Source organism: Paramisgurnus dabryanus, chromosome 2 (assembly GCF_030506205.2).
Source record: "Paramisgurnus dabryanus chromosome 2, PD_genome_1.1, whole genome shotgun sequence".
In the NCBI taxonomy this organism is placed as follows: Eukaryota; Metazoa; Chordata; class Actinopteri; order Cypriniformes; family Cobitidae; genus Paramisgurnus; species Paramisgurnus dabryanus.
In genome coordinates this window covers 41693625-41837803 of record NC_133338.1, presented here as the reverse complement: position 1 = coordinate 41837803, position 144179 = coordinate 41693625, and the positions used below count along the sequence as shown (strand labels likewise).

General features: G+C 37.8%; 8 protein-coding genes across 44 annotated transcripts in view; 5 read left to right on the top strand and 3 right to left on the bottom strand.

Moving 5' to 3' along the window:
• The window catches only part of tcf12 (transcription factor 12), a 102839-nt gene extending 83318 nt beyond the window's left edge, over positions 1 to 19521 (bottom strand). For 2 of the 4 annotated variants that reach the window (XM_065289128.2, XM_065289129.2), the window contains exons 1-3: positions 19332 to 19521; positions 18358 to 18450; positions 17915 to 17987 (exon numbers count right to left, since the gene is read on the bottom strand). In XM_065289128.2, the coding sequence (XP_065145200.1) occupies positions 17915 to 17987; positions 18358 to 18429 (145 nt within the window). In that variant the 5' untranslated portion in view covers positions 18430 to 18450; positions 19332 to 19521. The remainder of the gene's footprint in view (positions 1 to 17914; positions 17988 to 18357; positions 18451 to 19331) is intronic. The other 2 variants (XM_065289131.2, XM_065289130.2) reach the window with 2 other exon arrangements.
• Positions 19522 to 21102: 1581 nt separating this feature from the next.
• Positions 21103 to 37365, top strand: znf280d (zinc finger protein 280D). Of its 2 annotated transcripts, none has more exons than XM_065289136.1 (18): positions 21103 to 21218; positions 21862 to 22021; positions 22111 to 22328; positions 22514 to 22616; positions 22724 to 22972; positions 26341 to 26403; positions 26504 to 26583; positions 26692 to 26927; positions 28944 to 29101; positions 29452 to 29552; positions 29626 to 29772; positions 33255 to 33389; positions 33472 to 33686; positions 33758 to 33898; positions 33986 to 34048; positions 34146 to 34264; positions 34361 to 34388; positions 36309 to 37365. In XM_065289136.1, exons 2-18 carry the CDS (start codon positions 21862 to 21864, stop codon positions 36751 to 36753), a joined length of 2661 nt encoding a protein of 886 aa, XP_065145208.1. In that variant the 5' UTR covers positions 21103 to 21218; the 3' UTR covers positions 36754 to 37365. The 2 variants fall into 2 exon arrangements, with proteins under 2 accessions (XP_065145208.1, XP_065145207.1); XM_065289135.1 differs by having other exon boundaries at positions 22721 to 22972.
• A 603-nt stretch (positions 37366 to 37968) lies between these two features.
• Positions 37969 to 44361, top strand: mtfmt (mitochondrial methionyl-tRNA formyltransferase). Its single transcript, XM_065289137.2, has 9 exons — positions 37969 to 38471; positions 38723 to 38923; positions 39079 to 39201; positions 39309 to 39411; positions 41531 to 41606; positions 41694 to 41785; positions 41869 to 41947; positions 42035 to 42111; positions 43993 to 44361. The coding sequence occupies exons 1-9, from the start codon at positions 38221 to 38223 to the stop codon at positions 44191 to 44193; spliced, it is 1203 nt and encodes a 400-aa protein (XP_065145209.1). The 5' UTR covers positions 37969 to 38220; the 3' UTR covers positions 44194 to 44361.
• Positions 44362 to 44656: 295 nt separating this feature from the next.
• ppip5k1a (diphosphoinositol pentakisphosphate kinase 1a) lies at positions 44657 to 77413 on the top strand. 28 transcript variants are annotated; one of them, XM_065289140.1, is made up of 32 exons: positions 44658 to 44777; positions 47090 to 47569; positions 48123 to 48318; positions 48629 to 48719; positions 48831 to 48916; positions 49371 to 49525; positions 51242 to 51343; positions 51489 to 51650; positions 51765 to 51886; positions 51977 to 52078; positions 52400 to 52486; positions 52580 to 52655; positions 52758 to 52867; positions 53561 to 53646; positions 54053 to 54178; positions 56074 to 56195; positions 56288 to 56470; positions 56573 to 56714; positions 56844 to 57067; positions 57750 to 57877; positions 58902 to 59016; positions 59216 to 59323; positions 59440 to 59553; positions 59770 to 59970; positions 60071 to 60164; positions 60954 to 61079; positions 65033 to 65095; positions 67258 to 67317; positions 67842 to 68021; positions 72725 to 72862; positions 74950 to 75063; positions 75148 to 77413. In XM_065289140.1, exons 2-32 carry the CDS (start codon positions 47420 to 47422, stop codon positions 75714 to 75716), a joined length of 4332 nt encoding a protein of 1443 aa, XP_065145212.1. In that variant the 5' UTR covers positions 44658 to 44777; positions 47090 to 47419; the 3' UTR covers positions 75717 to 77413. The 28 variants fall into 28 exon arrangements, with proteins under 28 accessions (XP_065145239.1, XP_065145212.1, XP_065145213.1 ...); XM_065289141.1 differs by having other exon boundaries at positions 48608 to 48719; positions 59770 to 59910; XM_065289138.1 differs by having other exon boundaries at positions 48608 to 48719.
• A 3904-nt stretch (positions 77414 to 81317) lies between these two features.
• map1aa (microtubule-associated protein 1Aa) lies at positions 81318 to 109155 on the bottom strand. 4 transcript variants are annotated; one of them, XM_065289170.2, is made up of 7 exons: positions 108965 to 109155; positions 108528 to 108629; positions 91601 to 91683; positions 91335 to 91475; positions 84385 to 91243; positions 84070 to 84263; positions 81318 to 83990 (listed from the first exon to the last, which is right to left on the bottom strand). In XM_065289170.2, the coding sequence occupies exons 1-7, from the start codon at positions 109146 to 109148 to the stop codon at positions 83835 to 83837; spliced, it is 7719 nt and encodes a 2572-aa protein (XP_065145242.1). In that variant the 5' UTR covers positions 109149 to 109155; the 3' UTR covers positions 81318 to 83834. The 4 variants fall into 4 exon arrangements, with proteins under 4 accessions (XP_065145242.1, XP_065145240.1, XP_065145244.1 ...); XM_065289168.2 differs by having other exon boundaries at positions 84070 to 84290; positions 108965 to 109154; XM_065289172.1 differs by lacking the exons at positions 108528 to 108629; positions 108965 to 109155 and adding an exon at positions 98552 to 98626 and having other exon boundaries at positions 84070 to 84290.
• A 2399-nt stretch (positions 109156 to 111554) lies between these two features.
• tp53bp1 (tumor protein p53 binding protein, 1) lies at positions 111555 to 132345 on the top strand. 3 transcript variants are annotated; one of them, XM_065289174.1, is made up of 29 exons: positions 111555 to 111698; positions 113664 to 113871; positions 113997 to 114075; positions 114159 to 114240; positions 114335 to 114396; positions 114519 to 114638; positions 114753 to 114807; positions 114891 to 115051; positions 115131 to 115236; positions 116432 to 116520; positions 116600 to 116799; positions 116882 to 118175; positions 118278 to 118394; positions 118611 to 118811; positions 119859 to 119925; positions 120613 to 120696; positions 122331 to 122640; positions 123145 to 123204; positions 124201 to 124350; positions 124586 to 124806; positions 125354 to 125506; positions 125765 to 126141; positions 126379 to 126570; positions 128345 to 128518; positions 129065 to 129253; positions 129333 to 129427; positions 129519 to 129715; positions 130023 to 130159; positions 132055 to 132345. In XM_065289174.1, the coding sequence occupies exons 2-29, from the start codon at positions 113692 to 113694 to the stop codon at positions 132234 to 132236; spliced, it is 5334 nt and encodes a 1777-aa protein (XP_065145246.1). In that variant the 5' UTR covers positions 111555 to 111698; positions 113664 to 113691; the 3' UTR covers positions 132237 to 132345. The 3 variants fall into 3 exon arrangements, with proteins under 3 accessions (XP_065145246.1, XP_065145245.1, XP_065145247.1); XM_065289173.1 differs by lacking the exon at positions 111555 to 111698 and adding an exon at positions 112884 to 113022; XM_065289175.1 differs by lacking the exons at positions 111555 to 111698; positions 125354 to 125506 and adding an exon at positions 112884 to 113022.
• Positions 132346 to 132495: 150 nt separating this feature from the next.
• tubgcp4 (tubulin gamma complex component 4) lies at positions 132496 to 140081 on the bottom strand. Its single transcript, XM_065289176.1, has 18 exons — positions 139914 to 140081; positions 139262 to 139390; positions 139066 to 139173; positions 138935 to 138988; positions 137645 to 137701; positions 137466 to 137545; positions 137188 to 137389; positions 136600 to 136765; positions 136396 to 136520; positions 136176 to 136226; positions 135985 to 136090; positions 135153 to 135260; positions 134918 to 135062; positions 134661 to 134838; positions 134439 to 134573; positions 132889 to 133005; positions 132663 to 132802; positions 132496 to 132585 (listed from the first exon to the last, which is right to left on the bottom strand). Exons 1-18 carry the CDS (start codon positions 139989 to 139991, stop codon positions 132573 to 132575), a joined length of 1992 nt encoding a protein of 663 aa, XP_065145248.1. The 5' UTR covers positions 139992 to 140081; the 3' UTR covers positions 132496 to 132572.
• cdkn2aip (CDKN2A interacting protein) lies at positions 140075 to 143974 on the top strand. The gene is made up of 4 exons (XM_065289177.1): positions 140075 to 140201; positions 140697 to 140943; positions 141027 to 141148; positions 142664 to 143974. The coding sequence occupies exons 2-4, from the start codon at positions 140699 to 140701 to the stop codon at positions 143200 to 143202; spliced, it is 906 nt and encodes a 301-aa protein (XP_065145249.1). The 5' UTR covers positions 140075 to 140201; positions 140697 to 140698; the 3' UTR covers positions 143203 to 143974.
• The last annotated feature ends 205 nt before the right edge of the window (positions 143975 to 144179 follow it).

Here is a 144179-nt window from a genome sequence, read left to right as displayed (position 1 = left end):
GTGTTCGAACAGCCACACGCGACAGCCTTCTCTCTGCCCATTTATCTAATCTGAGGTATTAAACACAAGTTTTACGTCTTTTTTGACTTCTGGCGTGAACATATGGTGAACAGCGCCTTTCATTGATAAAACTAAAGCTGAGGATCTCCGTAGTTTCGTTTTGAAAGCGTGTGAAAGTTGCGCGATCCTATTTCATCAATTGCGCTGAAAATTCAGAGAAAGCTCTTACATACACACGAACAAAACTCTGTGCAGCATGTTTACTTGCTAAACAAGCAGTGGACTCCGACATAATATTAGTTTGCGTCCATATAAACTCATAATTACTCCCGCTCGGGTTTGAATGACAGCAGAGAGACTTGTAAAAAAGGAGAGGTCCCGCACACTATCCACTTGCAAAAATAGAAAAGATTTATTACAACGTTTCAATCTTTCGATCTTCTTCAGGCATCAAAACATCTATTAAATACATATGTCACTTCCGTGTATTTAAAAGGATTATCTTGACCAATCACATTGTCAAGGTCAAAACTAAACCAATCACAATAAGCAATAAAAAAAAGAGAGACTTGCCCACCGTCTCACAGACCACCCCCTCACAGTATTCAGGACAGATGCGGTCGAAAGTGGACAAAAGAGACGGATTTAAATACCAGGTGTAAACGTAATGTGTATCTCTCGTCCACTTGTGATCCGATCGATGAAAACACATCTTAATACCAAGTGTAAACAGCCCCAAGGACACAGAACTTTTCAAATCCGTGTGTTTCAGGAAGAAAGTGAAATCTGGAGCTACAAAAATGTGCGGTGTGTGAAAAATAATGTGCGTTTTAATCATAAACCATGCGAACACATTGTATTATACCAAATACACAAAATAATAAATTTCATTTAGCAATGAAATAGAGGCTCTTTAAACAAACAGAGACCGGGAGTTAAGTTCTGTCCAGACGCGTAACCGCAACAACGCGCTTATGTCCGATAAAACCGTCTATATTTCGGCCTCTACCTTAAATTCATGGATTGTATCATAAAACAAAAAACTTAAATGTGTCAGACAATTGTCACATTTAGTTTATTCGTTAACAACTGCTTCTTATGTTTATTTACTATTTTGTTTATTATATATTAAAACAATTGTGTCAGTTGGTCAAATTTGGACAACACTACAAAAGGGCAGACACCCTATATAGTGCACTATATAGAAGATTATCTGTATGTCAAGGTGTCCTTACTCGGCGACACAATCAAAAAATTTCAACTTTGCCCTGTGTATACTTTCTATCCATTAACTTATCACATGCTATCTCCAGTGCTACTGGTAACTGCACTTAGTTGAGCAAAACGATAATATCATATCAACCTATTTTTATAGGTTTCTGTACTTCAATTTGTCATTTCACACCCGGCCTCCACAGGCGCTACCAAATTAGGAGCTGATGTCTCTATCTGAGTATCCTGGCATCACCAGTGTCACCACTCTCATATGTCCTACACCCCTCCATTAGGGGATTTACTGCCGCTGGACAAAATATGATGCTGCTAGCATCGAGGCAATACGAAGCACAGTGGTAGTGACAGGAGAGTTTGTCATGGCTGGAAAAGCATCTTCATTACAGCAGCATCCAGACTTCCAAACCGCAGCGAGTCTGTCACAGTCGGGGAACACTGAAGAATGACAAACACATCACAACACTACAGCCCCTCCGCACACAACAGCTCTCCTCAGTATATCTCCAACACATTCACAGCTCAGAGATTAAAAGATGGTGAGAAGATAGACATGAGAACAGGTCACACCAGTTTAAAGTACTCATAAAAAACGCTTTTCTGAAAATGTAGGCCGGCAGGGCTTGTTTTCCTACATGCAAACAAGAAGCTGTTTTGAGATGTGCATTTTCAACAATCTAGCTATTCGCATCGAGTACAGACAATTTGACTCTCAAAATAGCCCCACCCCTGAATAAAAGGGGCACTCTATTGAGGTAGATGTCCCATTGAATATGAGGGGTTGCCATCTCTTAAAGATATCCTATGTAATATGTAAATTGTAAAGTAGGGCTAATCTCATGAAAATGAAAGTGTGACCCTGCTTGTGAAAACCCAGCTAGTCATTCTTTGTAATTTACTGTTTTCTACTATGGAAAATATAACTTTGATATCTTTAATATTGACCAAGTGAGGTCATGTTCAAGATTAAAATCAATTGTTTGAAATCAAACTTTGATGCTCCAAGTCTCATAATTAGATTTTGCTGGTAGGGTGACAAATATTTTTCAAGGTTTAAATGACATTCACACATTTAAATTTTGTTTTTGACAAGTTTAACCATTTTCCAAATAAGATCAAACTGCATGTTTTAGAATAGAGTTTAGCTACTGCATAAGATTTATGTGGGTTGAAAGCAGCGAAGGGTTCTTTAGGAGGCAAATTATAACCCAGTTACCCATTTGTTCCAAAATGTCAATTACCGATCCGGACTGAGTCATTTGTGGCTTGCATTAGTTTGCATATTCCTAGTCACATACGCAGAGTGCCGACAACCAGCACTTATTCTGGCATGCCCTTCAGCCCAGATAGTTCACGTTATCCGAGATCTAGCCAAACAAAAAAAGACCACAGAAATATTATCACCAGCCACCAGATATTTAAGGACAGCGTTATCCCTTTATATCCAAAGAATCCCAGATATTAAACGTGACCTCTGTGAACTCTTATACGTATGAATGAAAAACATTACATACTCGTACTGTTCTGCGTTAGGCACTCTTTATTGCTACTCGTCTACCTCATTTACCCAGCTGAGCACGCTTCACTCCACCCCTCGAATTCCTATCAATAAAGAGTGCTAGTGCCCATAATGCAGTGCCTTTGAAAAAAGGCAGGGGTTTAAATGTTCCCGTACCTATCTTTCCCTTCCCCCTCCATTCCATCCAGCAGAGGGGCCGTAAAGGGGTCCGGGCAGTGCAGTTGCGCCGGATTTGTCTGGCCATGCCCAGTTCAGATGCATTAATCCAAACTCTCATTCTCTGCAATTTCCACACTTCCTTCCTGTGCTGCGCCCTGCACCATATGTTCCCAATCGCTAACGGAGGAAAGGTGCTTCTTCCTTCAACCTTGAGCCTCATCTGAGGAACTGAGGCACACGGGCCAAATAGATGAGAAATTTATCTTCCTCATAAAAAAGGGCCAGACTGCTGTGGAGCTTGCTGAGTAAATCCAAGAGATTTCCCTTCCTCTAACACATAATTAAATTGAGTTGTGTTAGAGCGCACATTAAACTGCATATCTCTCCCACTTCCCCCTCCTCACGTTTTCACGGGACAATGTGTGGCGTTAACTGAAGTGAACTGTCTGCTCGCATAAGTCTGATAACAAATCAAAACCACAATGCTCCCAGCACTTAAAAAAGTGAGAAAGATAGAGGGCTGCGCGTAAACCGCTAGTTTATCAGATGAGATGGATGTATGATTGCTGCTGATTCTCAAGCATGCACTGGATGCATCTAACACGCTGTGCACAAAAGGATTACGCTGTCACACCCCCGGGTGCTTGCAATCAAGGCGGTGTTTATTGCATCAGGAAGATTTATTTTTATTGAGCTGCTCATTAGCAGGGTTTAATCAGAGCGCTATCTTATGACTGTTCTAACACTGATATCACATCGCTCATCAGTGGCCCAAAGAAAAAGCAAACAAACTCGATCCTTACCCCTATGAAACACTCAGATTCTTCTCCATCACGCAGAGGGATAACAATGTGAACCGATCACGTGATATCGCTATGCAGGATGATGTTAATGCATCAGGATGATTTTAGGATTAGTTTCATGATAGCATTTCTCATGTACTCTTATGCAGCAAGTTGGTAAGTTCAATCTATATCCATTCAATCTATCCGTTTTAATGACAAAAAATTGGATTGTCATGTTCAAGAAACCAATTTGAAATGATTCAAGCTTGGTGACATGGTGCATTATGCTGGAGGTAGCCATCAGAGGATGGGTACATGGTGGTCATAAAGGGATGACATGGTCAGAAACAATGCTCAGGTAGGCCGTGGCATTTAACGATGCCCAATTGGTACTAAGGGGCCTAAAGTGTGCCATGAAAGCATCCCCCACACCATTGCATTAATGAGAAATTGAACAGGTGTTCCTAATTATCCTTTAGGTGATTGTATATGTATGTGTGCGTGCGTGTATATGTATATGTATTATATATATGTATTATATATATATATATATATATATATATATATATATATTAGGGGTGTAACGGTACGCAAAAATCACGGTTCGGTGCGAACCCCGGTTTTGAAGCCACGGTTCGGTTCATTTTCGGTACAGTAAGGGAGAAATGCAAACATTAAACTGCAGGTTGTTTATTACTATAAACTTTTTTTTTACAATTTGTTTACACTTTTTTAAACACTTTTTATTAAAATATAACATATAAAATATATATAAAATGAAAAAATAATAAATAAAAGACTACTGCAAAGTTCTTTTTTACATTATTTTATAACAGTAGGTAACTCTTTTCTTAACCTTCTCTTAAACTTTTTCTACTAAAACCTTGAACTAACAAATTCAATTCCTGAATACATTTATGAACTATTAGCCTACATTTTTGCCACCAAAAATTTTCTGTTTTGATTTATTTTGGATTGTTTAACCTCACAGTATTGAACCATCTCTGTATAAAAATAATATTACTGCTCTATGTGTAACTGCATAGCAAGCAACATGATGATATACTTATTATACACTCATTTTGAGATTAGTGAGCTGCATACATAGCCATCTTTGATCTTTTGCACGTTTCTCCTAATCTTTGCTTGTGTCGTCAATGTAAGCTGTGACTTTACTTACGAACCCCTCCGCAGCTGAGTAACAGCTGAGTAAGCCCGGGTTACAGCTCTTCTCTGTCCCGACCAGCTGATCGCATTGTGACAATGATATGATTGACGTGAGGTGCAGATGAAAAATCTGATCACGCATGCCTTATTCTCGCTGTCACAGAAAGCGCATCTCATGAATGCGTAGCAACGAAAGACGCGCATCCTCTCACGCATTTTGAAAGAACAAAGCAGCGCGTTGACACGCGTTTAACATGCGCTTTTAGATACGACACGTAAACATTTACATCAATAATCAAACGGATATACAACTAAGTAAATAAAAATCTTTCTGCGGGCCGAACTATGTTATATGTTTGACAGAAGACTTGCGCTGAACGCGGAGACTTCCGCCACTTAATATGTTCGTGCGGAAACCCACGTATTATGTTCCGCACAGGCGCACACAAAATGCATTCGGCCATTCGGTGCACGTGTGCACCGTGCCGAAAGCCCTGAACCGAAACGGTCCGGTTCGAATACACGTACCGTTACACCCCTAATATATATATATATATATATATATATATATATATATATATATATATATATATATATATATATATATATATATATATATATATATATTAAGGATTTATTTATTTATTTTAAAATACTGAAATGATTATCTCTCTCTCTCTCTCTCTCTCTCTCTCTATTATATATATGTATATATGTGTATATATATATTGTATATATATATATATATATATATATATATATATATATATATATATATATATATATATATATATATATATATATATATATATATATATATATGTATGTATATGTATGTATGTATATATATATATATAATAGAGAGTGAGAGAGAGAGAGAGAGAGAGAGAGAGAGAGAGAGAGTGTGAGAGAGAGAGAGAGATAATCATTTCAGTATTTTAAAATAAATAAATAAATCCTTTAAGCCATTTTAAAGTCATTTTGCATATACTCTAAAAAAAATGCTGGGTTATTGTCAACATAGCGTCCAAACAAAGCATTTTTTTGATTGTAGTGTACATAAAACCGAATGAAAAAAAAATCGGCAAAATAATAAAAAAGTGAGATAAGTTTGTCATTTAAATTGAATTCAAAATATTAAGATGATAATTTATTCTGTTATCATCAAGCCTTTAACACAGAAACACACTGGGTTATTTTAAACCCAGCATTGGGTCAAAAATAGATAAACCCAAACCGTTAGATTGCAATTTAACCTATGGTGGGTTGTTTTAAATGATTTTTGAGTCAAATATAAGCATTATAAATAACCCAGTTAGAGTGCATGTAATGCAGGCATCTGCTAAAATGCCTAAAGTATTTCCGAGGGAATATGCTCTGTAATGGTGCTAATTAAAGCGAAAAAAGTAAAATCCCCATTCTCACACTGTGGATCAGGATAAGCCATCACAGAAGGGCACTCAGACGTCATTCTCCCCTGGCATCCTCTGGTAAAGCAGAGTGTTCTTCTAAGGCTGGCAGCGCAGGGAGGCACATGGAAGCCAAGCCTAACAGACAGTGCCGCCAAACCAGAAGCACAACCTCATACCTTTCCTGTCCTCTTAAAAAAAGCCACCATCCCTGGTCATCCTTCTTCATGTCAGGACGAAGTCAAGGGTACTCCTACATAACAACACTTATCCGCACATGAAGAGGAGTAAAAGGAAACGACAGGGAGAAATTAATGATGTAATAAACTGATTGATAGCCAATAGAAGATTATGACCACTGCCTTCAGAAATCCCATCTGTCACCGAGAGAATGGAGCCAAAATGACACAGGCTACATAACACATGCTAGCTTTATATCGATTAATTCTCTAAGGCTCCGAGCAGGGAAAACACACTACGGTTTAATCGCAAGGTAAAGAAAAGAGTATCGTGGTTGCCAAAAGTCAAAAAGTGCTTCACTATCACCATCTTTTCCCGACAACTGCCAACACACCGGACATTTGTCATCATTATGTCCAGGAGCCATGGCTTTTGAAGACGAATCAAGCTTTGCTTGTAATTGCTGGATTATGCAAACAAATAAACAATAAACCACACAAACAGGTTTATTGTAGCTTTGATCTGACACTAGTACTTGTATATATGATGATTTCTATACATTAAAGGAAGACAACATCACTGCTGTAATTACCAAGGTAACAAACAAGCAATGGCTCCACAATGCAAATCTGACAGCATTTCAAAAGGTTTAGCCGAGTACATCATCTTTAATTTATTACTCCAAATCCTTCAAAAGACAAATTAAAAATGAGGAACAAATCAGTGGTAGACGCTAATCCTCAAGTCTTTTTCAAGAGAAGAGATTGAACTTCAATTTGATTGGTATTTTGCACACTCGGATAGAGACGGAAAAAATCATTTCAGACTCCAGTCCTAAAAATACCAGACCCACGTTAAGTGCAAATGCGGCTGCGGCTAAATCCATACATAGAGGAAGGCTGAGCTGGCTACTACAGAGGATTAGGACAGCACTACAATGCTTCTCCCCATCAGCGTTCTGTATATCTAAAATGGAAATCCTGATAAAAGTATCAGGGTATGGGTCACGTACAACCCACTGCTCGCTCACCGACTTCACCTGCAATATGCGCCAGGTTTGGAGTGTATATTGGTGACCCCATCAACTCTAGTATGTTCTTTACGTGACACGCTCAGTTTATTGGCAAAGTGCGCATTGGTGTGAAGCACCATCTTATTTTTGGTCCACTTCACCACCTGCGCAGAAGGCCTGGGCCTGGCCAGACCGCTCGAACCCAGCACTTATTGCAGAACGCGGTAAAACTTTTTTAGTGAACATGCGAGGTGAGAAGGAGTGATGTTTAATGAGCAGAAGCCTCGGCAGGGTTACGGGAGACCCTTCTCATATGTTTGAAAGGTCAATAAAATTTTTATCTACTGTATACAAATGCTTTCAGAGCAATGTCATCACCTGTAAATGCAGTGCAATCAATAACTGTTTGCATTTTAACTAAAGCCTGACTTATAAAGCCTCTATTCTATAGGTTGCGTGTGAGTTTTCATTTAAACTTCTGCATCGTTGTTCGCGTTGACATGCAAACTTAACGGTATTTCATGCATTCTGACTTAACATCGTTAAAGAGTTATTAAACAAAGACAAAATGTCAAAAAAGCAGTTGCGTGTATTTCTGGGCTGAATTCACTCCTCCTCTGACGGTTAATTGTGCGTTCCCCCTTACCGTGCATTCACACCAGCCGTGGTAGAGGCAGCAAAAACGCGCTATTTGTGCGTATTCGGACGCTTGATCATTTTGAGTTTACTTGCTTCGTGTGTAAAATTCTAGTAATTCGAGACATTCACGTGAAAATTTGCGTCATGGGAGGGGCTTTGCTTGCTCCCTGTAATCACGCAGTGTTTCCCATACGTTGATTTATTCGTGGCGCACCGCCACAGAATCAGCGCTGGCCGCCACAAATAGATTTTTCATGATCCCCATTTACATTTATATTTTACTGTTTAAAAACGTCTTAATTCATTGTTGCAAGCACCCAGCGCGCCCTCCCTTTCTATGTTGCATGCAGCGCGCGCCCCTCTCTCTCTCTCTCTCATGAGCGTGAAAAGGTGGCGGTGTTTCAATGTCCGTTCCTCCGTATACTTTCTTTTTCGCGTAAACGTCAACAGTCACAGATTTTACTGACAGAGAAGACGGCGATGACTTGACGAAAGGTTAGCATTAGTGTTTCCCACACACACCCGTTCTCTCCCTCTCTATAATGCGATATGCCTGCGCACGTGTTTTGTAGTAACTTTGTGTAACAGTTACTGTGTATTCTCTCATATTTCTGAATTTGCACCCAATTGTCTGCGCTATACGCGACAATAAAACTCGAATTTAAATAAAAAGGGGCTCATAACAAGACATTGATGAGAAGAGCAATGTAAATGTATGGTGATTTATATACCAGCTGTAAACATACACGTACGTTTCGTAATTTCCTGTTATTTTGCGGGTTTCTTTCAAATATAAAAGCGCTTAAGCATTTACTTGTATTCTAGGCGAAAAAAACAAGTCAGTGGCAAGTCAGTTCCTGAATAACACGAATAAACTTTAAAAAGTCAAATTCACTTCTCAGAGGCACAGAACTGTTCCTGAAACTGACGTTCTCCCCAAACTGAAATTAAACACAGTGTTTCGAGTTTTTCTCGTCTGTGTCATGTTGATATCAAGAAGCAACGTGCACATGACGACGAGAGAGGTGACCTGCTGCGCAATCGAGTTACCCCTCCCACTTCTGAATGTTTAACTGAGATTTCTAATCCCGTCCGAATTGACCATCCTGTGGTCAGTGGTCCAGACGTCCTGTGGTAAAATTACATTACGTCATCTACAACCGTAAAACTAATCCCATCCGAATAGGGCTATAGTCTGCTCATTTTATGTCTGACAACAGAACTGATAATATGTAAATAATAGCAATCAGTTGTGTTAAAATGCAATATAACGTGACAGATCAAAGAGTAAAAGTGAAACATTTCAGGTGCCAACACTCGATCAAACCGGATCAAACGCAAACACGTGATGACGTCACATATATGCTAATTAGAGTGTGACGTCATCACCGCCACAAGTCTCTCAAAATCCTGTGGGAAACACTGATCACGTCACAACTAGAGCAAGCTCCTTATTTGTTAACGCGGCGCGAATATCCGGCAAAGTTCAGATTTTTCAACTCATGCGTTTCCTGCAGCAACACTCAATTTGCGCGCCATTCGCGCTTCTCGCTTTGCAGGATGCCTATTCGCGTCTTTGCATTGACTTAACATTGTAAATCACTCGCACTTGCTGCCTTTTCTCCGTGTTTGGTGTAAATGCAACATTATTCCTTTTACGGGTACTTCCCCGGGAAAAGCACGCCTGCATGTCAATCAGAGTGAGAGTGAGAATGCTCATCATTAGCATTTTTCTTTTAAGTAGAAGTCACAAGCATCACTGCACACAACAACTTTGTTATATATCAAGAATCATATGCTTTCGGAAGGAAGGAAAAAACCTTATCCAGCTTTCCAAGTAACCCTGTCTTAAGACAAAAGAGTGGATGAAGTTTGTTTTTTTCCTGGAAAGAAAGATAATTGCGAATGTGTTTATGTTTGCTTCTGCATTTTGGAGAAGATTGCTTTTCAAACAATGACCAGTTCGACGTCGGATTTGCCAATTGTTTACAACTGAGTGATGAAGCGATCCAAATGTTAACTCTTTCCCTGCCATTGACAAGTTATATCGTCAATTAGGAGAAAATGCTTCCCTGTCAATGAAGAGTTTTTAGGGCAATTCATATTCCGCTATTATCCACTAGGTGGTGCTCTTACCCAACTTATAAAACTCACTTTTGTGAAAATCATAAAAAATGCTGGCTGGCAACCTTTTTCAAAAATGCTGGCGGCAAAGAGTTAAAAGACCCTATTCAGGAGTCGGAACCACAGGTGGTAAGCAATCAAAATATAATCTCAAGTGTTTTGTTTGCAATCAGCACATAAGTGCATATAATGTAAACAACATGAACATGTGTGTTGAACTCTTTGTCTCCTCCCACCGTACACTTCCAAGAGTTCGGCCTTTTTCGGAAAAAGAAAAAATGTAAAGGCTTTTGTGTCTTTTAAAAGGTCACGTTTTTCCTCATCCTATTTTTTAAGCCCTAGTTAGTGTGTAATGTTGCTATAATAGCATAAATAATACCTGTAAAATGATAAAGCTCAAAGTTCACTGCCAGGCGATATATTTTCTTTAACAGAATTCGCCTTTCAAAGCCTACAACGAATGGCTGGCTTGGACAGCCCTCAACTTCCTGCTTTAATGACGTCACTAGAACAGTTTTTGACTAAACTCCGCCCACAGGAATGCGTCAGTCGTCAGATAAGCTAATGGCAAGCTAAGCTGCTTTCGACACACTACACAATTAGAACTCAATATGTATTTCTGAAGGAGGGACTTCATAGAACAAGGAAGACATCAGCCCCTTTTTAGGACAGTAAAAACAGCCCTATAGAGATAAGTAAATTGTGTGAAAAATAATGTGTTTTTTACACGTGAAACATGAACACGTGTTATATTGCGCACTGTAAACACAATCAAAGCTCTAAAAACACAGAAACTGGACCTTTAAAAATCTGACAAAAAGAAAGACTATTGAACATATGAAGAATGAAATACTACTCTATAGTTACCTAAGATTAACATGAGATTGGCAGAAACTGTGTGTGTTATGTGATCACTGATCTTTAAATACAGCTTCTCAACTTGGTCCATGTGTGTTTTTGGTCACAAGCAGCAATGCATGTGAGGAAATGTGACAGATTTTTTTGACATAAGGGAGGGGTTTTCACAGACCAATTTTAGCGCTGCCATTGTTACATTTTTGGAAAGGTGCATATGAGGCTACGCACAGCCTTCGCCCAGCATCATGGCTCCAACTTACAGTTAAGTAAAGAAAAAAACAGGATTCAATTTTATACTCGATTTCAAAAAGATTTTTGACATGACTCCGATCACATAACTAGATCATGCTGAGTGGACCAAATGGACCAATTCCTACAGAAAGCACTGTGCCGTCCCCTCAGAGAGCTCAGAAAACCACAGGGACACTGAGAGATCAAAAAGGTCATTATGCACCCACTCATGCCAAATATCTGCTCTCTTATTCCCAATCGAAATCTGCTCGCTCTTACAGTAGAAGCAGCCCTGCTGGTGTGCACTGGGCCGGGAGGAGTGTGAACGGCCGCAGGCTGTTTGGGCATTATAGCAGGTTTGTGGGGTTAAGCATGTATGCATGCGTGTCCTCCTGCATCGAACCGTCTGGGAGCCAATTGGCAAAGTTATTGCCACCAATCAGACTAAGCATGAATAAAAAAATACTATTTTAATGTGTATTTTTATTATGTTAAAAGTACAGGAATTATCCTGAAACAGAGAGGTAGAAAAACCGGCATCACCACACATTTAAGCATTTAAAGCACTTGAGTACAGTAGACATTGATAATTGGATGTGTGACAAATTGTAAAAGGAGATAAAAGAGCAACGACATGATTCATTTTAAGTCCAAGCATCATGATAATGAAATAACTGCTGTTTTGATTAGTACTGATGGGCATGTAGGGAGATGTGGATGCACCTGCAAAATATTCCAGGTGCATTTGTGAGTCCCGGGCAAATACTTTAAAATTGAATTCTGAGGTACGATTTAAGCTCGCGGTGCCCTAATCTTGTTTCCACATAGAGAAGGACTTACGGGTCAGATATGTAATGAAATTGGTATGTGATGGAAAGTTGATCTCTCATAAAGAAAGGATGATGTGACACCGCCCCTTCAGCTCTGACTGGGATTAATAACTCTAGGGATTTCCCCCCCAAACGCCACTTCTCAATATCAAAAACCCCTTCGGTTACTCATAACTGCCCAAATTAAACAGCAGTTCAGACCCTGCTGACAACCTGGTCTCTTGTTGATAATAACAGTTGTGGAAATGTAAGCCTTTTAATTTGCAAACGTCATAAACAGGCTATTGTGATTTAGTGTCGAAGTTGACATTTGCCAAAGACGATAAAGGGAGCAGGAAAGGGTATTTTTAAAGATGTCTCCCGCTGAGACTCTCACCATCAGCTCAACTGCTCCTAGAACAGTGACGTTAGCACTCGGCCTCGGGCACAATCACTGGTGGATACACACACAACTGTCAACATGCATTCTCAACTCAGAACAATACTGACCTGTGTGGTAGCTTTGTTCCCATCATAAAACTGCTTTAGTGTTTGATCTGCCGTGTTTGTGATAGTGCCTGAAATGTTTATGATGTTTTTATATGTAGGTAACATATCTTGGTGACACTGTTACTGAAAATAAAATTTCATATGGCAGTTCATGGATTTGTTGCTTGTTGGCGTAGCTTATGTTGAAAGATGAGATGTGTTGATGTGATGCTAGAATTACCCACTCATCATAAGACATTGATACAACCTTTCAATATATCATCAAACTGCTTGTCAAAAAAGAATATGAAAGAGGTCACTTGAAGAAAATGAATGGTCAATAAAGTTATTCTTATTTGAAGTTATTTGAGGTTTTTTTTATGGCAGAAATGGAATGGGGCTGGGTATTGGCAAGGGCTTCACGATTCAATACATGTCACAATACATTGGTCATGCAACAATACATCACGGTGCAATACAATACATTGCGTGTTGCGATACATTGCAATACTTTTTCTTTTTTATATAAAAAATGTACAAAAAAAATAGAGATGAATTTTATAAAAAAGTTTTTCCACATGTCAGCTTTGAAAGATGCAGGTGTTTTTACATTTTCTGCCATTTTCTCACTCCCGCTAACTTCTGAGACATTGCCCGAATGGCCGTATATGACAGACAACTGGACAGTGACAACTACAACAGCGGTGGGGGAGGTCGTTTGAAGCACACAGAGTGATTTGATGGGTTTAAAAAAATACTGATAGTAGATATTGAAATCTCGATACACTATCGGGGGAAATATATTACTATAGTTAACTGTATCGATATTTTTGCACGGCCCTAGAAAGCAATGTGGCTGATTTGCTGATACACAAATGTAAATACAGTAAATGAGAGACAAACAGAAAATTGTTGAAAGTAAATGAACATTTATTATGCATAATATTTATAATATGTCATTTTAAGTACCTGAAAAACTACAAGACATTTGTACAAATAAAACTGAGTATGTTTTACGGCAGCTTTCTTTAGATTTCAGATTGTTTAACTTTAAGTCAAAGCATTGGATCTTAATTTACAAGTTTATGTCTGTTGTTTGCTTGTCTGTCTATTTGTAATATACAATAATCTAAAAAATGAAAAAAAGGCACTGGCTACATTTTTACCATATGTTCTTATAGTTAAAGGCATGTAGCATAGCAATAAAAGCTACTCTCATGTCTACAAATGATTTTAAGTTAACTGTGGACAGCTAAATACAGTGAATACTGATTACAATGGGTAGGAATTTAAAACTACCAATGATATTTAAAAATGTTTGAAAGGTAAAATGTTTTCAGTTTGGTTACATCACATCTGTGAATTTAAATATCTCCGATATATAGATCACAGCAATATATCAGTCTATGCCTGTTTTTTGTTTGCAATTATAAAGTTATTAAAAATGCTTTTATAAAAGAGAAATATTTTCAATTTCTACTTAAGCAATAGTATTTTATAGGGCCTAAACATGGGTATAAATGTCTAAAACTTACTCTGGATGTTATAGTTAGAAAAAAGTCCCAATAATACTTTATTCATATACAACTTTGAAACCTTAAAATTAATGATAAAGATGCAAACAATACATTTTATTGTAAATTAAAAATTTAGCAATTATTATATTGTATATTTACCCAAAGCCAATATGTCTTTAATAAGATAATCCTCTCTGACTAACATACATGGTGTTATAAAAAATGATACTTTGTTAATGCTTTAGTTATTAACATTTAAAAATAGAACTGGAAGCTGGTGGCAGTTACACTACACCCACAACAAAGGATTTCCAAATAAAAATATGAACAAAAACATGCAAATAGCCTTTCCAAGTTACTTATAGCTGCTTTTCTGTCCTGAAATAAAGTTAGTTTAAAACCATACTGGTTTACTATTGGTTTACTGGTTTATTACTATTGGTTCTGGATATACTAATAAGTAAACCAAAAAGATTGCAAGCATTTTAAAAGGTTAATAAATTATGTATAGTCACAAAAGAAAAATCTGTAGAAATGCTGAATATTATTTTCCTGTTATATTATTTTGATCGTATTTCCGATGACACACCTGAGACAACTCCTGCCACATCCACAAGACTGCTCCACAACAGATGTGAAAGTTTACAACATCTCTTCTTTGTTTCAAACACAGCTGTCCCCCACAAGAGACGTATTTATTCATCACTGCCAGAATAAACTCAGCTTTTTCAAATATATTGAAAGAATAACTATAATCTAAATATGCCCCAGTTTAATTTCCATTCTTTGAAGTCACATCAAAGTGGGGATTTTTCCCTCCACATTACAAATCAATCACCAAAAACACCAACAAATCTGCTGTTAGGGGAGATTTGCTGAAATGCTGGAAAAGATGCACGCGACATGCCAAATAACCTGCCTTCTAAAGGCCTTGATCGCTATGGCAACGGTATGATCTTCCATAACCAAACCATGAGTTGACCTGCGATACATACACAAGACGTCCAAAAAAACTCCCAGATTTCTACCTGCCGTGCCATCAGCAGCCTGCCAGAGGAAGCCACCGCTCTGACGACATCACATGCGCAATGTGGCCAACGGTTCAGAGAGCTAGCAGCAGGTTAGCTAAAAATAATCAGACTTGTGACCAAAAAAAGGGTTTTTTATGTCCAATAACGTATTTTTGGACAGTGTAATGAAGAGAAATGAATACTCTTCAACAGCTAACAGCTTATATACTTGTTTTTTTAAAGCATAATTTCATATATATGTTAAACCTAGAACACTTTGTACTTCCAGTTAAACCCAACAAACTCAGTTTAAGAATGAATGCTTTTTAAAGTCTATGGGTGGATTAAAATAGAGAAAAAGAGATATGAATGTAGAAACATCAGAAACAGAAGCTGCCTAAGGGAATCTCAAGAGACGATGGCTTCCGGAGAAACAAAACAGGTTCGTTTCTTTACCAGAAACTACTAAAAGCCACAGTTTGGTGGTTATAAATGCTGCAAGTATTTGAAATAATAATCCATTTGAAACAAACGCATGTTTAAATGGGAGAGACTTAGTGATTGTTTCAAACTAAAAAAAAAAAAAAAACTAGCAAATCCGGTGAGCAGCCTTTGAAGATAAGCTGTGCTCAAGTGATGTTTTGTCACCTTTAATATCTTCATTATACAGCAGGGGAGTTTTATTTCCCTACTTTGAAATTATCACAATATTTGAGGCTTTTCTGAGTTCAGAGACTTTTTACAGAGAGGGATACTTGAACAGAATAAAACTGTGAATGCTAATTATTCAGACTCTTTTCCTCTCATTAATAATTAATCAGAAGATAAAGCCTAATCCACAGACAATAAGGACAGTGATGACTGAAGTATACTCTCAGCTTACACTCTGAGAAAGTCTTCAGATACAAGTTCAAAAGAAGCCAAACTCTCGCCTGCTTTGTGGCTGAAGAAATAAAATCTAGGAAAAAAATCAAAATTTTCAATCAGCAGCATACTGTAAATAGTAGGGAAATTAATTTGTGATGGACAGTTAATGTGTCATAAATATCATACATGATATGACTTAAAATAAATTAAACTCATTTACAATTTCCTCATGCATAAAGAGTAGCTGGGTGTGGTTTAACCGAGCAAGAGTCCTATTGCACTAAACTATTGTTTTTAACGCATCTTGGTGGGTCCGTTTAAACAGCTTTTTCTAAGCAAATGACATTTATCTTTGCACATTGCTGCATGCCTGTATTACACAGCAGCTACTAAATGAGGAATAACAGTGTTGCAGACAACAAAAGCGAATTTTGTTATCAGACAGGTGATACATGCCTCACTGAGCTGTGGATAAAACAGAGGGCATATTCCCTTTCCCACACAAGGACTGCTTTACACAAAGGTAACAGATTATGAGAAAACATGACAAAACATATTAGCGCCGACCCCTTTATACAACCAAATTATACTTTTATGCATATTTTCTATTATTAAGAATCAATATTCTTTCTATTAACATAGAGCTCCTGATGGTCTAGTGTGGGAATCAGATAGTACCAAGTCCCTTTGCTATGTAGGTCACTTGATAATCAGAAATGCCAAGCTATATTGAATTATAGAGCATAGAATACAGCAAAATGCCTTTTTGGCACAATCTTGAATCTAGACACACATTCATCTCAGATGGTAATTCAAAACCTGCCCAACAGCGTTTGCGAAGCATCCTGAAAATACTGTTGTTTTGATTAAGTTTAAAGCAACAATCAAAGGCTGTTTTTCTAATATTTGTCAAACCTTCCATCACAGACAATCAAAGGAAACAACTGATTCCAAGATCATGTTCATAAACTTCTTACAAAACACAGAAAATGTTTGAAGTCTGCGCTGCTATTCAGTAATTCACTAAAGTGTGCCCTCTAGATAGAAGCTGAGTGCAACAAGAGCTCTGTATTGTTACTTTAAAGAAAACATGCATTGAGAAAGAATAATGCTTGATTGTTTTCTACTTTTACAGGCAGATCAGACAATGGTCACACTTTACAAGCAATGTGCTGCCAGTTTACCTATGACAGGATTCACATATAAACAGGAAATTCATCACATGTATCCAAACCTATAGTGCAAACACCTAGTCAACTTGTAACTACAGACAACAACATCAGACAGCTCCTCTAAGTAGTCTATCTTTAAAATCATCATAAAAAGTGAAATATGAAAAATAGAAAATATAACACCAAATGGATAGTGTTTAAGGGATAGTTCATCCAAAAATGAAAAATCTGTCATCATTTACTTAACCTTAAGTTGTTTCAAATTTCTTTGTTCTGCTAAACACAAATAAAGATATTTTGAAGAATGTTTGTAACAATTATATCTGGGGCACCATTGACTTTTAGAGTAGAACAAAAGTATACTATGGAAGTCAGTGGTGCCCCAGATCTGTTTGGTTATTAAAATTTTTCAAAATATTTCCATTTGTGTTCATTAGAACAAAAACATTTATAAAGTGACAGAATTTGTTTTTTTCGGTGAACAATCCCTTTAAGTCCCAGCAATGATTTTGACAACAGTGATGCTTTTCAGTAGTTTGTATTTAAAACACTTCTTGCTCAGTGTTATTAAAGAAGGCATAAGTGCCTCACACATTAGGTTCTCCTTATTAACTAGCATTATTAGTTCTTATTAATTAGCATAACCAACAACGATCAGACTTCAATGGCAATCAAAATAAGGTGGTCAGTGAAAGGAAGGCAATCTTTCATCAAAGGATTTCCAGAGGAAGTCCTACCTGATGCACTGAACTGGCTGCTTCCTAGAGTCGTCGGTCTGTTTTTCCCACTGTTTACAGGTGGAGAAAACATCTACAGGAAAACCCACAAACGTTTAGTTGAAACATGGAAATAAAATAGACATCTCACATCTAATAAATACAAAGTAGCCTATTTATTAAAACTAAGACTTTTCAGATTTATTTTAATTGAGAAATGTAATAAATACAGTTTGTTTTTATATTGTATTCAAAAACAAATATTTATATGCATATTGGTCAAGTGTATAGATTTCACATTTATACGAGTAGTATCATATAAAAGCATAATTTTGTAAAATAATTAAACATTTAAAAAACATTTATAGTAATAATAAATGTAATAGGTGTGAGTGACATAACAAATGACAACAGTTGAAGGAGTCTTTAAAGGTAAGATGAAGTAAAATTGATAGGTCTCTTACCGCGCTAAAATCCAGCAAATCACTCAGCTCCTTATCCGTCCCGATAGCGGCAATCCGCTGCTGAGGGTTCATCCTTGCGATCCTTTACTAAATCTACAAAACACAAACATCATTCCCCTCAATCTGAGAACCTGATGTGTGCTATAGCTTTATGCTAGCCAACACAGCTTATGCAAATGACATCTGTAAACATCCGCAGTTTGACATTTGCTAAACATTTCCATCTGCAGTCTGTAGCGTAACTTTTTGCTCTCCCAACACCTTTATACAACAAGGACAACCTAAGGATTTTGTTGTCTTTGATGAAAACCTAATTGTTACCCATTAAAACAGTAACGAATAACCCCAAATCCTGACAGAATGCCTAAAGACCTCCTCTCCCAACCTAATGGGCAGCATTGGACAAGGTTACAGCATTTCTGTAAATATTGGCAATTGCATAAGTGACAGTAAAATTAGTTTTTTTTATTTTTGGCCTAATAGGTGTTGGGATGACCGAACGTGGACATGTTGAGAAAGACGCTGTGCTCGATGGTGTCACACACATGGACCCGCAGCATCATTTTTCAACTGCATGTGTTTGATTCCTCAATGCGCCAATGATACAATGTTTCAAAAGTCAAGATGAGCTCACAATGAACACACGCGCTGTCAAAACACCTGACACGCCGCACTTTTGTTGTTACATTACACGAGAATGGTTACTTTGCAAACATGCTGCTTTCGTCGTTTGATAATTGTCAGTTACCCTGCTGACAATAAAGGTGCGAATTTTACTAACGTTTAGGCAGAATCGACCACGAACACTGACATAATAAACACCTGAACACAAAGACTAAATAAAGCGCCATCAAACGAAAGTGTTTAAGCGAATGCCAACCGCTCGCGCTCCAAAATCGGCTCCCGTCTTTTCTTCTATCCCAACTTCTTTCACCCAGTCCGAAACCTCTCACAAACTCTCTGCAATATTTTACCTCTGCCGTATTAAATCCAACTAGGGCGATCTGGTGTGCCAATGACAGCGTGGGTTTCCTTGTTTCGCGTTTGAAGGATAATAAAATCGTTATCTTTTGCGACTGTATTTTGCAAATATCCACTATGTAACTTGTGAGTTTCCCTTAGGCAGACATTTTTGCTTGGCGATAACCAAAGCACAGAGATGACGTTTAAAATTGTGTCCTTCCGCTAGCGCTCCTACACTTGACTGTTCCACGATCGTGCGGATGAATACCTTGTGTGGCAAATCATGAAGCCTGACACACAAGCTTGCTAGGGAGGAAAGGACCACTGGAGCACCTCCTAAAATCAGTTTGGTTTACCTCCCAAATCCCCCACTCAAGTGTGTATTTTTCGTTTGTAAGGCAAAAGAAAGATATTTTTAGGAAAACAAATGAAGCAACTTATACATAGTTTAATACATTGCTGATACTTTCCACAAACTATGTCGAAATTTTGTTTTATGGACAGTGATATACCATTCTAGCTTTCAGTCTAGACCTAACCTTAATTATCACAAATAGACATTCGTTTATTGTGTCATTTTCTATTGTAATAATATGGCAGTTGCTATTATTATTTTATTACTATAGGCATAAGCTTTAAAAGATTTAAAGATTTATATAAGATTTAAAATGTATTACATAAATCGATGATAGAGTAATTTTAGCAAACTACGTGACAAAAAGTTATGCATGTAACTTATATAACTATATGCATAACTGTAATAATGCATTTCTTGCATCCTAAACGTGTGTTTAGTACCTTTAGTTTTATTATTATAATTTGATATCTCTGTATTCTGTAATTATGTGTCTTTGTTTTGAAGACGATTAAATGGGAGCTGTCAACGCTTCAACACATTGCAGAGGATCTACTTTTTTCATCCGCTACCGTTGGCACAAAGAGCGATATCACTTTCATTGACAAAAATACAACAGACACACAGGACAACCCAAATTTTAAAGTGCTTTTGAAAGACAGATTAATGTTTTATAGTGCTGCTTACATATGTAAGAGAAGACTGAACTTGAGGATTTGTGCAAATGGAGAAGCAGCCTGGGTTGTCAATATATTTAGAATCAGAAGTAACAATGAAAAAAGTACGTGTATGGGCTGCACGAAAACATTCAATATTTTTACGATTATTCTTTTACAATTTAATAGGTCTAATAGTTCTGCCTTATGAAAATAGTAAACACAAAATCGTACGATATATGCCATAAGTGGTCTAAAGTTGCCTACATTCACATTTAACTTGAAAAATATAGAGAAGGATACGCTCTATAATAAATTGTTTTATTTTTATAGGACACATTGCCACATTGAAAAATACCTAACCCTTCACAAAACTCATAGTGCCACCTGTTGGTCAAAATAAACAGTTAATTAAGTCTATCAGTGCCCAAACAAAAAGTTGTCACATGCCTGTTTATATTAGATTATAACAGGATAATACAATGAAATTGTTATGTTTTCAGTTCACACTGCTTCACCAATGTTATTCAAGTAGATGCTTTTAGGATATCATTGCAGAGATATATATCTAGATAGATTTTTTTGATGAAGTTTCCTATTAATTTAAGTCCTATTGATAGAATGATGTTTTCACTGTGTTTGTTTTGCAGTGGCTGATTTGTAAATGTATTACTTATATTATTTATTGTTCATTTCAAGTTCTACATTTTTAGTGTAATGAAAAACTAAGATCTTGCAGAGGTGTAAAGTCTTGAATTTTTAGGACATTGGAGATGGTCTTAACAATAGCCCCTCTTTTTTCCCATGAGCCACCGCGCTCTTCATGCCGCCGTGAGTGCATCTGAATCACACTGATGTTGTTTGTAAATAATCCAAGATTTTAAAAGGTAAGGCCAAATTTTATCCCCACATTTGCACGTTTTATAACACAACTAAACCACCGAACATTTACAGCTTGCTTTCCGGCTTCGTTTCGAAGCTTCTTACTAGTTTCTGTGATTTTAGCCTGTTAGCAGCTAGACATAAAAGCAGACCTCCTAAAGGATTTCTTAATATCATGCTAAATAGAGAGCATATGCATGAACGTTTTATATGATTTAACATTAATGTGCGTCTCACCTAACTGCAATTTGATGTTTAGTAACAAAAGATTTCCGTGATAACGCGGTGTATCTGCATTAGCATGTTAGCCAGCATGTTAGCCAGCCTGTGCCCGCAGTAAGAGTAGCTCATAGTCTCGTGTGCTTCAGATGGTTTACTGAGTTCGCTTCAAAATGGTTTGCTTAACGTTACAAACTTTACACACTAACTAGCCTGCATCTGTATCATCTCCAGTGTGCAGCAAAGATCATTTGAAGAGTTCAGGAGATTTTATATTGCACTTTTTATTTCCTCAATCACAGTCTCTTGGTGGTTTAATTGTTTGTTTAGGCCCAGTTTATGGTGAACTGTCTTGAAGTCATTTGTATGGAAATTATTTGGTTACATCTGCCACAAAACATTTTAACACTGATATCTTCATATTACCAGATGTCTGAGCTGTTTATGGAGTGTGAGGAGGAGGAGTTGGAGCCATGGCAAAAGGCAATACCTGAAATTAATCTGATTGATGATGATGATGAAGATGATGATGAACCAATATTTGTTGGTGAAATCTGTAGCTCTAAGCCTACAGTCAACACAAAGCCGAGTATGACTTTATTTGCACATAATCAATTAATTTGTGTTTACCGCAATCTGGATGTTAATTATTGTGTTTCTGATTCTTGTGAAAATCAGGGGTTGGTAACCAGCAGAACCAGCGTAATGTTACGGTTCAAAAGCCCCCAACGTTGGTGTCGCCACAAAAGACTCTACAGACCCAATTGAACTCTGCTAGGGTTGCTTCAGCTCCTACCATCATGGTCAGAGGTCCAGCCCCATCAGGAGGCAACCCTGTTCTTATACCGATCAACCCTTCTCAAACAGCCCCTCAACCGATCATTATTAACAATCAGGTATCTTTACTATGCAAGTTTATCTAAAACTGCGTGCTATTTAACCTTGCCAAATAAATATTTACAATAAAGCACAAAAAGGTTCTGTTTGTTTTATATTAGTAGTAAATACTGAGGGAGTTTTTGGAGGCCGAATTGTTTTACCCTGGAATTAAATCTCTATTAAATTGTATTTGCTTTATCAGGGTTATATTGTAGCATCACCTCAGAATCTTAACAGCAACGCTTCATTCATCAGCTCTGTGGGGTCACAGTATCCAGTGGGAACAGCCATCGCTGTTGTTCCAGGTACCACATGCTTTGTTAACTGATAATATGCCAGTTTTAATACTAAAACTGTAGTTATTGACTTTTTATTTGGGTTTGGATTTCTTACATTGTTGTTTCCTGAGCAGCAGGTCAGCAGATAGTACCGCAGATCAGTGCAGTTCCACAGCCAGGGGTCATTCACAGGCCTCAGGTGCAGCTCATTCAGGACAATGTGGTGACCTTGTCCAATGTACAGGCTCCTGCTGTCATTTCTCAGCAGTCCCACGCCACTCCAGACCAGCGCCCCGTGCAGGTCTCGCAAAACAAAGTGGGCTTAATTCCAGCAAGCATAGCCAAGCAGAAAACCACATCACCACAATCTATGAACAACAGAGGTGTGTATGTTTTTATTGCATTGGTCTTATCAGTTTATCCACTAGCCTACGATTGAAAGCAACACAAAAAAAATCCAAATCTTCTTATCTAGATTAGTTATTTACCAGCATAAATGTGAGAGGTAATTTCAGTTTGTTTGTTGTCCTCTAGTTTTTAAGCATTACGCTTGTCATGTCACCTGTTAGCATTTATCTTAAAGCATCTGTCACGTGTTAAGTCATTTATGTTTTATTCTTTATACTAAATCACACAAAATGAACAACTTAAACTGCTAGTTTTAATATTGTTTAAAAAGTAATCCATAGAAGTTTGGCATTTACGCATTTGGCAGATGCTTTATCCAAAGTGACTTGCAGTGCATTACAAGGTATATGTTTTTAATCAGTATGTGTGTTCCTTGGGTTTGAACCACTGATCTATATAAATGACTGGATTGCGCATAGAACGCTTAACGTAACAGCGTGAGGTGAAGCCAGCGCAGAGTTCGAGCGGCCATCTTGGTATCCCCAATCGGCAGAGGGTGTCATTGACTTCTATTCAAAATCATCATCTAAATTTACCCCCTTTACAGCGTATCAGTCACACAATATACATTTTTAGGATATGTTTGCGTAAATTACTTGTTAATTCTGGTGTTATTTGCAATTTTTATGTTTGAATCGGCAAGATAATGGTTTTATAAAAAAACTTTAAGGTGAGTGCGTCTGCTGCATTCTGTTAATGACACGGGTATAAATAAAGTTTTTTTTTTTTTGACATTCAGCTACACGGTCAGCGTCATTTCTCTATTATAAGTTTAGGTAACTTGTAAGTTTAGATAACATAATTACAAAACCAGCTAATTATTGCATGCACATACAGTACAATGCATGATTATTTATTTAGATTTCAGAATGAGCACGTTTGTCGTTAATACTAAATATGCTGCGGTCGGCCGCTCATCTGATACTGTAATGAAGATGAATGTATAATAACTGATTAAAAAGCAAAATGTACAACTTTCATTAAATAACTATGTACATGCTTAGGAAGTTTTGCGTTGTAATAATGTACGGGGTAACTTCAGATATAAAAATGAAGACTTGTAAAGTGATGTTTTATCATTAAAATCTGATTACGTCCATTGATTTAATAGAACGTTTGGGTATACCAACATGGCGGCGCGGTGGCTTCACAATCGTGACGGCATGCACAATCCAGTCATTTATATAGATCAGTGGTTTGAACCCATGACCTGTTGCACTGCTAAAGCAAATTGGTGACTTTCATGGCTTTTTCACACTCGTTAAAACTACCAGATTTACTTTTCATCAAAAGTAAAATGATTTGTTTTAAACATGACATTTTTGGATGATTGAGGTGGTATTGTTAAAAAAAAAAAAAAAACTTGCAGCGGTTAAAATCTCATTTACTACTGATACCATATTGCCTCTACAATTTAAAGGGATAGTTCACCCAAAAATGAAAATTCTGTCATAATTATTTCATCCTCATGTTGTTCTAATCTGTATGAATTTCTTTATATCTGATAAACACAAAGGAAGATATTTTGATAAATGATGGTAAGCACACAGGTGATTGCATCCAATGACTTCCAAAGCAGGAAAAACAAATACGATGCTTACCATCATTTATCAGAATTTATACCACAGGCTTGTTGAATGATTTATTCTGATGAAAATAATGCACACCCACTTCGCTTTTCGTTGTGCCCACTGATCTATATAAATGACTGGATTGCAACACCCAATTTCGATGCCGCTGTGCATTTAAAAGCAATAGAATATTATGTTTACTTTACAATTTACTTAAAATTGTTCAGAGAAATAACGCTGATTGTGTACCTTAATGTCATTAACAGAATGCAGCAGACACAGTCACATGAACGTTTTCTATAAATCCTTATCCTGCACGATTAAAACATAAACATAGCAAATAACATCAGAATTAACAATTAATTTATGTACACATATCCTGCAACTTACCGTATTTTCCGAACTATAAGTCACACTTTTTCATAGTTTGGCTAGTCCTGTGACTTCTAGTCAGGCACGACTTATGAATCAGTATGAATTAATTTTGACATATATAAACCATGAGACAACATACTGTCTACAGCTGTGAGAGTCCGCTATATGCTGCTTCTGTATTTATGTAGTATAACGAATTCAGTGATGTGGAATGACGAGGCTGCGAACTTGATGCTCATTGGCTTGATCTGTTAATTTAGCCTATTCAACTTTCCAGGTATGTTCTGTGTGCTATTGTGTATCGTGTAAATAACTGATAAGGTTATGTTAACGTACGGACGTCGATTCAGCCTGTTGTTCTGTGTGCTATAGTTTAGTTGAATAACTTGCCTTTCCAGATTAATATAGTTATAGTCCGGAAAATACGGTAATCTTGTGTGGCTGATACGCTGTAAAGTGGGTGAATTTACATCATGATCTTGAATGTGAGTCAATGACGCCCTCTGCTGGTTGGCAATACCAAGATGGCGGCTCGAACTCTGTGATGCCTTCACCTCTCCCTGATACGTTAAGCGTTCTATGCGCAATCCAGGCATCAGTGGTTGTGCTCATGCCATGTTACCACCCTATTTTCTAATAATTCAACGGCCCGTTGTCAATTATTCCCCACATCTTCATCATCATTTATCACAGTACTTCTATAATATTACTTTTTCTACTTTGGAAGTCAATGGTTACAATCAGCTATGTGCATGCTAAATATCTTTTTTGTGTTTATCAAAATAAAAAACTCATACAGGTGCTAGAACAACATGAGTAAATGATGACAGTATTTTTATTTTTGGGTGAACTATCCCTTTAAAGTGTAACTAAACCTCTGGTCGGAGCCTGCCTGACTCCACCCACTGGCAATTTGAAAAATGCAAGAAAAGTGGGCAGATCCCAAGGAGATAGAGGGGACGAACTAAGTGTGTGGTGAGATCGTAACAAGGGCATGGTGATCTTGAACCTGCTTACGTCACGAGTCATTTTTTGGACCTACCATCCAATAGGAAAATTAAACTGCAGTAGCCACCGTTCAACCTGAAGAGGGCAGGACTTAGACGTTTAGACACCATATATTGTAGTATTGAAACACTTTAAATCCAAATATCAAAAAACTTAATAAAATCAATGAACAGCACTAATAAAGCCCCATTCTTACAGATCATTAACAAAAAAAAAGTTGGTTTAGGGTTTAGTTACGCTTTAAGCTACACTATAATAAAAATCTCTTATCGGGTTTTGATTTCCAAAGGCCCCTTTTGGCTTTCCTGAAAGAGAGAGATGACTTATTAAATTTTTTATTCGTAAGTTTCTGTCTTTGAAAAGACATGTTTCATTTTTTTGACCCACAGATAATGGCACTGTGAAAACTGACACAAACAACAGCGTGTCCAAAAAAGGAAAGGTTGACATGGGTAAGTGTTTGTCAGTTATGCATTATCGAATTACCAGTAAACAGGAAGATATGCTCATTTTGCTCATCTTTGTTTTTTTGTTGATCATTGACAATTATAGAGACGCAGTTTCCCTTCAAAAAGAAATGCCCAAAGTGTCCGAATATGTTTGGGGTTCAGCAATTAAAAATACATATGAAGGTTTGGATGTTTCCTTTTGTTGAAGTATTTTTAGATAAGTTCATGACAGATAAGTTCAAAAACCTTAATGTTGAGATGTTATGATGCTCATCTCGCTCATCTTTTTAGGTTTGCTGCCCTGAATTGTTGGACTCTGTGTTTCCTTCAACATCAAAACCTGACAAACAAGCCACAGCTATTATAGCAAAAACAAATGAACTGGACAGAGGCAAACTTATCATGCTGGTTTCAGACTTCTATTATGGGAAATGTGAAGGGGACTTATCTCTGATCCCGAAAACGAAGACCCCCGCCACTACCTTCAAGTGTAACAGCTGTTTAAAATTGCTCAAGAACAATATCAGGTATTCATTAACATGGAAAATACAATGTGTAACACTCCAGACTACAGGTCGTGCACTTTATGTTCTGTGAAATTTTGGTCTGCACAGAAACAACATCCGAAGTGCGCAGCCAAGTAAATGTGCAGCTTAGAGGGAACATTGCTCATGAGAGCCATTAGCTACAGGAGCCCAGAGATGGAGAGAACATGATTTAGAAAAAGAGACAAGAGAGAATCAGCCATTCTCCGACCCCATCACCCGATTTCCCCCTCAGATGGATGACATTATCAGACCCCCGCTCCCTCTTGGGGCCCCGGATGAATAATGGAGGGTAGTTTGGCTGCTATAAGAACTGTTCTTGTGATTAAATAACTTTACTCAGCCACGGCGTGAGAAAAGCCTCGGTAAGCTTCTTTTAATGGGGAGGAGCGTTCGCCGCGCACCCCAAGTTCTGGCAACGGGGGTCACAGTTCAGCCGCATAAAAATCCCTATTAGGGGAGCTGAGGTTGCAGAACGTGCTGACTGAAAAATGGGCCGCTTCACGTCAGGGCGCCAGTGGCAGACGAGGCAAAGCGGCTAGAGGCAGTCTGAGAATCACATCATTAAACAAAATAAAAAGGGCAGTATAATTGCTGGCATTATAATGCCTATTATGCACAGTTAGAATGTGAACTTTAAGTAGACTGTTTGCTAATTTGTCTCCCCAAAGCCCATGGGAGCACAAGTGCTTCTGGAGTACACACAAACACAGACCCTGAACCTTGTAAAAGGTGACTTTTAACAGGGAGTGCTTGAATTTCTTCTAATTACATTAAACCATACGTACGTTTTATATCATTTTCCCAGAGGACATTGCACATTAGCAACTTTGGCATTTTACTCTTCCTTCAGACGTCTTTGAAGAATTAAGGTTTGTGAGTAGACAGTTCAAGCCACTTCTCATCCCTCTGATTCCCATGTAATTTATAGACGAAGCTGGAGTTTGTTAAAATAGGGCATGAACTTTGGCTGCATCCTCTGAAACGGCATGATTCACGGTGCTCTGGGGAAGCTGCCTGTCTGTTTTTAGTTGCCTTTTGAAGAGCAAAAGGCAACTCCGCTCCTCCGAGAGCAGACACCTTGTAGTGGTTTACCTGTTTGAATGTTATACATCTGTTTGACATTCACTTCCTCGCACATCAAAGGATTTTTGTTTAGTTTTCACATCTTCGTCAGACCGCAGGTGTCTGTTGAGAGAGCCGTTTAAGTCACAGTGTCATTAATGTCACAGGTTGCAGGTGTCCCCAGAGACGTCTTACTCTTACTGTGTATTGTGGTGGTGTCCCAATAGCTGATTTAACTAAACTTTGTTCGGCGGTTATTGTTAGGTCAGACATATCAACTGTTTTTGCTACCGTTTCTTGTTGCATTCACTGATTAATGGCGCTGTTCCATTGCATGGTACCCCATGGGTTGGGTCGGGTCAGCTTACTTTTGGGGGCTTTTCTACTGGGTACAGTGCGTAGTACCGATACCTTTTTTAGTACCACCCCGGTTGGGGTTCCAAGCGAGCTGAGCTGATACTAAAACGTGACGTGGAAACACTGAAGATCACCGATTGAGAAAGTCGTCAATACCAGTGTCATTGCTAAGAGCAAGATTAGCAAGCTAATTGTATAATACCAAATACACAAAATAACATTGTTTTAAGCAATGAAATAGGTGCTCTTTAATATTGACTGGGTAAGGTCATGTTAGAGAAATCAGTGATTAAAATCAAAACCTTGATGCTCTAAATCTCATAATTATTTTGAGACTTTAGCCTGGATTTCACAGATGGGTCACAAATGCAAACTGATCTTACTCCACTTTTTTATAGTAAATTAAATGTAAGTAAAACATGCATGATTAACATGGATAATTCTTTTTATATTTGTGGATCAGATCCATGTAGGATAGTGGCTTGTCAGTTCTTCAGCGTGAAAAGAAGTTCATTGATCTCTTGAGTCCGCCTCACTAACCGACTTCCTTATCCTGCTGTCATCTTTCTCGCTCAGGTTCATGAATCACATGAAGCATCACCTGGAGTTGGAGAAGCAGAACAGTGAGAGCTGGGAAAGTCACACTACATGTCAACACTGTTACCGACAATACTCTACTCCCTTTCAACTCCAGTGTCACATAGAGAGTGCCCACAGTCCCTTTGAGTCCTCCAGTAAGTCAGCAAATCTCTACCAAAATTACAGCACATTTACTGCTTTTTAGTTGATGGGCAATCCTACTGGCTAGTGGCTAACTTCAAAAATAATTTTAGGAAATTGTGCGGCGCCATGTTTCTACAGTAGCCCTAAAGGGGATTTTCTACAGAGAGCAATTTGCACTACGTTGCCTCAGATGATGACATGTTTGTCCTGTGGCGGTTACCATAGCTTCTCTATGCGTTTTGAAAGGGAGGGGTGAGATGTGGACTGAGCCGTTGGTTGCAATTCACAATCTCACCACTAGATGCCGCTAAAAATCTACACGGTGGACCTTTAAATAAAACGTTGTGTTGTCTTTCCTCAGCCAACTGTAAAATATGCGAATTGGCTTTTGAGACTGAACAAGTTCTTCTGGAGCACATGAGGGACAATCACAAACCTGGAGAGATGCCTTATGTCTGTCAGGTAAAGCTGCTGCTTTGCTTAGTATGTTTTTAATTTCATATGCTTGATTCTTACTAGTTTTGTTTTTTTAAAGGTCTGTAACTACAGGTCATCTTTCTTCTCTGATGTGGATACCCATTTCCGCACAGTTCACGAAAACACTAAAGACCTGCTTTGTCCCTTCTGCCTAAAAGTTCTCCGCAGTGGACATATGTTCATGCAACACTACATGAGGCATCAAGTAAGTGTAGAAAAAAATTAGGATTTGCATACTTAAGGGCTCGTTATAGTTGTGCGTAGGTCCACGTCAGCTTTCATTTATACTTTTGCGTGGTTGGCAGTATCCACGTGTGTAACCACAGTAGCAGTGCGACCGTCAATGAAGAAGCAACTTGGCAAGTAAAAAATAAATGCTTGTCAAGTTAACCCACAAGAAACAGCAACTTATTGTGTATGATTTGAGAAGACCAGCAATGATGGAAGTAAATAAAAGTGACTTCTGTTGCAGTTTGAGTTAAATCACTCCTCAACTTGCAGACCTGCCAACCTGTACGCATTTTGCGTAGCAGGTACTCATTTTGACCTCAAAGTACGGTGGTACGATTTGTCACTCTAAACTACGCAAAAACCTGATGACGCCCTTTGCCGCGCGAAGTACTCAAAAGAAGCAACAGAAAAAAGAAAAATATGTCCAATCATAGCACTGGGCTTATCCACCACATAGAAAGTGGGGATGATTGACAAGTCTTATGGCCAATCAGTAACAAGAGTCTGCTATCGATGGAATGTCAACATCCAGCGTGATCTCCTTCCTCCACCCGCAGTTTCTGACCATCTTTTTCAACGGAGAGTCAAGACGTCTGACCCGCTAAGGTAAACTGGTCAGGGTGGATGTGCAAATAATGAAATAATGCCTATGAAGTCGACGGTCGCGCGGGCTCCGTTTCATAACGTGCACTTGACCGCAAGATGCGCTAACATTACTTCTGATTTGTAAATGAGCATCATTTATAATTAAGCGCTTACGAAAAAGTACAATGATTTTACCATGGGGGAGAGCATCCAGTTTTAACGTTAGTCAAATAAAAACGGAAAGTTCTCTCTCAGTGAAGGGAATCCACCTGACATCCGAGTGAAGCGGATTAAATGCGTTCTGAAATAACGCGCTCTTGATGTCAATAAAATAAAACGTCATATACAAACCACATCAAATAAAGTTTTATAAATGGAGAATATCTCGTGTCTTGAGCGCCCACGTGATAGGTGCCTATGCCGTACTGTACTGCACTGTAAACAAAGCTACAATAAATTACAGACAGACATACAGTTAACAGCACTACTGTCACAGTTATGGTTGAATTTAAAGCAGTGTTAACTCTAAAATACTGTCTTAAAGGTATAGTTAACTTAAAACATGTAATTCAGTCATAGTTTACATAACAGAACAGACCATCCAAACATTTATGTTTCTTTATTGTGTGATACCCAAGTTATTTTAAAGAGTGTTGATAACCACAGTGTCTGGTCCCCACTTCATTGTATTTTTTGCTAGTCAGGGAAAAACAAAAAAAAATTTTCTAAATTGTTTTTGTGTGTGTTTCACTCAAGAAAGAAATCATGAAGGTTAGACACAATATGAGGTTGAGTAAATGATAACAGAATGTCATTTGTGGGTTAACCATCTCCCACTATTTAACAGTAATATCACTTTTAACAGTGTTTGTGCAGACATGCTAAACTTTGGAGAATACAGTATTTAACATTAATAATGTTATTAATCACCATGTAAGGCAAATTTAGTTAAACATGATTTTATTCACGTTTATAATTATTTTTAAAGCAGATTATGGCAGGATGGGGAAAAAAGTGCAATGTGCAGCATGTTACCTTGAAAGTTACCAAGAGGTGTGTGTGCGTGCATGTGCGCGTGCATGTGTTAAATTATATGTTAAAAACCCGTGTTCTGTCCTTTCGGCCGATGCTACTGTACTCAAAAAAAATTTCCAAGGTTGGCAGGTCTGAACTTGGCCCATCTTTGTTTTCACCGTCGCAAACGGAAATACATATGAGACAGTTTTTTACCTGACGGGAGGGGTTCTGGTGGACCAATCACGTCGCTTGCGGTCCGCGTAAAACTGACGCGCTTTTTAAAATTTTGCCAGGTGCACGTCAGGCTAAGCACAGGCTACCAGGCTTGTGCACAATTCAGAATTTCAGAATTGCCCTCCATTCAATTCATGAATTGGAAATTGAATTGAATTGAATCCACCCTACCGGAAGTTGAATTGGAATGGCAGGAAGTGGAATTAAATTCATGGCAATTTAAAGAAATTTAATAAAGAAACTCACATACATTCAGTGTTAGGAAAGTTACTTTGGAAAATTGTTTGGCAACCATTTTAAATACTTGGTTAAAGTGAAGCATTTTGGGAAATGAAGTCATGTTCCATCGTGTTGCACAAAATTACAATTACAAAAAAATCTAACTTAATTATTTGTTATGTGACTAGGGTTTTTAACATTAATTTCTGGGGGAAAACATTTTCTGTTAATGTAATCTGTACAAGTAGTCCAAACTAATATAATTTATAGAATATGTTATGAAATCATATCTGACATATACTGTAAAGCTTCATTTTAACACTTCACTTACTGTATAATATGTATATGAATTTCTTTGAATTTCTATTGAATGGCAATTCTGCTTCCTTTAATTCAAATTCGAATTGTAATTCTAGATCCTGTTTTTGACATCAATTCAAATTCAAGAATTGAATTGGAATTCAGGAGTCATTCTCAGTTCAATTCTGAATTGTGCACAAACCTGCAGGCTACGGATAACCTACAGCGTAGAGCTTAAGCACGACTATAAGTCAGGCTTTACTATCTAGATTTACATTTATGCATTTGGCAGATGCTTTTATTTAAAGCCACTTACAGTGGATTCAAGGTGTGCATTCGATCAGTTTGTGTGTTCTCTGGGAAATTGAACCTGTGACCTTGAATCTGAAAGCGCTATGCTCTACCAATTGAGCAACAAGAATACTGCTATAAACCTAAGACTGTATGCTATGTCTTTTTGACATGCTCTTGGACAGGGCTTCATCTGTTTCTTTGTCTATGGATTTGGGACTCGAGACTTTGCTGATATTAAGTCAGCACATTGGCTCTCACTCCAAGGTTGGATTGATTCACTTGTCTGCCGAACACCTTGGTGCAATATATAACAGTCTGACAGTGGCGGCCTACTCTCTTTGCTTTCCCTGGTTATTCCTTAAGGGCTTTTCCCTGGCAACAACAAACCAGACCAACCATGAGTAGGGCAAGAGAGAAAACCTTAAAGTCTGGCTTGTAGTTAAAAACAATAGGGGTGTACATATTGGTGGAATGATTGAATGTTTAGTAAGATAAATGAGATATAGTTGAATGTGACTTGTTTAATGCACTATATGAAGTGCTCCGATGCAAAACCCTCTAAGTGCATCTGACATGTCTTCTCGTAAATAAGCATTTTTATCAGACCCTTAATGGATTCTGCCAACAAAGAGGTATTTCTGAATGGCCTGAGAGTGGGATTAAGCAGATTTAAAGCAAAAGTATGTGATGAATGTACGTCCCGAGAGCATTCCTTTAATATCATTATCCGATTTTTGACTGAGGTGGTCGTTTAGGGGCTTTTGCATCTGAGCCTCTTATATGTACTCTCGTTGTTGTGTTTTCTAGAAAAAGGGGATTCAAAGATGTGGAAAGTGCAGATTAAATTTTCTCACCTACAAAGAGAAAGTGGAACACAAAACAAACTTCCATCGAACTTATAGGAAGCCAAGAAGCCTTGAAGGGTTGCCTCCAGGAACCAAGGTCTGCTTTAAATCGAAAATACTATTAGCATTTAAGTTATATTTACAAATATACATTTGTAAATATAAATTTTGTCTTACAGGTGACGATTCGGGCCTCACTTTTCGGTACGCCTGTGTCTTCTGAAAGTTTGAACAAGGCCTTCGTCATATCCACAAGTCCTGAATCAACCAAACAACAAAACAGATCAACAACAAAGACAACCAAATCAAGCCTCAATGGAGGAAAAGCAAAACAGTCCACAAACCACTTGGTTTTGAGCCGAAGCATTCACAATAATGAGCTTAAACGTTTAAAGTGAGTGTTTCTTATTAGTCACAATGTGTTTTGTTAAGCTGAAGTATATTGACCGATTTTATTCTACACAGACTACCTAGTGGAGTATATAAGTGTGCGGAGTGTCTGGACGCAATTGTGGATCCCTTCGTTCATTACCCTTTATTACTGAAGTGCACCGTATGCAAGTACAGAACAAGCTGCCAGAATGCATTTGGACAGCATATGGTCAGGTAAGGAAAAAGCATAGATGAATTTGCTGTTCTAAACAAAAGTGTTTGGTTGGTTAGATCGACAAACAATGTATTTTTTATCTGCAGGTTTCACAGCAGTACTGCAAAAGCACGATCTGGCAAAGTAAAGAAGCCTCCGCATGGTATTCGGTAAGTTTTGATGTATTATCGTTTAACAGTGATAAATGGTTAGTTTGAAAGTTACTGGACTGTTTTAAGTTAAAGATTTTTCTCTTCTCTGTTTAAGGAGTCTGACTTTGGTGTGTCTCAAGTGTGACTTTTTGGCAGATGCCTCTGGCACTGACCAGATGACTGAACATTTGCTTAACAGGCCGAACCACACCTGCCAGGTCATCTTGGAGCCAGGTATAATTGAAGTCAAGTCATAGCAAAAATTGATGTTTTTGTACTTTTTGTGTTGCAAATTGCCTTACATAGTTTTTCATTTCTGGCTTTTTAAAGTTGCCAATGGAGGATCAGAAGTCGAGAGGTGAGATATCCTTTATTTGTGACCCTATCTATAAAATCCAGGTTAATGTCTCATAATCCGATTATGAGATTCGGAGCATCAAAAATTCTATCTTTGACATGGCCTTACTCAGTCAATATTAAAGATATCAAGGTTATATTTTGAAAGAATGATCATGTAGGATGATTTTATGTAAAAAAAAAAAAAAGTAAATAACAAAAAGTAGTCATTTTGTAATCAGGATTTGCTAGTTTTGTGCTTTGTGTTGATATTGTCTGTTAGGGTTGCTCGTTTGTGGGTTAAATCATAATCACGATTATTTTGGGGAGAAATCATACTCCCTGACTTTTAAAAAATTAATTTATTTAACCTTTTAATAAGTGTTACAAAAGGCTACATGTTTCAAAGCAGTGATCCAGCAGCACACAATTTTTATTTTAATCACACAATAATTGTTTTACCTCGATTATCCTGTTTTTGTAATTGTTTGAATCAAAAGATGAAATTGAAAATCAAAAACAATTAATTGTTAATTAATTAATTAATTAATTGTCTGTCTCATTAAAAAAGCCACAATGCTCTGGTTTTGCTTTTCTTTGCTCTCTTTGCATAGCACATGATGTATTGGCGTACAATGACACCATATGCTTATTTGTATTTTGTTAAATGTAGAGGTTAGGGCTTTGAAAAGGGTGGAAGTAAAAATAGACTGGGAAGTGTGGCTCGCTCGATTGAGACAAATTACCTTTTCTGATGAAATAGGGGTGTGAATGCAGAGCCCCTGACCTATGAATTGTTTGGAAACATCATTTATAGTGTGAAATGATCTCTATTTTTTCATTAGTGTAATTGGGATGCATATTAAGTGGTATTTGAGAAACCTTGCTTAAATTAAGACATGAGTTTTGGCATTAATTAAAGCTGAAGAACACAATCTTATTAATGTGGACCAAAGAGGGGTCCTTATGAGTTACTGTGAGGGGGACGTTGAAAAATATTTGTACTACTTACTGTTTGTTCCGTGACTGTTTTAATCGCAAACCTAAAGACTGGAAATTGTTTTATGTACCATTACTGTAACTAGTGGTCTATCTATATCTATATATATATATATATATATATATATATTTTTTTTTTATTCTATATATATAACTTTTTTTTATTGCTGATTCCAAAATTAAGAACGCTGTATTGCTGATTGGCCGATATAACACAAATGTAATTGCAGAAAAAGACAAACAGAAAAGTGGTGAAACTAAATAAACATTTGTTATGCATAACATTTATTAATATACCCTATTAAAGTACTTAAAACATATTTACAAAACAAAATTAATGTGGATCTGACGTCTCATGGTACTGTTTGAATAAGTATGTTGTTTTGTGTGACACAACATAACGTCATGTTAAAAAGTAAATAATGATTGGTCATTTTACTGTCTGTCAGACTTTGGCTTTACATTAAGTGACACTGAGTGTCTTTACATAAGACACAACAAATTTAAGCAATATAAATTTGTTATTGATAAAATAAAATGAGAAAAAAGTCTTGTCCGATAAATCGGCATCTTATATATATATTATTGTAGTATTATTTGCAGTACATTTTATTTATGCTAATTGAATTAATTACTATGGTTATTTTATTCCGTTATGACAATTACAGATGAAAATAGTGGGAATTACACAAAATAAATTCAAAAGTAACAAAGTAAAACACTTCTGTCATGACGTAACCGTCAGAAATAATGTCAAATTGCAAAAAGGTCCTTATGATCATAAAAACTGGCTTCATTTTCCTAATTTTTTTATCTTTTAGGTATAATGTGGCTGAGGCATGTTTCAGTGATTATGCCCCACATTGCACCTAAATAGTTTATATTAACATTTTATGCATTGTATATCACTTTTTCTTTTTATTATACTTTTCCCATAATTCAGGTCAGTGGAGAACAAAGACGACTCTGAACAACTCCTTTCCCTTAAGAACGATTCTGAGATCATAGCAGATGAGACCGAACCAATTCAAGTCCCTGAAGTACAGTCTATACCAAACAAGGATAACGTACCCACAGAGGATGGGTCACAGGTTCTTGAAACTGACAAATGTGACCCAGATATGTTAAAAGATGAGACCGTTGAGACCACACCCAATGTTTCAACAGAGGAATCGCCCAGGAGCGTCTCCCCTCATTCACCCTCTGAGGCTCCTGTCAGCCCCCTTTGCCCCCTCACTGACGGAGGTGATGTAACTCCCTCTGACTTTATGTGTAACGCCGATGACTCGGAGTCTATGAACACAGACTCACAACTGGAACCTCTCACTCCATCTAAGGCCCTAGAGGATGACCTCACTGAGAACTCAAAAATGGAGATTGATGGGTAACTGTAACCCAACACAAACAAGAATGATGACTTTGGAGCATTGGAAAACTACAAGCAGCAGAGTTTATCTCAGCTTCTCCCCCCTTTTTATAAAAAAGCATTAATAGGAACTTTGTATCTGTATCTGGATCAAGAATGAGATGGAAAGCATATTGTTTGTGTAAAAAGTCTTTACTGTATGAGTCCCATGATACTGTACTTATGTAAAGTTTTAAGACGCAGCCTCTTAACCAGAGATGCAAGGGCAGCATTTATGAATGTTCTTATACGTACAATTATGTTTTTGCCCCACAGTTTTGGTCTTTGATTGGACTCTATAAATGATCATAGTAACCAAAAGTAACCAAATCGGTGCTGATTCAAACACCTCTCTTTACATTTGGTGGTTTAATAGGACAAAGACCAAGCTTATTAGGTTCTCATTGTACTGTACTTTGGAACAATACAAATCCTTATAGTTTGTTTATTATAGTTTTTAGATATTTTTAGTTTGAATGTTTATGTACTACATCAAGCTAGGACCTGAGGATCGTTTCTTCTATTACTTGAGACTGAAAGCAATGTAGAGACTCATTTATTTGTCTTAATCAGAAATAAACTTTTGTAAAGTATGCATTGTTGTTAAATGTTTTGTACTGACAAAAGATGTGTTTATTCACAAAATTAATATCTGGTAAGTAATGTTGTCTCAACCTTTATTCAGTAACCCAGAGGTTTTCAATTTTTTTGGCCATGTTCCCTTCCTTGTTTAGGGTGCATTATTGGCATTTATGATATATGTATGTATTTCATAAAACCTTGCCCCCAGTTTGAGAACCATTAAAATAACCAAAACAATTTAAGGTTTCTAGCGCTTATTCTGTTAAATGGGTCCCTCTTGTGGTGTTATGTTGTACATGTCATAGGGGTCACGGACAGACAGTACACTCCTGGTAAAAACATATAAACGCAATTTATATGTATTTATTTAATTTTACGTTAAAAGTTAAATACATCGTCAGTTAATGAAAATGCTACTAAATAGTGAGGGGAATCGTATATAATATACGATGTACCTGTTTTTATTTCCGTCACATTATAATCAGTGACCAAGATGATAATCTCACATCAAAATATGGTAAATTAAGTTGTTAAACAAATATACCAAAAAGGTAAACAATAAAATCAATAAAAACCTGGTAATGTGTGACGCGTCAAAATCCAAACGGAAATGACATCAACGTCAACATGGCGGCGCACACATGCGGCTGTTTGTGAACCTGTAATGCTTTACCGTAACCTTGCCGCAGTCCTTTTCTGGTGGTGTGCGAAAACGGATACACACACACAATGTGGACGTACAACTGTGCAAAATATTTGGATTGGATCGGCTGATAATTTTCTGCACATTACTTTCTGATCGGCCTGTAAAGCTATGTGTCTGCACATAATCTTTAGCTGTTGTGCCGTTTATGAAACCTAACTTCATATGATGTGGAATCTAAACTATTTAAAAGTAGCGCGTGGACGTTTGATCTCACATGGACTTTATGGTAACTGCATCAAACGTTGGATCGCTACATGTTTTTGTCAAAGTCATGGGAGAGGTTTACTTTTGTTACGCGGAAACAAACTCTATGTAACTCACACACAATCTGCTTCAAAACCTCCCTGGCGAATATTATTCTTTGGAAGTGATGATTTCGCAGTGGAATCATTGAAACGACTTCATGCCTCCAGGTAACGAAACCCAGTTTATATAAATTGCAGTAAATTATTTGGAATATACTTTTCTATAGTGCACATTAACTGAAACAAGACTGATTCTAGAGAACTATAGGACAGTTTAGTGCAGACCACACACATTAACTACAAACAAGAACATGCATGCAGAACAGAAAAAGTGGCTTAATAATGCAGTTATAGTGTAGTTATTGTCCTGATATTGCACATGGGTATTATTCATGTTTTTGTTTTGGTTTTTTACATAGGGATGACACAAAAGCTGGAGTCATAGATTCCCTTGAGGTTGTGACGTTGTCCGGTGACGCTCCGGTAAGAAAGTATGCAGAGCAAAACAGACTTCGACTTCATCAATGGCCAAATGTGGATTTAAGTACACAGTTTGATGTTGGTGTGGTGGTGTCCTTTGGCTGTTTAATAAAAGACAACATCATCAACAAAATGCCATAGTAAGTAATAAGAGCTAAAAAAAGGTATAACTGAATCTAGTAGTAGTCATATCTAGTAGTAGTCATATGCAATTGGTGTACAAGTTTTTTGGTTTGGTCTATGGTTGTCTTGTGTTGAAATCTTTTTAACACTGACATCCATGTTTTTACCCCAGTGGCATCTTGAATGTCCACCCTAGTCTGCTACCACGGTGGCGAGGTTCAGCACCCGTCTTCCATACAATACTACATGGTGATAGTGTTACAGGTGTAACTATTATGCAGATAAGACCCAAGAGGTAAGATTTAAATAACCGTGTATATCAGAATAACCCACATGATAGATAAAAGATGCGGAATTTTTCTGCAAAGTATCAGGTGTGGTCTTATTTTATTTTTATGTCAGATTTGATGTGGGCCCTATTCTTCATCAAGAGCTCTATGAGATTCCCAAGAACTGTACTGCAGATGAACTGGGAGCTACTTTGGCAGTTGTGGGTGCCAGAATGGTAACTTCCTCTCACTTTTTTGAGATCTGTAGTTATGTCATTAGGTGTAATGTAAAGTTTAAATCAACATTTAGGGCGATTTCCCGGACATGGTTTAGATTAATCCAGAACAAGGCCTTAGTTATTTTAGGACATTTAATTAGTTTTAACAAACAAACCTTACAAAAAACTATATGCATCTTGAGACATAACAATGGTTCTGATATATGTTAAAATATGTCAGTGATAATAATAATAATATAATAATAATAATATTTTATTTGCAAAGCACTTTCATAGTTAAAAACAATCCTAAGGTGCAAGGTGTTTTGAAATTAAAGCAGCTCAAACATGCATTTTAGTCTTGGACTAGGATAAGCCCTGTCCAGAAAACCGCCCCATAAATGATGACACATAGGCCAACCTGGAAGTTAGCCTCACTCTGGTTCCCTTTGCAAAACGTCAGTGGGATTTTAGATCATATATTTTTCCATCAAGAACATCTTGGCAAATAAACACGACTATTATCACCTAAATGCGTTTACAAGGAATGAAAAGCTAACCTTGGGCTATAAGCGAATTACGTCACAGTTGCCCGACTTTAACGGCATCACCACCAAGCTTCTGACAGCTCTTTCAAACTTTATTAAATACATTTAAAAGCATGTTTTCTAATAAGGAATTACTTTCTGATTTACCCTTTTTGGGGGATTGTTCCACAAGTTGTATTGTTTTATGATTTTTATTCCTGATGATGTTTAAAGTCCCTAACAACTTGGGTAGCAACCACACTTTACGACACAAAATTTGAAAAAATAGGGTAAATAACTGGTGTGTTGTATGTTATAGAATAAAAAGTGAAATTATATTGAGCTTGTGTTAAACCAAGATTTTATTTAAGGCATTTAACAAAAACCCTTTAAAACACATGGACTTCGGTATGAGAGAACCTGAAGTAGGGATGCTAAACAATTAATCGTGATTAATCGTTAGCAGAATAAAAGTTTTTGTTTACATCACATATGTGTGTAAACTGTGTATAATAAATTTGTATATATATAAATATGAACACATTCATGTATAATTTTAAGAAAAAAAATGTATATATTAAATATTTATATATAATATAAATTATACATAAATATACAAATGTATATACACATGTAAACATTTCTAAAACATATACATGCATGTGTGTACATTTATTTATACAAAGTTATTATACACAGTTTACATACATATATGATGTAAACAAAAACTTTTATTCTGCTACCGATTAATCGCGATTAATCGTTAAGCGTCCCTAATCTGAAGTGCTAAAATGCTAACTTGTTTCTAGGTTTTGCCTAAAAAATAAAATCATCCCATTCCCTGCAGCTCTCCACTGGTTATGTCAGTAGGAATCAGACAGTAATCTAAAAATGTATGTACTTTTTGTTTTGTAAGTGAGTTATACATACTGGTATTTTCCATAAACATTTACATTAAGATATTTGACACTGTTACACGGCACTCTCAAATGATGGATTCTGATTGGCCAGTCACAACATTCCAAGGTTCGTTCTTTTTAGATAACTACTGCTCAAAACTAATAACACACGATAACCCAGATGCTGCAAATCATTTTGGCAGGTACAGTTTAATATTACACAAAAAATAAATGTAAATGTATTTTAATAACATACATGACATTATATTTACAAATGATAAAACCAAAAAGTGTGTTTATTTGAACATCTTATCTTATCCTAAAACCAAAAGTAAACAGGTTTTGCTCGCGGAAGTCTTAAAAATTAAAACTTCAGATCAATATTTAATGTTCCTTACCTTACTTATGAGGTAATTATCCATGTAATAAGCGGGATAATGTACAGGAAGCAGGTTGTTATCACGAAATAAGCCCCTGCGGGTCAGGTCCTGATCTCACAGTGTGGGCTTATTTCTGCGACAAAAGCCTGCTGCCTATACATTATCCCTTACTTTATGCATTTGTCAGATGCTTTTATCCTAAGTACAGTATTTATCAGTATGTGTGTTTCCTAGGGATCAAATCTTTTGCATTGCTAATGCAGTTGTGAGCTACAGGAACAGTCTGATTCATGTTATTTATGTTTCATTTTTTCATTGTCATGGTTTACAGTTAATGGACACTTTAGGACATCTTCCAGAAAGAATAGCAAACCAAAAAGAGCAACCTAAAGTGGGTGCAACTTTTGGTAAGTGTTTTCCTCGAATTAAAGTGCAAAAATGCTGATAAGCTTCATAAACCAACCATCCAAATTACCAAACCATTGTATCCACAGCTCCAAAAATTAGTGCCCGAATGGCCTGGATAATATGGGAGGAGTACAGCTGTGATCACATTGACCGGTTGTATCGAGCTATTGGATCTCGGGTAAAAAATAATAATTCTTAGATGCCATGTAAATTCCATAATTTGTTTTAATGAACAATAAACAAAGTTTTTTTCTTAATCAGTTTCCTTTAAAAACCATGTGGATGGGCAATCCTGTCAAACTTCTGGACTTTGTTGGCAAGTGCAATCTGATATTTTCAGGTAACAGGAGTTACTTATGTACTAGGTGATGCAATAAGTCTACTCTGTCTACTGAAAACTAAAAGAAGCTTTACTGTTTCTTTACAGGTGCTCAATATTTAACTGCAGTGCCGGGGTCTGTCCTTTATCAGAAAGAATCTAATTCTTTACTTGTTCGCTGCAAGGTATGCCTATGAGGTTATGAAATGTTACTAATAATGTATTTTGTTTTACTATATGAAGAAATAATTTCAATATCACCTAAAACACCAGAAGCCTGCTACTTTGGGTGTTTGTTTGTTAAATGCACAGCAGGTGTAACTGACTTTATTAGTGTTTATAGGCCCTCCAGAAGCAAGGATGGATATCCCTGATGTAGACACAGTGTTAATTATATCCACTTTTTGTGTATCTAAATACTGCCTAGATAGATCCAGTTAAAGTGTGCGCAATTTAAAATCCAAGTAAAAAAAAGCATCCACATGTCAGGGCCGATGGTGTAGTGGGAAGTTGTTGAATCCTTGCTTGAGGTTTTTTGCCAATCCCATACACCTCTCTCCACCCTTTACTTTCCTGTCTTCTCCTTGGATAGTATCAAATAAAGGCAAAAATGGCCAAAAAACAGTCAGAATGCAATCAATGAAATCCAATCCACTTGAGGAATCCCCTAATAAATTAAACTCCCTTTCACGTTTCAGCTACAGCCTTGATTTCCACACTGCTTCTTTCTTCCATCCATTCCACTTGGCTCATTCTGAGTCCATATAGTTTAAACTACATTTTGTGTTTTCACTTCTTTCGCCTCTTACTCACACAATACACCAGGGTAAACAAAATAAAACTTTTAGGCTATAAAAGCAATTATTTTATTAAAAGGCAGGCACCAGAATACAGGAAAATAGCATCTACTACAGTAAATGTTTTTTTCTGGGGGACACACCCACATTTTCGACCCATGCTCGGGTAGCATTTGTGCGCTGTTGGAGGATTTCTGGGCACAGACTTGCAGTCTTCACTTCTTAAACAGCGTGTGAGCACTGCATTGAGATCTGTTCACCTCTTGTGCTTCCCCCATAACTAAGTAATCTTATTTACCTGTTAAATTAACAGCCCTAATATATATTATAGTATATATACATTCACTCCAGTCCATATTGTGTCTAAGAATAACCCCTTATAATGCAAGTTCTCACATGGCTTATTGCTTTAATATGTAAATTAATAATTTTGAAACTTTAGCAGAACATTGTAATTAATTTTGCACATCACACCCTCACCTTACAGCAGGGGTGGGCAACTGCTGGTCCTGAGGGCCAGTGTCCCTGCAGAGTTTAGCTCCAACCCTAATCAAACACAGCTGAAAAATTGAATTGAAGTCTTCAGGACTGTTTGAAAATGACATTCAGGTGTGTTTGATTAAGGTTGAAGCTAAACTCTGCAGGACTGTGGCCCTCGATGCCCACCCCTGCCTTACAGTGATCGTGTGGCTGCTCTTTGACTTCCCCTCACTTGGATTAGGTTAAGCTTTTCTTTTTTTTTCTTACTGTTTAGCAGCTAACAGCTACGTTTTATAACGTTAAATGTACTTAGTATAGTAATAACCATAAATTATGTATAATTACGTGAAACTAACCATAAACCAAATCCTCACCTTGTAGATAGCCGCCTTAAATATTTATAAAAGTATGTAAAAGTCATTTTAATTTGCTATTCAAAGTCTTGACAAGTGATGAGTTGCTTTAACTGTAACTAAAAGAATTTTTGAAATTGCATCCCACAATCCCCCATGTGAGCCCGAACCCAGCTCTTAATTCATTTATAGAATGAATTGGAAAGTGCCGACTCTGCAACCGTGGACACATAAAGATTGAATTTCAGGATACATGACACTGTACTATTAATGTGTGCTTGTGTGTGTGAAACTTAATAGATGACGTACTGTATTACACTGTATTAGATTAGATTGATGGTTCAAAAGGGTACAATCTATTGATATTGTGTTAAAATAATACAGGGTGTAACATTTACATGGTCTTGTCTACTTTCCCATTTCATTTCTTTATAAGGATGGCTGGGTTGGATTTGGAAGTGTGATGTTCAAGAAAAAACTCTCGGCAGCGGATTTCTTTAATGGATATCTCCACCAGAGTGTGCTGAAAAAATCTCCATCACCAGACACCTGTCTCTTTCAGAGTTACATAGAAAGAACTCATTTGCCTAAAGGGCAGGACAATAGCATGCTACTGCAAAATAAGACTTCATTTTGAAGCTTTAAGAAGTTTTCAATTGCACATTAAACTCTTCAAGTTTAATACTAGTCTGTTTTAAGACAATCTTGATGTGTATAGTCATGGACTGTATATTTGCAGAAATCTGCACATTTGTACAGAAAATAGATAAATGAATGTGAATATAATAAAATGAATCTTGATGATTTAAGCTTTTTTAAAATGATTGCATTATTTTTTTATTAAATTAACTGGTCAGAGCTTGCTGAGTATTATCACACAATTATATGTTTTTTTCAATTTATGTCTATTCTCTTGATTGCTGTGTTAATGGTTATGTTGTATAAAACATGAAAAGTTAAACTGATATTAAAAATTATTTAAAAATAAAATGCAGCAGGATAGACACTAACGGTAAACGTCGAAGTAATGCAGATGTCACAGAAGTCCCGCCTTCTTGTCGCTTTGCACATAAAGTTAGGGTGTCTCATCATATGGCGCTCTCTGATTGGCTATACCCTCTTGTTTATTTTTTGCGTCCGAAGTAAAGTTCGGTATCGTTAACAACCTGTCAAATCCGAGGACAGCTGTGAAACCGTCAACTTCACGTCCTATTTCACGAAGTAAGTATTGAAATAAATACGGTTTAGCTCTGAATTACTGCATGGAAACTAAAAGCTGCACTTTCCGAGGAACGAAGTATAATTTATTTCGGTTGTCATTCAGTTGTTAAAATAGCTAAAGAAAGTGCCCTGTTTACATTGAGCTAACGAATAGCCGTGTTGCTAGCTAGCGAGCCCACAAAGAATACGTGTTCTCCTACACGTTTATAAATGTCAGGCGGATTTTTTTTCTTTGTACATTTTACGATTAGATGTGCGCGTTGTTATGAAAGGGGAGATGATATGTTTGTTTCCACATGCTTGTGATACTGATGTAGTGCTTTGGGACTGTTACCTAGTAACTTGATACGTACAGTACACCGTGTAACACGTTTATTCACGTAATTAACGTTACTGTACTTAAGTGTGATGTGAATTTTTGGAGACGCTAACCACTATTTGTCAGCTTCGATATTGTAAATGCATGTAACGTGTACAGTATATGTTTAATAAGAATATATAGATATTATACACGTGCAGGATGTACGCCAGATTTTCCATGACCATTTGAACAGGTGTAAATTGGGGATTTTGAGCTTCTAATGCTTCTAAATGTCTAATGCTTTGTGTAGCTGAGGGATAATCCTGTTAAGTATAGAGCTGGTTTTATCGTTACCCAGAATAACGTGTGTGTGCCAAGACCAGAGTGGAGTCATACAGTCAGTTGATAATAATTAAATACAATACATATAGTTTATTTTGGGTTGGTACAAGTGGCAGGTAAAAGAAAATTGCTTGCTTCCATTTATTGTCTATTCCCATGTAAATCTAAGTAATGCCTTTAATGAAAGCTTACATGTAGGGTTAAATGTGGTTAGTATTTTTTTCTACTTAAAATCATCTTAAAAAATGTAAATGGGACATTTCATTCAAAGCTGAATTTTCCACGTGTAAGTGCTATAATTGTGTTCCCAGTGCTTTTATCAACCTAAAAAAATATAATAAAAAAACAACCCAGTAAATCAGTTGGTAAACCATTTTCTTGCAAGCATGTGAAAAAATAGGTAGTTGAAATTTGGCTCCCCTTGTGATGTCAGAAGGAGATAATACAGTGCCTTAATCTGCACTATTCCACTATGGCACTGCCATTAAATTGCAAATGAGCTGATCTCTGCACTAAAACCACACACCCAAAAACCGGCCCATTTTTGCTCACACCTACAAAGTGGCAATTTTAACATGTTATACTTAATTATCTGTATGGTATTTTAAGCTAAAACTTCACAAATGCGCTCTGGGACACCAAAGATTTGATTGACATCTTTAAAAATCCTTGTGAAATGTCCTCTTTAAAGTGAAAGTAAAGTGTCACATGTTTGTCAAGTATGGAATACTCGAAATGTGACCCCTGCAGTTAACCCGTCCCAGTGCGTAGTGAACACGGGCGCGCACACACTCTCAAACACAGAGCAGTGGGCACTGGGCAGCTATCACAACAGTGCAAAAAATGGCTTTGCTTAGTATTTTTGTCTTGATTTCAGTACAAATATAAAAAAATCCTAAATCAAGATGCATTTTCTTAAGGACCATTTAAAAAAAAGATATATTAAATTTAGGTAAAATTGGGTTTAAAACATGCAAGAAAATCTGCCAATAGGGTAAGAAAAAAAACCTTGACATTTTTTCTGAAACACTTAATTCAAGGAAAATGTAAGAAAGATTTTCCTACCCCATTGGCAGATTGGTTTTGCTTGTTTTAAACTAGACTTGTTTTATAAGATAATTTTGCTTATCAAGAAAATGCATGTTGATTTAAGATTTTTTTATATTTGTACTGAAAACAAGACAAAAATACTAAGCAAGAAAGTAATTTTTTGAAGTGTACAGCACTTGGGGAAACATGCCTTGCTCAGGGGCACCTCAGTCGCAACTGAGAATCAAAACCCTTCGGGTCAATTGGCTGACTCTTTAACAATTAGGCTGCAACTTCTCCATTATCTTATTAAATGTTGATGAACTAAATTTAGTATCCAAGATGGGGGTGGATTTAGATTGCTTCATCTTGCAAGTTGGTTGCCATAGCACACATCTGTGGCCTGTTGCCAGTCTGGAAAAGTTGCTGACGTGAGGGCTAGAGCTGTAACATAAGTGGAAGTATGAAAATGACAATCGTCTTGTAAATTCTGTCAGTTTACTGGGGTTACAGTAGCCATCATCACTCTTCTTTGAAATAAAATCAACTTCAGTCCTCTCATAAATATCAGATATCATAATTTATTTGTGCACTGGATCACTCATTGATCATGGATGTTTTCTTTTGTTTTGTTTTGTAGGAAATATGCTCCATTTCATCATTTACTTCATTCTATGAGGATTTTTTTAAGACGGCTGGAGAAATATTCTTCAATATACTGAAACAAACAACTTTAACAACTTTAAAAGAATGAGTCCGTGTCACCAGTCCCCTAATATTCATACATCCCAATAACTTGATCGTTCCTCATTCACTTTTCCTACTCACACACACACACTTCGTAGCTGAGCCCACTGCTGTTCCTGCAGGCTGGGTACGGAGCTGGTCTGGCCACGTGCCCCTCCAGCTCTGCGTGTTAGAGTGAGATGGGGCGGCAGGAAGCAGAGGGTCGCTGCCGCTGTGGACTGTAATGTCAGAGCCCAGCAGCCCCGGCGTGAGCCAGCGCGGCGCTCCCAGATTCTTCGTGGGCTGCGCGGAGGATGAGAGCGAGGGCCTGGACGACTACGCCAGCATGAGGACAGACGAGGAGCTGTACGAAGATGACCTGGAGGATGACTCGGTATGGACAGAGCGCAGATCTTTTCTAATGGAGGGGTGTTAATGCTTAATGTGTCTGGAGATTTAATAAGCTGAGAGCAATAGCTGGTTATTTGCCCTGTACAAATGGTGCCCTTGATATGAACTTGGAGTCTTGTGGCCTTCTATGTCTGTGAAGTCTATATAGTGTCCCATTTGTTGTTTTAGGTTTTGGAACACAAGTTTAGACTTAAGTGCTCTCTTTGCGGCCTTAATAAACCCTCCACCATCCTATTGCACTTTCCTATTCTTTCTGGGTTTTGGCTAGAAGGAATACAGCAAACAGCAAATCTCATGAGATGTTGGGTTTAGGATTAGGATAAAAACAGTGGTTCTGGCTAAATAGGATACAGCTGTGGGAAATGCTGGGTTTAGGGTTAGGTCTAGGTGTAGCATTAGGATAAAAACAGTACTCATCCAGCAAGATTTCGGTATCCCTTTTGGCCACAACTGTCTTTCTGCCTCTACTCATAAAAGTTGCTTATTTGGTTTTGGTAGTGGTATGTTTTACTTAAATCTCTGCTATTTCCTTTAAGCCTCCAGAGCGTCAGATCGTGGTGGGGATTTGCTGTATGATGAAAAAATCAAAGTCTAAACCAATGACACAGATATTGGAGCGTCTGTGTAAGTTTGAGTACATCACTGTGGTCATCTTTCCTGAGGACGTCATACTGAATGAACCAGTGGAAAAATGGCCGCTCTGTGACTGCTTGATCTCTTTTCACTCTAAAGGTATGTCTTGTGCTTTCTGCTTTGTGTAAGCTGGCCCTTCTGAGCTGGTTTTTGGATCAGGTTTCTCTCTTGAAATCTCCCAACCTTAAAATGAACCAAAAAACTCATGAATCAGTCTGTAATGATCAACTCCGTTAAAATTAAATCAGTCCATTACTTGACTAATCCAAAACAAAGTCTTGGTTTGTGTAAAAATATGCAGAATAGCTCGTATACACATTTGTTTATTATAGTATGTGTGTTATCTTTACATTTACATTTTTAAATTATTATTCCATTCTATCAACAGCAATGCTTTGTCTTAAATCAGGTTTCCCTCTGGATAAGGCAGTAAGTTATGCAAAACTACGTAACCCGCTGCTCATCAATGACCTTAATATGCAGTATTACATACAGGACAGGTAATCTATTGTGGAATTCACCCTTTTTCTTAACAAGCCACACCACAGCTTTGCATATTACCTTATCATGTTTACACACATTTAAACATCTAGCATGTTTTTTTTTTGTAGGAGGGAGGTATATCGTATCCTGCAGGAGGAAGGAATAGATCTGCCACGCTATGCCGTGTTAAACCGCGACCCTGACAAACCTGAAGGTGAGTTAGAGCTTGATTTGAAGTATTTTTAGTATTTAATATTATAAATACCGTTTTTTTTTTTACAGCAGTATAGTAGCTTTATCTGTGCTTTATTTTTGCTAAATGTACTGCCTGATTTATTTTAATCACTGAGTAAATATAGCCCCTTATGAAGAGCGAATTTAAGTGTTTTAGAGAACAAAGTTACAAATATTTCTCTACTGCATGCGATGTGAACGCTTGGCATTCACTGAGGCATTATGATCTTGGCAACTGACAGTTCTCAGGGGCAGATAGCTAAACAAATATACTCGCTTCTAAACAAATGACAATCAAATTGTTATATTGACCCAGCTATAATTCCAGATCACAGTCATATCTTAAACAGGGAATCTGTTGCAGCCTTTTTCTGCTCAGACATTGTTTCTAAGTGCTGGAATATCATAATCATGGACCTTTCTATGTTTCACAGAGTGCAACTTGGTTGAGGGAGAAGACCAAGTTGAAGTTAATGGTGAAGTCTTTCCAAAACCCTTTGTAGAGAAGCCAGTTTCTGCAGAGGACCATAATGTGTACATCTATTACCCATCCTCAGCTGGAGGAGGCAGCCAACGCCTCTTTAGAAAGGTCTTTGTTTTTGCAATGGCTTTATATTAGCCCACACATACAGCTTTACCTGCTCAGTTATACGGGCACATCATCTGATGATGGATCCAAAATAGAGACTTTGATGCTGTGAAACAGAGAACAACATGCTGACTTTTTGTTCTGGCTTCGTCTGTCAGCTGTTTTTAAAGATAAAGACGTAATTGCAGAGTTTATCCTACAATCAGTGTTGGGGAGTAACTATAATTAGATATGGTATAAGCTTAAATACATTTCTCAGGGGCATGACAGTGGCTCAGCTGTTTAAAATAGCAGAGCTTTTACAGTAGCTATTTTGTTACAAGTATGGGTAAGGGTGACTAATGGCTTCATCACTGTTTTTATTTGTCCAAAAGTCCCTCCTTGGCAATTTATATATTTTATTTGGTTTGATAACTTCTGCTGTTTATCACTGCGTATTCAAATTAGTTTTTTAAGTGTCACATTTTTGATAATTGTATTATTTGATTGGGCATATGAATACAGCGTTCCCACGGGTCTTTGAAATCCTTGAAAGTTTGTGAATCTGGGGGGAAAAAATCAAGCCCCTGGGAAGTTTTTGAAAATATACATACATAGATACAGGTTATTGAAAGTGCTTGAATCTATTTTATGCAAGAAGTTTTCTGGAAAAAAATCCATATTATTCCCTGGGTATAATAGGATAATATCATTAAAATTCTAGACTTTTTAAGGACACATGATAAACTTTAAATGCTTATATCTTCTGTATGCGAATTCTGATTCATACCAAAATGCTTTTTGCATAGTTGTGTTTGACACATGAAAACGTCTCGGGTTACTTATGTAACTGTTGTTCCCTGAGAAGGGAACGAGACGCTGCGTCTCCCTTGCCATACTTCCTGCGTCCCTGTAATGCAGCCGTTGGCAATATTTCAGATAGCGATATACTTCCTGTCTCCCCTGTCTTTGTCATGAAGCCTCACCATTGGTTGAATTTGATATACACATTCAGACGCACTTCCCCTGGAGGCGTCCCCAAAGTGTCACTGCAGTGACGCAGCGCGAGTTCCCTCAAGAGGGAACTGTAAAAAATGTGTCTTAAAAGGTAACACGATGTAAACTTGCTCTCACTTGAAATTGGTCCCCACATTTAGTCCTTGAATTTGAGGGTATTGCACCTGGAAAGTCCTTGAAAGGTCTTTGAATTTGAAGGTAACTAAGGTGTGGGAACCCTGTGAATAAAACATAATAGTATGCAAGTGTATTATTACGGTATCATAGAATAAATCACGGCTGCTGTTAAGAATAGTATTGTTAGTCACGGCACGAAACAGGGTGGTTGCAACCTCTTCATTCGTGACTTATTCACGATACAGCACTAGCCTCAAGTACCTTATTTCTTTTTTACGGTTACCACACAATACAAATATTAGAGCCAAAAAACTGTATCAATGCAACTTACATACAGTAAAATAACTTAAAGCCTTCCGTCCGCTGGAAAAAATAGTCCCTGACCATGACCAATTGTGAACAGCATTGCATTGCATATTGTATGTCTAAAGGTGCTGCGCAGTGATACCCAGAATCGTAGGGTGCAGCTATCATAGCTGTGTTTTATTGTAGAAAAACACAGCTATTGACCAATCAGAATCAAAGACTGAAACTGGCCATTATATGAATACTGGTAAACACAATGTGGAGTAGCAGTTGAGTGTGAATGCTTTACTGTTTCAGATTGGGAGCAGAAGTAGTGTTTACTCTCCAGAAAGCAGTGTGAGGAAAACTGGCTCTTATATTTATGAAGAGTTCATGCCAACTGATGGCACAGATGTGAAGGTACTAAATAATTTCCCCTTCTTACCCAAATGAGAAGCAAAATTTTATAGATGGATATATAAATGTTTCGATTTTGGTTTAGACTTTTTGTCTAAACTTGTGTCTTTGCATTTCTTTTTTGCTTTGTCTTTTTGTGTTGATGCAGGTGTACACAGTAGGGCCAGATTATGCTCATGCAGAGGCTCGTAAGTCCCCTGCTCTCGATGGGAAGGTTGAGCGAGACAGTGAAGGCAAAGAAATTCGCTATCCGGTCATGCTCACTGCCATGGAAAAACTTGTGGCCCGTAAAGTGTGTCTGGCATTTAAGGTGAGACGATCTGCTTACTAAATTATTAAATAAACTTTTCATTTATTTTTGGGCTTTCTCATTTCCCAGTCAATTCATGTTGGTTTTATTTTCCAAAAATCGTTGTAATGGTAGCAAACAGTGTGTGGATTCGATCTTCTCCGAGCCAACGGCCACTCATACGTCTGTGATGTCAACGGCTTCAGTTTTGTGAAAAATTCCATGAAGTACTATGATGACTGTGCCAAGATTCTAGGGTACAGCATAATGTTCATTAAATAAAGTTTGAAATGATATAGTGCAATACTTGTTTGTGTTGAGTTTTGGATTGATGTTCTTTCTTTCAGAAATATTGTGATGAGGGAGCTGGCTCCTCAGTTTCAGATCCCCTGGTCCATACCTACAGAGGCAGAGGACATTCCTATTGTTCCCACGACATCAGGCACCATGTAATAATCACATGACAGTCAAAGACTTTGACCTTTGACTAAAGTTCGCTATGCTATCCATTAGTGGTAGTAGGATTTAGGTTACATCTTATATTACAGTCTCCTAATAAATCATCTGAGCAACCAGCTTATAGTTTTATTTCTGTTAAATACACAAGCAGCCTTTGTTAAATATAAATAAAGCAGATCTAAATTACCTTTATTACACATGTTTATTACACTTGTATACATTTTCATCAATACTGTCAGGCCTATGTAGATGACACATTATGAGTTTCAGAATGACACTGTCAGTTGTCTTTGTCCTTTTCCTATGGTAAGGATGGAGCTGCGCTGTGTGATAGCTGTGATACGCCATGGAGATCGAACACCAAAACAGAAAATGAAGATGGAAGTGAGAAATCCCATGTAAGACCTTGTCACCTGATTAATCGGTCACTTGTAGCATGACTGATGGATGGACAAAGCACACAAAAACATTTGCACTTTTTCTTCCTATAGGTTTTTTGAGATTTTTGAAAAATATGGTGGGTATAAAACAGGCAAACTGAAGCTTAAGAAACCCAAACAATTGCAGGTAAAAAACTTTGTGCATTTTTATGTGTTTAAAACATCACTTTTAGATCACTTTTAGTCTAATGTGGTGCTATTACATATCTGTGTGTTTTTTTTTCAACAGGAAGTTCTGGACATTACCAGAATGCTCTTAGCAGACATGGGACAACATACTGACTGTGAGATTGAAGAAAAGAAATCCAAACTTGAACAACTGAAGACCGTTTTAGAAATGTAAGCCATTGCATGATCTTAACTGGGTCATGCCAACTGGCACACTTGGTGTCCTTTTTTAGTCTTGTCATATATTATGACATTTTCTGATGGAACACATAATTGCTCACCAGGACTGATAAATCTTGTTTACAGATTTGGGTTTCACATTTTATTATTGTACTTAAGTAACATTATTTTTATTGGCAGGCTACTGTTAGCATTTTAGCAGGTGCATGCTTGCCAAACTTTGTATTACATATTTTAAAATGAATCTATATTAATATTTCTGGTGTATCTAATGGCCAATTCACAACAAACTTGTTTTAAAATGAATGTATTTGTTGGGTCATTGTGAATTAGTTTGTTGTTGTTTGTTGGATCAGTGTGAACTGGCCTTAAGATGAGGCCTTCCAGAAGATTCAAAGGATATGACAAAATGAACGATGATGTTTCTGACATGTAGTATATTTAGAAACTCTTAGGGTTACTCTATGACACAATATAACAGGAGTGTAACATTTCGCCGCCATCTTTGCTCTTCACACGTCCCGCAGCAGACAGGAGTGGCATAGATGCACTGATAAGTTTCAGAGCAGCTGTTATGTGAGCTCTGTGACATGTTAAAATAGATATAAACAAGAACGAGAAGACAAAAGTCAAACTTCCTCACATCTGTAATATTTTCCCTAGTCATGCTGTTGTTTTTTTCAGGTATGGCCACTTCTCCGGAATCAATAGGAAAGTGCAGCTCACCTACCTTCCTCATGGACAACCCAAGACATCTAGTGAGGAAGAAGGTACGTGGACTACACTTAGTCATAACCAGACTGAACTGTTTTAAACAGATTTATACAATGAATATGATTTTCCTTGAATCATTAGGGCACCTCTAGGGCACAGCCACCTTAATGTTTAACTACAATATGTCTCTGATGGGAAGTTTAAGTGGCACATGTTCCTGGATCAACATTCTTTGTTGATTTTGAAACAAAAAACCTTTAAATCAGTCAGATTTAATGGTTATTGTTAGGTCAGGCTTGACATTAGGGACTTAAAGCATAGGTTTGAGACTAAGGTTTGCTCTATGATGACCATTAGGGACTGCTGTTACAAGGCCAATAGAGAATGTTGTTGTCCAGAAACACATCCTTCTTGGCTAAATCATATCATGCCAGCTGGCACTCCTGTGTGTGTTGTGTGCAGATACCCGTAAGGAGGGCCCATCTATACTGCTGGTGCTGAAGTGGGGAGGAGAGCTGACTCCAGCTGGCAGAGTTCAGGCTGAAGAACTGGGCAGAGCCTTCCGCTGCATGTATCCTGGGGGCCAAGGTAGACTCTGTTTCCTGTCTCTTTATAATTCATCCTGTTTCTCTGTGAGCGTAAGGGCACAGACAATCCTCATTGTGTGTGCTTGTTTCACACCTCAGATGTTCTGCTGCGTGGGTTTCTATGAACTAGGAAAAGCAGCCATACACTGCAAAAAATGACTTTCTTATTTAGTATTTTTGTCTTGTTTTAAGTACAAATATCTAAACATTCCTAAGTCAAGACTTATTGTCAAGATGAGCAAAATTACCCAAGAAAATAAGACGTTTTAGACAAAAATTGTTTAAGTGAATTTGTGCATAAAACAAGCAAAAAAATCTGCCAGTGGGGTAAGCCAAATAATCTTGAACTTTTTTCTTAAACACTTAATTCAAGAAAAAAATAAAAAAAACATTTGCTTACCCCATTGGACGATTTTTTTTTTGGTCATTTTGCTCATCACGAAAATGCATCTTGATTTAAGAATTTTTAGATATTTTAACCAAAAACAAGACAAAGAGAAAGTCATTTTTTTGCAGTGTAGTCATTAAAGTCCATAGACCTCATGCTTTACATTATCTACCAATGCTTCTCTAATCTTAACAGATCCAGTAAACATTACAAAACTGATTAATCATTAATTCTTCAATAACACCCTTGGAAAACATTATGGGGCGGTTTCCCAGACGGGGCTTAAGTCTAGTCCAAGACTAAAATGCATGTTTGTGCTGTCTTAACTTAAAGCAGATTGCACTTACATGTCTTTAAATAGATCAATTGTTTTGTCTCAAGATGCACACCAATAATGTTTTTGGTAAGGTATGTTTTTGTAAAAAAGTAGCTGAATGTTCCAAAATAACTAAGGCCAAGTCCTGGCTTAATTTAAACCCTGTCCGGGAAACCACCCCAAAATATGTAATAAGGACTTAAGATCATAATATTTCGGAATACATGTACTAAAGATCTGTAGTAATAATGTTTGATTATGATGAGAATTTTCTCAAATGTTGTTTAATGTATTTTCCGGACTATATATCGCTCCGGAGTTTAAGTCGCATCAGTCAAAAATGCATCATGAAAACATATATAAGTCGCACTGGACAATACGTCGCGTTTATTCACAAAATACAAGCCCAAGAACAGACATTTAATCTGGAAAGGCAAGTTATTCAACTAAAAATGGCTGAATATGTCTCCGTACGTTAATGTAATACGAACAGTTATTTACACGATACACATATCTGGAACGCTGAATAGGCTAAATGAACAGAACAAGCCTCGTCAATCCACATCACTGAATTCATTGAATTACATAAATACACGAGCAGCATATAGCAACTCTCGCTGTAGACGGTAATGTTGTCTCATGGTTCATATGTCAAAATGAATTCATACTGACTTACAAGTCACACCTGACCTGACTATAAGTTGTAGAACCAGCCAAACTATAAAAAAAAGTGTGACTTATTGTCCGGAAAATATGGTAGATATCTGTAAAATCTTTGCATCTGTTAATCAGCTATTCCTTTTTTGTTTTTGTTAGAAATTGGGTGGTTTCAATGTGACTGAAAATCTCACATGTTGTTTGCATACTGTATACCACTTTGAATGTTTTATTGATGTACAGCTATAAAAGCGTATCCCCAAAACATAAAATATTACCAAACCTTATGTTCTTGTGATTAATTATCCATTGACATTTGTTAATATTTCAGTAATTCTTTTCAGTTCACCGAAAAGTGACATACTTGATATCCTTTATTGTTCTTTCTTCAGTGAAACACAAAGATCTTAGGCAGTGTCTGAGCTTTTTTCCATACTTGTACGGTGATTTTTGCCATGCTAAAATAATATAAAAGTGGTCCGTAGGACTGTATTTCTCGGTGTATGCATTATGTTATGTGTTTATCTTTTTATAGGGGATTATGCTGGATTTCCAGGCTGCGGCCTTCTCAGGCTACACAGCACCTACCGGCATGACCTTAAGATCTACGCCTCTGATGAGGGCAGGGTGCAGATGACTGCTGCTGCATTTGCTAAGGTACACAACCAAACCGTTCAATAAATACATGCAATCTAAGATTAAGATATATAATTAAAGACAAGTACTGAGCTGGAATTGGTTGTCTGTAGGGTCTCTTGGCATTAGAAGGGGAACTAACACCCATCCTGGTCCAGATGGTGAAAAGTGCAAATATGAACGGCCTGTTGGATAATGATAGTGAATCCCTCAGCGGTTGTCAGCAAAGGGTTAAGGCCAGACTGCACGAGATCATGCAGAAAGATCAAACCTTCACAGAAGACGACTTTGACAGGGTAAACCGGAGTGTCAAACTTCTTTTGAACTGTGGGCTGGATGTTTGCTGATTTTCAAAAGAAACACACATCTGTGTCCAATTCATCTCTTTGTTTCTTCAGCTGGCTCCAACGTGCAGCAGTTCTCTGGTGAACTCTATGAAGGCTGTGGAGAATCCAGTGAGTACGTGCGATAAAGTCTATGCCCTCATCCAGAGCCTCACATCACAGATCCGCAAAAGACTTGAAGACCCCAAATCAGCAGGTATTTGCTTGTTGCTTACATCAAAAGCACATTACACCCTCTGAGCAATGGTAGGACGCCTTTGAAAGCATGACCCGGGTAATGAGTTCTTAGCCAAATTAACCAAGCTCAACCCTGTTGCTCTCTCAGATTTACAGCTGTACCACAGTGAGACACTGGAGATGATGTTGCAACGCTGGTCCAAATTGGAAAGGGACTTCCGCATGAAGAGCGGCCGCTATGACATTAGCAAGATTCCGGATATTTACGACTGTGTGAAGTATGACGTGCAGCACAACAGCTCCCTGGGACTGGAGGACACAGTGGAACTTTTCAAACTTTCTCGAGCACTAGCGGACACTGTTATACCACAGGTTTGTTTCAGAAAAGTGCAACTGTGTAGCCTGTTCCTAAAAAATACACTTTTAAATGTGTTTCTATCAAAAATAGTCACCAGTGTATGTGCAGAAACATCCTGTTATTATACAAATCCATCTATTTTTCTCCTTTAAACTGCAACAGTCACACAAAACAAGCTGTTGTGGATCCACATTGATGATGTCACATTGATTACGCCCCAACCATATCTGCTCACAGACTCCGCCTTATAAACCTTCTGCAAGAGAAATGTTTTGATGTAGTCCAAAGCACATTTCTAAGCGCTCTACCTCTTACTTGCATACAGGGAGGGGAACAGACACTTTCTTTGCATTTAAAGAGACACACACACAAACAGCGCATTTTTCATTGCTGCCACAAATGGTCATGTTCAACATCGTATAAAGAAAGATCTGTGGTGTATTTTGAGACACATTCTGGGGAAACCAGAGACTATTTTAATATTTCTGAAAACACCTAGGTTAGGGGCCCTTTAAATCTTGGGTTTTGTTTATACAGCAGCTTTGGAAACAATGTAGGTTTGTTACAATACCCCAAAAGTTCAGTCTTTGATGTCAATTGGAAACTCAGAGTTGATGACATATTAAACTTTACACTTATGAGTTTGAAAAAAGAGTTGACATAACATTGAAAATGTGTTTTGAACATGTTTCTTAGGAGTATGGCATTAATAAAGTGGAGAAGCTGGATATTGCGTACGCCTATTGTCTACCTTTAGTGAAGAAGATTCAGCTAGACCTACAAAGGACCCATGAGGACGAATCTGTAAACAAGCTGCACCCATTGTGAGATTTTCTCTTTAATTTCTCTGTTTTCCTCTTCAAGTCTTTCTTTCCAACTTTCCAGTCTATCCACAATGCAAAAAATTACTTTGTTACTTAGTATTTTTATCTTGTTTTCAGTACAAATATCTAAAAACTCGTAGTTCATTTTGACATCATTTTTTTTTTAAATATCAAATTTAAGTGAGGAAAAGGTAGTCGGGCCGACTTCCAAAACACACTTGTGGCCAATCAGCAGTAAGGGGCGTGTCTACTAACCGACATTGTTACCTGGATAAGTAAATGCAGGGCAGGTCTATCAAAAGAAGGTCCAGATTCTATGGGGTAGGGGCGTGTTTGTTTAGGTGATTTCAAATGTCAACATTGGCTTTTAGAGATCATGCACCCCGCCTTTAAAACAAGCAAAACCAAACCTGTCAATGGGGTAAGAAAATTTTGTTATTGAAATAAGTTTACTTTTTTCTTAAACACTTAATTCAAGAAATGTAGAAAAACTTTCTTACCCCATTGGCAGATTTCTTTTACTTTTTTTAAGCATTTTTAGTCTTTTAGATTTATTTTCTTGTGATTTTGCTTTTTAAGGGACTTCACTTCACTTATTTTCATTAAGCTTTGTATAGGTAGAACCCCAGTCATCTTTTTAAATGGTCATGCATCATTTTCTCAGTTGCCGCTGAGACAAGAGAAATACAGATTTCAGTGTTGCACTTCCTTCTTTCAATGATGTAAAAATCATCATTTTGCATCATTGAAAGAAGGAAGTGCAATATCTTTGTTGAGGGGGTGTGACTACAAACACCCCTTTTCTCGGTCACCAAATTCTAAATGTATGTTACATGTCAACTACAAATATGACACACTTTCAATAAAGATAAACGTTTCTAAGGGTGAAATGCTCCTTTAAGAAAATGCATCTTCATTTAAGAATTTTTTGATATTTGTACTGAAACCCAGACAAAAATACTAAGAAAACATTTTTTGCAGTGCATCAATTGTCAGATCTCATACTTTTCTATTTGTGTCCCAGATATTCACGTGGAGTCCTGTCACCAGGCAGGCATGTTCGAACTCGGCTGTATTTCACGAGCGAGAGTCACGTCCACTCCCTACTCAGCATCTTTCGTTACGGTGGCCTATTAGATGTAAGTATGACAGGATAAAAAAGACAATTAAAGGGAGAATTAGATTGAATCACACATAAGCTCTGTTTAAAAACCATAGTTAGTCGCATTGCTTTATACTGTACTGCCTACAGTACATTGGCACGATACCAAAATATGGTAGGCAGCTCTGTATGTTTTGAGACGCAGCCAGAAAATTCACTCTTTGAATCTGATTTAGGAGGAGAAGGACCAGCAGTGGAACAGAGCCATGGATTACCTAAGTGCAGTGTCTGAGCTGAACTACATGACACAGATTGTCATTATGCTGTATGAAGACAACAATAAGGTACATCCTGATCTACTTACAGTGAATAAACCAAAGTAAACTTGCAATCAAGTGTGTCATGTCTGAGACGTGACTGTCCAGTCTCAGTAGAGAATGATGGCATTGTGTTAAATCAGGACCCGTCTTCTGAAGAGCGCTTTCATGTGGAGCTACATTTCAGCCCTGGGGTTAAAGTGTCAGAGGAGGAGAGCGCGCCAATGGGTTTTGGTTTCCGACCAGCATCTGCTGAAGTATTCAAAGTTTCACTTATTCCATTTCTTAATGTGAATTGGATCATTATTCGTCACTATTCAACATTTGAAGTGGATCTAAAGAGTTCATCAAAGTTGTCCTAAAACAAAAATATGTATTGTTCAATATTCCACTTCAAATGTTGACAAGTATAATAATAGCTACAGTAGTATTCATCTCTGGCTTTTACATTCATGTGTGTGTGTTTGGCCCAGAATGACCAGAAGCAAACAGACCCCGGTAGTTTGGAAAACCTTTCACGAGATGAGCCCGACCGGGCCTTGCCCCTTTCTGATGCCATCAGCACCCAGAGGAAATCCCCGTTGATCCGGAATCGCAAGACGGGCTCCATGGAGGTATCGCAGTCTCCATCATACATGACTGTGCCAGTCATTGTACATTGTCCTTTGGATGTAGTATGGAGCAATACTTTTAAAATCTCATTAGTTTCAGATTGACAGAATCAGGCTGAGTTTTATGTGCTGGCATTTGACAGCGCCATCTTTGTGTACGTAGGTCTTGTCAGAAAGCTCATCCTCTAAAGGGGGCAACTATCGCCTCTTCCCCTCCTGCTCACGGCAGTCTCCAGAGATGAAGCAGAGCGGATTAGGTTGGTATCGTGTGTCTGTCACTCGCTCAGCCTTTACGACTGCTGTTCATCTTTAATCTATTAGAAGAAATCACCTTCTGCATCAGAGGCAACTGTATATTATGTCAGGTGTAAAAACCATTAGCTGACTGCTTAAAATAACATTACAAAGGAAATAGTAGTGGTGGATACAATCACATTTTAATGTAGATAAGGATGATATTGTGTGGGGTCGGGATGCATAATTTTTATTGTATATCTACTCTGTTTAAGCCCGATAGTACCCTAAATTTGGATGAAAGTTTAGATTGGCTTTATTTGTACATATTAAACCAATAGCCTTGAGGAATTTTTTGCAATATTGAAAATGAATAGTTTGTATTGTAAATTCTGTTGTTATTTATTTGTTAACTATACATCTGTAAGTATATAATGACAGAATTTTCATGAAACTATTCCTTTATAGTTTTGCATGGTAGAAATAAAACCGTAATTGACAAGGGTGTCCATAAACAAAGTAAACTAGCATGCAGTTAGATATACACCTAACCGTTAGTTAAGTTTTCAAGTTTTTATTTGTATAATTAGTTTGATTTACTGTCCATGAAATGTGAGCACTAATGTTCACTAAGAACTTATTCAACAATTTGCTTGGCTAGCCTCTGCTATTGATGTCCAAAGCCATAATGGTTTTTGGCATGAGTTATACGTTATGACATTATAATCCTCTCACTGCCCCTGCTCTGTTTTGATTAATAAGTGCATGTGGTTGGTGTGCACACTAAATCCATGATCTAACCCCCTCTGCAGGCTCACAGTGCGCTGGTCTCTTCAGCACCACCGTCCTGGGGGGCTCCTCTAGTGCCCCCAACCTTCAGGACTACGCACGTACACATCGCAAAAAATTCTCCTCGGGCAGTTTGACCTATAAAGACGGTATGTGCTCAGTCCCGTTCCTTCCCACATAGAGTTGAGACAAGAGCTTAGACACTATAGGAGTAGAGCATGTGAGTTATGAATAGTGTAGATGAAGAACAGCTGTTTTTGATGCTGATCACATCTCGTTGTTATATTTAGCATTTCACGTCAGGCTCATTTCCACGGTTGTGAATGTCTAAAAGAAGTCTTCTGTGCCATTCACTGTGTTTGAGCAGTTATGTCTTTGTTTTGTGTCATTTTCATCATATTTTGTGATCAGTGCTTTGTTTTAGACATCATTAAATTGGCAACTCCAGTTATTCGAGAGGGTATTTATTGCCCTCAGCAGAACTGAAGAAAAAAATCGGAAAAATTGCAAAAACGTGGTATATACAGTACACTGATCGTGTTAAATCTCTCCTTCAAGCAAACTGTGCGTAAACATTGACCTTGCATTGTACTAAATAGGGGATATTTTTATCAAATGTACAGTAATGGGTATTTTCTAGCAATTGCTACTCTTAAAAACATCACATTATTTAAAAAAGTACAGTCATTACTAAATTAAAGTTTCAGATTTTAGTCTAATTTGGAACCTTGCCTGAAATTGCATCGATGTATCGGTCTAATTTCTAGAAACCTTCCAGAATGTTCATGGTAAAAACCTTTGCCCACAAGGTGTCACTGTGACATTGTGCAGAGTTCTCCTCTTTCTGTTCCCATTTCCTGTGTCGTCTTGTGTTTAGTGTTGTTTTATGATAACAACTTTACACTCATTAATTTCTACCATGTTCGTTGGTCTAATCCTAGCTCATTTAACTTTTAATAGATTAACTTCAATTCTCTTTATTATTTTTTTGTGTGTGTAGATTTCACTGGCCGGTCATTGAACACAAATCTCAGTCTCTTTGTCTTCAATGTTGTGTGTGATTGTGTCCTGTGAGGGAATAAGAGTTGCTAATGTTATTGGACAAGTGATTGGACCTCAGCTTAACTTGATGGCCTTCATCCATCAATTTGTTTGTTCTGAGAGATAATGTCTAAAAATATTGCATCTGTATTTGTAGTAAAGTGCTTATAAACAAGCCAAATCTAATATTTTATCACCTACTTTTTTATTTCTTGTCTCTACCATAGAGAAGTATAACCACAGTAGACCCATTTCTATGATTAACATTTGATACAATCTTGGACTGGATTCTCAAGTTTCTCTCTGTTTATAGTATGTAGTGCACTATATGGGGTGTTGGCCATTTATTGTTTTGTATGGCAAAATTTAATTAACCAATATATTTATTTTATAAGCCATAATGCACTTTTGTAATGTACAACTGATGTACACTTAGCAATGCTAAATTGCCCATAATCCAACACAGTGATTTTTTGTGCCGGGTGTTTCATTTTTAAGTGAGCAATAGAATTAAAATCAAATTAAAAAAAGAATTACGACTTAAATAGCAGGCCAACATTGTACAGATTTTTAATCTTTCTTTACTAATTTAGAGACCCTAAGGCTTTGTTTACACCTTGTAAGATTTGTTCTGTTCGATCAGATCACGAGTGGACGATGATAAACACAGATTACTTTTGACCACATTCGAAGGTAGTCAGAAATGCGTTTGACCGGATTGCTTTCATAGAAGCTGTTTACACTTGGCATTAACATGCGTTTTCATCGATCCGATCACAAGTGTACGACGTTAATGCCAGGTGTAAACTGTGTTCAAAAAGTTTTGAGCTCGTCCACTTTCGACCACTTTCAACCACATTCAGAGGTAGTCGAAACCCCTTTCTATCGGATTGCTTTTGTAGTGTAAACACACATGTGGTTGAATGTGTTCGAACAGCCACACGCGACAGCCTTCTCTCCGCCCATTTATTTAATCTGAATGGTACTGAACACAATTTTTTACGTCTTTTCTGACTTCTCGCATGAACACACGATAGACAGCGCTATTTTTAGCCTTTCATTGATAAAACTAAAGCGGCTGATCTCTGTAGTTTTGTATTGAAAGTGTGTGAAAGTTGCGCAATCCTATTTCATAAGCTCTAACATATGCATGTACAAAACACTGTGCAGCATTTTACTTACTATATAAGCAGCGGACTCCGACAAAATATTAGTTTGTGTCCATATAAACTCATCATTACTCCCGCTCGCGTTTAAATGACAGCAGAAAGACTCGCCCACCGTCCCGACAGACCATCCCCTCACAGTATTCAGGACAGCCCCATGTGGTTAAATGTGTTCGAGCAGCCACAAAACATAGAGGATTTTTCACGCTCATGTTTTATTGAAAGCAGAGGGACTCGCCAATAGACCATTCCTTCTAAGTAATCAGGACAAAACCTGTCCAAAGTGGACAAAAGAGACGGATTTTAAACACCAGGTGTGAATGGCCATGTGTCTCTCTCGTGCACTTGTAATACGAAAGACTAAAACGCATCTTAATACCAGGTGTAAACAGGGCCTAAGAGAGTTTAAAGATGTTGATAGATTTTTTTATATCCGCTTGTCAAGTCTGACATCAACTTCTGGACCAAATGCTCAATCAGATGCCTTAAGCAATCAACAAACTGCCCACTCTCACAGTGCAATGTAAAACTTCAAAAAACTTGTGATCCTAACATTTATCTCCATACTGAAATCCTAGAAAGCCAGAAAGTATTGAATCTTTTATGAACTGCTAAAGTATAGTTGTCTGGAACGTTCTGAGCTTGGAGAATGTATATACTTGCTTCATGTTTCATAGGAAGCAAGTGTAGGCTTTGGACCAGAAATTGTATTTTTATGTCATGACTTAAAGGGACACTCCACTTTTTTTTAAATATACTCATTTTCCAGCTCCCCTAGAGTTAAAACAAAAAAATTTTTTTTGGAATACATTCAGCTGATCTCCGGGTCTGGCACTACCACTTTTAGCATAGCTTAGCACAATCCATTGACTCTGATTAGACCATTAGCATCGTGCTAAAAAATAATGAAAGAGTTTGTATATTTTTCCTATTTAAACTTGACTCTTCTGCAGTTACATTGTGTACTAAGACTAACAAAAAAATTAAAAGTTGGGATTTTCTAGGCAGATATGTCTAGGAACTATACTCTCATTCTGGCGTAATAATCAAGGACTTTGCTGCTGTACCATGGCTGCAGCAGGTGTAGTGATATTACGCACTGCCCAAAAAAGTCCCCTGTCATTGAAAGTTACTAAGGGGCCTATTTTCGGCTGCTGTGTAATATCTTTGTGCCTCCTGCAGCCATGTTACGGCAGAAAAGTTCTTGATTATTATGCCTGAATGAGAGTATAGTTCCTAGCCATATCTGCCTAGAAAATTGCAACTTTTAATTTTCTGTTGGTCTTAGTACACAATGTAACTACAGAAGAGTCAAGTTTTAAATAGGAAAAATATCCAAACTCTTTGGTTATTTTTTTAGCGCAATGCTAATGGTCTAATCCGATTCAATGGATTATGCTAGAGCCAGACCCGGAGATTGGCTGAATGGATTCCAAAAAGGTAAAAATCAAATGTTTCTAGGGGAGCTGGAAAATAAGCATATTTTCAAAAAAAGTGGAGTGTCTCTTTAACAAGTGGATTGTCATACCATACATTAAACCACAAAGTGTATTTACAAAATGAAATTATTAGGAAACGTGCATATAAAATGTAATGACTGCTCTGGAGCGGCCTCTGCCGCACTTTATTTACATTAGCATCTGAATAGGGTCACATAATGTGCTTGTATTTTAATCCCTCATATAGTGCACTATGTGTCATCCAGTATTGAGGGAGAGAGCAATTTTGGGCACAGTACTAAGTACTTCTCTTTCTGCTTGCTCTCTCAGTGTTTCTGAATCCACTCTAGACACAGTAGCAATATTAAAACCACACACCTTCAGCACTATAACACCATCCCCATCCTGTACAGGTGTAAAATATGGTAACTCTAGTGACCTTTTTTATTTCCTCAGAGTTGTTGTCTATGCCGGCAGTAAAACGATTTTCTGTGTCATTTGCAAAGCATCCGACTAATGGTACGTCTGCTTCTCTTCAAGTATATTTCCTATTTCCTACCTTCCGTATTTTGCATGTCAGTTGAACCCTCTTTTATTTGATCTTTTTCTTTCAACGTGATTACTGCCATGTTTCCTTTAACCCCTCAAGTTTCATCCGCTTTTCTCCATTTGACCTCCACATACTCCACTATCACAATCTGTGACTTCCTGCATACATCTCTCACTATCACCCAGTGACTCAATGTTGATCAGATTACCGATGGCAGTCGGTGTGGATAAATGTGAGCACGTGTTTGTGTTTCATGTGCCTGTATGCAAACGTGGGTAGGTGGGTGTATTACACAATAAATCTGAATCACTACTGGGCAACGCACCGGCGATCAAACCCTTCCCCTGTTAGCAATTGTCATGTCTCCACTGTTGAGAAGGGTTACACACAATATAACATTTACGGATAAGCTGCAGTGATTGTTTACAGGGAAATGGTTCACCTGTCACTCTTTACCCCATCACTCTTCCCTCTATTTCTATATCATGTGTCTGCATACTGAAATTATGTTCAATGTTTTGAATGTCAAACTACAAGCCAGTGAATGTTTTACACAGATTTCTCTAGAGCTGCCTAATGATTAGTCGCGACAATTTAGTTTTTGTTTACATATTTACATATTAAATGTGTGTGTAATGTATATAATAATTATGTATATATAAATGCACACACATGCATGTATATGTTTAAGAAATATTTGCATGTGTATAAACATTTGTATATTTATATCATATATAAATATTTATTATATCAATATACTTTTTCCTTAAAGGTGCAGTGTGTACATTTTAGCAGCATCTAGTGGTGAGGTTGCGAATTGCAACCAACGGCTCAGTCCACTGCCCCCCCTCACTTTTGAAACGAATAGAGAAAGTACAGTAGCCGCCACAGGAAAAACATGTCATCGTCGGAGACAACTTAGTAAAAATGTTTGTCCGTTAAGGGCTTCTGTAAAAACATTCTGCAGGCACACAAAATGGCGACTTCTGCGTAAGGGGACCCTCGTGTATGTAGATAAAAACGTCTCATTCTAAGGTAATAAAAACACAACGGTTTATTATAAAAAGAGATCCTTCTAAAAAGTACACACTGCACCTTTAAAAATATACATACATGTGATTGTATTTATATATACATAATATTTGTTGATGTACTGTGTATAATAATTATGTAAACAAAAACTTTTATTCTGATAACGAATAGTCGTGATTAATCATTAGGCAGCTCTAGTTTCTGATTCTCAGTAATTTTATTAGCTTTGAAAAAATACCTTTGCAATATGAAACACTACAGACGACAAAGACTTTGGGAATTTTTGTGTTTATGTTGGAATGGCGTAATTGTGTGTGTGTGTTTTGCCGATGTTTGTGTGTTTATGTATGTATGTATGCATACAGAAGAGTGAGAACAATGCAATGCAAAAATACGCAGCAGATGTGAATTAATTGAGTATGTTATATATTTACGTAGGTGTATTTGGACACAATATTGTAGATGGTGCTTTTTCCACCTACACAATCCCTGCCGAATCCCACACACTTCACCCACCACACATTCCTTGCCATTGATGTAGGAGCCTTTATGTCCCTGTATTTAAGAAATATTTACCAAAACATTGCAGTTTTAATTTATTTTGCCTATTTACGTTTTTGTGCATTCTTGGTGTGTGTGTGTGTGTGTGTGTGTTTCTGAATCAGTTATGGAGGTGATCCAGTGTCCCCACAAGAATAGTAAAATCTTAAAATTCAAAAGGGGTTTTATAAGGGATGTTGTAAGGTTACATTAATATCCCGAATATAGTTTGTGACTTTCCATCATGATAAAAAATGTGTGTTTTGGAACCTAATACAATTCTTGTGTGCATTTAGGCCATTGTCTCATTTTTTATGGATAGATTTTTTTTAATAGATGTGCTTACTGCTTACTAATTTGCATTTACATGTTGGAAAAAATAAGTATTAAAAATGTTAATTATTTTGATAAACAAATAATACAAAATCAATAGCCTGCAGGATTATTTGGTGTTAGAGATGTACAACAACACTCGTATTTTCAGTGAACTGTATTGATATGGCCACCTTGTAGTGTACTGTATAATGTTTGACTCCACTGAGCGCTTTATTCACTTTAGGCACACAAGATGATACTTCTCCGGTGGCGGTTAAACCACCTCTGTTGTGGTTTGGCTCAGGTAAAGAGAGATCCCTGTTCTGCCACAGCATTAACCCAATCTTGTCGATTGAATGAATCGACTGGGCCTAGTAGTAGCAACTGTAGTGTACATCTGCAGTGTGAACAGGAGCAGATTCAAATCAGTGTTGTTGTTGTCAGCATGTTAGTTTATAGTTTAATGAGTTCCTTGAGTCCTTGTGGTCTCGTGCCTTAATCGATGGATGCGGGGAAGAGTACGTACTTGTTGAAATTAAGGCAGTGGACTACAAATGACTTAAGTGTCGCTGTGTGCCTGCTTGGATTAGTAGCTGGTGAAAGGAGTCAGGAGTCACTCAGCTTTGTTTAAAATGTGGAATATGAAAGTGTGTCAGAGCCGCTGTGGGGAGTTTGCTCTGATAGCATGCTAAATAATGAAAGCATAATATCCAAACTATGTTTCCCACGTTGCCCCCATGGGTCGGTTTTGTAGACCTGCATCTACCCTCCAATCGGCCTCTTGTACTCCCCACTCTTCTCTTCCCTGCTCTGCCTCTTCTTCCTCAGAGCCCCTGGAGGAGCACCAGGTAGCCCAGCTGCTGAGGCGCTTTTCAACCGACCCCAATATTGGCCACCCGTTGTCTTTGGACAGTGCTTTTGCCCACCACCTCCATCAGTGCTCCTATCATCTCCGTCTCTTCCGCAACTGGTTAATCTCCGGCCAGGACCCGCTAGAGTACCTCTACGGTCAGCCCCGCGGAGGTCCCTCCATGCCCTGCTGTGCCGTGACTGCAGTAATGGCTTTGCTATAGCGTCTCTGCTGTTTGAAGCATGCTTGTGTCATTGGAAACGCAGCTTGCATTGACTCGGCTCTTCTTTTCTTTTTTAACTCTATTAACTTTAGGAAGAGTGTAGCTTGTGCATCTTAGGGCTGTCAATCATTTAAAATAATTTCAATTAGTCTCTTTTTTTTCGGCAGTAGTGTTCATCTTAAGTAGTGTTTAACGTATCTTTTTCCTTTCTAAAAGGCGGTACATTCAGTTGAAATGCATTCAGCTCTCCACAAACGAAAGAGAAAAAATGACATTGTCACTGTCCGATTGAAACCTCTTATCTCCCAAACCGCTTGGATTTTGTAAATGTTTATACATGGGTTGTCAAATTTGATATTGTGGTTTTATATATGGCCATACATATACACATGTTGTTATGTTAACATTAACTCTTTCCCCGCGAGCATTTTTAAAAAAAAGTTGCCAACCAGCCACAGCATTTTTCATGATTTTCACAAAAGTTTAATGCCTTCCAGAAAATATTCTTCTTTAAATATATAAACATACAATATATCAGATGAAAGAACAGACCCTCTGCTTTCAAACAAAAAACCCGTTTCATCCTACCTTCATTAGTTCTCTTGTAATCACCTCTCAAACATGGGTAGGTTTCTTCAAAAACACCCAATTTTTAGCAAAAAGCTGAGATAATTCCATTTTTGCGAAGGACTTTGGATAGAGATCAGATGCAGAGCGATCTTTAAAACATACACGGAGTTCTTTCTCTTTCACGTGAGGCGCTACTTCCGGGTTGTATAATGCGCCACCTGGTGGATAATAGCGGTATTGCGGAAAGACGGAAAATATCGTCATTGGCGGGGAAGCGTTTTCTCTTAATTGATGAGCTATCTCGTCAATGGCGGTGAAAGAGTTAAGCGCAGAGGGAGATGCACTGTTTTAGACCAGCAGATGATGGTGATTCATCTTATGTCCGCCTTTAAAACGAGCACATCTGAAGCAGCAAGTGCATCAAAACATTATAAAACACTTAACGTTGCCTAATACATTAATACTGCGATATTAAAAGACCAAATTCAATACATAACTTATGAAGCATATGCTACTATGTACAGGAAAGCAGATGAGACCAGGATATATAAAAGTAACGTGCTTAAATACATCAAACTCCACTGCTGCGCTCTCATTGTTAGTCGCTCCCAAAAATCATTCATTATTTGCATAAAGTTGCTGGACACGCCCATCCAGTCGCCAATTGTCACTTTGCTTGTGACGTTGAAAGTTGGCAAGCTTCCTTTGAATTGAATGAGATTGCGTCGCTCTGCTATTGCTAGTTGCTGGCGGTCTGAATGGGGCTTTACCCTAGACTCACATTGGCTACAAAAGTGAGCGACACGCACTCACTTGATAGGCATTCCTGGGCATGCCTACTCCTGGTTGCTTGGCAACAGTAAGCGATATCAAAAGTCACTTCAGAGGTATTAGGACTTCATGCGGCGCCACAAGAACGAACAGAATTTTTGAAGCCAAAGGTAGGCGGTGCCTGTCGTCGCAATCTTGGCTGCGCATCTCAACCCATCACTCCCTGATATCCGAAAATGGGTAAAGAGGCGGGACGTGGGTGAAGCTGAGGTGGCTGGTTGGTGAAATCATGGCCGCCTAGCTTGACTCTAGTGACAGGAGTGGCTGTTCAACCTGCACTCAAGTGGCCACGCCCTAATTATGCAGAATTTAAGGCTTAATATAATTTAAACAGATGAGTTAAAAAAATCACCACCCTCACAGTTGTCATGAAGGGCCAAAATAACGGGAGTCTGGGAATTGATTCCCATTTGGAGCCAGCCTCTAGCGGCCAGTCGATGAATTGAAGTTTAAATCACAAGGTTGCCCCATGTTTGTCGCCCATCTTTTTCAATAAGGCGTTTCTAAATGTGGTTGTCTTAAAAAATGAGTACTGTCCACTCCAGTTACTAACAAGAGAAGGATGACATGAACTCCACTGCTTCACTCTCATTGGTAGTTGTTCCTGAAAATTGCTCATCATTTGCATATGATTAAACTTTTCTTAACTTTCTCACATCGCTGGCCACGACCATCCAGTCGGCAATGGTCACTTTCGCTCGTGTCGCCGGAAGTCGCCAAGCTTCCATCGAAATAAATGAGATTGCGTTCCTTTGATACTGCTAGTCGCTGACGGTCTGAATGGGGTACTATGCTGAGTTTACACCAACCGCGTTTCAGGCGTCAAAATCGCGTCTACCGCGCGTGGTATGCCGCTTGAACAATTTGGATGCATTCGCGTGTGTAGAGCAGAGTAGACACGCGGAAAAAGCAAGCATTGAACCGCGCGTCAGAGGCAAATTCCGCTTCTTGTGGGAGGGGCAAGTGCTATGCGGTTGTCTGTTTGCAAGATGACTGATGTTGATTGTGCATTTATCGAGAGAGTTACCGGTTTGTATTTGGTAACCTTACTATAGGGGGAAAATAAACAACGCGGGTTGATAAACGTCATGTGACTCAAAAGTGAAGTGTGTATTACAACTTACCAGATTCACGAATTGAGCGTTGTGCGCGGTACGCATAAATGGTGCTTTTTGTGCATTTTGCGGTTCACGCGAATTTGCGGCTGACGCCCGAGTTGAAAAATTTGAACTTTGGCGGAATTTCGCGCTGTGTTAAACAATCAGGAGCCTGCTTGCTGCTGTGGTGGCTGCCCCGCCCGGAGTCACTCATTCAACCAACATTTCATATTGTCCATAAGCAGTCACCCGGAGCTATACGACACAAGTTCTTATTTCTATAGCGGAGACAGGAATAAAAAGGACCTCGCTTGGAAGAGTGTCAGTGAGGACATTGGACAACCTGGTAATTGTAATACACACTTCACTTTTGAGACACGTGACGTTTATTGACCTGCACCGTTTACATTCCTCCTATAGTAAGGTTACCAAATACAAACTGGTAACTCTCTCGATAAATGCACAATCAACATCAGTCATTTTGCAAACAGACAACCGCATAGCACTTGCCCCTCCCACAAGAAGCGGAGTTTGCCTCTGACGCGTGTCAAATGCTTGCTTTTTCCATGCGTCTACTCCGCTCTACACGCGCGAATGCATCCAAATTGTTCAAGCGGCAAACCACGCGCGGTAGACGCGATTTTGACACCCAAAACGCGGTTGGTGTAAACTCAGCATTAAAGTCGCCATGAAACGGAAGTGGCGATTGTCTTATTTTCCCCGTGGTAACGTATATACGAGTGAAACGGCTTCTGAAACGAAATAAGGGCGGGTTGGATTTTAATTTGTCCATGGAGATCTGATTGGATCCTACCACAATTTTCCAAAACAAATTACAGTTTTTCATTTTATTTTCATGGCGACTTTAAAGAGGAAAAAATAGTAATGATTTATGCAGTAAAGTAAAAATAACCAAAAACGGATATACAAGGTTTCCATCGAACAGCAACAAAGTTTGGTAATGCATCAGTCGAGCTTCAGTGAGAAATGAATTCCACAATACAAAGACAATTTTGTTATAAACTCTAAATATAGACACATGCTGATTTTCTTGCAGACAGTTCAGACTATTCATTTGAAAAAAGTTTTATTTTCAAATTAATGTTTTTTAAATAAATGTAAACAATACGCTCAAACATATTTAATAATCTTAAAAGTGAATGTGTTAGTTTTGGCAGCCCTAGTATCTTTTAATGACTAGTTCTCTGTATGGTTGAAGACTCAGTTAAGGTTGGATTAGCATGTTGAGTGTTTCCTCATCGCTGTGTGCTGGGGTGTGTGGTGTGGCAGATGCATGCCATTGGCATCTGATTGCAACCGCGTCAGCTTACAGCTCTGTGAACTCTTAAATAGTGACTGACGTGCATGATTGTGGCAAATGATTTGCATGCCACAGGCCTCAGGGTTTTGAAACAGAAATATATAAATCTCTAATCCAATGTCACATTGAGAAAATTGCGTTTTATAGGAATATGACAATTTCTTAAATTCATCATACACTATACATAATTATTCAAATTATGTTATTGTTTGTTTTTTCTTACATTGTTGTCCTCCAGAATCATAATGTATTCCACATAATGTATTGCCATGAAATATACTGTATGTCCCCTAAAATTCATATGCTGATTACATAGTGATGCTTTTCTTGCATTCATTCCTGTGTTTTAGTATTTCTGTCAGTGTTTTTCAAGTATTTGACAGATATTACTTGACTGTTTCTGCCTCCTTATTTACATGTGGTGCTTTAATCCACATTAAGAGGATTTGGATTTTCAACTAAATGAAGCAACTCTAACAACTAATTAACGACGGATTTGTTTGTTTTGCTTTTTGAATGGATTAAAGTGAACAGTTATCTGTATATGGGTGTGTTTGTCTTTGAATGTGATTTAGATCATAGTGGTTTCCTATGTAATAGTAAGAAAGTGAGGTGAGCGTCATGTTTCTGTGTGTGTATGCTTGTGTGTCTTGTATCTTGCACATGATTGTGATTCTGTCACTGACAAAGGTGTATAGTAGGGTGAAATGGCTATTCGCATTGATTCAGTGTGGTTCTAGACTGCTGTTGTAACCTGAGGCTATCTAGGTGCATGATGATGTCAAGACTGTCCTCTCTTATCACTTCTCTCATCTGCAGGTTTTGAAGGCTGCTCCATGGTGCCCTCCATCTACCCTCTCGAGACCCTCCACAACTCCCTCTCGCTCAAACAGGTGGACGAGTTCCTGACGACTGTTTGTGAGAATGCTGGAGATTCCCACACCAGGACAACCAGAGGTGATGTCTGTAGCACCATTGTACATTTCCCATGTACAGAGATTAAAGGGACACTCCACTTTTTTGAAAATATGCTAATTTTCCAGCTCCCCTAGAGTTAAACGTTTGATTCTTACCATTTTGGAATCCATTCAGCTGATCTCCGGGTTTGGAGCTAGCACTTTTAGCATAGCTTAGCACAATCCATTGAATCTGATTAATCCATTTAGCATCACGCTCAAAGATAACCAAAGAGTTTTGATATTTTTCCTATTTAAAACTTGACTCTTCTGTCTACTAAGACTGACAGAAAATTAAAAGTTGTGATTTTCTAGGCAGATATGGCTAGGAACTATACTCTCATTCTGGCGTAATAATCAAGGACTTTGCTGTTGTAACATGGCTGCAGCAGGCGTAGTGCTAAAAAGTGCTAGCGTCAGACCCAGAGATCAGCTGAATGGATTCCAAAACGGTAAGAATCAAATGTTTAACTCTAGGGGAGCTGGAAAATGTCCCTTTAAAGCTTGTGTCAAATCTGATATTTGAGTAATTTCTTAGTAATATGTCATATTGTTTAATTAAAATTTCTGATTTCCCAGCATACTGAACTCTTTCCCCGCCAGCGTTTAAAAAAGCGGCAGCATTTTTTATGATTTTCACAAAAGTTGAATGCCTTCCAGAAAATATTTTTTAAATGTAAAAACATACAAAATATTAAATGAAAGAACAGACCCTCTGCTTTCAAACAAAACGTTTCATTTTATCTTCATTTGTTCACCTCTTAAATATGGGTAGGTGTCGGAGCCGATGGTGTAGTGGGCTGCGCTCCTACATGTAGTGCTTTCGCACTTTCAGGCGACCCGAGGTTGATTCCCAGCTCGTGGTCATTTGCCGATCCCATACCCTCTCTCCTTCTATACTTTCCTGTCCTCTCCTCTATCACTGTTTAAGTAAAAGCAAAAATGGCCAAAAAATATACCTTAAAAAAATTTAAGCAAAAAGTTTAAGCAAAAAGCTGAAATAAATGCATTTTTGTAAATGACTTTTGTTAACTCTTTCCCTGACATTGACAAGTTATCTCGGCAATTAAAAGAAAACATTTGCTAGATGGATAGATCTTACCCAATTTATACAGAAACTGAAGCAAAAAATTATTTGTTAATTTTACACTTTGTGTATGTTTTGATAATCATTCTGAATCTGATCTCCTTCACAAAAATGCAATTACTTTAGCTTTTTGCTCAAAATTTTGTATTTTTGAAGAAACCTACCCATATTTAAGAGTTTATAAACAGAGCAAAAAATAAAGATATGATGAAATGTTTTTCCCATTTTGTTTGATTGTTTGTTTATTGTTTATTTAAAAGCAGAGTGTCTGCCCTTTTTATTTGATATTATTTGTATGTTTATATATTTTTAGAAGAAAATGCTGGCGGGGAATGAGTTAAAGATCAAATTCAGAACCATGATCAAAACATAGTTTTAAGTTTACTGATTTTGGATCATTGAATGCTTCAGTATTTCATAAGTTGGGTAAGAACACCATGGATAATGGATAATAGCAGAAATATGGATTGCCGTAAAAACTCGTCATTGGCAGGGAAGCGTTTTCTCTTAAATGGCTGGAAAAAGGATTTAAGGTCACGTTCTTTCTGTTATTTGAAGCTTTGATTGTGTTTACAGTGCGCAATATAATGTGTGTTCATGTTTTTCACACAAAGATGCGTATCTGTATAGCGCTGTTTGTCACTGTCCTCAAAACAGGCTGATGTCTTTCTTGTTCTATGAAGTCCCTCTTTCAGAAATACGTAACGAGTTCTGATTGTGTAGCTTGTTTGGTGTGTTGTGATTCGATGGCAGCTTAGCTTGCCATTAGCTTAGCTGGCGACTGACGTATTCCTGTGGGCGGAGTTTAGTCAGAAAACTGTTCTACTGATGTCATTAAAGCAGGAAGTAGAGGGTTTAAAAAATGGGAACAGAAAGAACATGACCTTTAAAAAGTTGACTTTTTCCACCAAAAGGGGCATAAGTTCACGTAAATGCTTTCAGTTCTTGTGATACTGCAATTCACTTAACTATACTATATGTGCTCATCTTCACATCTATAGCTCTGTCAGCGATGTTTGATACCCAGAACCAGCCCTCAGTGGACTCATACATGCCTCAGAGGGTGCTCACCACATCTGTTTCAATGCGCCAGCACTCTGATCGACCAGCCTGGTGTGAGTACAGCTGTCCCCAACATCTCTACAAACATGTTTGCATGTTCTGCTCACACGCATCTGTGCTTGTATTTTTCCATACAGACAGCAGCGGTCCATCCAGTACAGTGTCTAGCGCCGGTCCGTCGTCTCCCACCACGGCTGACACCTCCCCGCGCTTCAGCTTCAGTGAGAAGATCACCCTCACCCCTCAAAGCAGCGAGGAGATCCATCCAGCCCCGCACAACACAAGCCAGTGCGTGTCCTCCACATCTGCACTTACCATTTCTGAATCCAGCATCCTTTCCGAGGACCCGCACCCTTCAAAACCATCTCCCATCATGGAGAGACCCAGCGAAATACCAATGGGCGGCACAGACTCTATGTGCCGGTGTGGTGGTGGTGAAGCCGAGGATGCCCCCTGCTCCCGCTCGCCGGATAGTCCACCAATGGAGTCCTTCTGTGGGTTGCCTGGATCCCTGCCCGTGCTGCTGGAGCTCAGAGAAAGCAGTTCAGAAGCCGGCTCCAGCGCTCAGACTCCTCTCACTCCTGAAGAGCCGGATGAGTTCTTTGATACCCAAGAGACAGTCGAGATGTGGATGGGGAGTCCGCCGGCCTTGCCTCATCCTGGCACTCCTCTGGAGGTGGGATCTCCACATGTGCATGAGCCTTGAAATGGCAGAGACTGGGAAATTCAAATGTGCATCATTAAACCTGTAGTGATCTAGCATGCCTTCATTAAGTCTCATACGAGTCCGGTCAAAGAAAAGGAAGAGTGGGATTACCAGGGCTTACATAATGTACAGTAAGGAAATGTAAGCCTGCTTGTCTGAGCACAGATCCTCCTGTTAACTATTTTATTAAATTCCTTTATGTGATACTGTGGTGATCATTGAAGGTGCCTGCGATGTAACCGTTCATTCTTAGGGAAATGGCCAGTGATCTGACTTGAGCTGGTACAGTAGATGCACTGAAAATCCAGATTCGTGTTATAATGTTAACATATTATCTTCCTTGTCATTTTTCATCACAGCCTGGTGCGAAACATATTTTTCTAAGGGATGATGTTTGATACACGCTTGCGTTTAGTGAAGAACTATGACTGCTATAAGCAAGCTGAACTGTTGAATAACTTATACAGCTAGATGTATATTAAATAAACGCTAACGGTTTACTATTTGCCAAAGCCTGCTATACCACTGTAATTTATTAAATCATAATAAAATATATAGATATAGAATAATACAAATATACTACAAATGTATGCATTTTATAATGAAATGTGGTATACAGTATATTTATGGACTAATAAGCAGCTTATGTTTAACAGTGAGACAGCAAATAAGTAACCGGTCTCATTTTTTATATTTTAGTTTTTATTTTTATAACACACACTGTACCATCACCGTTTTCGATGATAATGAAGTAGTGGTAGTTATTTTATCAAAGTTATTATTTCTTTCTTGTAGCATTTACCTCTTCAACAGTGAAGTACTAGTTTTGTATTTTGTCCTCCCCTGTTTGAGTGCAGTGTTTAGAAGATACAAACGTTTTCTTTCCTGTTGTTTTTATGTCAAACAAGCACATGTTATTTAATAATGGTCAGAGAAATATGCTACTTTAATAAGAATACACTGTACGGTTTACTCTGGTATAAACAAACAGTTGTTGTTTTGGGGAAAAATCCATCGTTTTTGACCTTAATGGTGGATGTTGTTGTATACTCGGCATGTAGAAGCTGAGGCTATAGATTTCTGACTCTAATAACTTCAGATTTTTATGCTACATTTCAAATGTCAGACCTCTAGGATCTAGAGAGAAAAACATTTCATTTTTACCCTCCGGCGCAGTCTGTGATTCTTAGTGTTATATATTGAACTGACTGAGAACTGTTTGTGTAATAGTTTCATTTGTAATCTGACATAAAGCATCTGCTAGAATCGACAACTCAAATACGTTGTGCTGTTCGGTGCTCTGTATGCAGTCATAATTAATAGCACTTTGATTTACAGTGTTGAAAATAAAAGTGGTATAGAAAACAAGGTTCAAGTTTTTTTTTTTTTACATTTCTGTTGTGTTCGTTCATGTTCTTGTTTTATTTATTGTGTTAGTAGATGTCTTGTTCTGCACCTCATTCTTCTTGTTTTGCAGGTTCATTTGTACAAATGTGTTTCTATAAAATGATCACAATTATCTTTCTTCTCAAATGTGGCATTTCCATTTGGAGAGTTCAGATGCAAACCCCTATATGTGCGTCATGTTTTCTGGTAAATAATTGTTTGTCAGGCTCTTATGTGTAGGTTCAGTTATTTCACTTTAATGGCAATGAAAAGGTTATTAGTCAGTTATTAAAGTGTCTTATTTTCACAAATGTCATTTTAGTCATTTTATTGCTATTTAAAGGAAAATTCCACTTTTTTTTCAGCTTCCCTTAGAGTTAAACGTTTTGGAATCCATTTAGCCGATCTTCAGGTCTGGCGCTATCACTGTTAGCATAGCTTAGCACAATCCATTAAATCTGATTAGACCATTAGCATCACGCTAAAAAATAACCAAAGAGTTTGGATATTTTTCTTATTTAAAACTTGACTCTTCTGTAGTTACATTGTGTATTTTTGAGCGCGATGCTAATGGTCTTATCAAAAATCAAATGTTTAAAGGGATAGTTCGGCCAAAAATGATATTAAACCCATGATTTACTCACCCCCAGGCTGTCCGAGTTGCATATGTCCATCGTTTTTCAGATAAACACATTTTCGGATATTTTAGAAAATGTTTTAGATCTTTCAGTTGATTAAATGTAATGTTACGGGATCCACGACCTTCAAGTCCAAAAAAAGTGCGTCCATCCTTCACAAATTAAATCCAAACGGCTCCAGGATGATAAACAAAGGTCTTCTGAGGGTAATCCGCGCGGTGTTGTTGTAGAAATATCCATATTTAAAACTTTATTAATGAAAAAAATACCTTCCGGTAGCGCTGCCATCTTAGTCGCGTCCGCATTCAGGATGAGAGCTTACGCAGCCTACGGAGGCTGCTGCTGCTCTGTGCCCCGCCCTCCGAATTTGTCATACGTCACTAAGAAAAGTGCGTACACTACGCTAATACTCTCTCCTGAATACAGAGAAGTCTAAGATGGCGGCGCTACCGGAAGATATTTATTTTCGTTAATAAAGTTTTAAATATGGATATTTATACAACAATACCGCGCGGATTACCCTCAGAAGACCTTTGTTTATCATCCTGGAGCCGTTTGGATTTATTTTGTGAAGGATGGACGCACTTTTTTTGGACTTGAAGGATGTGGACCCCATAACTTCACATTTAATCAACTGAAAGATCTAAAACATTTTATAAAATATCTGAAAATGTGTTTGTCTGAAAAACGATGGACATATGCAACTCGGACAGCTTGGGGGTGAGTAAATCATGGGTTTAATATCATTTTTGGATCGAACTATCCCTTTAACTCTAGGGGAGCTGGAAAATGAGCATATTTTTTTTAAAAAAAAGTGGAATGTCCCTTAAAGAAAAACACCAGTTTTCAATATTTTACTATGTTCTTCTTACCTCAACTTAGACAAATGAATACATACCTATCTTTTTTCAATGTGTGCACTTCATCTTTGTATGGCGTGTCATGAATGTGTTAGCATTTGGCCTAGCCCCATTCATTCCTTAGGATCCAAACAGGGATGAATTTAGAAGCCAGAACTTCCATGTTTTCCCCATTTAGTGAAACGTGCCGAGAGCATTCTGTTTATTAATATCATCTCATTTTCTTTTAAAAATAAATGACTAATTATTCATATATTAAATTATTCTTATATTACTAATTGACTGGTTATATTTGCAATGTAAAAATACTTAGCTGCCTTCATTTTTTTTCATTGACTCAGATTTACAACTTACTATTATTTATCTTGACAACAGATGAGTTGCTACAACTTATAAAATATAGTTAAAATAAGTCAACTTCATTAAGTAATAACAACTCATCTCGCGTCAAGATAAATAATAGTAGGGTAAATATACACTCTAAAAAAAAGTGGTTCTTTGCTCGTAATCATAGAAGAACCGTTTTTAGTGCCATATAGCACCAGTGAAGCACCTGTGAAGCACCTGTGTAGAACCACATAGTGCCATGTAGAACCATATTTGGTGCTATAATGGTGCTATATGGCCCCCATATGGTTCTACACAGGTGCTTCACCGGTGCTATATGGCACTAAAAACGGTTCTTTTATGATTACGAGCAAAGAAACACTTTTGGTGCTATATAGCACCGTTTGTTTTTGATTAAAAATAAATAAATAAATAAAATAAGGCAGCAAATAATTTTTTATAGTGCATGCTTATACTTGCATATGCATAAGGAGCTCTTACAGTTGTTTGTTCTCATCCTCTGGTTTTGAAGTGTAAAGGTTGGCATGACAACAAGGTTCTTATCATTTATCATGTTGAGAGCTGTCTTTTTGTCAATTACAACTGCCTAAAAATAAAAGCTTCTGCAGTACAGATTACACAGCTATCAAGCATAATACATCTGCAGTTTATTTCCACAAGCAGCTGTTATCCAAAATGTATATTTCCATGTGACTGGTATCATAGGACAGTGGGGTTTTGTGACAATGGGGTATTGTTACCAAAGTCCACTGCTGTGCCAAGCACTGCATTTGGTTTTCTTGAACACAAGGACATTGTTAATATCTGTTACTGTTCTCAAGGAACAGACAGGGAGGAGAGAAAAGATGGGCACAGATAACAAGCATGTGACACAGACAGTGATGTCATAGTCATGTGAATTCAGCTGTTTTTTGTTTTGTTTGTATTTTGACTGCAACCTGCCGAATCCCAACACTGGAGAAGTGCTGCAATACACTGCTGTTATTTTCTCAAATCTTTAAATAAATCACACGTTACCCATATTTCTACAAATATATAACCAGTGGCGGCCGTGACTTCTTTTTTCGAGGGCGCTCGATGCGAAGTTCGTCACAACATGTATGTAGCCCGTCATGTGTGTGGTTCCTTATTCCTTATTTTATTATATATGTGTTCTGTGTGTCGAAAATAAGTGCCTGCTGCAGATACGTCTTAAGTTTTTTTTCGCATTTGCCAAATACTCGCATAATCTCATTTGTAATCGGAGTTTAGTGTTAAGGGAGTGTCTTGCGTGTATTTTGTGAACGTGAGCGTCTCTTTTATCATAAACCCTTTAGACGCGTCTGCAGCAGGCACTTATTTTGACAAAACACGTGATGCACATGGTTCACATGACGCAACGAACACATATTTTGAAAACACGACAAACACACATGACACTCCGAACACATATTTTGAATTTGTGCCCCTCGGATAAGCAGTCACGAGCCGCCACTGTATATAACATCATTTTTTCCTTCACAATTTAACTGTCCAAATGAATAATCTTTCCACTGCAGTTCATAAATCTTAATATCCCTGGGATGAATGAATATTAGATTTTTTCTTCTAGATTGTGGCAATTACATTTACGTCTTCATCTCAGACTCTTACAGATTACAGTATTATATAACTAATTTTAAAAATGTTTGGCATACAGTATGAACAGAAATAAATAGATATGTTGTCCAAGAATACTCTAAACATCTAAAGGGACAAACCCAGCTTTTGGGTTAAATTAAAGGTGCTCTAATCGAATTGAAGCGTTTTAGACCATAAAACATTTTTTGTTACATACCGGAAACATCTCCTCACTATCTGCTTGCTGCCTGTCCGCTGATCAAACTGTAAAAAAACGCTCTGTAGACAGCCCAGGCTTCACAAACGGCAATATCAACATACTGGCCAAACCTAGCAGCACAAAACAAAACAAAGTGTTCCAGCCAATAAACAACAAAAAGGATTTGGGGGTGGGGGTTTGGCGCGTTCATGAAAGCACGGAAGGGAGGGGGAGGGGTTAGCTACGCTCCGTCTGTTTGAAAACAGTTTCAAACGTCAACAATAACTAACGTCTCGCAGATTCGCTTAGAGAGCCTTTAACACAGAACATTTTTTAGAGTTTTTAGTTTAGTTTAGTTTTTTTTTTTTAAGAAAAAACAACCCAGCACAGGTTGGGTTCGTCCCTTTTTGACATAACACTGGGATGAAAATAACCCAGCTTTTTTTGAGAATATGATGGCTGCCCCTTTCCTAGTTTAACCCTACTTAACATGCATTTGATTTTTAATTTATTAGAATGACTGAATCTTTAAACTCAGCATTAAATGACTCATTGACCACTGACTCAACTATATGTTTTCCATTAACATATTTTATTAGTGATTATCATGTTAACTCTACAACATATCAGTAGACACTCATTTAGCCTAAAGAAAGATACAGAGTATTGCACATAAAAAAAGAAGTCAATGACATGAGAAACCGGAAAAAGAAAATCCAAGTACGTCATTTAACAACACCGCACGCTGGAAATGATAGCGCAGCCTGCTAATATGTGCCTTTCAGTACAATTGAGACAAATAGCATCTAAATAGATATGTTTAAAATAGTACTTTATTTAATATAACTATGAACTATTACAAGTTTAAACTCAAGATCACATGCAGTACATCGCTAGGCTCAATGGAATGCTATATTTCAAAGATCTGATGCTATATCAAACTCATAGCTCATAACTAAGGGATGTTTTGCACAGCACATCATAATGAAGTTATCATATATATATATATTTTTAAACATTTAGTCTTCAAAAAGAAAAGATAATCACAGAGACACTTACAAATTTTGAATATAAAATGCGATCAGTGAACTAGTCACTTGATCTGGCAGTCTGCAGTCTGGTATTTGTTTGTTTATTTGTGTGTGTTTCATTCTGTGGTAATGCCAAGTTTCACCATGACAGGCAGAACATCCAAATAACCAGTAGCTTAAAAGTTACCGCACCTTAAAAACATTAGAGGCAACTAGTAACTGATCATCCTTGTACGTATTAACCTTATAGAAAGCAAAAAGGACAATGCTGAACCATTTGTGTATTTTGTAACCTTGTCTAGACATAAATACCGCTTTTTCCAAAGACATTCAATAAAACTGAACAATTAAATTTTTAAGATTAATAAACGAGACTATGAATCAAGCAAAATAAAACAATATATTTAATCATGTGAAAAGTGTGACAAATAAAATTAAGTTTTAATTTGCATCTACTGTACAACCTTCCTTTCAAAATTAAGGAGTTGATTTTGAGCCCAGCACCTAAAAGCATAGCAGTACTTAAATGCATGTTCAGCATTTAGCTTTTGGTAACACATGCAGTGCATACTCTTCACAAATAGTCTTCTATTAAACAATCAAGTGTTCTTCATCCCTCCCTATTATTCATATTGTGCACCCCGTCACTAATGATTATTTTATTCCTCTAATTGAAGCCTTTGTAATCTACATTGTTATCTTATATTGACATTAGTGAGAAATATGAGCTTTTGCAATAGCGTGAGCTTAAAACAAACTAAAATCTCTTTTGTATAAGCTTTAAGTGCAATTTTCATATAGCAGTTTAGAAATACATCTTCACCTCTTTCTAATACGTAACCCTATGCAAAATGTAAACATGGCAAGACTTTCGTACATACATTTCAAAGATTTTCAGAAAGTCAGTCATTCACTTAACACCATGCATTTCTATTGCCAGCAAATTTGGTTTGAATAATCTCAGTCATTTCCATTCTTTTACAGTCATCACTGTTAGTCTCTTACACTTAAGTTAGTCATATATACATTGTTGTATCATTTAAACTAGGGATAAGTTGCAAATTATTTCCATTTTGATGCTCAAAGTATAATGAAATCAGAGATCTCTTTGAACTTAAACAAACAAAAAATAATCAAACTTTGTCTACAAACACTTTATACATTATTTCATGATAAAAAAATAAAATTTCAATCCAATACCTCTCAGTCATTTTGCCCATTCTAAACGGCTATTTGTACAACAAAATGATTCCTCTTTAGTCCTTTTCAGCATTCAGATCCTAAAATTTCTAATGTTTTCATTCTGCTATACGATTTAAATGTATACTTATTCAAATTCATAGCATTAATCTCTGAGTGCAGGAATGTAATACAATTTAGTAAAATGATTTTAAATAATTCATTATTCTGGCACCCAGGTATTTGCTGATATCACCCATGAAGTATATAATCTCTGTGCCCTTTGCACATGTTTGCGAACTTGATTCATAGATCATTATAAAATGCACAATGTTTGTGTGTCAGATGATGTTGTAGGATGCATGTTAGTTACTGTAAAATAATAAGAAAATAATAATATGAAAAAAAAAATGTAGTTGAACCGATCAGGGAAAAGCAGGAGAATCTCATTTAGGTGAGATGCAGTACTTACAGTAGGGAGTTTCTGGTCCTTTGGTTAAAAACGAAGTAAAGAGGTACACTTGTGCTTTAGTTAAATATCATTATAAACAAGGATATATAACATAGTTGTGTTTGTAAAGTTTAATTCAAAATCTGAGGGTTAAGAATTGTAGTTTCTCCATTTGTGTGTTTATGTATGTGTACAACTTAAAGGGAAAAGCCGCCCTGAAAAGTATACAGAAAAAGGCACATCTTCCTTCTGTTCTAAACTATGAAACAATAATCAATGCTTATACCATTTAGTTGGGTTTGTGGAGAACAAATAATATGTGCTGCAGTACAACACGGGCAGTTAAACATCAAAGGGTTAAAAATCCTATTAAGGCTGTAATGGACCTTTTGAGAGTAAAGATGTGAACCTGGGAGCCGTGTTGAATTTAGAACTCTATTTTGCAGGCTGGGAAAGACTCGTCCTGCATCACTACTGTGCTGCTGCTGGCCAGGACCATGATGTTTAACTCCTGTTGTTTTTCATGGGTCTGTTGGTACCACTCACGGGTCACTTCTGTGTCATGAGTAGGTATTAACGTTACCTAAAAATAAGACAGAGTCAAACATTTATAGTGTATAGTATGGTATAGCATAGCAAAGAGTTAACAGTTTAACAAATACCTGTAGATTGGTGCCCCATTGTGCCTTTCCTTCAAGCAAGGCATCTAGTACACTACGGCTTGGCTCTCCGCTGCTGGAGTCATTTCCACTCACGACATAATATGCAGAACGAATACGCTTGAAGAATTCCTGGTCTACATTTTTAGCACTGCAGTGGTTGGGAATGTAGGCCAGATCCACATAGATAGGAGGGCCTGGTGGGACAGCGGCACTTGATTTAGCTGAAATTGATACAGAATATATGGCATCATTTTCTAAGATGTCAGTCAACTGTATTTAGTTTGAATTGGCTTACTCAAATATTTATGTTTATACCTGTACTGTTCTTAAGACCATTGACAAGGCCTTTTCCTGTGTTGTGGCTTGACCTTGACAGATCGTCCTCCATGTCCTTCTTCTTCAGAGAGGAAGAGGGGTCCTTGGACCTCCTAGCAGGAGACGAGGACTTTGTTTTACCTGATTTCCGTAGACCCTTTGTTTTGGAATCTTTCTTGGCCGATTTGTCTGTTAGGCTTGACAGAGCGTCAGGATCTACCATACACACATCAGGACGAGGGGGGTAAGGGGCAGGGTCCATCATTGGTGATGGGAAGGGATCATTATCTTTGTCAGGTGACCTAGATGAGTACTGTTTTCCACCAAAGGCTCCAGATGATTTATCTACAGGGAGGTAGTCTGCATCTTCATCTGAGTCAACGTTCCCTTCTGCTGTGACTGACGGACACTCTTCTGTTCCTGGAGGAGCGTCGGAATCTGACTGGGAATGTAATGGTTCACTGATAGAGGTTGGAGGAGTGTCCTCCCCACTGGCACTAATCCCAGCAGCCATGGCTCCAGAGAGGTTCTGTAATTCGTTGTCTTTACCATGATGACTGTGAGATTGTTGTTTAAAAGATCTTATCTTCTCATAAGGCTGTTGTTGATCAGATCCTTGGCTTCTCTGATCTTCATTCTCCTCATCACTTGAAAGTTGACATAAGCTTGGATTGATGAAGGATGGTGATGTGTCTCCTCTCCTCTGCTTATACTCACTGGAGGAATAACCTGGAGAAGCTTTGGAGGAGTGTGGACGAACGCCACCATCTGAAGGATGGTCAAAATCATCATCATGCTTGCTTGGGTTGTCTGCATAATAAGAGGATTGGAAAGGTTGGTCTGTGGATGAGAGAGAAAGCGGACGTGGCAGGTGCTCTGGCTCTGTTTCTTCTTCTTCTTCATACTCATCCTCATGACGATAATGAGGCAGGGAGGCCCCTGGGCATATGTCTCGTTGCTGCTGGAGTTCCCATTCATTGGGGCTTCTAATTGCTTTTGCGTCAAATTCTTGGCTCTTCATCTCTGTTTTTGACAGGCCTATTTCCATCTTGCTGATTCCACCAAAACTCTGTGGTGCACTCATGATGACTTCTGCAGGCCCATTTGTTGTGTCTGGTTTTACAGGTTCAGGGAAAGAGGAAGTGTATGAGGTAAGTACATGTGAAGTAGGAGTTCCTCCCATACCAGAAGACGTGTCCAATGACAGTTTCTCACTCAAAGAAAAGCTGGCATCTTTCTTTTCGGCTTGGGATGTCAGTGGAGATCTTTGGTACTGTAGTTTGTCATGTTCAGTTTCATCTATATAATCACCCTCCTCTTCACTACTCTCAGTGTCTTCATAGTACTGCTTTTCAGGGGCCTCATAATGAAATGTTGATGAAGCACTATAAAGACATTCAGGAATGGAGTCTTTCTGTGCTGCCTGAGGAAGAGAAGAAGACAATCCAGTTGCCCCAAATTCAGCTTGCAATCTTGAGTCATCATCCCACTCTGGCTTGTAAAAGCACTGACCCTGTGGACCTTGATCTAAAGTAGCGCTCGTAGAGTCTTTCTTATCGCCTATACAAGTACCAGTTTGTGGAGGGAAAGATTTGTTTTCCTCAAATGGTGATAATGGTGAGAACCTTGCAAGGCTAGAGGTGGATTCAACTGTTGCGGTGGCAGGTGGCAGCTTTTCTGAAACTTCTAAATATTCATCCTTAACCTGCCCACCAGAACTAGAGAACGATGATTCCATTCCTGGTGAATGTTCATCTTTGAAAGAGGAATACTCAAAGCCAGTACTGGCTGCAGTCTCCAACTCGTCTCCAAACTGGCGACTGGTAGAAAGAGATGCTGAGGCTGAAGAGGAATGACTGTAGGAAGAAGAAGACGAGTACGCTGTTGCTGACATAGTAGTATAACTTAAACCCAATACAACAGAGTCATCTGTTTTCTTCTCTAGTGCATCTGGTGTCTTTTGCCTGTCAAACTGAACCTCTTTGCTTTCATAGTGATATTTATCATCTAAAGACTTCTTTGACAAGGGCAAATATGACTGAACGTCTTCTCCAACAAAGCCATCTTTCTCCTCACTTGAGGAATGTGAAAATTGAGTGGAGCCTATAACATGACTTTCTGTAGGCAAAGATGAAGTGTCACCTGTAGCAGCATGCAGTGAATCCTTGGGACCCTCATGGCTTAAAGTGGATTCAAATGTTGATGAATCTAGATGCTTACCATAAGTGCAAGAGCCAAAGCTATAGTCATGTGTAATGGTATCTGTCTTTTCATCCTGGAATTGAGTAGGTACAGTGCAGGTGATGCTACTCAGTGGGCTCTTGGGATCTTTCTCTGGTCTGTCTTTGGCTCCTTTCTCAGTGTCATTATCACTTAAATGCTCGCCATACTCATAAACATCATCCTCATCATCTTCCTCCTCATCTTCGTCCTCTTCGTCTTCATCCTCATCTTCATCTTCTCCATCAGCAAGCATCTTCAAGTCTTCAGCTATTGATTTTTTTGTGCAAACTGCAGATTGGCCTACTGCAGAACTGGTACTTTTATAATCAGAGATGAGGCAGTCATTTGCATAATGGCCCGATTGTTGTTCACCAGCTTCTACCACCCCACTTGAATCAGGCTTTTCAAATTTAACTGAAAATGGGTCTCTGTCCTCTGAAATAGAATAAGAGGTTTTCTCCTGTTCAGCTTTATTTATATTCTCAAAGAACGTTCCTTGAGACATGTCCTTAAACTCAGGTGGCTCAAAGATACCTTGCATTTCACCATGTAATGCTGATGATATTTCCATTTCATGTGATGCTTTAATGTCTGGAATCTTCCCAGTGGATGTATCCATGCTATCGCCTTTCCCAGTTGTCTTTACAGCAATATCTGTATCCTCAAATGTGTTATCTGGTGGCAAATTAGGAGAGTATGAATCGACTGAACTTGATTTACTGTCGTATACATCAGAGTATGTAAAGCTCTTTCCAACATAGGGTGTATCTTGCCTAACGACTCTTTCAGAATCCCCTTTGAGGCCTTTTTCACAATCAGGGAGGGAATACAAGTTAAAGTGAACAGCCTTATCGCTGTCTTTAGAGATCACTTCTGGGTCATCTATCTCTGAGAATGACACATCTTTTTTGCCTTGGTCTGCTGAAGTAGAACCTAACATGCTCTGAGGTGCTTTTACACACGAGTAAGTTCCATCCTCGGTTTCACTTTCATCTTCCTCTCCTGAGCTTAGCATCTGGGTTTTTTGCTCTTCACCCAAGAAGGCTGACAATTGTGCATTATTTTCCACATCCACTGCTGTACAGGTGGGTTCTTCATCAAGAAAAGTGCTCTCTCTCTCCTCTTTGTATTTAGTTTTACTACACACTTTATGCTTTTCCTCTTCTTCATCTGAGTCATATATTTGTTCCTTTGTGCTAAGGAATCCCTTTTTGAAAGGATCCACCTCTTCGTCAATTATTATTACAGGTTTTTTGTCAGCAGGAGAATCATGAGTCAAATACTTCTGAAATTCTGCAGATTCTTTCTCAGGTTTGTCTTCTATGTCCACACTTAATGGTTTTTGTGTCCTTTCCTCAGTTGGAGAGTAGCTACTGCTGGTAGGTCCTGATTGTGTGGGTGAGGCTAATTTCATAGTGCTGTCATCTGGGCTGAGACATCTTTCTTCACTCTCTGAAACAACACTTTTCTCTGCGGTGTAAGGCAAATGTGGTGTGAAGGACAAACTATGGTCGGATGAACCTAATTTAGGCTCATCTTTAGACAGTGAGACTTTTTCATCTTTGTCTTCTGTACCAGAATACATCAAAGGAGAAGAAAGAGGCGTCATTGATGCTGGAGCATTCTCAGGAACATTCTCTTTTTCTTGGAGCATGGCAGCACATGCATAACCCTCATGGAGCTTTCCAAGTGGCATGTCAACATTCGGTGTCTGATCCTCATCCTCTTCCTCATCATCTTCATCCTCATAATTTGTTTGAGTTGCTGTCTTCCCAGTAGTTTCCATTTCTGGCACAATGGGTAAACATTCCTCAGAAGGTGGAGATTTGAAACATTTATCCTCCTCTAATGAAGATGTTGGAGAAATAGTTCCAGCTGAGTGAAGGTACTCTTTTCCTTGGGTGGCATCTGTCTGTCTGGATGATGGTATGCTATTTACAGTGTCCAAAAATAAAGAGCTTTTTCCTGCCTCTTCCGTAGGTGGTGCTGTGACAGATGCTATAGACTGATCTTCAGTAACAGATGTTGCAAAAGATGATAGTTTGTCATATTCAGTGATTGATGTGGCTGATGATATATGCTCTTCTTCAGCTAAGGGAGCTGCTACTATATTGGTTGCATAAGCAGATAAAACTGGCTCTTGGTCTACTGCAAATCCTTTTGATGATAATTCAGAAGCAACAGATATGGTTGGTGGTTTCATACCATGGATGGTGTCAAAACTTCCGGGTTCGTCTGGAACAGAGATGTCACAAGAGCTGACGTCATATTGAAGATGCGGAATTCGGTCTTCTGGCTCCTCATTAATCTCCTCATCAGATATGGTCTGCTCGGTCTCAGAGTAACCTGGAATGGTCTCATCTTGGATGAAAGAAATGTGCTCTGCAGCACCTACGGATTTGGCAGATTTCATGTCAGTCTGTGTTGTCTCCCAGTCCTTCCCCAGTTTTTCTTTCTTGGCCTCATCTGATTTGTACTTGAGCTCCTCTTCATGTACTATACCCTCTGCGTCTTCTAGCTCTGCTTTCTCAATCACATCTTCATCCTCCTCACTGTCACTCTTTTTGGGTGTGATTTTAAATTCCTTTTCTTCATCTTTTGCTTTTTCTTGCCAGCTTTTGTCATCTACACTCTCCGTGGAGACTGTTTTAGAACTTTTCAGTTTTGTTGTATATTCATCTTCTATGTCATCTTCTGTGGCAGCACCTTCTTCCTCAAATCTATCTACAGATTTAGAGGGGGGTTCACCTGTCGTTTCTCCATAAGGTACCCTCTCTTCATGAGGGGATTCTGTCTCAACATCTGTTGTGATTATTCCCTCGTCAGGAGATTCAATGTGAGGGACAACAGTGTCAACTGAAGACTGAAGAGTTGAAAAAATTTTGCTTTCTGTGGGCTTGGAAAGCTCCTCTTCCAGTCGCAAGGCTTCAAAATCCTTGGTTAGATCCTCTGGGGAGGAGACTATGGACCTTTCACTCCCATGTTTCTCTAGTGAAGCTTGCTTGGCAGCTGGCCTGTTTTCTTGCTCTTTCACAGCTTTAGTTTTTTCTACTTTAGGCTTTACTTGAACCTTAGCTTTGTTCAGAGTCTTTCTGACCTCAGGGGTGAAAGGCTTTAAGTCAGGTTTAGTAATTTTTCTCAGTTCTGTCTTAGGTTTTTCTTTTTTCTTTTCCTCTTTAATTTTGGGTTCTTTTTTAACCAAGTTCTCTTTTTTGATATCTATCTTTTCTTTCTTTGGTTCTTTCTTTTCTTGATCTTTCTTCTCCTCTTTGGCAACCTTCTCTTTGATATGTTTTTTAGGAGGTTTTTCCTTCTGCAGTTTCTTTTTCTCTTGGTTAACTGAATCAGGAGACAATGTCTTGGGTTTCAGTGTTTTTGGAGCTTTAACACTCTCTTTAATTTTCTTCTCTTTCTTTTCAACTTTGCTCTCCTTCACTGAGTCGCTCTTTGACTCAATGTCTTCATTTGCCTCCTTCTTGCTTGCTTTTGTAGTGGGCGACATTTTAGGGGAGGATTTAAGACTTTCTTTGCTACTTGTACTCAGCCTCATCTTACTTTGTTTGATCAGTGGAGGTGGAGCTCCAGATGACATGTCCTTCTGAGTAGCTACTGGATATCGCAAGAAATCGAGATGCCTCAGCTTTTCCAGACCCTCAAATATCTTGTTTTGTGGGGCATTTCCCGGAAACAAGACCCTGACAATTTTTTCAGATGGACTGGCAGGTACCCACACAACCAGAGCTGTTACCGATGTGAGGTAAGGAACAGAAATCTCACCTTCTTTGCCATTGGCCAGAACAATCCCAGTCTTTGCTTTACTGTTACCAGACCACTTTTGCATGAAGAATTGCATTTCTTTACTGTCCTTTAGAGGATTTAGAACATACATGTCTAATTTGCCAACACCCAACTTGTGAAAGAGTGTTAAAGGCTCAATTGTGTTACTCACAACTCTATATAAAGGTTCAGGTTTGATGCCCAGTTTCTGAAGGTATTGCAGAGTGAGAGAGGCCTCCTCGATGCTCCTTTTTGCTTTTAGTGTGGTTTCAGGCATCTTTAGCTTCTCAGGAACATTAAAGAACACAACGCCAAGTTCTGGTGAGATCAAGTTTTTCATCCAGTCTCCAAAGCCAGTTGAACCATGGGTCTTCTCTTCTTCCTGCTCCGCAATTTTTCTCTGTAACAGTCCGTTGATGCCAGCAAGATTATCTGCTCCTATATGAGTAAGGAGAACAGAATCAATCCTATCCAAATGTCTGACTAGCTTCCAGAAGCAAGATTTTCTGTCCGATCCACCATCAATCAAAATATTGAACCCATTAACTGCAAACAAAGCAGAATCTCCCCGTCCTCCAGGAAAGATGTAGCAGCATGGCTTGGACAACTTGAGGAACCCTCCTGAGGTCGGTGGTTCCAGAAGCTCAAGAGGAGAGACAACGTCCACTGTCTCAGAGACATATTCTGTGAACTCGGTCACACCTTCCATCTCAGCCAGCACAGGCTCAGGGTTCATTCTATACACCAGTAGGCTCTGCTCCTGTTCACACCCTAGGGAGCTCCAGCCTCCCTCTTCTTTACAGGACACAGTCAAACAGGCTTTCTGAGTTTCAAATGGCTGGTTCAAGAGATCTTTAATCTATAAAATATAAAAAAAAATCTCCTTTTAAATAAAAAATATGGCACTAAAAATTAAATTTGGATCTGCTAAAAGCGAATTAGCCACTTACCCTACGACTTGAGATAATGCCAGAGAATTGTTTCCAGCCAAACACTCCACTTTGCAGGATAACGCCTTCACCCTGATTAGTACTCTGTCCACTTATGACCAACAACTTATGTCCTGCTGAGTCACAGAGCAGTGATCTGATCTACAAAAATGTAAGAAAAGAGAGTGCATTTATAAAATTTTAACTGGATGTCTTGCATAGTTATACTGTTAATTGCAAATAAAATTGACTTGATGGAAGCCAGGACAGTAGAATAAAAATATTACCTCTATATTAATATTCTCCTCAGATGGATTTACTAATACGACAGTCTCAAGAACACTACTCTTGTACTGCAAAAGTCTTTGTCCTACAAAAGAAGTTTAGGATAGATATAAAATGATTAAAATGCACAAAAATGTCATCAGATACAGGTCTTATTGCTTTTGCTATTAGTATATTTAGGGCATATTTATTGAAAATACAACTCATTAATATTTTTTTTGTCATATATTAAGAAAATTTAAAGTAAAAAGGTTGCACCATATTTGGGATGATGCCGCAACTGCCTCTTTGCACTGCCTTTGTTTTATCACTGTCTTTTTTACCTCCTGTTGCTGTGCAGGAGTACTCTAATCCTGTGAAAGCAGTCTTCTTAATTCCATGCAATCAAAACAATATTGCAAAGCTGCTGCAAGCAAATCTATTGGCTGTTGCCATGGGGACAGTGAGCTGGCGACTGCCGGCAGACGCGTTACACTGACCCAGTCTTGATGCTGCGCGACGCATTGCAGCATTTCTGAAAAGACTGGAAAAAAAACCTAGCTGAAAATATAAATGCAAGCAGCTCACAGTTATAACAACGTATGACCCAGTGGATTATTCGGCTTTATTAAGCAGAAACCACTCATTGGCTGTTTAAACAGCTTCAGATCTTTCTATAGTATCTATAGGAGCATCTTCACAGCAGTGAGAAAGGAACAAGGGTGTTCAGACTTCAAAAGAAGATTGATGATTTGCCTGTGGTTTTTACACACTTCACAGCTTCTTAACAGATGTGTGTGTTTAGGTTCTGAAACCCTTACATAGTCAATTAATAATTTAAATTAAAGCAAATTGCTGGAAAAATAAAGATAGTGAATAGAAGAATAGAGGACTAGAGAAAGGGGAAATAATGAAAGAAATAATAAAAAAGCTTCCTAAACTGTATAACATATGATAGTTAATAATTGTACAGTCACTAACCCACAAACTCTTCTCATTGCATCACAGGAGATGAAAATCCACAACAACCTGGTAATATTATTTTTTTATCCAAATTTGACTCACAATATCATTATATTGTGATTCATTAGTTTTTGTATAATTAATATGTATAATATTGCAGTCCCGTTATTATCTTTCATGTGCACTGTACTTCAGTAATTTAATATTTTAAGCCTGTTCTGTGTTCATATTTTCTTTTAGGGCTGCATGATAAATCGCATGTGACTCGTCAGTAAAGCCGGTTCCTTGAATAGCAGTAAATCGCAATCACCTGCTTTCAGATGGAGAGGCACAAAGCCGTAGTTCACTGACAATCAGGCCAATTTCGGTTTCATTACCGGGAACATATCACCTGTAATAATGAATGCAATACTTAATTTTCGTTCATTTATAATAGACTACCCTTTACGGTGTAAGTTAAGTAATTACTGAAAAAATGAATGAGAAAAAAATAAATAAAAACCTTGATACTTGTCAGAATATCAATATGGTATCGCAAATATTGCAATACTGTGACAATAAAAGTAAAAAAAGTTGATAATGCATGTCTAGTGTAAAATCAGGGAGAAAAAAAATGCTCGTATAGGTTATTTAATTCCCAATAAATTTAGCTCTTTACTTGGTCAAGTTTGACCCTTCAGATAGTTGTCATCATTTTGATATCCTTTCCTACTGAACCAACAGTGGGACTACTCTCTGTGTACTGTAACAAGATGTTTTGGGACAATTGTCAACATGACCTTCCGATTTGCATTCAATTTGTGATGGACAAGAGATAATATTGTGAATAGCAAAACCAGGCAGCATGGTCTCCTGTGACATTGCGCATATGGATGATATGAGTGGCCATATTTCACACACCTTTACCTTACACCTTAATGCCATTAAAGTAATTAATGAATTAATTAACATTATAACAACAACCCAACGTGTTGACCCAACGCAGGGTAAAAAAAGAAACAGATTTTTTAGAGCATACATTAGAGCCCGACCGATATATCGGCAGGCCGATATTAGGCATTTTCCATTTATAATGGCCGTTTCTGAAAAAAAAAAAAAACATACACAAACACACACACACACACACACACACACACACACACACACACACACACACACACACACACACACACACACACACACACACATATATGGGTGATTCTCACGAAACCATTGAAACACCACGGCACTAATGATTTTAGCTATAAAATGTGTAATATAGTAATATTAAAAAGCATCAGAATTAACACAATACTGTGTTCTACCTTGCACAATGTGTGATTTCAACATAAGAATTTATAATTTGTCAATTTTATCTAATTTTCTGCTGAAATTCTCATTACCGCAATGTGTCCAGCTGTGTTTGAACATGCGTTATGTTGTAATTTAATCAAATTAACACAAAAAAAAAAAAAAAAAAAAAAATGGATGTTTTGCTAGACTACTTTAGATGACAGAAAAAATATTTACTGAATATTCATGTATAATAATAATGAAGAAAAATAAGGAAAATGATGTGTCCATGCCTGATGTTCTCATCCTCCGCAACACTTTTTGAGAACAGTTTAAGCACACATACAGAATTTTAATAAAGTTTGATTTTGAGTGACCAAGCACATGGACCAGTTACTTCAAGATGGCTACCAGGTAAGATCATTTTTTTACAGTTAATTTGAAGTATTGTCTTGTCAGAATGCTTACACGACATTTTGATTATCATTACCGCAACAGATGCTTATTAAATGTTAATTTAATTAATAGAAGCATAATACTTTGATTTTAAATGCATGTGCAGAATCTCCAAATTATGTTCTGTCAGGTTTGTCATGTCATTTTGAAAATATGTCAGTGTTGATGTTTTCTGACTGTTGCGGTAATGAGATTTTTTAGGACAAATTTTTTTAATTATGTTACAAAAAGTGTTAAATGATAAGTAAAAGTGTTTAAATTAATGTTCCCATTTACTCCAGACTTTGTTTTTCAATGTCTGATGGGAAAAAAAGTAAATTTAAGCAATTTTGACATTTTCATGCTTGACATTTTTAAAACCAAGTTTTCGTGAGAATCACCCATATATGATATCGGAATATCAGATTTTAAAACCAACAAACATTTGTATCAGTATTGGCTTTCAAAATCAATAATCGGTCGGGCTCTAGCATACATTAAATCCTCCTCCTTAGTCAAGTCCAGAAGCAAACAGTTAACCAACTTGGACCATTAAGAGTTTTGCTTCAAAGCAAATTTGCCTATTGAGGTAAAGAAAAAAACAGGCATGAATTCTGCTGAAGATATTGGATTGGAGTAAACTAGGTTAAGAAAAGATACAATAATCAGGTCACTACAGTAAACATATGCTCTACTTGTTGTGGGGTAATAAAAATAATGACATTTCAGAAAGCTATAAAAAGATAAACAACATATTGCACAAAAATAACAAAGACAAATCCTTTTTATGTCATGGAAATTTAAATCCATGGAAGGTTTAATGTTTTAAAATCATGCACACACACATTTCCAAAAGTAGCTCACCAGATGGTGTCTAAAATTAGCTAAATCACTATAACCAAATCACACAAGAATGTAAAACACTGACAAATGGAGTCAGAAGTATTTTACACTTGCTGAGACTAACTTGTCACAGTCTAGGTCTAATCTTTAATCAATGCATTTTAAGCTTTACATTAAATTTTGACTTTTGGGATTACACTCTAGAAATATCAGATGGAGTTATTTTCAACCCAGAATTAGGTCAAAAGGAGACGAACCCAATCTAACCTACAGTATGCTGGGTTGTTTGATTTTATCCATTGTTGGGTCAAATATAAACATTTACTGGGTTCTTTTAAACCAACAGCTGGGTTTGTACCTTTTTGATCCAACGCTGGGTTGAAAATAACCCTGTGAAGTAAGCTACATATTATAACTACAGTACAAGTCTGCCAGGCAAGTGACAGATGCTTTCAGTGAGAACAAATACTGCCTCACAGGCTTCAACTACTTAAAGTTTTTCTTAATGTCTGTCTTTGAACTCACTCACTATGCCTCCAAAATCATTATTCAGAAGAGACTTCTGTGTATTTTGGAACAATGACACATGCCTTTGTGTAAAATAGTCATTATCTGAAAAAATCAGAGCCCTGATTAAACTTTCCACCAATTAAAACTGTAATGGTGCTTGATTCTGACAGCTGAAACTATACTTGCAAGGCTCATTTCTCACTCATCGGAAAGATGAGGTGTAAATGCGATTATACCGTCTAATGGCTGACTTCCAACACATCATTATTACTGAAGAGAATCAAAAACGCCCATACATTTAAAAATCTTCAGCTGTTGTTGGTTGATGGGAGCAATTACATTTCAAGTCCATTACAAGTACTTGAACAGATCATCACATTTAAGAACCATCACATCAGATACGTCTGTATGAGAGAAGTATTTCGTAAAGCCAATGTTATCTCATTCTACCTTTTTCCTGTCTCTGACCACAGTTCAGCTGCCTCTGAAACGCACAGTGTGTGACAGAAACAGAAAGAGCAAGGAGGTGTGTCCCACTTTTAAACAGTTATCTTATGGTAGTGAATTAGTAAGCGGTAGACTTTTGTATTTAATCCTATTAAAGCCTCTTAATTGCATCAATAGCAGTGAAATTCTGGACACTACTGGACCAGGGAGCTGTCTGTAAAACCACTGCATGTTTATGTCAATAAAATTGTTTGGTAACAAATAGGGGTAAAATAAAGCCCCCTTATGGCACAAACAAGAGTTGAGCTCTCATTATATATGCCCTCTTGTTGTGTAATGGACCCATTATGCTATAAACAGCTAGGCTGCATGAATACAGAGAATGGGTATCTTACAGTTTATACAAATGGTGCATTTAAATGCAACAAATTACTGAAAGGAACAAATAATACAAAACACAGAGGGGCACTGGCACTTAAAATGTCCATTTTGGTACTAGTTAAAGGAATAGTCCATTTTCTTAAAAGAAAAATCCAGATAATTTACTCACCACTATGTCATCCAAAATGTTGATGTCTTTCTTTGTTCTGTCGAGAAGAAATTATGTTTTTTGAGGAAAACATTGCGGGATTTTTCTCATTTTAATGGACTTTAATAGAGCCCAACATTTAATACTTAACTCAACACGTAACAGTTTTTTTCAATGGAGTTTCAAAGGACTATAAACGATCCCAAACGAGGCATAAGGGTCTTATCTAGCGAAACGACTGTCATTTTTGACAAGAAAAATAAAAAATATGCTTTTTTAAAACACAACTTTTCGTCTAGGTCCGGTCCAGCGTGACCTAATGTAAATGCATAGTGATGTAGGGAGGTCACGTGTTACATATATAAAACGCACATTTGCGGACCATTGTAAACAATAAACTGACACAAAGACATTAATTAGTATCAGTTGACATACAACAACGTAGGAACGGTCCTCTTTCAACACACTTGTAAACACTGGGGCGGAGTTTCGCGTTTGTCCTCTGTGACCTCTTGTCATCATGACGTATTGCGTGGGGTCACACTGACGCATCACGACCGGATCTAGACGAAAAATTGTGGTTTAAAAGAGCATATTTTTTATTTTTCTTGTCAAAAATGACAATCGTTTCGCTAGATAAGACCCTTATGCCTCGTTTGGGATTGTTAATAGTCCTTTGAAACTCCGTTGAAAAAAACTGTTAAGTGTTGAGTTAAGTATTAAATGTTGGGCTCTATTAAAGTCCATTAAAATGAGAAAAATCCTGCAATGTTTTCCTCAAAAAACATAATTTCTTCTCGACTGAACAAAGAAAGACATCAACATTTTGGATGACATGGTGGTGAGTAAATTATCTGGATTTTTCTTTTAAAAAAATGACTATTCCTTTAAGACATGTAAATTAATGGAAAGCTTTGAGGCACCATAATACAGCAAATAAAGTGCATTCAAAATCAATTTTGAAGATTAATGACCAAGAAAAATCTCACAAAAACTGCTTCACATTAACAGGTGTACAGGACTCCTTAAGACTTTGACAGAGTGGTGCTGAAGCAAAATCCTTCCCATCAGCACAGCAAATGTGTCCAGGTCACCTTTACAATGATCCACGTGAGAGATCATTTAAACCAGTACAGTAAATATATTTAAATCAATGTCATTCTCAAACATTGAAAATATTACCACAGAACTTGTACATTCTCTGCCTAATACTGTGATTTACTATGAGTATGTCAAAGATAAACACCGAAGGCCTGCACACCATTTGCATAATCGATTGGCATGGCAAATATTTTGTTAAACGCAAGGGTAGCGTACACAACATCATTCTGTGCCAACCTTACATACATAATGAACTGATCTATGAGATTTATGTCTGGTCTGGGCAATGTCCGCGCATTTCTCTTCGTCTGACAGAATGCGCGCGCGAACACTCAGGTTCCTAAAATCCTTAACTGCATTCCATAATCAAAGAGACACAATTACGATCTGGGTCACAGTGAAAGATATATGTGACGAATCAAAGCAAATACACTCACAATACGCCAACGAACAGGCTGTTAAATAAGATGCGGATCAAATGAGCATTCGCTATCTGTGGTAAATGGTGCACGTACTAAAATCATAGCGTGAAAGTGTGAAAACAGGTCGTAAATAAACTAAACGCATTTCTCCATCTTTACTACCTGTCAAGACATTTACCACTCACCTTGACATCTGTTTTTTGCCAAGGTGTCACTAAACAGCACAGAAACATTGTAGCCGATTTAATCTTTACGACTGAAAGATGACTAAACGTTAAGCATAGAAAGCGATGTCAAAACAAACAATATAACGTTATCTGAGGTAAACACAACAGCAGATTATTATAACTGCAACGCGGTGAATGAATAAACTTAGCCAGAAAGTAAGATATTTGAAGCATATGCAAATAAACAAACATTTTACAAATATTAAAGACTAGGATTAGGCATACCGTTGCTGATGCTGAGCTGTGTGTATCGCTTGTCGAGCAGCTTGAAAGCGCGTACACAGACGCGAGCGCGCGCTGGTGAGAGAAGGTGTGGCCTGTGATCTTGTATATACGAATAGGAATCAATGACTCTGGTAAAATGAAAAACGTGCAACAATGTGCATCACATTTCTATGGATGCCAATTTCGATCAATCTTATATAAATGATAGGTCAATAAAAAATATGAAAAAAATTTCATGAAGAGATTTCCAAGCACATAACCCAGTCCAAAACGATTCTGTTTTAATACAAACAATAATAAAAAATGTATTTATCAGGAAACAACATACCACATACTGTGGCCAGATCAATTTTAATTAGTCTAAACAAAGACTTGAGCTGCAGTACAATGATATGGTAAAACAGAGAGAAAGCCTCATACACGTATCATCACTCTCAACTTAAGCATTTTGACAAATATTTTAGCACATTGCCTTTTTTACTCATAAAGGATAGATGAATGATGCTTAAGAGAGCCATTAAGAGAGCAGACTTTTGTTTGTCTTTAGGGCAAAGACAATAAAAACCTACTTTAGGTTTTCTTTGTTGTCCTAAATTCACATTAAAATTTCAACTGACATTCTCATCTAACATATACATCACCTTTAAAGGTGACATATCATGAAAATCTGACTTTTTCCATGTTTAAGTGCTGGGTCCCCAGTGCTTCTATCAACCTAGAAAATGTGAAAAAGAAAAACCCAATTAAACCATTCTCTGCAAGCATGTGGAAAAAACAGGTAATTGAAATTTTGTCCCCTTGTGATGTCAGATGGGGATAATACTGCCCCTTAATCTCAACTATCCAACCACGTCTTAAGTGCAGAGATCAGCCACTTTGCATTTAAAGGGACACACCCAAAAATGGCACATTTCTGCTCACACATACAAAGTGACAATTTCAACATATAATAAATTATCTATATGGTATTTTGAGCTAGAACTTCACAAATGTACTCAACAATATATTCAGCTCTTCAGAAATCTAGAGGCTTTTAAATAAAATCTACAATTAAAGGTCAAATCTCATGTCACTCTGGAGTACCTATAGAGAAGTACTACATCCTTCATATCTCTGAAAAATCAGTTGTTCTATCAGATTTATAAAAGACAGAACATGTTCATGTTGCTTACATTATATGCATGTACGTATGTGAGGATTGCCAAAAAAAAACAGACATTTGATGCATTTTTACTTACCGCCTGCGACTAGGACCTGATTGAGACCATTCTATTTTAACGAAACCCAGCTTTAAACAAACACACACGTACAACTCCGCTTCTACCCTGGATAAACAAACTATATTCATTGTTTTCATAATGCTGGTTCATTGTGTGTGCGTGCGTGTGTGCTATTCTGAGTGCCCATAAAAGGACTTCCTCTGTACTATACTTCCACCACTACAATTGCGCATAAAGGAAATAAATCAAGATTGTTAAGTATGCATCTCTCATGTTCAAAAAAAAACTTTACAAAACTTGTACAATCATACGTCCAACTGCTTTTTTTGACACTTTGCCTATGTTTAGCATGAGGAGTCCACCTCTTAAACAGTGCTTATAAGGCAGAATGTATGAAATAGCTTTAAAAAATTTTTTAATTTAATTAAATTTTAATAATAAAAAAAATGTAATAGGTCTAATGTTTGGCATACTGAAACTGTTCAACCAGAAGATAAACAATTCTCTATATCACTGCCTCAATTGTTAATGTGATGGTCAAGAATGGCAACATTGGTCTGGTTAGGAATTTATGTATATCAGATCCCTGATCGGCAGCTGCAAAGCAGGACTGCCAAATCTGCTATTAACTGCACTCTATAAGCATTTTCTTGCAGACACAGTCTGCACATCTTAAACTTTCTGACACAGAACCAGAGAAATATTGAGTTTACAGTAACAAAGTGACAGTGCTGCAAAATCTGAAAAAATACCTATCAAACATATTGATATTGGAATAGAGTATTCAGATATGCTGCAACAATACTGAAATTTATTAATAAATGATGAAGAAAATCAAAGCTAATACTCCGAACACTCAAAAATTAAAAATACAGAAATTATATTGTAATATATTAAATGGATGAAAGCAAAAATGTACAATTTGATTATTATCTTTGTAACAAATATAAATCAAAGCATTTTCACAATATATATTGATACTGGATCATGGAAAATGGTCTAATTGAGGGATTGTTTTAATGTCCAAATGGAATGAATCCATTTATCTGCTACATTTGTTAAATCACATCTAAATTGATGCCATTACAAGATTATAAATAGACACTTCCAGACAAATCCTAAGCAACTGTTCAAAGCAGCAGGCTGGTTGCCACGCCCTTACTGCTAGACAGACTATGTCCATTTCTTGAGTTATTTTATCCTTTCATTATAGTCACATGATAACAGCTGGCTCATCTTACAAACCGGTGGTGCATTAGGACAGTACCACAAAGTTTTAGAATCATCTTCTGCACGTGCAATTATATTCATACAATACAAAGGCATAGGCGATACATTTGCCCAAATCCCTTTTCTACCAATGTATTTGTACACATAGGATTTAAGCCTCTGTGAGATTGTTAAATGTATGTCTACAAGATATGTAAATCCGTTATGCTCTAATCTCTAACAGCAGGGAATCACTGTTTTGCTTACTAAAACAATAACCCGCTGTCTTTCCTTAACCCTTTGCTCCAGAGTCTGGGTGTGGTACTCAGGTTTCACTGTGGTGCAAGATCCAGCAATCAATGCCACAATCAGGCAGACTGGAGTCGCCTGAGCAGCATGCTGACGTTCTTGTGTTCGTGTGCAGACTGCAGGGGTATAAAAGACAAGAATCAATAGCCCATCTTGAATTATTAATCAATGCTAACAACACATCCTTGGGAAGCCCTCTGCTATGGATAACAGCTTTATAGGTGGATAGATCTGTACTCTTTCTCAGGATAAGAGATTTGCACTTTTCCCTGTGCTAACATTAAGTTGAGAAAATCACAAATCAACACTTCACCTAACAGCTAAGTGTTAGGGTTGAGTGTGAAAACATGCTTCGTCTTCAGTGATCTCCAAATTGAAATTTTACAGCAGCTATGCAGCTACATATAGTGGATCATATAGAGATAATCATATCATAAAGTATAAATAGCTTATAGTGTGAACTATAGGCCGATCTAAACCACACTTGATGTTAAATAACAAGATTAAATCCTCCAAAACAAATGTAAAGGCTGTATTTAATTACAACAGAGGTAAGAACTGCCTCTCCTTGCCTTTCTATTGGGGGGAGGGCGATGCGTTTACACATATGAACACCTTTAGCAAGCTCATTGCTCATTTTTCTGTGCCCTGTCAATTTTCCATGTTTATTGAGTTAATTGTGCTCATAGGATCACATAGAAGCTGGTGCATGTAAGTCCTAATGGCATATTTGAAAGCTTTAATAAAGAAACTCGCTACAAGATTATAGGAGTGAGTCATTAATGTGAGGCTGGTTGCTGAAAAATCTCAATTAATTGATCGATGCAGGAGACAGCTGGGGCCATGGTGACCATTCCAGCCTCCTGTCTCTAGGGAGGTAAAGGGATCTGTAATCATCATTTAAGCGCTGATCCATCTGTGTATATTTTAAAGTCCCGAACTGAGGTTTCATGAAGGTAATCGCTATTCCCATCTGAACTGAGCAACATTCAAATGGGAATTGCAACACATGAATTGCATATTACACCATCATCTTATTATTCATTACAGAATCAATGCATTAACCTTTATAATTTTTTACGTTTATTGCATTTGATTTAAAACAATTGTGTTTGATGCTCAATTTTTGCATTGTTTTTATGACATCAATTCACCAGTCTGATCAAATGTTCTTATTCTGTGCCTGACCTCTATACACGGTCTTTATTTTTTGACCTCGACTGTCAGCATGCAGCACTAATCTCAAATCTCAGACATACAATAGGCTGACATGTTGCTAGAGGTTCTTTTCATGTCTCATCTCCAATATTTTTCACTTTTAAGACACAGGTCATATGGGGATTCAGTAGCAGCCGTTTGAAATACAAATCTAGCTCCCCTGCTAGGACCTTGCAAGCTTTCTTTTCAAAACATATACATCATATCACTAACACCAGCTGTTTCGTACATGAGTCTATATTAATAGATTCAATGACAGGATTAGATGTCTGCTATGTATTGTGTAATTATATATCAAGAAATCCAACTATGAGCTAGGCCTATAAAAGCTATGAGCTCAAATAAAATGCTGAAATTGAGAATGACAACATTACAACATTTGCCCAATACATCAAGTCAACATGTTTATTTGCTTTCTACAAATAAAACTGCTTTAATTCATATGCTTTAAATCTAATATACCTAATCTAGCATTTAGATATATTCAGTATAGTTTTTGCTCTGACATTTATAAGCAGCAGCCATGATGACATTGCACTCACATCCTGATCAGTATTCCAAGCACAGATGCAGGAGTGGCAGAGCAGCCGTACTGAGCATGCTCAGTCTCCCACCACCACTATCTGTTGGTTAAAACAATGAAAGTGCTTCTGTCGAGAGCAGAACAGCAGTGACTGCCACCTGTCAGAGATGAAAGTGAAGCGACTGCCAGACTTCTCTTATTAAATAAAGATTTTCTAAACTTCTCTATTTCAAATGCACTCAAATGCAGTAAATGTGGGGATATGAAATGTGTAGCCTACTACATACAGAATACTGTATGTACAAACACATTTGCATTCAAACCTCCCCTATAATTACATATTCATGTTTTTAATTAACTGAACATTATGCTGCACTGTATCTATAACTTTACTGCTTCAGGCAATATGTCTACCTTGTGTTCTAGTAATCTACAACTGAGTACACAGACGCACATTAACATTATTAAATTACAAGCAATGAACATTCTCTCACCAGTCTCTTAAAATGACATCACTCAGTATAGGCAGCCTTCATGGGACACATTCCAGTTTTAAAAGTTCTCTCAACTGAATAAAGCAGCAGGCTTGACTGCAAGGCACAATTTGAGTTTACAATAAAAGACAGAAAGGGTTCGCATTGAGGCCAGTACACTTCTGCGTTAGGACATGCTCGAATAATAAAGCAATGCGGTGAGTAGTAAAAAAACATTTTTTTCTGTCTGGGGAGGTTTTCAATTGTGATTTCTACTGTAAAATATTATATTTGGTCTCCTCAATCAATAGGCTATCCAGTCAAAAGGTACAGTAATAAGACTTCTAAAAAGACTTTAAAGTCCCAATCAAATAAAAAATGGCAATTCTTATTTTTTATGTAAAATTGGAATGTTTATTATAAAAAATTTTTTTTTTACATTCATGTGCCTTCAATGAAAATCTGAAAATGGTCTTTTGCCCTCTTGTGGCAAGCATTCTCTAATGATGTCAGATAGACAGCTTGGGCGGGAGCATCCATTAACTCCACCCCCTTTAACTCTCATGCTGCGTCCGAAACCGCCTACTTCATACTATAAAGTACGCGAAATGCAGTAGGCGAGGAGAGTAGTATGTCCGAATACATAGTATTCAAAAAACAGTATGCGAAAAGTACCCGGATGACCTACTAATACCGGCTAGATTTTGCAGTGTGCATATGATGGACACTTCACTATCCCATGATGCCCAGGCAGAGGAGTTATCCAACAAAGGAGAAGAGGCATGCGGCTGTTTTCGCCATAGACAGTAAAAAAAAATGGACACAGCGACCCCATTGAATTCAACGGAGACAAGTGAAGTCAATTAGAAGCACCCACTTCCTGGGTGTCGAGCGTACTGCGCAGACTCAAACTGAGCTTGATGACGTAGATATCACGTGAGCAACCTGTCTGACAATTGTAAGTCTTCTAATAGCCGTTCCAAGAGAAATTTGAATCACCCACCGAATCTTGCAGAGACGGCGAGCGTGAACAGGAACACATTTGGGTAAGTATTCGGATTAATAATCTCCCTTGATTTTATGCATCCTTGTCCACCCGATTGCCTCATAGACAGTAAAAGATTGCCTCCGAGCTTCTCCTCCTGTCCATACGGTAATTTCTCTACTGTGCGACAGAGAGTCGCAGGTTATGACGCAATCGTTAGCATATTTTTACAAAAACTGCTTCTACTGGGACATTACGTAAGATACAAGGTACTGGAGCCTTTTATACATTTTCGTGTTTCTTTAGAAATAATTAAAGGACAATTGGAGTCTTTAAACACATCAGATGTAAAGTTATTCACTGTCAAAGTGAAGCAAAAATGAATGGGAGTCAATGGGATGCTAACAGCAGGTGGGTGTTCGCTAAGCAATGGCGGCGCCCGTGGAAGCTTCAATAAAATATGAAACCCTGCCCCCTGGTTTTCGCGCTGGAATAACATGACGTAATGAGGACGTATGTCACGTGATGATGTAGCAACATGGCGGATGTAGTACGTCCGAATCTCATTCATACTACCAGCATTCATACTATACAGTACCTACTGTTTTAACGGCAAGTAAGTAGGTACTTCATCTTATTCAGTACTACCTACTATACAGTATGTGGTTTCGGACGCAGCCTCAGTCTGTTGCCAGTTCCATTTCTGAATAAAACGCCTACTTTTCTATATCCAATCAAAACACAAGCCACGCCCACTAATTTCCTTACGCATATTCTGTTTCACTCTGAAATACGTCACAACACAAAAGAAGAGTCGATTGTGACTTCCGGTTCATAGAGACTTTAATAAGTCTTTAAGAAGCAGTATAAAGCACTTGACAACTTCATGAAAATAATGACTATATTTTTAACTTGTTAAAGATAATGTAATTTATGCTCTGATTCTTGGTCTTCATGTGTACATGCATTGTCATAAGGAAAAATAAAAACAAAGCTGTGTGCTAATCTCTCCTAACCACGTTCAAACAGCATTTATAGCCACAAAGTCTGTAAAATATTATATTTGGTCTCCTCAATCCATAAGGCTATCCAGTCAAAAGGTACAGGTCCCAAAAGCTGTCTCTGGTTGAGTTTTGTTGATCTGTAGAGATCAGTAAAATGGCACCTAACGCTACAAAGTCTGCCCTTAATGTTTCACAATAGAGGTGGTACATTAACACTTTGGCCGATTTCCAAATGGAAGTAAGCATCACTGTGCTCTACTCCTTTCGAAGAGCAGAGCCATCAAAGGGCACTCCACTTTTTTTGAAAATATGCTCATTTTACAGCTCTCCTAGAGTTAAACATTAGATTTTTACAGTTTTTGAATCCATTTAGCCGATCTCCGGGTTTGGCCGTACCACTTTTAGTGTAATCCATTGAATCTGATTAGACCATTAGCATCGCGCTCAAAAATAACCAAAGAGTTTCAATATTTTTCCTATTTAAAACTTGACTCTTCTGTAGTTACATCATGTACTAAGACTGACAGAAAATTAAAAGTTGTGATTTTCTAGGCCGATATGACTAGGAACTACTCTCATTTTGGCGTAATAATCAAGGACTTTGCTGCCGTACTGTACCATGGCTCCAGCAAGCACAATGATATTACGCAGCACCTGAAAATAGTGCCCTTGGTAACTTTCAATAGCAGGGGACTATTTTGGGCACTGCGTAATATCATTGCACTTGCTGCAGCCATGGTACAGCAGCAAAGTCCTTGATTATTATGCCAGTTTGAGAGTATAGTTCCTAGCCATATCTGCCTAGAAAATCGCAACTTTTAATTTTCCATTGATCTTAGTACACGATGTAACTACAGAAGAGTCAAGTTTTAAATAGAAAAATATCAAAACTGGTTATTTTGAGCGCGATGCTAATGGTCTAATCAGATTCAATGGACTATGCTAAGCTATGCTAAATGTGGTACCGCCAGACCCAGAGATCTGCTGAATGGATTCCAAAACAGTAAAAATCAAGTGTTTAACTCCAGGGGGGCTGGAAAATAAGCCTATTTTCAAAAAAAGTGGAGTGTCCCTTTAAGGTGAGCTCTTTGAACGGTGTAGGAGATATGCAGATATGTCTCAAGTATGCATATGGATCTCCCATTGCTAAGTGACTGACTAACCAAAATGCTACCTTGACAATGCATATAAATATTATTTTGAATACGTCTTGTCAAATGTTGTTTATTTTTGTCTTATTTCAAACTGATTTGTTTCGCTCTGCTTGATGTTTAAAGTAGATACAGCATGTTAATAAACACAGCAGCTACTATTGAACACTTTCCTACAATCTAGCCTTTTCTACCTTATAACTTCAGATCAATAAACTAATTTAACTCGTATAATTTAACAAGATTTGTAATTTCAAATTATCCCACCATATTTTCTTTGAAATGTATGATGAGAATTCGTTACCCAAGATCACGTGATCACAAACAGAACTTACTTCCTCGAAGTAATCATGGCATGTACACTTCGCTTTCGGACTTCTGGAGGGCCCCTTTTTAAAGGGATTCAGATGTTCACTTTAGTTTGGAATGCCCTTACAAATGCGCAAAGGGCACTTCAAGGGTCAATAAATCACATTTGGAAAATTCCCTTTATTTCTTTACCACCTATTCAACGTGCTAATTGCATCATTCACTTGAATAAACCCAGATTGGCTGGGGAAATCATTAAAACAATGTCTTGTCTAATTAATCTCTCACAGTTTTTAGAATTCATTATGAACATCAGCAACAGAAACCACTCTTTGAGGGAATAATGATTTTTTTGTTTAACAAAACAGCATTTTGCTATCTGTATAAGTTCAAAACTTTTTACACAGACTTTTTCACCATAAATTAGGCTACTAAAAAATTTCACTATATTGCCTAATTATATTTAGTATTCTGTAATTATTAAATAAACCAAAATATATTAAAAAATATTCATTAAAATTGTAGAAATGAACTGAAGAAGGATATTATCATTATCCACTGATAAAAGGGAGTAGGGACTGATAGGGTAATGAAATAGGGACTGATGATTAATTCATGCAGAGATATCATAGACTCCCTGTCAGCAGTCAAATATGAGGAAACATATGGAAGCAAGCTGACAGGGAATTTAAATGAGAGCTAAATACCACACCAGAACAGTTAGATCAATAAAGAGAAGGAAAACAGGTGACAAGGCAAATTGAGACAGCCAGAATAAGGTAGAGTAATACAGTGACAATGCTCTGATTGAGAGCTTGTGCATATGTGTGCATGTGGGCGCTGTTACACCATGCTGCAGTGGAAATATATTTAGATTTAATGCTTTATCCCCTATAGCATCCTAATGCTGATGGTTGCAGTGCAGCCTAGCATGTTGCTATCAGAGCTGTGCTGCTCATAGATATCAATAATAGTGGTAAAAGAAACACCAATTACATGTTATGTCTATTGATGTAGAAAATCTTTTTAGGGCTTTATGAGGTAACCACATGCAGATTGTATTATAGTAGCCTATATTGTATATATGCAGTGAAGCATCAAGTAGAACAGTACAGCCATACATATAAATTGCTACACAATTTCCCACACAGACATCCATACTTTACTGAAGCAAACTCAGTGCACTGATAATGTACAAAATGAAGCCATTATATCAGCTGTGAGAGCTCAGGTGGGTGTGGCAGTGCAGAATCACAGGAAGCATACATCTATGCAATCCACTGTAATCTTTCTCTCGGTGATAACTCTTATTTCATCGTTATTTTTTTTTTCAGATAATGAACTACTATTTCTGTGAAACTTCATCTAATGGGAAGCCGTTTCCTGCTATCATAAAACATATGTGAACCATAACCAGTAAAATGTTTCAGAAATGTTTTCTTTGATATTATAAGTTATTTGAAAGGATCTGCATGAGTCTGCAGTATAGATTTCATGCAAAATAAATAAGCCATACTGTTTGTTGTAAGTTATTTTGTCACAGTCTCGCAAAATTTTAAAAATTTTAAAACTGACCTTTAACTTCTGAAGAAAAGTGGGCAGAATGTTTTGTTTCGAAGAGCTTCAGTTCCTTGTTCAAGTCACAGACAGCCGAATCAGTCTCCCATGACAGAATTCCTAGATGCAGATTAATCCAAATATTATCACACAATGTTGAATGAGAAATTATGTATAGAACCAATAGTCCACATAAATTTTGATTAGAATACAAGTTAAAAGACTTCTCATTAAGATTATCTTTAAAATATTAAATTTTAAGGTATAATCTCTAGCCTACAGTGCTTACTACTTTGTATTATATACCTAAAAATAATATCTAAACATGCTTGAACAATTCTGCATTGCCTATTAATCTACACAGTGTCTATCAATGAAGTTTGTGTAGTCCTTATGTAACTACTTAACTGTTTGTGCTAACCCAAAGGTAAAAAATCCAAACATTGATAACTTACCTCTTTTAATGTGTTCTTTAACTAAATCAAGATGATAATCTGTTGAAATTTCCCCGATGACAATAAGCATATAATATCGAGTCTGACAGAAAGGAGGGCCGACACACCGCTGCTGTCCAAGGTGCTGAATACACTCGCGCCCCTCATGAGGATCTATCTCACCATCTCCTGGCGAGATTTCCATGGTAACTGGATCCGGAGCTGAGGGATTTCTTGCATTTCCATGACAACTGCAGCCACGAGCTCCCTCTGTGAGGCGGGATTAAGGGAGGAGCAGAAGGAGTGCCTCGGGAAAGACGCCCTCCTATTGGTTATTGGATACCTACAAATTCTTACGTTTCATCATGAGAACTTTTGTACCACTAATGTATTCCGTGACACCTGAAGGGAATTAGTTGTTTACGCTCCTTTGGCAACGCATGTTTTCTCTTAATGTTAATTCAGAAAACAAAGAAGTGCTTGCACAGACCAGTTGGTTTGAATGACTTAAAGGGATTTATTAATTGGGCTGCTTCAGAATATGTCAGCACACAATACATCCAGACTATAAGATCATGTCTAAAATAACTTCTGACAAAAAATAACATGTCATGCTCATCATTTTTTTTCAATAGTTTTATTTCTTAAAAAACTTTAAGTCAGAACAAGCTAATTTTCTCGACTCTCCATCTCAATCATCATAAGAAGACATCGACTAATGCTAATTTCTGGGTTTTGCTAATCATATTCAGGCAAATACAAAATGGGTGCAATATGCAATCCATTGCAGAGGAAATGTGATCTTAGGCTATCTCCAGAGGGTTTGGCCATGGTCTGTTTGTGTAAAGGGTGTTACCAGCTGCTGTAATTCTGTCGTCTGATGTATATAGCTTTCCCACAGTGTCTCATGAGTCAGCATTCTTGAAGAGGTTTACTGCAAAGTCCTTATTTGAATCCTAGATCATGAAAGCAGAATTATATACTGCCCTCTGCTGTTTCGTCGAAAGCAAAACCAACATGGTTTTTTTTCTTTGTAGAAGACAAACAAAAACTCGATATAAATGATTACTTAACAATGTTATGCGTGGGTAACAATGTTTTTACGGTTTTAAGAATAATACAATATATAAAGAATAATAAATATATACAAGAGTAATACAAAGAATAACCCCAGCTTAAAATATTTGAAAGTGCCTGATTGTCAGGTAGACAAATGCCTATTATATTAAGATGCTACCACATAATAACACACTTTTTGAGGTGATATAGCAAAAATACTTTTACGCTACATAGTGTGTTGATTATCGTATTTCATATTGGAATTTTGCATTACATAAACATTACTGTTCTAATACTACTTTTCTTATGCTTTTAATGCTAGTTGTGTTGGAAAATATCTGACTGCTTCAGGGTGCTGTTACCTTGCACAGACAGTTCTCAAAATGAAAACATTGTGTATCATCAGACACTGTCATACCAATTTGCCATAGGAAACAATAATATTAACATTAATAATGCATCTGCATTTTCTATTGAGGACCAGCATTGATCAGCAGGGTGCAACTTAAATCATAAAAATAAAATTTAAACGAAATAACATGCTTGTAAGTTGTGACTTCATCAGATGTACATTTAAGGTTACACATAAAGAAAGAAATATTGGTTCTTTTTATGTACACTCAAATTAAGTTATGAATTCATTCATATGATAGCCTTAAAAAAGCCCTTTTTTTGGAGCTTGTACTGTAACATCATGGGTGCTGCCATGATCAGATCAGACTACAAATTAATCACTTTGTCTTGGTAACCCCCTATTTTTAGATTTTGCTGAATTTGAGGGACATTCAAGTGTTAGAAATGTCTGATTGGCTTGATATTTTCTAGCATTTGCATTATTTTGCCTTATCTGCAAGAATTACATTTACAGCTACTGTGTTACAGCCACTAATGGTCAACACTCATGTGGACTTGATCCTGGCTATTTTTGACCAAATTCTTATTTTCTTTAAATAAAGAATTAAAAAGCCTCAAGGTTCAGCAACTTTCAAAATCTCTCTATATACACACTTATGTTGACAACTATGTTTTTTTTTTGTTTTTTTAACACCTTGTCAGTTTCTATGGTGAGAACATGTATGATAAACTACATCAGGTTTTTAAATCTATTTTTTGCTATTAAAACCTCATAAACTATACTTAGTAAACTTTGCTAAAATGTCTTGTGTTTCTCCTAGGACCAGCACAATCTAGGCTACTAAACATGCCTTGGGGCATTTGGATCAAATGATCTGGACGGAGAGACCATATTAATGGATCTACTAATTTTAAAAACTTTAAATAGATTAACATAACGTTAACATTAAATAGAGCAAGGGCATAACGTTTAACAGGAACATTTTTGTTTTAAATATTTTATATATGTATAAATCACTTGTTTTCAAAGCAAGGTGTCCAATTACTTTTCTTCCTTAAAAGTTAAACTCTTTAAAAAACTAAGCAAATCAGTAAACTCAAACATGTATATTTTTTAAGATTTATATTTTTTATTTTTTTTATATTTGCTTCAAAATGCATTAATTACCATGCGCGCGCGCATCAAAAAAATGCCAAGCAGCCAATGCATCGTCAAGTGACACCCTGTATCCCACACACACCCCATCTTCATAGCGAGATAATCGACTTGCACAACCTTTCATTTCTTTCTGCATTCTTCCAGAAATAGACAAGCGGTTTTTACAAAGGATCCATTTCTCAGGTAATTGACTTATTTTGTAAGCTGTCGCCATGGTTGTGAATTGCATTTTGTGCTGTCATCTCGATGTTGTTGTACGATGTGATGTTGTAACATTGTATTGTTGTTAGTTCAATATGATGGTGGCTTCTGCATATGACTGTAAGCACACAATGTCGACCGGATAACGCGTCGTGTACACTGTCGACGACAGCGAGTAGCTGTCATGTACTTCATAATAAACGTAGCATTTCAAAGATACATTGCAACATTGTTGCAGACACGTCAAATAGCTATGGCGAACAGCCATCAATCACTGGCATCAATATGATATCATCTTATGTTTGCAGCCGCTAAACCAATGGAATACTGCGCATGATGCTTTTGTATTTGTCACACTCACCATCACTGATAATTCAATTTAAACAAGATGGTAGACTGAACATAAAAAGATACACATAATGTACTGATTCGAAACAACCCAGTTAAAGAAACATGTTTTGTTATTTTTACCCTAAAAAAAATAAAAAATCATTTAAATGGAAAAATAATAATAATGCAGAAAATCATAATTTATTTATTATGTTATTAATATTAATTAATTAATCTTATTCATAATCTCTCTCTCTATATATATATATATATATATATATATATATATATATATATAAAATATATATATATATATATATATATATATATATATATATATATATATATATATATATATATATATATATATATATATATATATATATATATATATATATATATATATGTATATATACACACACATAGTAAATTTTATTAAAAATTAAAAACAAAACCAATGTTTACCTTTTAAAGTCCAGCTTCAAATCATGTTTTAAATTCGTATCTAATCTCACAATACTGACAAAAAGTCATGCACTTATTTAGCTTATTTGTATGCTTTTTTACGACATATGTTTTTAACAGTAATATGGGTCTCTGCTGTACCTTTGTGGGCGTGTTTTGACACTACATTATGTATTCCCTTGAAGTATCGAGGCTGACTTAACTAAATAGCAGATAGATTAACCACGAAGAACCATTGCGGCCTTTAAACATCTGTACCATTCCAATAACAGCCGAACAGACGCCCCACCTTAAGCGTCACTCTTAACCAATCAAAAGAGCATATGAGCGGGTTAGGTTGAGCCAAGAACGAAACCAACCAATCAGCGGGGAGCTTTCTTGCAGCGTGTTTTGCCGCGAAGGGTTTTTACAGGGTTAGGGTGTGAAAGTATACAGAAGTTCGTACTGTATATACGCTGTTAAGTGCTAAACCTTTGCTGTGATGGATTAAGAGACGGATCCAGCAAATGAAGTAAGGAAATTAGACTTTTACACTGCTGTTTGTTTACAGGAAGTATTGTGATCCATGCTATCAGTACAATGCTTGCTAGTTACCTGTACTGCATGCACGTTCTCTCCGCGAGTAGGGGTTGTTTAAGGGGAAATAAGACCCTATTCTTTTTTTTAACCCACCTAATTTACACGTGTGTTTTTAACAAATCTTTTGTGCGTTTCCTGATTCTTTGCATTAACTTTTTATCAACAGTTCGCAGTTTCGCGTTGCCTTAAAACAAGAAATCTTGCGTACTCCTATAATCATTTACGTTCATAGACAAAAAACTTAAATCTAACTTTTATATAAAACCTATTGTTTAGGCTGTTCTGTTTAAGACGCATTATTAAGATGTTAACAACTTAAAATCTCAGCAGTATTAACTGGGGAGAAGTTTCCAAGGGGGATGGGGAAGGCAACCCCCCAATTCAACATTTCAATGTACAAACAAAGTCTGCTCTTGCATGTTTATTACATAGTTGTGCTGGATGATCTGTCATTGTCCTGCTTAAACACATAACCCTGTCTTTCCTTTAAGTTATTATTTGCATGTGTCAATCAAGTAGTTTTAACTTTGCACTCTACATTTTAACCCCCTTTTCTAATCTTCGTATATGTAGACATCTCTGCTAGCCCTATACCATCCTTATGGATTCTGGTGAGAGTGATCTTGATTCAAGTTTTCCTCAGACAGAGAACCCCTGCCTTATAGTAGAGGACTCGCAGCCTGACAGTGTTGCTCTGGAGGACGACCCCGACACCAGCTACTCTGCTCTTCTGGCCCGTCGCCTCTCTAACCTCCAGCCCACATCTCACAGCCCTGTGTTGGTAAGGCTTCACAGATGACAGCACCATGTGACATCCAACTTTTCACTGTGATTATAGTTTAGGCCTGAAGTCTGTTTATTATAAACGTATGACCGTGTCAGTAAATCTACACTGTTTTTTTACAGGAGTTGATTTCTTCGCCTAGTAAAAGTCATTTGCAGTCCGGCAGTCAGATTGATAAGTGTGACGGTACTGCCCACTTAGGTATGTATATCTATCCACACAAAGGCATTTTTAACTTTCTATATGTTAACATACACACAAAAACAGTTGTTTGTTTGTTTCAGACAATTCTCAATCCAACTTGGGTTCAGCAGTAAGAGAGCATAGTCAAGTTTTTGAAGTTTGCTGTCTTCCAAAATCGAAACGGTACTATAGAGCTGTTGGCATATTCCTGACACATTTTTCATTTATCCAAGCATTTAGTAATATTCAATACTTTTATTCTTAATTATTCATGCAGAGATAATAAAGAGCACATGGAATCTGAGGATATTACCACCACACACTGCACAGAGACACATGGTGAGATATATTTTTTAATATATAGATATGTTTTCTAACTACAATGGTGCTTGCCAACAATGTTGTCTGTTTACTAGTAAAAAGCTTGATTGGAAGTATAGTCTTTGCTTATCTGATCACAGAAGAGATGTCTCAATTTGGTATGTTGGAGCTGTCAGAGAGTCAAGGTGTCCACGATGAGGAAGACCAGCTGGATGGAGCTCCTGCCAATCAAAGAGAGAGTCCGAAACCAGCTAGCCAATGTAAATGCAAATGTTTGATTTGTTTTAATAAACATACTGGATGTGTTCTTTTGCATCAAATGTTTAAGCCATTTTGTTTTTAATAAACAAATTGGTTTGGTCTCTTCTTCTCAGGTGACTTGAAGAGTTCAGAGAGGACGTCAGCCTGTCAGGATGAAGGTTCTAGAGGGCAAGTATCTCTTCAGCTGTGATACCACCAATGAGTTTCTCAGTTTGTTCAGTCTGACCGTTCTAATTGTGATTCTGTTGTAGGTCAGAGGTCAGCTCAAGCAGCTCTTCAGGGCCTCAGGGTGGGGAAAGCAGGAAGCTTAGTGTTCAAGCTATACTCCACTCTCAAGTTTCTGACAGTCAAGAGAATGAAGATGATGACCTAATTTCCTCTCAAGATGACATGTTTGAAAAAGAGAGAAATGGTATTGAGACCCACATTGTTCAGTTTATTAACTGTTATAGTTTTTGTTTATTGTTATTAATGGATTACATTGTTCACAGGCACCAAAGCAGACAGCAGTGCCATGCCAACATCCACGCCTGCACATAGCCTACGTTTGCTTCATCTGTCTGGCCAGGGTACACTTGTGCAAGAGAGTCTTTCACAGTAAGTATTTACTCTTACATTAATTCATTTAGCAGACAGCAAGCAACAAACAAATGAGAGAGCATTTAACATTTTGCCCATGAGCTAACAATAAGTGTTTTTTTTCTAATATACATATATACATATACATATATACATAAACAGAATATATGAAGAGTTGGGTTCTAAACCGCATTAAATCCATTTTGACTAATTTCAGTAAAAACGTGTTTTCTATACCAAGAAAGTGACAAGATGAAAACCAATATTTTCTTTTACAAACTTTCACATAGTATCTTTAGGTTATAAAAACATAAAAAGTTCAAATCCATAATTTGATTTTCAAAGATTTATTATAAAAACTGATTATTTTTTTCCATAAAATGCAATAAATCCATGAAGTTTTTTTTCCAAAATGCTATAAATCTATTGAATCAGTATATAAATGTGCATTCATCTTTGCCATCTTATATTCATTTAGTTGACTAGTGGTATACACTGATTAAACATTAATAATATTAATCAAAACACTTACTTTGTCATATTAAGAACACTGTCAATGCTGCCGTTATACTTGGGACGTCTTTGCTGAACTTTATTCACAGCGTTCAGCTGTAAAAGGTTTTGGTCCTGCTCGATTTTTGTTGACTTCGTGTAAAATAATTGAAAGTTTTTCATAAGATCCCCTGGGGTCAATGTATAAGCATGACAGAAGCTGTCGGGAGAGCAAGCAATCTGCATTTTTCCGTCTCCCGAGTGCCTCTAGCGTAAGATTTTGATGGCTTACGTTTATTTTCCGTTACAGAAAACCACCACAAGTGTAGCAATGCAATCAAAGTATTATTTTGTTTTTGTTTGTTTGTTGATCACGAAGTACAAGATGAGGAGAACTAGGATTCTGTGTATTCAATGTGCCGCCTTTGTTGTTTACAATGCTTGGAATGGTGTGCTGTGATTTGTTGAGGAGATTTATTGCATTCTGCATTTATTGCGTTTTGGGGAAAAAAGGGAGAAAAGATGACAGAATAACATGGTGGATATTGGATTTTGCGTAAAATTAAGAATTGACTTTTTAATACTGACCTGATACAATACTGATTTTGCCGTTTATTGCGTTTTGGAACCAAACTCTTCATATATTTCCAATACAAAATTCTAATATTCTAATAAAAAACTTGCAAAACTCAATAAATGCAACACGTTTCTTTATTTTTAGGCAGTCTGTTGACTTTGTGGCAGCCACTCAGGACAATTTGAGCCAAACCCCTTTTATTGTCCCAAATTCACCAACAGAAAAAGAGCAGAGTAAGTCAATCATACATCCATGTAAGGCTTATGGGACATAAAAGGCTCTATAAAAGCATTCCCAAATGATTTTATTTAGATTTGAATGAAGCTGCCGGATCCCCAATGGACACATCAGGCCCCCTCGAGGACCAGCAACAAAAGAGAGAGGAAGAGCCAATGGACATGGACACCTGCCCCAAACCGCAACCCACAGCCTCCACACCAGTGTCCCAAAATTCCCCTGGATTTGTTCTGGAGAAAAGCCTGTCTGTGCCCAGCCAGCCTGAATTCTCACACGTAAGCATAAACTGTTCTGAGTAACGTTGTTCTGAATTTAGTTTTGTTTTTACACTGTACTTTTTATGTTTTGCCAATGTAGGATGTGTTTATTTCCACCCCGAGCCTTGAACCTGGGAATAACAGTCCAGGAACGGAGTCTTTAAAGAGGAAGTTGCTACAAAAGAAGGACAGCCAATCAGAATCACCAAAGCAGACTGGGCCACCAGAGAATGTGAACAGGTCTTCAAGCAGCTCTTTACAGCCCTCTGAGGTGGCCGAGTGCTTTCAGCTTGAGCTCAGTACTGAAAACAATAATTCTGAAAAGACTCCGGCGTTCATTGTTGAGGAGGACAGCCAAGCCACACAGATTGTGGAAGAGGAGGAAACTCTGGATGTCGACAAGAGTAATTCTGTCCCTAAATGTCATTCTCAAAATCCAAGCAAAAATGGTATGGACCCACAGCCAGAACAACCTTCTCAGAAGTCACAAAATAAGGTGCATGATTCAAACAGTACAAGTGCTGTACATGAAAAAGTGGATGACTGTAGCTCTCAAAAGTTTTCACTATCTGGTAATATAGGAAACCCGGATATAAGGTCTTCACCTGGTCCTGTTCAATCCCAGCTTTCGGTCACTGCAGATTGTGTTTCAGACACTCCTTCTTTACCGCAGAAAAGTAACACCACAGATCTGACAGCCGCCAGTTCGTCTCAAACCTCAGTATCAGCTGATAGACCTGTAAGCTCTGCAGTACCAGAACCTTCACAAACGTCTCAATCTCTATCTGTCCTAAATGTTTCCTCTCAAAAGAACACTGAGAATGAAAAAGTACACATTAGTCAGAGCCAGAGGCCCAGTCAGCCAATGACACACAGCCACAGTGTTATTACAGACAGCGTTAAAAATACTATAGATGACGAGCGAATGGATGAAAGCGAGATCCAGAGCACCGTTAAAGGTGTGGATATCAGACTCAACTTGGCATTGTCTCAGAGCGAGGTGCTTTCTCCAGAACCCATGGAGGAGGATGAGAACGCAAAGCAAGAAAAGGAGATACCCGTACCTAGCACAGATCTTCAGTCCTCTAGCAAAGAGGAGAGCTTTAGTGTCATGGTCCTAGAGGAGAGCCAGAGGGTCTCTCAGGAGAAAGTAAAAAGGTCCCAGCCATTCCTAAGCTTCTCTCAACCTGCGGGCGGCTCTGTGCAGGTTAAAATTAAGCCTACAGCCAAGATCTCAGGGTCTCAGCCGCTGAGATCAACTGAGGTTTCACCCTTACAACTTGAGAAAACTAAGTCACAGAGCACAAAGGCCAGGGATGAAGGACAGAGCAAAGACCTGGAGAGAATGAACTCGGACAATGCTGCCAACAAAAGTCTGAGCGACAGCTCTGGAGGTGGGATTATAGTGCAAACAAATGATCCATTATTCCTGGCTGTTATATAACCTTACTTCAGTAAATCCAACTAGCTGTTGTCTTTTGTTCTTTCTTGGTCAGAGCTTCCTTTTCACTTCACTCTTCCCAAAGAGGGCGAGTTGATCCGCCCAGCAGTCAGTGCAACACCTCCTCAAATTAGTCAGCTCAAAAAGACACCAAGGCACAGCACTCCTATTGGTGGGTTACCTTTTTTGTTTTATTGCATAACATAACAAAATAGTCCTTTTTTAAGGTCAAAGATTCAAGGTCATGTCAAAGATTAAAATGAAAGTGGAATCAAAGTCACATACTGTATTTTTAGGTAACAGAATCTTGTGCTGAACACCCCTCCCTACTAGTTTTATGCTGTACTTCCTGTTTTGTCTTATTTTTTACCATCTTAATGTTTTCCAGAGATGACCTCATTCTCTGAGCCGTCGGAGGGTGACGTTACCAGAGAGACGACAATGGCAGCTAGTGAGATTTCGGTAGAGGAGAGCAGAGAGGGCGAGGAGCCAGCTGTGATGGAGGGAGATGGGAAACTGAGTCTGAGGATGAAACTGGTGACCCCAGTAGAGGAGGGCAACTCGGGTTCAGAACACTTCAGCCTGCAGAGTAAATGCCTATTTCAGTTGCTGTCTTACACTGCACACATGCTGAATTTTTTTAAACTAAATATACCCTTACAAAATGTTAGTATTTAGCAAAAATTAGAAGACATCACATAAACTGCAGTTTGTTTTTAGTACATTCCTGAACAAGCTATTTCACCTATCAGATGTTTACATATAAGTTATAGGACAAAATAATAACTGAATTTACAAAAATAGCCCAGTTCAAAAGTTTGCATCCCCTTGATTCTCAATACTGATGTCACCTGGTTGATCAACGATTGTGATCCTTGTTCATGAGTCTCTTTTGTTTGATTTGAGCCATTAAATTGCCTGCTGGTCTTCAGAAAAAGTCCTCCAGGTCCTGCACATTCTGTGCTTTTCCAGCAGCTTTTGCATATTTGACCCCTTTCCAACATTGGCTATATGATGTTGAGATTTGACTTTTCACATTTGAGAGACTCCCTACACAACTATTACAAAAGATACAAACATTCACTGATCCTCAAGAAGGCAATGAAATACATTAAGAGCCAGGGGTCCAAAACTTTGAAACTGGATGTGAAAAGAAAGAAAGAAAGAAACTAGATGTGTTAGTTCTATTATTTGGTTTAAAGGCAGGGTGCATGATCTCTTAAAGTCAATGTTGATATTTAAAATCACTTAAACAAACACGCCCCACCCCAATAGAATCTTGATCTTCTTTTGATAGACCCGCCCCACACATACGCAACCCACGGAACGATGTTGGTTAGTAGACACGCCCCTTACTGCTGATTGGCTACAAGTGTGTTTTGGTAGTCGGCTCGACTCCCTTTTCCAAAGTGTTTTTAAAAAATCATGCACCCCACCTTTAAAGATCTTATTTTTTATTTAGTAAAGCCCTTTAGAAGCTACCTTAGATATTTATGTTTCCCTGAAAACAAAATATTAGCACTCTTTTTATATTTATTTTATATAAAATAATTAGAAAATATTAAATCAAAATTGTCTTTTGTTGAAGTGGCATAAAGCTGAACCCCTTTATAAGATTGATTTTAATGTTTCCCAGAACCGCCATTAACAGATGAGGAAGGCTCTGTCTCCAAGGCTGCCACTGTTGCCATGGCTGTAACCAGGTAACCTGTGATAGTTGCTATGCAAGACGCTTATCTGTGGGTTGGATTTGTTTCTCTTGTCACTCACAGCTGCTGATTCACAGCCACAGTCTTTTAACACTGCAATAGATCCATAAGCATGCCTAGATATTGGAATTGGTGACATTTAAATACTGATCTAAACTGTGGGGATGGGTAAATCTTCAGGCATATTATGAGTCGGTCTGCTTTCTATTTTTCAATTTCAAATGTGATTGCAAAATATGACCATGGATCACAAAACCAGTCATAATTGGCACAGGTATATTTGTTACAATAGCAAACAATACGTTGTATGCGTCAAAATTAACGATTTTTCTTTTATGTCAAAAATCATTAGGATGTTAAGTAAAGATCATGTTCCATGAAGATATTTTGTGAATTTCCTACTCTAAATTGTATCAAAAATGTATTTATTCTTAGTAATATGTCTTGCTAGGGGCTTAACGTGAACAATTTTAAAGGCAATTTTTTTCAATATATAGATTTTTTTCAACCCTTACAAAATGTTTCTTGGCCAAATATTGTACTATCCAAACAAACCATACATCAATAGAAAGCTTATTTATTCATTTGTCAGATGATGTATACATCTCAATTTTTGAGTATTCCCTTACTATATTTTAGCTTGAACATTGATTTGTTGTATTTGCCTGTGATCTTTTTCAGTTCGTCTGTCTTTAGTCGTGTACGAGAAGCCCACAGGCAGATCCAGGTGGAGGATGATGTAGAGTCCAGTGGCCTTCCTATCAGGTACCACAAACCTCTGAAATGAGATGATATAAAGTAAGAGTTTGGTTCCAAAACGCAATAAATCCATTTAGACTAATTTTGGTAAAAACATGTTTTTTATCCCAAGAAAGTGACAAGATGAAAACCACTATTTTCTGTTACAAACATTCACATAGCATCTTTAGGTTATAATAACATAAAAAATTCAAATCTATAATTTGATTTTCAAAGATTTTTTTTAAAAACTAATAAATCTATTGAATCAATTTATAAATGTGCATTCATCTTTACCATGTGATATTCATTTAGTTGACTAGTGGTATACACTGATTAAACATTAATGGCTGCTGTCATCCTTGGGACATTGTCGCTGAACTTTTTTGACAGTGATCAGCTGTAAAACGTTTTGATCCTTCTCGATTTTCGTTGACTTTGTGTAAAATAATAGAAACATTTTTCATAAGATCCCCTGGGGTCAATTTGTTAGCATGACAGAAGCCTAATGCAATCATGTGAGATCAAAAACAGCCGGCATTTTTCCGTTGCCTGAGTGGCTTATGTTTCTTCCCCACTACAGAAAACCACCACAGGTTTATCAATGCCATCTTATTTTGTTTTTGTTTGTTTGTTGATCACAAAGTACAAAGTAGATGAGGATAACTGAGATTCCGTGTGTATTCAACGCGCCATCTTTGTTGTTTACAATGCGTGGAATGGTGCGCTGTGATTTGTTGAGGGGATTTATTGCATTCTGCAGAGAAGGAGGAGTAGCGTTTATCGTGTTTTGGGGAGAGAATGGAGAAAAGATGGCAGAATAACATGGCGGATATCAGATTTTGTGTAAAATGTATATTTTACTTTTTAATTCTGACCTGATACAATACTGATTTTGGTGGGAACTAATAAAAAAAGTAGTTTATCGCGTTTTGGAACCAAACTCTTCAAATATTGTTTATTGCATTGCCACCATCTCATTTAACAGTCTTTAAAACAAAATGTTTGTTTTTGCGACCTTGAACAATACCCAAAACAGCTACTCAATATGGGTGATAAATATTATCCTAATCATTAATAAATATTGATAAATGTTAGCAATGTTATTTTTCATCAGATGTTGATAGGATAATCTACCACTATTTTAGTGTTGTGCTCCAAAACAAAAAAATGTATGCTATGTATTAAGTAACTAGGCTGTATGAGAATTGTCTAACTTTGAATATTTTTGAGGTTATAAATTAGGCTACTTAAAATATCTAACACCAAGGGAACTATAAGTAGGTTTGGTACTGCTTTCCTGGACCAGTGTGATGTAGAATGAGTTATGGCCTATTTCTACAGCTTCAGGTTGTGATTATCTGGGTCCTTCCATAAGGAGATTTCCTGATGTTTTTTGTTAAGAACCTTCAACCAGACAGCAAGCAGTAAAACATTTCAATCCTCAGTGATGTCTACTGTTCTGCTAAAATGTACTTTATAGATGAAACCTACAGTGCATCACGTTACAAGACATATGCCTAGTTCTTCAGTGACAATTTTTTTCTGAGGTTATGTTAATTTATATTTATTAATATTACAATTTTTAACGTCACTTGTGACGTGTGTGGAGGCTTAAGTCTGCTTCTTTCTAAGCTTTGTTTTTCTTTCCACTTCTTCAGCAGGCAACCCAGCCAAACGCTCAACAGCCCTCCCAACACAAATGACTCTGTACTGTCTCCCAACCTCCCGAGAGAGACAGCAGACAGATCCTTTGACCGAGTCAAGGAAGCTGTACCCCACCAGTCTCAACATCCTCACGGTACAGATGCTAACTCTGAGCCTCTGATCAGTGGTCTGTCCCCTCCTGCTAGAGAACAAGAGGTCCTCAACACATCTGACAGACCTTCACCACGCACACCTGTTCGCCAGAAAGCTGTTTCACAGCAAACCAGTGTGGACATCCCCTCGACCACCAGTCCACCCAGCAAAGTGAGTCACTGGATGAGTAATGCTGTGTTTACACCAGCCGTGGTAGAGGCCGCAAGCGTGGATGATTTACATGTTAAGTCAATGCAAAGACTTGATTAGGCATACTGTGGCGCGGTGCGCGCGGATGGCGCGGCACGTTCCGCACGAATTGAGCGTTGCCGCGAGAAACGCACGAGTTCAAAAATCTGAACTTCAGCGGATTTCCATGCTGCGTTAACCAATCAGGACCTTGCTGTAGTAGTAATGTGATTACAGAAAGCGAGCGGAGTGGCGGAGTCTCAGCAGAGCCACAGAAGCCCCTCCCATGACGCAAATTTCCGTGTGAATTTCTCGAATGACTAGAATTTCACGCGCGGCTTTCACACGAGAATGAAGCGAGAGAACTCAAATGTTCAAGAGTTTTGCCGCCTCTACCGCGGCTGGTGTAAATGCACGGTTATAGGATTATTTGGATCAAAGATGCAGTGTTTCATTTTTGCGCCTTTGTTTTATTTTGTTTGTCAGAGAGCGGTGTCTCAGCAGACAAGTTTTGATTTGCCTAGACCTCATAACCTGTCTGCTAGGGTAAGTGTGTTAACAACCAATTACTAAATAAATTGATAGATTTTATAGAAGTCATCGTACCGGCCATTGTACATATCTTAAAGGGACACTCCACTTTTTTTTAAATATGCTAATTTTCCAGCTCCCCTAGAGTTAAACATTTGATTTTTACTCCATTCAGCCGAGCTCCAGGTCTGGCGGTTTCACTTTTAGCATAGCTTAGCATAGCATAATCCATTGAATCTGATTAGACCATTAGCATCATGCAAAAAAATAACCAAAGAGTTTAGCTATTTTTCCTATTTAAAACTTGACTCTTCTGTAGTTACATCATGTACTAAGACTGACGGAAAATTAAAAGTTGCGATTTTCTAGGCAGATATGGCTAGAAACCATACTCTCATTCTTGTGTAATAATCAAGGACTTTGCTGCCATACCATGGCTGCAGGAGACGCAATGATATTACACAGTGCCCGAAAATAGTCCCCTGCTATTTGAAAGTTACCATGGGGACTATTTTCAGGCACTGCGTAATATCATTGCGCCTGCTGTACCAATGGTACGGCCTAGAAAATCGCAACTTTATTTTTTCCGTCTGTCTTAGTACACGGTGTAACTACAAAAGAGTGAAGTTTTAAATAGGAAAAATATCAAAACTCTTTGGTCATTTTTGAGTGTGATGCTAATAATCTAATCAGATTTAATGGATTATGCCAAACAATGCTAACAGATTTAATGGATTATGCCAAACTATGCTAAAAGTGGTACCGCCAGACCCAGAGATTGGCTGAATGGATTCAAGAACTGTAAAAATGAATTGTTTAACTCTGGGGAGCTGGAAAATGATTTTCAAAAAGTGTAGTGTCCCTTTAATATAAACAAAAACAGGTTGTGTAAAATAAAGGTTAGCCACAAAGGTTACATGAATAAGACCATGAAGTCTTTAAGTGGACATTTGTGTTGAATATAAAGAACTGTAGCTGGTAAGCTTGATCTTTAAGCCTAATCTCTTCAAGGGAGAACAAAGCACACCCACCAGAACCCAGCCAGGTCCATCATTGCGCCGACATATTCGCACCATCCAGGAGGTCCGCACGACAGTTACTCGCATCATTACGGATGTCTACTATGAAGACGGCAGAGAGGTTGACCGCAAGGTGACCCATGTAAGAAAAGTTACTATGGTTTACATTTGTTTTAAAGGGGACATATAATGAAATTATAATGAAATAATAATAATAATAATGAAATGTGACTTTTTCCATATTTATGTGCTATAATTGGGTCCCCAGTGCTTGTATCAACCTAGAAAATTTTAAAAAGTCTTGTGAAATGTCCACTTTAAGATGCTGAATTGATTGGCTAAGGTTAAACACACATCTCCTGTATCTCTCCGCAAAGGAGTCCGAGGAACCTACAGTGGACCGGTGTGTTGTGGAAAATGACATGTCCCCAAGCCGGACAGGAAGTTCAATGACATCTGGAGACCTGGCTGATGTCAGTTCACTGTCCTCGAAAGCTCCGTCACACCACAGCTCAATTGGGACCAGCAGTGGTGGCCTGGGGCCCATCAGAATGCCAGATTTTATCATGCCACCTAGCCGAGGGAGCAAGTCTGGAAGGTAAGAAGAAGTGTGGGGTGCGGTGCATGGTTTCTTTTACTAACACTCTTAAATTAACACATGTCTTGTCTCCACTGACTGCTGCTTCCATACAGGCCAGGGTTGAACAAATGAACTGAAAAGGAAAAGGTTGAATTAAAATTGAAAAAAGTATAATACATTTATCCAACCACTGTAAATGTAGTTTTTATGAATACATTACATTTTTGCATTCGTTTTTTGGGTAATTTTATTATTACTAGACTTTTTAATTTCATAAATTCAATGAATGCGAAACAAACCCCAGATAATGCCACTTCTGGATGAAATTCCGTTCTTCCATTATTTTCTTTGGTGACTTGTAGTTCTCTCTGTTGTGTAGAAGCTGTCAGTATGCTTATTTTCTTCAAGCGTCTTTTACCTTCTTCTTGTTAGATAGACACAATCTGTATAATTATATAGCAATAAAGATGTCACCATCCTCTTATGGCTGCTGCTCCCATCATGCACATTTGGTCGAGGGCGTTTCAGCTGAGCGCATCCTCTCCCTGTGTGTGTTTACACTCAGCCCCAGGCGGGGTGGACGGCAGCAGCCGAGGACCAACAGCGTGGCGGTGGGGTTAGAGGTGACGGATGCACGGGGGTCTCGGGTCATCACCCAGCTAAGCCCCCGTGGCCGTGCCCGGCGAGGAAGGCCTCCTTCCCGCAGCCCGCTGTCCAGGTGAGCTGCTCTGGGTAGGCTTCCTATCAGAGTCACACTCAAATTCATAAAATCACTGTGTGTCTGTTTTTATTAATCTTGTATGATTATTTCTCTCACTAAAGTGTCTAGACAGTAGCATTAACTCAGCTGTCGTTTCTTGGTCTGGGTCTTAAATAACCTCTTTAGTTAATTGTTTATTGTATGGTTATGTTACGATCCTCACATGGTCACCATCTTCTATTGCTTTTTTCATCCCCTACCAATACTTAATCTCAGAGGTGGCAGGGTAGGGTTAGGAGATGGTTCCCATGGTCAGGTGGCGTCATCGTCAGAGGATGAGCCGTATGTCCGACCACCAGGCAGCCCATTGGAGCCCAGCACTACAAGCCGCTCTGATTCGCTCAACACCACCTCTCCTGACAACAGCACTGGGACCAGCAGTTTTGTGGGATTGCGTGTGCTGGCCAAGTGGTCGTCCAACTCGTACTTTTATTCTGGAACCATCACGCGAGACCTGGGCGAGAACCGTTTCCGCCTTTTATTCGACGACAACCAAGAGTGTGAAGTACAGGGGAAGGACATTCTGCTGTGTGATCCCATTCCCTTGGAGACAGAGGTCACAGCCTTGACAGAGGAAGAGTACTTCAATATAGGTACAATTTACTAAAAAGTTGTTTAAAAGCATATTCGCTCCAAGATTATGATGCATTATTGAGTCATTATCTGTTTTATAATTTGCACATTTTTATTACCAGGGTGCCGTTTGTATTTAAACATTGCAAGTGCATTATGTTTGCATTCACATAAAGCTTAAAAAATAAAATTTACTTTCATCTGACTATATAAATATTAAACTGAAAATGTTTATTTGATATGTTATTGGTGTTCAGGAGTAGTAAAGGGGCATAAGAATCAAGGCTCTGAGTTTGTGTACTGCGTGGAGAAAGATGGTCAGACCATGTGGTACAACAGAACATCTGTGATCCTCAGCATGGAACAAGGCAGTCGCTTGAGGGAACAGTACGGACTCGGACCCTACGAACCTTCTACACCCAATAACATGGCTTCTGATATTAGCCTAGGTGAGTGTTTACTGGCTTTGTGTTTCTAGTAGATTCTGTGGAAGCCAGTTCTGACCATTGGCAGTCTTGGTCCAACACAACAAAGCAAGCTACTTCCTCCATCTGCAGAAGAGTCTGATCTGTATTTCTAAATGGAAAATTTTGTGGGGCATGTACAACAAATAATTTAAACGCAGCTGAAAACACCAGGCAGGCGCCGACTGTGGGCACTTGTCAGCGTTTTTTCAGCTAAGCGCTTGGGTTGCAATGATACTTTTGTTTACCAGTCGTTGTTTGATGCGTCGGTTGGTTGTTGTGGTATTTGTCCCACCCCTCCTCCGCTGTGATTGGATGGCTGGTGAAAAGTGAAATTGACAAGCGGAGCAACTTGAATTTTTTTTAACTCTGGGTGTTCTGTAGCCTGGCTCTGCCCTCCTACGTGATTCCGCTTAATTTTCATTTCACGTCAGTACTACGTCTGGGACTGCTGTTTAGAGTTTCGTTTTCTCCTGCAAAAATCTGCAGGTCCAATCAGCGAACAGAGGGGGGTGGCTAAGAACGATGCCGTTGACGTCGTGCAGTTTGAGTTGTAGTTCAGTAATGGCGGAGAAAGACCTGAGAAAAGCTATTCGGTCCGTTGTTGCAAAACTGCCGAATATACAGAAGTTAAAGCCGGAGCAAGAACCAGGTTTGCTAAGTTTTGTTGGTCTGAGTATTCGGACTTGTTGTTTCCGGACAGTTTCGGCGCATGATATACGCCACGACCAAACGTTAGCGATCGCCTATGGCAGATCCTGAGTGACTCTGGGCAGATCCAATAATTTTAAACTTCTACAGAGGACCCTCCTTAACAGAAGTAACGCTTTGCAATGGAGCGTGGACAGACTCTCTGTACAAATGAAATGAACAACTTTATGGGATTTTAGATTATTCACCATATCCCCCAGAGTTAGAAAAGTCCATACATACCCTTTTCATCGCTGTGCGTCCCTTAACTCTGTCTGATGGACCCACTGCTAGCTTAGCTTAGCACAAAGACTGGAAGTAAATGGCTCCAGCTAACATGCTTCTACCAATAAGTGACAAAATAACGCCAACATTTTCCTTTTTGTATGCTGTGCTTTGTATAGTCACAGTGTTTACAAATAACAAGGTCATATGAGACACAGGCATCTTTTAACTGTATACATACTGGGAACTATATTCTCAGATTGGGAGCAGCATGTTCGCTGGAGCCATTTACTTCCAGTCTTTGTGCTAAGCTAGGCTAGCGTGTGAGCATCAGACAGAGTTATGGGACGCACAGAGATGAAAAGGGTATGTATGGACTTATCTAACTGGGGGATACAGTGAATAAAGTATGAAAAAGTATGAGGTAGGACGTTAAAGTTGAGTTTGCAAGGTAACTGATTTGGCTAATATAACTGTGTTGGGTTGACTTGACTTGATTCTCATCAGATACTTAAAAGGGAAAATTCTGTCATCATTTACTTACTCTCACTTTGTTTTGATGAATACAAAGGAAGATTTTTTGAGAAATGTTTGTAACCAAACCAATCAGAAGCCCTCATTGACTTCCACAGTATTAATTTTTCTACTATGGAAGTCAATGAGGGCTTCTGATCGGTTTGGTTACAAACATTTCTCAAAATATCTTCCTTTGTGTTTTTTTCTGATTTTCTTTTTTAGGTAAACTACCCCTTTAATTCAAGATACTTAATCATTGACATTTGTTACATAATTTAAAATAGCCTCATATTTATTCCCGTTAATAGCAATTTTATGTATTCCATAGATAACCTGGTGGAAGGTAAACGAAGACGAAGAGGAAACCCCAGTGGCCCGACGACCCCTACACGCAGCTCAACCAACAGCCCGAGAACCCCAGGGAAACGAAAGCTCATGAGCGGAACGGAGGACGAAAAGACACCTCCAAAGAGAGGACGCAGGGGGGGCGGGGCAAGATTTGGTACGATGCCCTCTGTAGACCGTCCTCTCTAATGCAGCAGTGTGGACCCATGCTTTTGCACCACCGGATTTTAAGACATTTTAGAAGAATATTTTATGATATTACTGATTCATTTAGGCCTTTTAGCAATATGTACAGAATGTTTTATACATTTTAATATCTATGAAATTGTTTTTAGAGTGCTATTTGTTATATACTGTATTTTTAATGATGATTTTACTCAAAGAAAGAATCAGTGCATCTTCCCCACTGTTCTTGTTGTATTATTTTATGTTACAATATAAAATCAACGATAAACTATTTAAAGGAGCAAATAAATGCTTTGGTTACTACTTTGTGGAGTGCAGAACCCCAGGCTTAAACAGCAACTGGTATGTGCCATAACATTTTATTGGTTGTGTGTGGGTGAGCACCTAACAGGGTGAATGGGAGTGGTGCCTAATTTCTCACAATTCAGTACACTTTAACCACCAGTCATTGGTTCAAAATAGTGTTTGTGTTAAGTGTTTTGGAACAGTGTTGTTAAACTGTTATTTTATTGAACAGGGCAGAGGACAGCTGCTTGTAACACATCTGGAAGCGGCGTCGATTTACCATCTGACCCTAATGACCTGGTGGCAACACACGGACCTCTCCCTGAAAACTCCTCTCTGTTCATGGGGTTCGTCTTCATGCTAACAGCATCCTCTGAAAGCGACAGAGACTCCAACCATCAAAACAGCGATGAGGATGAAGGTGAGGAAAGAAATTAGTTCATATTTCATTTGTGATTGTTGTAAAGTGTTCAAGTCAAAACTTATTTTTCTGTTACTAGAATACGTGCAGAGAACTCCATACAACAAAGAATATACGGTGAGACAGCTGGAGGCCGGAGGAGGGATGATCCTGCTCGACTTTAACGAAGAACAGGTAAGATTACAGTATATTCAAAGCAGCTCATGCGTTCTCTTTTCTCTGGGAAAGCTGCATGAATCACTTTGCTTTGTGTGCTTTCTGTCAGTGTAAAGCAGCCTATCAGAGCTTGCTGATTGCCGACCAGCACTGCCGTACCAGGAAGTATCTGCTGTGTGTGGCAGGTGGAGTTCCCTGTGTATCTCAGATGTGGGTAAGGGATTGCTGCCAGGAGAAGAAACTGCTCAACTACAGAAATTACCTGCTGCCTGCTGGTCTGGGGCCAGATGGAGGCATTGTGGAGTGGTAAGATCTCATACTCTTTGGTCGATTTGACTAATTTTGTCACCTGTTACTTGGATGCCTGCGTTCTCTGTCATATATCTCAGGAAAATTTGAAATATTCCAAATTGGACACTTAAGGAATTTATTTGTACATTTTGGGTAATTTATACAAACAGTATCACACAGACATTAGCTTCCTTGACATCCGACTCATCCACGTGTGTGTGCGCGCCACAATTTCCGTATATTTCTGTGCAATTTCTCTGGAAAATTCCTGGAATTTTCCAACCCTAATCATAAGTGTTTCTTCTTGCATTTCTGTCCTCAGGCATCCTCGCTGTAACCCCTTTAAAGCCTTAAAGGTGCTGCTGCTATCAGAGGATCGTGTGGATTTGTGGACCTCTTTGCTTTTAATGGGTGGTGCAGAAAAGGTTCATCACCATAAAGAAAAAGAAGACATTTCTGGTGAGTAACCCCTAAGATATTGGATATAACAAGATTGAGCACTTGTATTACTATGAATAGGGGACAATGCAACACTTAAAGGCGCTCTAAGCGAATCTGCGAGACGTTAGTTTTTGTTGACGTTTGAATTGTTTTCAAACAGACGGAGCGTAGCTAACTCCTCCCCCTTCCTTCCGTGCTCTCATGACTGCGCCCAACCCCCATCCCCAAATCCTTCTTGTCGTTTATTGGCTGGAAAACTTTGTTATGGTTTCTGTTTGTAGGTTTGGCCACTGTGTTGTTATTGCCGTTTGTGAACCCTGGGCTGTCTACAGAGATCGTGTTTTTTTACAGTTTGATCAGCGGACAGGCAGCAAGCAGATAGTGAGGAGATGTTTGCTGTATGTAACAAAAAATGTTTTATGGTCTAAAACGCGTCAATTCACTTAGAGCACCTTTAAGAGCCGTTCACGTCGCACCTAAAAAAGCGTGGAAAATGCTAAGCGCGTAGGTTCTTGTCACATGACGTGTGGTGCGCTTGCGGCATTCTGAAAAGTAGAAATGTTTTTAACTAGGGTGACCATACGTGCCATTCTTCCTGGACGCGTCCTGGCCAGGATTTCGGGTTCGTCTTCCATAAGTCGTATTTGTCGACCGCATACGTCATAGAGGATTATTATTATTATTACAGAAAAGCAACTGTTACATTTAAAGGTAAGAATGATACTAAGATTGTATGTCTGTTGTTTTTAACTGAATGGCATATGCGGTCAACAAATACGACTTACGGAAGACGCACCGAAATCCTGGCCAGGACGCGTCCGGGAAGAATGGCACATATGGTCACCCTATTTTAACTCTTATGTTTTTTCAAGCGCGTCGCACCCATAGACTAAAAAAAGATGGATGATGCCCGTTCGCTCTCTTCCATTGGTGAAAAGTGAAGCTGCCAGTGTCCCGATATGGCGCTGACATCTTGAGTCTGCGCAGTAACAATTTTGGGACAGGTCCTGTGCAGTAGTGAGCAGGAAGTAAAGCCGCGAAATCAAGGCCCCGCCCTAGCAGGATGCGCATAATCATTCACAAGCACACGCTGCACTGTTTCTAAGGTTCTACTGCAGAAAAACCAATTATTTCAGTGTGAAATTATATTAATTATAGAAATTTAGATATTAAATTTAAAGCTCCAATCTTCTTAGTCCTCCGAAGATCCCGAAAAAAAGTCTGTTGGTGCTTCAGTGACTACTTTTCTCGGCTCAGATAGCTGTCAATCACAGATCATGATGTCACACCACCGTTTTTATAGCATTAAATAACTAACTAAAAACAAACTTATTTTAAAAACAAACACTTGAATTTACATCAGCATAATAAAAACTACAGTAAATGACAGAAAGCAGCTTCGGTTCTAAATTTTTTTTGTTGGTCTCAAGTCCCTTTGAATAACATGGGGGAGGCGGGGTTTATGACCTATACTAGGACCAGTCACTGGGGGGCGATCAAGATGTTTTGGCTTCACTTTCCAGGGCTTGTGCGGCATGCTTGGTCGCACAGCACGTTGCTTCCATTATGAGCGCCATTCCGCGCGCCTACATTTGAAATTACGAACTTGAGCGTGCAAAAGATGCAATATGTGAAACACCCCTAATATGGCCACTCTGGTGAAGGAAGTCCCGCTTTCCAGTTAAAAGAAACATTCACCAGCTGGTCATGTGATCTGTTTGATGACCACTGTTATTGAAACAGATTATTAAAGGCCTTTGATGTGTCCGTGACTTGGTTTGTCTTATAATGTACATTTATTTTATATCACATTTGTCTTGTGAGTGCTACTTTTCTCGTCTTTAAATGTATTTGTACGTGGGAAAGAACTTTCTATAGTTGAATTGACATGGTGTCAATTTTTTTAATAACAGACATTCCTGCTGTCAAGTTTGACCTGGCCATGGCTTCATCTGCGTGTCAATCTGAGGCAGTGAAAGCCGTGACACCGGACCTGCCTGTCGTCTCTCTGGAGTGGCTCATTCAGAGCTTGACGTGTGGAAAGTGCCTCAGCTATGACAGCAATTCTGAATTCTGTCATAACCGGTCTACATAAAACATGCTCTGACATTTTAACCTGTCTTTTAAATGTCTTCTGTGTTTTTAGTGCATGCAGTTTACTGTATATAGTTTTTACAAAATAAAAAAATAATGTGATTGTTTCATATGAATGTTTTATTTTACAACACATGATCACATTTTCAAACTTCAAGAAGGTTTTTTTAATGTTGCCACTTTCATAAAGTCAAGACATAAACTGACACATCAACAAGCATATATTTACAATATATTTATGTACAAATCAACACAAAGGCTGTATTCTACAATTTCTTTTAATAAGCTGAAATGGACGTTTGTGTGAAGTGCGCATCTGAGATCTTCAGGCTCAGCTTTACAGCCCAAAACTACAGGATAACAAAGAACCCATTAGTTTAATATTGCGTGAATCATTCCATTATACCCCTGCATTACTCAAGATTACCTTCCCAATGTGCCTCCTGCCTGGGTGTAGTATTTGTTGTAGTCTAGTCGCAACAGCAGCTGAGCCAGGTCAGAGTTTATCTGGTGGTTACGTACGCTGGAAAGAATCTTGAAGAGCAAGAACGACTGACGACTAAAACCCTGTCATGGGAAAATACGGCAATACTGTACTATTACAATCTTGATTTTGGATTAATTTTAGGATTGATTAAATCTATCAAAGTTACCTTAACAAGAATATCCAGTTGGCCAGCACCTCTTTCATCCAGAGGACCAAGGTTCTGACTAACTAGGGAACAGAAGTTGTGACAGAGATCCAGAATTTCATTCAGACAGTGAAACACCTAGGAGTGAAAGAAAGGTGGGGTCATATCGTGGAGCATGTTTTGATTGCTCTTTTGAGATAAGAGTTGATGTGCTATTAAAATGGCAGATTGCAGAAACTTTACAATTTAAGGTTTAAAAGAGGATGTGATCATGAACTATATTTGGGGCAAAAAAAAAACCTGTGAAAAAATTAATAATAATAAAACAAATAAAATGGCCCCTTTAAAGGTGCCAAAGAATGCATTAAAATAATGTTAAATTGTTCATAGAAGGTATTTAACTTTATTAAGTGTTTATTAAGAATGAGGAAACAAACGTGTTTGAAGCTCAGAATATGTTATTACCATGTACAGAACTCTTATAATTCATCTATGCCTAGGTAAATAATTTTTTTTATTTTATTGCACCTTTAAAGTCTGACAGAAAAATTTGATATTGACCACCCAGCCAAATTTGAATGATAAAAAAAAGTAAATAAGTAAATTAGTTATCAAAATCTCGAAAAAACAGACAGGATTCTCCGCTCTTGAATGCTGACGGCGTACCCAACGGCGTAATTTTTGGTTCAAAAACGTTCCCCTAAAGTTAGTTTTTGGTTCCCATAACGTTAGAGAAACGTTATTTTTAGGTTAGTTTAACGCCACCCTAACATTAGGGGAACATTATTCTAACGTTAAACTAACTTAAAAATAACATTCTATTTCTGTAAAGAAAACGTTCCTGGCTAACCACTGGATAATAACGTTCTGAGAACCCTCAGAGAACGTTCTGTATAAGTTATCTTTAGTTTTTTCTTAAATAACCACCCTGCAACGTTATGGGAATGTTATTTTACGGTTGCAAAAATAAAACCTAAAAATAATGTTTCCAGAACGTTATTATTTGGTTCCCAAAAACAAACATTAGGGTAATGTTTTGTGTTTGCTGGGAAGCTGCCGTCTCTCAACTTTTAAATGGTTGTGGCTAGAAGGTATACAAATATGACCAAAATCGTGTGAAATCTCACAGGCGTTTCATTCTAATTTTTATGCCACTCCTTAACCTAAACCCAACACTTCACGGGATTTAGGCTGTAGCTGTATGCCCTCTAGCCAGAACCCTTTCAAATACCAAATACTGCTACAACCTGAATGGATGCTTGCAATTGTGTTAGGGGTGGGGCCATAATGGGGGCTCTGGTGCAATAGAGCCCCAATTTTAGCTCCACCCGAATAATCCTTAAAACAATGTGGAAAAACTGATCAATTGTGTGACTTTAGTATTCAGTACTATGTCGTTCACAGTCTTTGTAACTTTTTTTTAGCAATACTTTCTAACATTCATGTGTTTAGAAACAATTCTCTGAAATTACATTGACTTTAATATTAAAGGCCAAAGTGGCAAAATGCAGTCTGTTCTAAATGCATTGCATGAATCATGGGATAAAGAAAGGTTTGTTCTGCACACTCACAGGCTTGAGCAGAATAAAAGACTGTGCGAGTAAATTGCTGAGAAAATGGTCATGGGCCAATCGGATGCTCTCAAAGTCTCGTGTGGAGTTGATCTGTTGTAAGAGCTGTGAAAACTGAGCCTCCAAAACGTCTATCTGATGAAGAATAAAGGAAATGTCATAAAATCATGAAACATTTTTGTTGAAATGAAAAGAAAGAAATTGATTCAAGATGATGCGCACCTGCATGTAATATTGAAGGTTATCCACCAAGAAAGCCATATGGTTGCGGAGTCTCCATTTAACTGCCTCTGTCTGGTTTGATTTGAGATGTTTGCGCTGCATCTGTAAGGCCCAGCAGTGCTGCAGCTCCGACTGGACTCGACGCACGCTCAACAGATAACGAAACACCACGTTATACCTACAATAAATGAAATAACAAGATAACAATATGCAGATTGCTGTGTATAAGTATACTCATGGCTTAAACAATGACTTACTTTTCCAATACAGCGGGCGTGAACAGAATATGCAGGGGCCATTGAACCTTGTAAGCCAATCCCAGTGCTGCCCAACCAGTGGGCGGAGCTTCACGAGGAGAAGTCTCCTGTGGAGGTGTTGTGCCCTCTCGATTCCCAGAAGCCTCTGCAAGTGACATGATCCATTTGGTGTGTACTGTATTAAATATGTTAATGTGTTTAAAACAAATGCAAAATAATTTGGTGCGGGTGATACCTTTGCTTTCCTTCCCTTGGTAGTCTATGGTGAGGTGCAGGAGGGGCAAAAGATTGTCATCGTCTAGCAGCACTTTGTGAGCTGCTTGCTGGAATGCCACATTGACATCTGAAAAATAAATAGCAAATTTTAGCAATAGTGAAAAGGAAGACTGAAGAAACTGATATTAGATTTGTTGTTTTTGCAATGTTATAGTGATCATATATAATTGTTTCTCAGTCTCTATAATAGAATACATACAGGAAATGTCTAAATAGTATTAAAAACTGTAAAAAAATGTAAACTGATGTGTGAAGTTTTTAGGGTAACCTCACATCCACTTGAGCAATTTCAGGAAACTGTAGGATCTCTTAAACCTTAAATAAAATTAAATCCTAATTTCTAATTTTAAAGAAATTTGTCTTTTTACTTCATTCTGCTCAAAAACGCTCAAGATGTGTTTAGTGCCAAGAGAGGTCACATTAAACACAAACAATACCAATAAAAGACATTAAGTCCTGAATTTTTATATTATATAAATATTTCCTGTATTTTCTGTTTATATCTTAATAAAATAGATTGAAAAATAAATATGGATGGACATTAAAACAACAAGTCTGGTGGTGGTGGCCTAAAGGGGGTCGCACACCGGCCGCGCAGCTCAGCACATTGCTTTCTATGAGTATACGCACACCGCCTGTCCGCGTCGCCCAGCTACGACTCAGGAAGTTGCTCAAATCCCTGTCGCGTCACAGTTTCCGGTTTACGATACCTCCGAGTTGTCCTAGACGTGACCCGGCGCAGCCGGTGTGCGACCCCCTTAAGACTTTTGCAAAGTACGGTATATAGGTACCGTGTTCAGTCACAGCAGATGGTGGGGTTTTTAACATGTGCTGAGCAAGGTCAATAAAGACCTGGTACAATTCCCCACGTCCCAACAAGTAAAAGTCCTTTATGATCTATGACAAAAGAAAAACAATTATTATAAAGGCAAAAAAGTATGTAGCATGTATAGTACATGAAAAACAAAAGAGTTTTATTCACCTTAAGCTGTCCCAAGAGATCAGATTCTTCAACCATTAATGTCCATAAGTGCTATAGGATAAAAAACACAATATTTATATTGATGTCAGGTAATGCTTTTAGACATATTATGTCAAATATATATATATATTTTTTTTGTTTCTGGAAATCAGATTTGATTATTTTCTGCACAGGGTTTGTAAGAGTCACCCTTGTAGACCATTTTAGGTATCAGACCAACCTCAGCAACCGTGCTCCGAATGCCATCAACGAGATTCTCAAAGTCAACCAGACTGAAGAGAGGCTGTTGTTTGAGCCTGTTGAGCTCTGCAGCAAACATGTCCTCCTGATGCTTCAGTATGGACCCTAAGCAGCCACACGAGGGCAGTGTTAGACAAGAAACCCCTCACAAATGCCTTAAGACCAGCAGCGGTCCTCCACTCACCTGCTCGGGATGGGCTCTGGTTGTGATTCTCAAACATTTGTACCGACTCCCCAACAAAGAGGATTTTTTCAGCTACTCGAACAGGGATGTACGAGGGAAGCATTTCGACACGTAGAGAGAACTGTTGCAGGGAGGGAGCCAGCATGTTTTCTTCCTCAATCAATCTCTACAGAAAGACACAGGAATGAACAGAAGACGATTTATATCAGCTCGAATGACATTACAACAGCCAGTACAGAAATGGATGTTCCTGTGGCACTTGCAACTCCAAGCTCATGGGTTAAATTCCTAGCGAATGCATACAAAACTCTGCAGCTTAAATGCACTTTAGATTGACTTTCAAATGCCATAAAAATCACAATTCATTCAGTACATATTAAAATTAAAGTAACATTCAGAAGACAACATGTTTGTCTTGTGGCGGCTACCATATATTTTAAAATTGAGGGATAGCTGTTGGTTGCAATATCACAATCTCCCCCCTAAATGCCGCTTAAATTTACATACACATCACCTTTAGTCTATCATAGGCTCTTCATAAATTCTGGCCTGAATAACAAAACCTCAGGAGAGTCATTTGTGACTCACCAGGTCCTGCAGCTCCCTCAGCTGTTTTCCACTCAGCCCACCGATACCCAGGTCTTCCTCCTCCTCCTCCTGGGAGGCTGCGGCTCCGCCCGCACTTGGGCCCTGCTTGACAAAAAACTCCTCACTCTTATCCAGCAGCAGCCCGTGCAGCATCCAAGCGGCCAGCTGCTTATACATAACGCCATGGCACACTGCAAGAATCCTGCAAAGAAATTGAGTGTCTTATGTTCAAGTGCCACACGCATATGATTGCATTGGGGTTGGAGATATGAGCTCACTTCTCTAAGGCCATCCTGACAGGAGGAAGACCTCCACAGCTGTGCTTGTAAACCGTCTCTAGGATCTGGCAGCCGTGAATCTATTAAAAGCAAATAAAAGTGTTATACAAAGTGTTTGCAGTCTTGCATGTTTCTAATAATTTTTTTTGAAAATTGGTGGCATGTATCATACTACCAACTTTTTGGGATTTGATGGTCTCCACAACAACTATCACAGACGGGAAGAGAAGCTGAAACTGAGCAACAGAATAACAACTTTAGGTTAGATCAAAATCATTTTGAAAAACCAGAAACAAAGAAAATCTAAGGACATAAATCAATATTGTTTATGAGTTTGATCCTAGGAAACAAATATTAACAACTAGTAAACCGCTTTAGCTAAAAGTGTCCATCAAATGCACACATGTTGACATACTGTAAATGAAAGGCCAGACTTTTTTGCTTTTGTAGGAATGAACATATCAAATATTAGGATATTATGCCATTTAAAGGAACAGTATGTAGGATTGTGGCCAAAACTGGTATTGCAATCACAAACCTTGTGGCTAAAACTGGTACTGCAATCACACAACTAGTGGCCAATATGCAAAATGACAACATAAACATCAGTTGAGGGCTGCAACTCCACTTTTTAAATGACAATATCCTTGCCAGGCCACTGATGTCAGTGATATAAATATTTGAAATGAAAATGAATTCTTAATGTCTATTGACATATCAGGGCCATTTTATGATTAATTGATATAAATTTCTTACATACTGTTCCTTTAAGTTAATTTTCCTTTAATTTTCCAAATCAACTTTCCAGAAAATTGTTTCTGATAGCTAGAAGATTGTACAGAAATGCTGACAATTAGGGCTGTCATGATTATGAAATTTGGCTGATGATTAACTCTAATAAATTGTGCCGATTATGACATTGAATTGCCTGTTTTATTGCTTTGACATTTAATTCTCATACATCTTTGTTTGTTCATAAAATAATACATAGCCAATCCTACTAAGGTCATATTAGTACTGGACCACATGTCTGTAGTGGCTGCAAAAAAATTAAATTCCTTACAAATCCTTAAGAATAGCATCCTCCATTTGGAAATCTATGTTTAATCTGGCAGTTCACACTGCTTATCAAAGTTTTGCAGCATTTCTTTAAATTTCTTTCTAAATTCCACTGTATTGAATGGCTTTGAAATGTATTGCCTGTCACTCAATTAAGGAGCTTCATCTGATACTGTCTCATTTATACAGGTGCTGCAGCTCCCCCTTGTGTTTTTAAAGAGATGTGCAATCATTGCGGTGATCTGAAATCATCACGATGAGGACAAACAATTGCGATTGTTACCGCCCTACTGACAATAGAAACATTTTTAAAAGTAGACTCCAAAGACTTTTAAACCCCACTCTAAACATACTGATCAATATAAGATAACACAAATAGAAGAAGAATATTTCAAAGAGGTTTGCATTACTTGCTCCAGCATGTAGTTCACATGAGAAATGGAGAGGTGTGGATCACCCAGAAACTGTTGGGAAAAAACTTAATATTGTTAGCAAATATTAATTATTAGCAAACATCATTATTTGCAACTAAATGTCAAACCTCTTTTTCTAGGTCCAGTAGTGCTTGTCGATATGGCTGAAGCATAGAGTTCAGTCCAGTGCAGAATGCCCGCAGGTAAATGCCATGAAGCCCAGACTGATTGGGCTCCTGTGTGAACACAGTCAAACCACAAAAGCATGTAAATATCACACTTCATCTTAATGTTATTGGCAAAAAAGAATGCAGAATAATATACCTGTTGGTGAACATGACCTGTGTGTTGCTCTATGAACTCCGTAAAACGCACATAATCGGTGCCCATTTTGCATAGTCGATTAAGGACACTGGTTTCACTTGGGTGGAGGAACGGCAGGTCCTGGGAAACCTAGGATGAGCAACACTTTGTGACGCATCTTATTTCATGCTGGTACAACTCTTTTAAGTGAGTAACATCCCACATATATGTCAATATATATTATATAAGCTTCTTCTTATTCTTTATTATTCAGTCCAAGTGTATATATTTTCTACTGTTCCCAACCTGTAATAAACCTACATAAAAATAAATCCATCATAATATACTTACATGCTTCAATGACAGAGTACAACTTTGAAGCCTATAAAATGAATTACTTAAAGCTAAAAGAGTATAGATTTCATTGTAAAACTGTCCTGAATGCTGATTGGTCAATCCATTACATTGAACAAATATTTATCGAATACAGTAACAATGATAATACTCTCATTTAACCATTTCTAAACGCGTTCTTAAGGATTTCCTACGTTTTTCTCTCTGACTCAAAGAAAATATGACAATCAGCAGATTGTACACCAACATAATACACTTAGATAGTAATGAATGCATCATAATACAAATATGTATCACTGACAGACTAATGCAAAAATACCTGCAATCCATTTCGTTTATTCCACGTGAATATTGTCCCAGGATAGCCACTTAAAGCCAGCAATAATTCATGAATCATGTTACTGTACACAGGAATAGCACAACAACAGAAATACAGAAACTTCACATCACGGTTCTCATCACAGCGCCAAAACCCCGCGTCGCACGTTGATGACGTAACAACCAGCGCGACAAGGGAAGTGATCGGCCAGCACTACTCAAACACTTCTAATAATATATTTTACTGCTTGAAACCGATGAAGAGACAACTGAGGAGATATCTTTAGAGGTAAATAGTGGAACTTTTAGATCAGAAGTCTGTTAGAAAGTTTATTGTGTTGTGTTCTTGTTGTTTTATTTGGTTATACATGTCTCGAGTCAGCGACATGTATTGCGTGAGATAATAACAAAGTTGTGATAAAGCAAGGTGGTAATCTTCATATCTGATTGATTTAATTATTTTATGTGACAACTAGTTTTATTATAATAAGATATGCAATGTCGATTCACAGTATGTAAAATCCCCAAACAACACTGAACTTAACACAAGCTTAGCACCCTGGGTAAAATGAGTTGACACTGATTGGTGTGTGAGTTGCCAAATCAAAAGCGTTATCGTGACAATCACTGATGTTTGTTTTTTTGTCTCTGGGTAACATTGCCTAGATTTACAGCCCTCACGACTCGAGTCCATTTTACACAATGGTTATTGACGCAGGTGGCACACTTTCTTATCTGTAGCCGTATTAACTTGAGAATTCTTGATTGTTTTGAATGGTTGTAGTGATGGCGGCGGGGAGGGGAGGAGATATTGTCTCAGAGTTCCTCAGTCAAAACCCCCATCTGGAAAACTGGGTGGAATCATTAAAAGGATACTGTGAGACGAATAAACAGTGGCATGCTAGACGAGAGTTTATCCTGCGGAATATGGAAATCTTTCCTACCATTCGTCCTGGGACTCCAAGTCAGAGTTTGGACAGACTACTCTCTCTTTCCATGGTTTGGGCGAACCATGTGTTTCTCGGTTGTCGGTAATTATAATTTTATGGATTTTTGGGATTTTGTATGTTGGTAAAAATCCATTTGTAATACAGTTATTGTGTGGTTTGTGCAGATATCCACAACCTGTAATGGACAAAGTAATGGAGATGGCAGAAGGAGTCACTGTACACGACGCCCCTGAGAGGAAGACTAGGGATGAAATCATGGGGAAAGCAAAAAGACCTGCCAGCTCTGGTAAAAAACAAATTTGAAGTCTAAAAAATAATTTAAATTTAAGAAGTATTAGATTACTTTGTAAAAGCAGGGCATTCCTGTCCTAGATGTCGATTGGTGAATCACTTGAGCAAATATATACAATACAGTAACAGGTACCAATAATGCTGTCATTTGGGTGATTCTCACGAAAACTTGGTTTTAAAAATGTCAAGCATAAAAATGTAAAAATTGCTTAAATTTACTTTTTTTCCCACCAGACATTGAAAAACAAAGTCTGGAGTAAATGGGAACATTAATTTAAACACTTTTACTTATCATTTAACACTTTTTGTAACATAATTAAAAAATAAGTCCTAAAAAAAGTCAGAAAACATCAACACTGACATATTTTCAAAATGACATGACAAACCTGAAAGAACATAATTTGGAGATTCTGCACATGCATTTAAAATCAAAGTATTATGCTTCTATTAATTAAATTAACATTTAATAAGCATCTGTTGCGGTAATGATAATCAAAATGTCGTGTAAGCATTCTGACAAGACAATATTTCAAATTAACTGTAAAAAATTATCTTACCTGGTACCCATCTTGAAGTAACTGGTCCATGTGCTTGGTCACTCAAAATCAAACTTTATTAAAATTCTGTATGTGTGCTTAAACTGTTCTCAAAAAGTGTTGCGGAGGATGAGAACATCAGGCATGGACACATCATTTTCCTAATTTTTCTTCATTATTATTATACATGAATATTCAGTAAATATTTTTTCTGTCATCTAAAGTAGTCTAGCAAAACATCCATTTATTTTTTTCTAAATATTTTTGTGTTAATTTGATTAAATTACAACATAAAGCATGTTCAAACACAGACACATTGCGGTAATGAGAATTTCAGCAGAAAATGAGATAAAATTGACAAATTATAAATTCTTATGTTGAAATCACACATTGTGCAAGGTAGAACACAGTATTCTGTTAATTCTGATGCTTTTTAATATTACTATATTACACATTTTATAGCTAAAATCATTAGTGCCGTGGTGTTTCAATGGTTTCGTGAGAATCACCCATTTAACCATCTTTAAAAACATTTTTGAGGACTAAATACGAATGTTTCCCTCCAAATCAGTGCAGAAAATTGACAAAGGCAGCAGATTTTGTCTGGTTTCACCAATATTGATAATAATAATTATTGCAAATTATTATTTTTTTGATGGTTGGTGTATTTTGGATGCAGATAACTCATAATTGCCAAATATTGGATGCAATCCCTTTAAAGGCATCTTTACATGTTTTCTTTTTATTTAAACAATCATTTTTTTAATCAGAATCTTAATGGATTCGGCAAATTTACTGTTCGGTTAATATCATTATCTCGGTTTTTGACGGAGGTGCCATTTAGCGGCTTTTGCATCTAAGCTCCTCATGTATTGGTTATCATTGCTTATTCACTGACATATTTTACTATTTAATTCCATTACAGGATGATTTTTAACACTTGGTTATTCTAAACTTTCTTCTGTATTTTGCAGCAGTGGATGGTGACCTCCAGGTAAAGAAAACAAAACCCAATGATTCAGACTCTAAAGCTCATGTAAAGAGCACAGTGAAAACAGGTCCTTCACCAGGGGCTCCTGCAGAACACCAGCCCTTTTTCAATCGACTCTACAAGGCCGTTGCATGGAAGCTCGTGGCCGCCGGCGGCTTCGGCCCCAACCTTGAACATTACGACATCCTGCGCAGTTGTGTGGAGTCATGCAAGGCCACTCTTAGCAGCGTGTTTGTTCCACTCAAAGACATTCCTGACCTGCCTACGGCACGTACCCAGAAAGAAGGGCAGGTATGTGAACTACGCTGCCACACCGTCTACATGGGTACAGGCTACGGACGTGACGAGTCTACCGCCAGAGCGATGGCCTCCAAGGAAGCGCTCAAAGTGTTTCAAGGGCAGAAAGTGACAGTGAAAATGTGTCGCCGCAGGTTCCAAGGAAGAGACGTAGAAGATTTGGTTCTGCTGGATGAAAAGCCCAGAGGTCAAGTTTTTCCCCCAGCTCTGTGCTACCCTTTTTAGGAAGACCAGCAGAGCTCCAGTCCTTAAGAATGGTATCAATGAAGATTTTCTCAATCTTAAATGTGTTCTTGTTTTGTTGAATGTAAATTCACGTTCAGCACACGGTGATAATCATTCAAAATGACACAATGAAGAAAGATTTATGCAGTGGTTTGTGAAAAGTTTTGTGCCTTGTTTACGGTTTTTGGTTGGCAGGTTTAATAAGGTTATACACCCGGTTCTATCTAAACTTAAAAATGCTGGACACTTGTTGGAAAATTGCAAATGGTTTATAGAAGCTGCTGTTTTAATTAGTAAAGCTCAATTAGGATTTGTTTTATTTATTGCTAAAAAATTACATTGAGAATAGTCTGCTAAAGCTAAAGCTGTAATATTTAAGTGTCCATCTAAAACAATATAACAATTTAGCAAGAAAAGCTAAAACTATTTTAATGTTTAGATTTTGTTTATTATCATTTTGAAGAACGAACATAAATCTGTTTCTTGCTACGAGCTTTTTAAGAATTTGATTGGAATTTGTTTATATACAAATTACAAAGCAACTTCTGTTAGCAGCATATTTATATTTTGCTCATAATTATTTTGTTAGATTTGACTGGCTTAATGTTTTGCCTTGCTTGTATTGAGCATATTTATTTACAAATACATGTGATAACCACTTTACTGGTCGTACACTGTCACAAAAGTGGGTAACCATCTTGTCATGGTCGTGGACCTTTAGACAGATTTGTTGTCAAATGTTTAAATAAAAACTACCATCTGTTTAAAAAAAGTGCAAAGTGTGAAGGCAAACCTTGAAGTGTAATTGTTTGGTTTATTGTAGTACAGTGAGTAGCTACAATTGCTTATACCAGTGGTCATTTGAATTATTTGAAAATAATGCATTATACAGCACTTGTGTCGCAGTTAGGTGTGCAGTATTTTCTAATAATTCAACAGCTTGTCATCAATTATTGCTATATACAATGGGCCTGTTC

Coding starts and splice junctions, on each gene's coding strand:
- znf280d (XM_065289135.1), top strand. CDS start 21,862: ATGTCTGAGCTGTTTATGGAGTGTGAGGAGGAGGAGTTGGAGCCATGG. Junction 22,617..22,720: donor AGCCATCGCTGTTGTTCCAG/GTACCACATGCT, acceptor TTGTTTCCTGAG/CAGCAGGTCAGCAGATAGTA. Junction 33,390..33,471: donor GGTTGCCTCCAGGAACCAAG/GTCTGCTTTAAA, acceptor TTTGTCTTACAG/GTGACGATTCGGGCCTCACT.
- mtfmt (XM_065289137.2), top strand. CDS start 38,221: ATGATGTGGAATCTAAACTATTTAAAAGTAGCGCGTGGACGTTTGATC. Junction 41,948..42,034: donor GTGCAATCTGATATTTTCAG/GTAACAGGAGTT, acceptor GTTTCTTTACAG/GTGCTCAATATTTAACTGCA. Junction 42,112..43,992: donor CTTTACTTGTTCGCTGCAAG/GTATGCCTATGA, acceptor TTTCTTTATAAG/GATGGCTGGGTTGGATTTGG.
- ppip5k1a (XM_065289138.1), top strand. CDS start 47,420: ATGTCAGAGCCCAGCAGCCCCGGCGTGAGCCAGCGCGGCGCTCCCAGA. Junction 52,079..52,399: donor CCCACGACATCAGGCACCAT/GTAATAATCACA, acceptor TCCTATGGTAAG/GATGGAGCTGCGCTGTGTGA. Junction 52,487..52,579: donor ATGGAAGTGAGAAATCCCAT/GTAAGACCTTGT, acceptor TTCTTCCTATAG/GTTTTTTGAGATTTTTGAAA.
- map1aa (XM_065289168.2), bottom strand. CDS start 109,148: ATGGAAATCTCGCCAGGAGATGGTGAGATAGATCCTCATGAGGGGCGC. Junction 91,476..91,600: donor AGGAGAATATTAATATAGAG/GTAATATTTTTA, acceptor ACATTTTTGTAG/ATCAGATCACTGCTCTGTGA. Junction 91,244..91,334: donor GCATTATCTCAAGTCGTAGG/GTAAGTGGCTAA, acceptor TATATTTTATAG/ATTAAAGATCTCTTGAACCA.
- tp53bp1 (XM_065289174.1), top strand. CDS start 113,692: ATGGATTCTGGTGAGAGTGATCTTGATTCAAGTTTTCCTCAGACAGAG. Junction 119,926..120,612: donor GTTGCCATGGCTGTAACCAG/GTAACCTGTGAT, acceptor GATCTTTTTCAG/TTCGTCTGTCTTTAGTCGTG. Junction 124,351..124,585: donor TTGACCGCAAGGTGACCCAT/GTAAGAAAAGTT, acceptor CTCTCCGCAAAG/GAGTCCGAGGAACCTACAGT.
- tubgcp4 (XM_065289176.1), bottom strand. CDS start 139,991: ATGATTCATGAATTATTGCTGGCTTTAAGTGGCTATCCTGGGACAATA. Junction 139,391..139,913: donor ATAAACGAAATGGATTGCAG/GTATTTTTGCAT, acceptor TGCTCATCCTAG/GTTTCCCAGGACCTGCCGTT. Junction 134,574..134,660: donor ACCTTCAATATTACATGCAG/GTGCGCATCATC, acceptor ATTCTTCATCAG/ATAGACGTTTTGGAGGCTCA.
- cdkn2aip (XM_065289177.1), top strand. CDS start 140,699: ATGGCGGCGGGGAGGGGAGGAGATATTGTCTCAGAGTTCCTCAGTCAA. Junction 140,944..141,026: donor CATGTGTTTCTCGGTTGTCG/GTAATTATAATT, acceptor TGGTTTGTGCAG/ATATCCACAACCTGTAATGG. Junction 141,149..142,663: donor AAAAAGACCTGCCAGCTCTG/GTAAAAAACAAA, acceptor TGTATTTTGCAG/CAGTGGATGGTGACCTCCAG.